Source organism: Solanum verrucosum, unplaced genomic scaffold (assembly GCF_900185275.1).
Source record: "Solanum verrucosum unplaced genomic scaffold, falcon-dt-bn FXZP01000183.1, whole genome shotgun sequence".
Lineage (NCBI taxonomy): Eukaryota > Viridiplantae > Streptophyta > Magnoliopsida > Solanales > Solanaceae > Solanum > Solanum verrucosum.
In genome coordinates this window covers 5,053,224-5,180,245 of record NW_026020430.1, presented here as the reverse complement: position 1 = coordinate 5,180,245, position 127,022 = coordinate 5,053,224, and the positions used below count along the sequence as shown (strand labels likewise).

Genomic DNA, 127,022 nt, shown 5'->3' with positions numbered 1-127,022 from the left:
CAAAAAAGATCATTTCATTTGCCTTCTTGCCGGTCACCACGAGTATTTAGATTCATGTTGGGATAATCGATTGTTGAAGTCATTCATCTTGTACGAAGATTGATAGAAAATTATAGAGAAAGAAAGATAGACCTACATATAATGTTCATTGATCTTGTAAAGGCATATAACAAAGTCTCGAGAGTTATCCTTTAGAGGTGCTTTGAGGTTAGAGGTGTCCTAATGATTTATATTAGGGCGATAAATGACATGTATGATAGAGTCAAGACTTGGATTAGAACGATGGGAAGAGACTCAAAGGAATTCCCACTTGAGATGGGGCAACACCATCAATGATCTTACCTTTTTCCTCATTTGCCTTGGTGATTGATGAGTTCACACAGTCAATTTAGGATGAGATTTCATAGTGTATTTTATGTGTTGATAACATGTTACTGATTAATGAGATACCAAACAAAGTTAATGCTAGACTGAAGGTTTGGAGATAAACTTAGGAGTTCAAAGGTTTTAGGTTGAGTATATATAATCAAAGATAGAATATTTGGAGTGCAAATTCAGTGTTACGTGATGTATAAAGCAAATGTGGAAGTGAGGTTTGTCACACAGACTATTCGTAAGAGAGAAAGTTATTGAGGGTACTCATAGGGGTAAAGGTAGGCCAAAAATGTATATGGGAGAGTTGATTAGATAGGATATGCACGACGCATCTTCATAAATATTTGTAGATAATTTTTAAATTTTACAACGAATGGTAGCTCAAAGTTTGTTATTCATAACAATTGTTTAAGAAAATGATAATAGACTATCAATTAATACGTGTACACATGATCAACATGTATGAATTGCAGACCTATAAATGGTGGTTAGAAACCAATAAACGAGTTAGGGTTATAGCTAGGGTCTAGTCTTTTGATTCATTTACTTCAATGCATTAAAAATAACTCCATTTGTACGTAGTATTTATATTTCCAAACTATTGAACTAATAATGACGCAAATGTATATTTCAATTCTCATGTTCTTCTTATATCCAGAAATTTTGATCGAAAACAAAACTCTATCAACTTATTTAATTTGCAATTTTAAGATTTATTTTTGTTATGATATATTTGAGTTGAAGGTTTCTCAGAAACAATATCTCTATCCTCACAAGATAAGTATAAAATTTGCATACACTATATCCTCCTTACATAATACTTGTAGGATCAATTACATTGACTTTATTATTGACGTAATTTATAAAATATGAGAAATAATCTCACATAATTAATTAAATTAATCAAATCACAAATAAATTAGAGTATTTACCTAATTAATCTAAAAAATGAATCATTTAATTGCAGGTTGCGACATGCATAAGGTAATAATAATACAAATAAATCAAACGACATAGAAAAATCTTCAATGATAAAAAAGACTTTAAGTATGATCAATTAACTTACATATATAATACTAATATAAAAATTAAATATTTTAAAATCGGAAAAGGGTTTTACCCTTAAACTATTCAAAATAGATTAAATATACCCTTAAACTATATTTCGGCTCAAAAGTGTCCTTTCCGTCTAACTATTGGACCACACTTACCCTTTTGTTTAACGGAAGAATGATGTGGCATCCATGTGTGTATTAAAATGCCACATGGACCTCCACATGTACACGCCAACACACCCACCTCCACATAGAAGCCCTAATTTCGCTCCTTTTCCCCACATTTCATCCTTTCACCAATCCCAATTTCACCCCTTTCCCTTGTTTCATCCCTTTCTCTTTTAAATAAAAGCTTCTTATGTCTTTTAATGGAGAAATGGATGAAATGAGGGAAAGGGGTGAAATTGGGCCTTGTGAAAGAATGAAATGTGGGAAAAAATGAGTGAAATTAGGGCTTCTATGTGGAGGTGGGTGTGTTGGCGGCACATGTGGAGGTCCATGTGGCATTTTAATACACACATCGATGCCACATAACTCTTCCGTTAAAGAGAAGGGTAAGTGTGACCCAATAATTAAACATGAAGAACACTTTTGAGCTGAAATATAATTTAAGGGTATATTTAATCTATCTACACTTTATTATTTTCAAATTCGATAAAGTCATGAGATTTCACTAAATATATTTATGAAGCAGAAAACAAGTACGACTAAAAAGGAAGAGAGAATATAAGAGAAAATTAGGTGATGGGAAGTGCGTACGTAAGTCGTAACAGTGCATGGCTCGTTCGGCGTAAATTCAGATATGATAATTAATTAGCCAATTCTATTATTTTATATATATATATATATATATATATACTCCGTCCTATCTCTCTAGCTAATTAGACTTTATTATGAAAAGAAAGCCAACGTTTTTTCTTCACATAAACATATGTATCTTTTTAATTTTTGTACCCTCAAATAATTAACTACCAGAAACCATGTGGTTTTGTCTTTAATATGGACGACAGAAAATAAAGCAATTTGTAAAAACTATTGGTCTCGAACAGTTTATATTTTATTAAAATAATTTCACTAACAACTTCACTGTATTTCAAAGGACTCTCATGTTATTTAAGATGTAAATGAAGAGAAAATAATATATATTTTTGATATTTTTATTTAATTTATTCATTTAATATTCAAAATTTACTAACCTAATTAACAATTAACTCGGATTTGTGCTTAATAAGCTCATGTGAAAAATGTTTACTGTTAAGTTATTCTTCATTACTAAAATTTGAACTGAAACTTCTAGTCCAACTTAAAAGGACTCCGAGCATAATGTTTGGGACTCCTACCGTGTGTGATACTTTAGATTTCTCCTCTTAGGACCCGTTTGGTCATGCGATAAGAAATCATGATATTATGAAGTTGAAGTTTGTTTGGACATGCGATATGTAATTTTTGTGTTGTATATTTTCTCATAAACATAAGAATTTCATAAGTTGTAAAACTATTAAAATAGCCCAATTGTTTATTCAATCTTACCAAATAAACAATTTTTTATAAAATCGCATAATAAATTATTACAAAGTTATTTGTTCTCCACTTAAATAATTGTTTCATCTAACTTTATTTGATCAAACTTTAATCAAATAAAAAAAATTGAACATAAATTGTAGTGTACTAGTCTTAATATAATCCTCCCACATAGTACAATCAATCTTCTCACGTTGAACTTGCATTTTTCGATCATATGACCTAGAAGATGAACCAACATTGCTACTTTGAGTCATTTGTTGGTCAATATCATTCGCAACTATATTTTCATGTTCATAGACCATAAAATTTCATCACTCCTTTGGTATTCTCGCAAATAATTATGTAATACTACAAGCTATGACAATTTTCACTTGTGTGTCAATATCATAATGGTTCATGCCTTGTTTTACTTGTGTGCAATTACACATTTTCAGTGCATTATTTTGTGCTAGAATCAAACATATTAGAAGTAGTGATTATCAAACATACATCACCAATTTTATCCTTTTTCATAATAAATTGCTTTAAACATTTTCATATGTAGCCGAAAGAGAAGTTTTTTTTATTATGAATAACCAAAAAAGTATTACTCATCCGTTCTTATTTATACCAAATCAATTCATACTCTATCATTCATGTTTACCAAATTTAAAATAATAATAAATTTTATGCTGGTGAGAATAATAAATTTTAAAAAGTAATGATGTGATTGTTAATTTTATTTACATATGAAATAAATGGTTAGTAGATATAAACGTGACGTTATTTTAACAAAATATGAACTTGTGGGTCAATTTTTTGTATTTAAAAAATCTCAAATCATGATATGAAATTTCCAAATCATGATTTTTGGAGAATATGGAATTCCATCTCATGATATGAAATCATGAGATGGAATCAACGTGAAATTGCATGTCCAAACGTTGATTTCATCTCACAATTCCATATCATGAAATAGTATCGCATGGCCAAACACCTACTTAATCAAATATGTGGGTTTGAAAGTTGGCAATAATTAAAGAGCGTATCCATACAAATAACTCTCTTTTTTTTCATTCGATATTCGATAAAATTTGTGTCGCATGCGGTTTCATTAAAACACAAAAACACTCTCCATGATACTAATTAAAATTCTTTTCATTCCAAAACTTAGACCAAAAAACTAACATCTTACCATAATATCTAATGTATGACATACACCCTTTTTATTTAAAGTGTTGGAACCTAAACTAGTTAGATCCAAAAAAAATTAAATAAGCTAAGGTGATTAAACACACAAAAAAGTCCATCATGTCCATAATTGTCAACCAAATATCAAGTTTATATTATATTATATATAAATGAATATATAGGAGTAGTAGTTAGTAGAGAATGGGAGTAATTAATTATAGAACAGTACTATTTAATTTCTCACATGTAGCAAGGGCATTTTGGTACTTGGCATAAATGGAAGAAAACAACATGTCCTACTCCCTTTATATCACATTATATTTTCACTCCCTTCCAATTCATTTCCATATAAACCCTAAACAAACAGTACACTTCCCCCCTCTGTTCTCTCTTCTCTACCCCATTAATACCAAAAAAATTTGCTTCCCCAATTTTAGCTAAAGAAAAAGTACCAATTATTGATCATTTTCAGAAAAAAACAAAACTAGCTATACCAGTACTCTTCCAATTTTTTCTAGTATTGTTCAAACATACGAATATTTCTTCACTTTCCTTTTTTTTAATTTTGTTACTCTGACGATGAACAGTAACAAACTCAATAAAGCGACCGATCTAGAATAAGGAAGATAAAGATCGATCCTAAAGACGTATTTATGGCTTCTTTTACGGAATTAGTGGAGAGTTCGAATCATCATCATCACGAGAAAATCAACATCGAAACAGTTAACAACATCGAGATAACTTCTTCTTCTTCATCTGCTGCTGCACCAGCGGCACCAGCTAGCTCAAGTAGCAGATATGAAAATCAGAAGCGGCGGGATTGGAACACGTTCGGTCAGTACCTGAGAAACCACAGGCCTCCACTCACGCTCTCTAGATGCAGTGGTGCTCACGTCCTTGAATTCCTTCGTTACCTTGATCAATTCGGCAAGACTAAAGTTCATACTCCGGTAGGATCATCCGATTATATTCTCTCCAGAATTCAGTAACTTTTTGCTTAAATTTTGTATATGTATTAAAATAACTAAAAATATTTGAATTGAACTCAATAATCTATTGTTACTGAAGAAACTCAAAAACATCTGCATCTGACGATCTTACATTTGGTACTATATATCTCTCAATTACTCAATTTATGTGACATAGTTTGAATTTTGAAAGTTAACTAGTAATTTTTTCTTTGACTAAAAGCTTATAAATATTCAATTGTGATGTTAAGGGAGTAATTTTCAAATATATAACTTTTTCACCCGTTTGTGATTCGATTCAGATGTGTCCGTTTTATGGGCATCCGAATCCGCCAGCACCGTGTCCGTGTCCGCTAAAGCAAGCTTGGGGGAGCCTTGACGCATTGGTAGGACGACTTAGAGCGGCTTATGAAGAAAATGGAGGGAAGCCGGAGATGAACCCTTTTGGTGCTCGTGCTGTTAGGCTTTATCTTCGCGAGGTTCGTGATTTACAGTCCAAAGCGAGGGGAGTTAGTTACGAGAAGAAGAAAAAACGGAAACGCCCTCCTCCTCCACCACCACCGCAACAGTTGTCCACGTCAGTACAACTGCCACTGTCATCGCCACCACTATCAGGTGAACCTGAACGTTAAATTATTGTTTTCTTTACCATTTTTGCTTCAATCGAATAGATTTTGGTATGAACTTTTGCCATTCATGAGATACAAAAGTGTCAAGTCATTTACAGACAATAAATATGTTTAAAAAGTTAATTTTTTAAGGGGTTGTTTGTATGGGTATTGGCCTATTGGGATAGATAAAGTTATTCTATATTTATTGATTGAGATATTTCACCAGATAATGATGATTTAAATAATTTCATTACTAACTAATATCCCAATAAATAACTTTTTATCCCGTAATTATATATTATCCCTTATTCCTATGTAGCAAATGTCCCGGAAGTTTGGAACCATGAACACAATCTAAGATTCCTGCTAATAATAATAATAATAATAATTTATAGTCAGGGTGTTTGGATTAGTTTGTGCGCGACTAATTTTATGAATATATGTTATCTATTATCAATACTAATGCATGCCGAATATCTCTTTCGAGATTTAGGGCAAATGAAAAGAAATTGCTTAGAGTCTGTTTGGAAAGCCACCAAGTAATTGGAATTGGTGTAATTACTAGGGTAGTAATTACCAGTCTAGTAATTACACAGTCTAATAATTACACTGACCTGTTTGGTTACCACAGTTAATTACACATGTCTTGTTTGGATGTCACAGTGTAATTACACATGTTCTGTTTGGATGCACTATTGCAATCATAAAATTATAATAAATTTTAAAAATAAAAAATTAATCATTTAAAATTTATACTAGAAAAATCAGAAATTTTACAAATGACATTAAATTAAATATTTAAGATATATATTCTTTTTTGAAAATATATTAATTAATAAACATATTTACTGTAACTAATATTATGAAAAAATAATTGATTTATATTTTTTCAAATTAATATATTTCAATTGAATTGATTGTAACAACTAAAAGTATGAAGTTTATACGAACATTGTGAAATGCATGTTTGATAAAAAGAATAGTAATATATAAATAAAATATCATAAATTATTAAATGTTTGACAAAAATATAATCTATCAAGTTTAATTAAAAAATGACGTGCAATGTAATTCAATATTACTAAAACAAATGAAACTGAAAAAACAACATAAGTAATAAATTCAAAACAAAAAATTTAACATAATACTCTTATAACAAATTTCAACATAGCAATAAATATGATTTATTTTTATTTCTTCATAATAAAGAAAACGTAAGTCTATAACCTTACTTAACAATAAATTCTATTTTAATTTAAAAATTAGAATAGTCATAAAATTATGCTAATGAGAAAATAAGCATGGCATAAAGAAATAGATAATACGAGAAAATTACATAGAATCATGTAAAGTAAGGTTGATAAGAATAAAATGAAATATAATAATAAAAAATAAAAAATAGACTTTTACAAATTTTTAGAATAATAAAAATAAAAATAGAAAGATTAAAATAATAAAAGTAAAAAAAATTAAAACAAAAAAAAATAAAATAGAAATTAAAAAATATGAAAAAGTAATAGGGTGGTAATTACACCATGTAATTACCAGCAATTCACAGTTTCTGCTTGTGAATTGTAGAGTGTAATTACCCCCTGCCAATTACACCAATTACATGCTGACCAAGTAATTACATGTCCCTCCAAACAGGACAAGACAGTGTAATTATATCAACTATACCAAATTCAATTACCAGGGTGTCCTTCCAAACATGCTCTTAATATTTTTGTTTTCAATGAAATTTGAATGTAAGACCTCATAATATATATTCTTTTGCTCTTCCGCTTTCCAACTTTTGCAGCTTTAATGTACTTTCCAATTGTTGCATGCTCTTATACTAAAACTGTTCATGCTTCTTACTAAGAACGTTAATGAAATTGCTACACAACATTACGATGTTACACTTAAAAGAAATACTGTATTTATCTCCTTTTTTTACTTTTATTTTTTCCAGCTAATCTTTGATTATACCTATATATGTTGCTCGAATTTTTTAAAAATATCGATGAGTTTATGTCATATACTCCAAAATAGTGTATTTTGCAAAATCCAATACAAATACAATAACAATTTTGAGAAGTCCAGACAACTTAATCTGGACAATAAAGAAAAATCAGGGTCACATCTATAAAGCAAGATCCTAATATGTTTGACTGAACTGTCTAATTACTTGGATTGAAGTGAAAGTTGGCATATAACTACCACAAAAACAATTTTTAGCAGTAATAAATAGACACATTATAAAGAGTGTTAAAGTCTTTATCTGCATAAGTTAAGTGACATTAGATTCAATGTCGCACAAGACTTTAGGGACATACACAAAGAGCGTTAATTGCCGCTAAAAATACATACATATTTAGTGACAATTGAGCTATTGTTATTTATTAATTAATTATCGCTAAAGATCATTTTTGATGTAGTGTATGGTCTTTGTTTTCTTGAAGCAAAAACTGCTCATTATATGTGACAAAGGCTAACGACCACAAGCTAAAGGACCAGATCAGACTATATTATAGCATGATATAATTTACATATATATAGAGAGAGAATAAAGCAAAGGAAAGAAGCTAGAATAGTTAAGTATTCTTTGTTCAAATAAGAAAAATTTAGTTGATTCCAACTTGTTTGAGATTGAAGATGTTAGAAATATCAATGAGTTACTTGACTTGTAAAGCTATCCATATATTAATTATTTGACAAGAGTTACTATTACTATAGTCATGATCATAATTTTAAATGAGTACTCCATAATACCTATATAATTTACTCTTCATTTTTTTTTTCTCAGTATATTTTACATATATTTAGCTCACTATCATTTATTTTTGTTTTTTTTTCCCCTCTAAAAGGTAAAGGTGCATTACCATTTGAGTTCTGACGATTCAGCAGCTATACCTTCAGGCCGCGCAAAACCATGGGATTAATTTGAGGTTCAAATAGTGACAAAATCAAAAATTTTAATAAATTAAACTTGTGCAGTGCTATATTGGGCTTTTTACTTTGTTCTATATATACTTTATTTCAAACTCGCTCAATTTTAATTTATTTGACATATTTTGACTTGATACTAACTATAAGAAAATAATGAAGACTTTTAAATCTCATAATCTTAAATTATAGATATGTCAAATATATTAAAATGTCATTCAATTTAGTAATCTTAAGCTTGTCATTTGGAAAGTTAGAATTAAAATATTTCTAAGAAGGGGGGAAAACATTATTTTTAAATGAGCTAAAAGAAAGGGGGGAAGTAAATCAATTAAGTGCAACTGCTTAATTATTCATGAAATTAATGTATCAATTACTTGAATCCTTCAGAAAGGTCTATGAAATACATTGGAGTGAGAGAGAGAATACACATAAATTCAAAACCACAAATAAATAAATATATATATATAGTATTGTACTCTTCTGAAGTAGGGGACAGAAAATCAAAGCTCGCATTTACTATAACTTTTTGCAACTGTTTCTGCAGGAAGAAAAGAGGGTCTCTAACACTATTTTTTTCCATTTCAATTTATTTGTATGATTTTGATTTAGCATGAAATTTGAGAAAGTAAATAATAGTTTTGAATTTTAAGACATTAAATCAGATAAATTTTCTTTTTACTTTTTTAAACTTCATACCAAGTTAAAACCAAATAAATAAATTAAAACAATAAAAAACTATATTTAGGGATCTTTTGGTTGAGAAATAGGGGAGAAGCTAAAAGTACAATGGTACAAGTATGAGTTGGCTGAACCCAATACCATTATTTGTGTTTTAAATTTTTGGGAAAAGGGTCAAAAATGCCCTTAAACTATGTGAAAGGAACAAAAATGCCCTCCGTTTATAGTTTGGCTCAAAAATGCCCTTAGCGTTAATACTTTGGTTCAAAAATTCCCTTAAACTATATGAAAGGAACAAAAATGCCATCCGTTTGTAGTTTGGTCCAAAAATGCCCTTACCGTTAATATTTTGGTCCAAAATTGCCCTTATTGTTATTTAATGGGTAAAAAATGCTCATTTTTCAAATAAATATTTTTTTTAACACATTCTTTTCTAATAATGTTTTTTTTTTTTAAATTAGCAAATGTTTATCCTACTTCAATTTAGAAAAAAATAAAAATGAAAATATTTCTTATTTTTTATCGTTATATAAATATAAATTAATGATGGATATACTATAATCTTATATATGACATATATTATATGTCCAAAGGGTACATGACGTTATTCTATTTTAATTGATAAAATGAGATTAAGAAGAAAAAAAAATTTCCTACCTTTTTATTTGTTAAAGTGATTTTAGAAGAAAGAAAACAAGAATAGTGTTCTTCAATAATATTTTAATTAGGACGAAGATGTGTTTAAAAAGAAAAAATATATATTTATTCGGAAAAGGGCATTTTTGACCCATTTTGTAACTATAGGGGCATTTCTGGACCAAAGTATTGACGGTAAGGGCATTTTTGAGCCAAACTATAAAGGGATGGCATTTTTGTTCCTTTCACATAGTTTAAGGGCATTTTTGAACCAAAGTATTAACGTTAAGGGCATTTTTGAGCCAAACTATAAACGAAGGGCATTTTTGTTCCTTTCACATAGTTTAAGGGCATTTTTGACCCTTTTCCCTAAATTTTTTATTAAATATGCATGCATTAATATTATATCAGAACCTAGCTATGAAAATCGTTAGTTTAAACTTGAAACTCATGTAAAGTTAGAAACTTTAGTTTCGGTTCTGCTGAAAAGCAGGTGAGAGCTATTAAAGAGGTTAGCTGTATAAATCATTATCACGTCTTCATTTAAATTAGAGAAAATACATAAAGAAAGAAAATCTAAATTTACCAGCAAAACTTACTTTAGTACTTTAATTATACGGGCGTTTAAATACCCCTGTTAACTATTCTGAACTGATTAAATACCGCCCTAAAAGTTGACGTGGCAAAGTGAGTGTATTCACTCTCCTCAAAGCACATGAAATAATAAAAATAAAAAAACTGAAGGGTAAAATCATACACATGACATTTTTTTTATTGGTCAATATATAACTAATAATTTTTAATTTTTTTATAACTTAAAGTTAAAAAAAAAATGTGAAATTTCTTGTTTAGAAAGTAAATGAAATTTGTGGGTTCAATTTTTAAAAAAATATTTAATCTTTTTGTTCTCTCATTTTTTGTTGTCTTCCCCAAATGTCTTCTTCCCAATTGAAGCACTCCTTATACCTTTCTTCTTCCATACCAATTTTTTTCCTTCATCTTCATCTCTCACCTCACCCGCCCTTCACTGATCACAAAATTCACCACCTAATTCACATTATTGAAAGTAATTTTTCTTGAATATAAGTAACTCATTTTGAATTCTATTAGTTGTGATGCAAAAAATGTGGGTCTATCAACTTTCTTATACAACCTTCATTTTTCATTTGAGTTATTAACAAAAAAATAACTTTTAAAAAATATTATTCTCCAAGGGGCAAATTTGTGGGAGAGAGAGAGGGTTCGAAGAAGAAAAAGTAAGTGCGCTATTTTTTTTAAAAAAAAATTGATGAATGTTGTAGAAGAAAACAACTATTGAAGGCTGAAAATTCGGGGAAAAAAAGAAGCTAATGAAAGTCAAAAATGGTGAAAATCAAGAAAGAAGAAAGTGTGTGTGTGGGGGGGGGGGGGGGGTTAGAAGAAAATGGGCAATTTTGATTTAAAAATACATTTTAATTAATTGATTAGTGTAATGAATTTTAAGAAAAAAAGTGAATAAGCAAAAAAAAATTTGAAAATTAATGGTGTGGTGCTTACACGGACGGCTGTGATGTGGTGCTTACATGGCTGTGATGTGGTAGGCGAGAGTGATATTCTATTCTCAGGGTTGTATTTAATTCACTTCAAATATGTTAAAGGGGTATTTAAACACCCGTATAATTTTAGTGCTAAAGTAAATTGTACTATCAAGTTTTAAGAGGGTTTTTATGTATTTTTCTCTTTAAATTAAGGGTTTGTTTAGGGTTTTTTCATCCATTATATCTTTATCTTTAGCTAGTATATATATATGCACTAGCACCAATGATTTGTCGGTCTTTACTTTTTTACATGTGATTTTACCTTTAGCTAACACTTATAATTACCTATATTACATTGGTCTTGGTATCATGATATACCCAAATTGACAATATTCATAAAATAATATTTAATAGTAGGAATTTTTACATAACTTTGCACTGTAGTCCGACACTTCATCTAATCTGTATTTGTACCGGATAGGATCGATCAAGAGTGAGATTTCTTATTAAAAATTTGAAATCGAGATCTCTAAGACCATCTCCAATCCATCTCTATTTTATTCTCCATACTTTATATTTGGAGAGTAAAATAGAGAATGGGCACTCCAACCCACCTCCCAATCACCCTCTATTCTTCAAATTTAGAGAGTTAAATAGTAGTTCTCCAAATTTGGAAAACTACTATTCACACTCTCTATTTCACTTTTTCATTATTTTATTAATATTTTTATTACTTTCTAATTAACATATTATTTTACATATAATTCTATTAATTAAATATCTAATATTCATAATTCTTTTTTAAATGTAATATAATATTTTTAAATATTATTTAATATATACTATTTTAATTTCAAATTAATAGTATTTTATTTTATTTTTCTAATTTTCGTGAATAATAAAATTTTATTTTATTATTAATTTTTATTATAAAGAATACGCAAAATTAAAATGGCAAGATGAAAAAATTTAATTTATAAATACAATACATGATATGATAATTTAAATACAAGATAACAATACATAACATAATAATTTAAATACAAGATAACAATACAATATAATACATAACATAATAATTTAAATACAAGATAACAATACAATATAATACATAACATAATAATTTAAATACAAGATAACAATACAATATAATACATAACATAATAATTTAAATACAAGATAAAATACAATACATAACATAATAATTAATTGATCACAACAATAATTTAGAAATCCGATAGGTCGTTTCCAGATTTAGCACTATTCGGAAAAAAATAAGAATATGATTTCGAGAATTATTGCGATTGTGGTTGTGACTATAGTTGTAATGGTATACGATATGGGTTATTATTTAGCTGATGGTATATATCCTAAACGGTCTACAATTGTTCAAACTATTTGTGATCCTCATTCCCAACAAAAGAAATATTTCGCGATGAAACAAGAATCGTGCCGAAAAGATGTTGAACGTGCATTCGGAGTTTTGCTATCACGTTTTGCAATTATTGCAGGACTGTCACGTTTTTGGAGAAAGGAAGTGCTACATGATGTAATGACTACAAGTATTATACTGCACAACATGATAATTGAGGATGAACGTGATCTCAATGCACCAATTCAAGATGTCGTAGAGGCTCCAACTCCAACTATAGAAATGGTGATAGATGAAAATCTCCGGTTTGAACAATTTTTAGCTAGACATAAAAAAATTAAGTACAAAAATGCTCATTTTAAACTCCGTAATGCATTAATAGAGCATTTATGCACGCAACGTAATAATTTTGAAAATTGAGTGTTTATGTAATTGTATGTCACTTTTATTTGAATTTGTCCCCTAATTTATGTATTATATTATATTTTCTTGCAATTTATGTTATTTAAAAATTTAAAATAAAAAGTAATTTTATATCACATTAAAAATTATATAAAGTATTATTTGGGAAAAAATAAATAAAGGATTTATATTATGAAATAAGAAAATAAGAATGAAATAAAAATAATAATATAATATTGAGGAGAGAGAAAAAAGATTCTTTCTCGAGAGTAAAATAGAGAATTGAATTGGAATTGATTGTCTGAAAAAATAGAAAATTCTATATTTGAAGAGTAAAATACTCCCTCCGTCCCTTTTTAGTTGTCCACTTTAGAAATGGCACACAGATTAAGGCAACAATGATTAGTACAGTGAAGTTACAATTTTACCCTTATGACAACTTTTCACTTCAAAATTACAATCACTTATTTGAATTCAAGTGAAATAAATTGGAGGGAAACAACATACACTTTTACAATTTTCAAGAAGTGTAAATAAGGGTATAATAGGAAAAATTTTGTTGTCCTTTCTTGATTTGTCAAAATGGACAATTAAATAGGGACAACTAAAAAAGGAAATATGAACAAGTAAATAGGGACGGAGGGAGTAGATGATTTGGTTGAAGATTCCCTAACTATAAAAAAAGAAAACGCCCAATTATGGTGGTAACTTTTGCATAGTAGTATGGTGCCTAAATATTGTACGAGTTAAGAGTAGTGTGGGTACGAAAATGGTGCATTCAGCAGTCAACTCAGATGGGACGTTCCATTTGACGAAAAGGGTAGGACCCACCGTATATGATTCCACGTGCATCCCTGTCATTCGTGTCGGGTACAGTAAATCCGTACCCGAATCCTGTTGAGTAGTGGGCCCTACCTTTTCCGGAATTTTCTTCACCCAATCCAATTCATCATTCATGCAACTTTATCGGGTTATTTCCACTTTTGTCCTTACTTTGTGTTTGATTATTTTATTTTTATCTCTGGGGTAAATAATTTGTTTGCAGGTATAAATAAAATATAAATAAATGCTAGTATATCTTTTAACTTGATTACAGACATTTAAAATATCATATGCTACATAAAATTGTTATAGTATATAAATTGGGCTAATTCATCGTTGGCCTCCATAACTTGACACTAACTTTCACTTGGACACTTTAACTAGGTTTTGTTTATTTTAAGCACCTCATGTCAAACCTCATTGTGTCATTTTGATACTTTTTATATTTTCAAAACTACATTTTAAGTGCGTACATCCAGACGCCTCTTATGTGGAAAAATAAACGAATTGGTATGTGACACGGGGAAATTTTATTTTATTTTTTAAAAATCTCAATTTTACTTTTTTTCTTTCTTTCTTCCAGATCCCAAACCCCATGCCCCCACCTCTTTTCTTCTTCCTCTTGCGCCTCCTTCCCCTTCATCTGTTCTTCTCCATCAAAAAGGCAAGAACATAGGTTAGTTTACAAAGTAAAATACGTTTTGGAGAATAAAGGAAATCATATCAAATCAAAAAGTTTTTATATGACATTTACAAGAAGATGATTTCTTGTGCTACTACGATTGGGATTTACAATGAAGGATATATAAAATAATTTTATTTTTTTCATTGGAGGTTGTTCTTTATTTCTTTTTTATTCCTTCAAATCAATTTAATTTTCAATGGAAAAGGTAAGAATGTAAATTAGTTTTTCCATTTGAAAGAAGTTGATTTCTTTTTTTGTTCCCTTGAAATCGATTTTGTTTTTGAATATGAATCAAGATGAAAATTCGATTTTCAAAGAAGATGGAAGAATCAAAGAGTGTAACCTAGTAAAATATTGTAGATTTTTTTAAAAAAGTTGTGTGGTGATGGAGGATGGTAGAAGGTGGGGAAGATGGAAGGGAGAAAGCGAAGAAGAAGGAGAAGAAAATATTTACAAAAATATTCAGAATATTTAAAAAACAGTCAATGACGAGTTCAAAATTCGTGTAGCACGCGTGCTGTGCTTAGTCAGCAAAAAGTGTCAAAATGACACAGCGAAACCCTACATGAGGTGTCTAAAATAAACATCGCCACTTGAGATGCCTAAGTGAAACTTCGTGCCAAGTTTAGAGGGGCACCGATGGGTTAGACCATATAAATTTAAGTGTCTACTTATATACATTCAAAATTGAAGAACGTAAATCCTGACTGAAGTCAAATAAAAAGGAAGGTTGCCCGTTCATGTAATATGCTTTTATATTTTTATGTTATTATATATCTCAAGTTATGTCTCAAATTTTAAAAAAAATTAGAATTCGATAGGAATAATTTTTTATCTATGTTGTGATTTATAAACTTTTAATTTTAAATAATTTATTTTAGCACATTGAAAATTGCATGGGAGAATAATGATCATGATTTAAAAATATGTAAATTATTCCAAACGTTTAACGATGTAAGTAATATTTTGTTTACACGATTGACCGCCGATTAGGTGTAGTCATAAATACCAAAAAATTGAAAAATCAAATCGAACCAAATTAATTCGGTTCTTCGATTTTTCGGCTTGATATCAGTGTTATTTTTTCAAAAAATTGATTCTTCGGTTCCGTGTAAGGGTCTCAGAACCACTGTGCACCGAAAAATCGAACTTTTATTAAAAAATAAAAATTTAAAAATAAATAAAGAAATTATATATATATATATATATATATATATTCTCTAAACTAAAAATAAAAAATAAACTAACAATTAAATTATTTATGACCAAATCAAAGTAGCAACAAATCTACAATTCAATAGTGAACTTCAAATATTAATTTTCAAGAGAAATCAAAACATATTTTTATCAATGTACGTTATGTAAAACGAATCTGTCTTCGTCCTTGCTTTTCTTGAGAAGGAGTTGGAGGCACAATGTTCTTGACATAGATAAATATAGTCTTTTTGTTAGCACAATAAGCTAGCGTTTGGTCATAGATTTTCAAATATTCTTTATTTAGGTGAAATTTCACCATGTGTTTGGCCATAGTATTTTGAAAACATATTTCATTTAAAAAAATAAAATGATTTATACCTATAAGTTTTAAAAACTATCAAAACTAACCATAAGTTTGTATTACAAGTCAATTGGATCTTCGTTGCAACAAATAACAAGTAGTGTCCATGACACTAGAGCAATGTGGTAGTTTGGAGTGAGTGCAACAAGCATTATTCCATACATCGTGAAATAGACAAAACACATGACTTTGTTACCCTGAGCCGATTGTTCATAATTTTCATCAACAACCATATCATTACTTTCATATTCACACGTAAAAAAATATGTAATACAACGCAAACAACTACTATAGAAAGTGTTTTTGTAAAAGATAATAGATTGGTGTAAAATTTCAATTTTTAAAAGATCCCAAATAATGAGATTTGACCCAAATACTAGAAAAACTAGTATTTGGGATATTTGCCAAATAATGACAAATTGTATGGACAAACACTATTTACCAATTTTTTCCCCAAATATTACTTGGAAAATCTATGGCCAAATGGGTCCTAAGTCTTCCATGGCGAGACACATCATTCCTTAAACATACTTTTAAATTTTGAAGTATCTTAATACTTTGATATTGTCCTCATTTTATTTTCCATCCACACCGAAAACTCGATTTAAAAACACTAAACCAAATCAAATAATTTGATTTAATATACAGTGCATACTGCATATTTTTCTAAAACTGAAAACCGAAGAATCGAACCCAACCCCTACCGCCAATTCCTCAGTATTGGACCGTACAAAACGAGGCCCACATCAAAAAGCAAACCAAAGCCCACAGTTAGTTGCCAGCCCAAAAGAGGGGGCGATGGGGTCGGGTCATACACTGAGATTCGTAGGCTCCATTTTCGCCTCTTTTCACTTTGAGCGGTCCTGATTTTTTTAGGGAACTTCAATGCTCTCACAACGATAAATTAGTGGGACAAGTCCCATTTTTTATTTTTTTTTATAAGATAAAGTTAAAAGTTACAAAATATTTAATGTTCAGTCACTTCATATCCAACTTCAAATATGTGAAATTAAAGCTTCACATTTCACATATATCAATTTGACGTTTAACTTACCTATAAATCGCATTTTCCTATTTATATATTGACTTTAAATGAAATTCAGTTTTAGATATAAAATTAGATTTGGCCAATTTACTTTAAATATGAATATGTGAAGGTAACATTAACTAAATAAATAACGTCATATTTTTATAATTAGAAGTAATTTAACTTCAAATTTTTTATTTTTAATAAAATGATTTATATATAAATCAAACAATGTCTTGTAAATTAGGACGGAAGGAGTACTAATTAATAACTTAAGGTGGTGGTTGTGTTTGGTTGCTTGCTAGTTGCTACTGTCAAGTGCCATATATATGCTGAGACGTAGGACTAAAGTAGTTAAGAAAGTACATTTTTTATTTTACTTTACCTGTAATAGTTCATCAAAATTTACTGTGTTTGACCATTTCAACTACAATTTCATAGCAATAACTATATGTATTACAGTAGTCAGAATGAAAATCTACATATTCAAAAGAGTACACATATTTACTGTGTTTTTCTTTTTGGTTTTCCATGTGTGTCTACAAACCCTAACTAAGTTTGAATTTCGCACTGCATGAATAATTACTGTTATTGACTGTACTTTGAATTTGTTTTTATTAGTTACAAAGGCGAATTTAGAGTATAGTTTGATGGTTTTAGAGGAGTGTGATTGTATTATGTGTATCTTATTTAAAAAAAATAATAATATATATATATATTGTATATGTCGAAAATATTAAGTAGTTGAAGTTATAGAATCCTTATCAAATTCACAGTAACTTGTAGGAATAAAAAGTCCATAAAGCATAGACACTAGAAAGTTTTGAAGTTCTCTAAATGGGTCGTTTATCTACAAAATTTTGGGCTTTTGGGAGAAAGGCCAACTTAGAACAATGAGTTGAAGTGACTTTTATAACATTCGATTATATGTCGGGCAAATTACAAAAATCACATACTTTTAAGGCAAAATTACAATCTATCCCTTAAAAGTTTATAATTACAAAAATCCCTCAAACGGATACAATAATATAAGCGCTGATACATTAATCTGATGCGCGAGATACAATAATAGAAGCGCTGATACATGCGTGAGATACAATAATATAAGCGCTGATACATGCGTGAGATACAATAATATAAGCGCTGATACATGCGTGAGATACAATAATATAAGCGCTGATACATGCGTGAGATACAATAATATAAGCGCTGATACATTAATCTGATGCGCGAGATACAATAATAGAAGCGTTGATACATGCGCGAGATACAATAATATAAGCGTTGATACATGCGAGAGATGCAATAATATAAGCGTTGATACATGCGCGAGATACAATAATATAAGCGCTGATACATTAATCTGAGCGCAAGATACAATAATAGAATCAGTGATACATGCGCGAGATACAATAATATAAGCGCTGATACATGTGCGAGATACAATAATATAAGCGCCGATACACTAATCTGATGCGCGAAATGAGGGATTTTGGAGATTTGTAAAACTTATAGGGGATAATGATAATAAGTAAACTAAAAGCTGGGATTTTTGTAATTTTTCCTTATATGTTTCGCCTTTTAAATTGATTGGTTTTTAATTTTTTCTCTTTAACAATCGAAATTATGTCAAGTTGGTGTAACTTAAAGTTATGCCTAAGTACAACCAGTAGAACATTATAATACGAAAAATATTAGTTTGTGTCTAGCAAAACAATTGTTTGTTACGAGGAGCATAAATTAAAGAGTAATACATAATATGGATAAAAGTACAAATTAGGAGTATTTTAATGCATAAGAAAGTTTTAGAAGAAATGATTTAAATATTGTACTTATGTTGTAGGAATTTAGGAAAAGGAATGTTGCTCTTACCAATTTACATCAAACTCAAACAAAATACAAATATTATGAACAATAGAAATGCATGGGATCTCATCAACTATATATTTAGTGAGGGAAGGAAAAAAGAAGTGGAAATTCAATCAAACTTGTATAATTAATAATTCTCAATTCATAAACAAAAGCTAGAAAGAACTTTCACAAATTCAATATATATAATTACTAATTAATCATTGCTATCAACGATTCAAATAAAAATCACGCTATTTTCTTCATCAAATCTCATATCTTCAAGGCTGGAATGAATAATTCGTTCATCTTGAACATACGATTCTTCAAAATCCATATCGAATAACAATCCATACTGATCATCCTCTTGGCTGCACTCGGACAATCGAGTCGATTCATGATGATCTTTTACTAATAAATCAAACAAATGATGATGTATTATTGTGTTTGAGTTTTGGATAATTTGATGGGGTGAATTTTGGTATCTAATGTCACAATTCAATGAATGTTGGTTCATATAGAGAGGAGATTGTGACACATTTGAAGAAGTGACAATTGCCTCACACTTGTTTTGTGAGCTAAGTTTGTTTGTACAATTATTGTTGTTCTCACCTTTATTTTTGTAAAATACTCGACATAATACCCAATCTTCCTGTTCAATTATCACAAAAACAAGAAAGTTAAACAACATTATTTTCTTAATTTTACTCATTTTTTTTGTCTTGTTTCGAACCAGGAGGTTTCTAAGAAATTTCTCACAAAAACTTTCAATTTTTTTAACTTCAAGTATAATATAACATGTGAAAAATATGAGAGCTCGTTTGTATTCAACTCACAAATACTTTATCCATGTTTAAAAATCAATTATACTTGTTAAAAAAATATCTTCAAAATTTTAGCTAATTTGTATCTATTACTTATCATTTCATGTAGAATCTTTCCGACGACCTTATTTTTAAGATTTAAACATTGTATACATGTCTCAAAATATATTAAAATTGTGAAAGATAACGTAAATTTGTTAAAATTTTTCAATCTTCAAGCACTTTATACGAATCTCAACCTAACTTCTCTCGTGATCACAATAAAATATATAAAAGAAACAAAACAAGATCCTTATAAGGAAAGTGCATTGAAATGTATTGTTGAATAGAAGAGTTTAACTTTTATGTACGGACTATTTAAGAAGTATTTACATAATCAAGTTATTTATTAGGCAACTATAAATAGTTTGTCAATAATCATTGATTAATATGTAATCTGATAAAAATGATATTTACTAAGAAAGTCTTACCTTAAGGGGTATATGGGGATTTTCGAGTCGAAATTCATGCATGATCCAGTCTGTTTTAATGCCATTAGGAGCTCTATTCTTGTAAAAGACTAAAGTTTTTCTCATCCCTATAACGTTACGGGTTTGAGGATCGAGCACTGTTCGATCCTTACCCGTAGCTTTCCAATAACCCGAAGTTGTGGCCCGGTTCGCCCGGAAACCAGTAGTGTACTTTCGATCTCGGAAGCTGAAGAAGTACCATTCACTAGAGTTGAGCTTTGCCACCTCTAAATTTAATTAACAACATTTTCATCAAAATAAGATACAATTATTACAAAATTAAAAAAAAAAAAGTAGACGAGGGTTACGTTAAAGAACAAGAAATGGAAGTTAGATAAATTTAAACACTACTCCAATTCCCCTGTTTCAAAATAAGTGTCATTTTAGCTCATTTCATGCTCATCACTGTAAAAAAATCAAGGAATTAACTACGGAGACAAAATTCGTAGTTAAACCACAAAAATGTCATACTAATCCCATTTAGCTAAGAATTAACAATGAATTATATAAAAATCCAACTAGCTAGATGTTATTTAATGAATTAGCTATGAATTATCGAAAAATTCTGTAGTGCATTAAAAATAATAGTAATAATACAAAATGTAGTTTACTAAGGTAGCCCTATTTATTATATGTTTCTTGAAAATTGAGCACGGTAAAAAAAAAATTATTCTATAATATAATTAGATATAGCTTGAAACAAGTTACTATTTCGTCTTGAATTCTAAATGCAAACACCTATTCTGGGACTGCCATGGCTCACAATATATTACTACTTAAAACAAATTTTCATTTTAAAAGTAATAAACTCAGAGAATTAAGAAGAAGATAAAATTAATAAACATACCAGGAAGCTGCCATGGCTCACAAGTGTGAAGGTCAATTTCCACTAAACTAAAATTAAGAACTAATCCTTCTTCATTAGCAATTTTATTGTAGAGATAATGACAAATTAACTCTTCATCACTGGGACAAAATTTAAACCCAGGGGGAAGTGTAGCTCCAATTTCTCTTAAATCCATTTTTTTAAAAAAAAAATTGATAATAAAAAAAAAAGAGTTGAAGGTATGTTCAACAATTATCTTTTTGTGAGTTTGGAGAAAAAAAGAGAAGAGAATATAAATAGTATTCAATTCATGTTTGATAATTTATCAATTTTAAAGGGACAAAGGAGATTATTTATAAACAGAGAAGGAATGTTGTTATTGTTGGAACTTTCATTAAAAAACCAAACTCACAAGAAATGTTCTATTTGTGGGCTTAAGTGAATAAAATAATAATAACTTAATGCAAATTATTACTATAATAATAAGTCCAAATCATATTAGTATTAATTATGTAGGGAAGAACCACCAAAATACTACTTTTAAGCTAGAGGGGCTTTCTCAAAGAGTATCCAAGATTTTGAAAGGACTATTATGAAAATTTAAATTTGATTAATTTGATTTTTAGATTTTTATTATTGATTTTATTAAAATTTTAAAATTATAGGTCTAAAATTAAATTTTATCTATTTAAATTATGTTCTTTATATATATATATATATATATATATATATTCTGATCTGTGTCGAAGGTATTGAGATTGATTGAATATATTGATCATATGCTATGTAATATAGTACTATTAGTTTTAATATATATATATTTGTTTAATTTCATATATATAATGTTAGAGTGCAAAAAAATTAGGAATTTCCAATATAACAGACTTACGAGTAAAAAATAAATAAAAATTAATTTTAAAAGTCAAAATGGATACCAATAACCACTTAAATATATATTATCTAATTATAGTAAGGTTTAAATTTCTAGTATCACTTAGAGAGGTATATCCAATCATCATCACATTATATGATACTTTGAGCGTAGATTCGTACCTGACACATCTATATTTAGATATTTCTAAAAAAATATAAATCTACTATATGATTTTAAAAGGATAGTATGAATTTACTTGAACCCGAGAAACTCCTAGATACGCCACTACAAATTCTAAGCTAATTTAAGATAAATTTTCCAAAAATAGGAACAAGTTCTAATCGTGTGAGAGTTTAACAACTCATACAAGCTGTTACAATCCAACCATTTACAAACACTCAAAATTCAAATTCAGATTATTTTTCTTATTTTTGGAGTTACTGTATAGTTTTATTTAAGGATCCCTTTTATTTATTATTATGAATCATTATCAATAGTTATTTTTAACGTGATTTGATAGATTTGTCATCCAAAATCATTGCAAGTGTTCCGTGCACTTCTGAAACTAATATTAATATTTTTAGAATATTTTGCTTGGAGAAATTAATGATCATAGTATAATATATGCCATCCACGTAACCCCAAACATGATGGAAAATAATAGATTAGCCCATAGATGTACTAATCACATATTTTCCATTTTTTAAAAATAATTATTTAATAAATAATCATATGTTTATTGTTTGTAATTTATATATATTTTAAATCACGATCTAAAAAAATTATTTTGAATAAATTAAACTATTAAATAAAGATCTAAAATTTTATAAGTTATTACAAACATTAGATGATAATTATATATTTTGTTAATTAGTTTGATCAATAAAAAAATATTACATTCGAATCTAATAACATTCAAAAGGATAATGTTCAAAGCTATATTTGAACAACTTCAAAAAGTTAGATAATAACCTAAAAAAAGAAAAGAACACTTGCGTAAATCAATCGAGAGGATGCCTCCTTTAATCTAAAATATAGTAATGTAGTTCCTCCATTTCATATTGATTGTCCACGTTATCATAATTTTTTATTTTTTTAAAATTACTATGTCAATTTACAAAATCAATCAATAAATAAATCATTTTATCCTTACAATTATTTCTTTTTGAAAGTGTAAATAAGTTTGTTAAGAATTTATTAAAGAATTAAAACTAGTAAACTATCCCTTTTTATTTATGATTTTTTAAGGACGATAGACAACTAATATGGGACGAAAAAGGTAATAAACTGAAGTGAAAATAAGTAAAATGGTTTAAATTTTAGCATTTACCAAGGAAAAAGCAATTTAAGTGCATTAATGACTCAAATTTTGGGAGAATTTTCTCAAACATAATTTTTCATTTTAAATGAAAGAATATCTTGTTGGTTAAGGTAGCATCAATAATTACAAAAATAACGACAAACTATAAAGTATCATTACATGGAATGATCCCACATCATAAATAATTAAGATTGTATGTACACAAAATTAAGATTAGAAGATGACATTAGTGGACCCTAATCATACTTGTCTTTGTTAAAAGATTCAAAAAAATGGACCTGAAAATTTCACTTTGCATCAATATGTAGTGACTTTAATAATAAGGAAAAGGGAAAAAAGAAGATGGAGAAAAATGACTTTAATAATAATAATAATTAAGTGATTATTTATAATGTTTTGTTGTTGGGATAAATTGTGCTCCCATTAAGATTATAATTGTAGTTTTGTTTTATTTCATCACATGCTTTGAAAGTAGTAAAGGAAAAATAAAAGGTTGGTTTTGTCTCAATATGAAAAATAAATAAATCTTACTTTTTCATTTTTGATTTAAGATACAGATATTAATTTGTAATAAATTCTTTATATTATTAATTTAAGAAAAAATGATTTGATATACCTCTCGTTATGAAAGTAACTCATATATATATACTCCCACTGTTATACAAATGACTCATATATAATAGCGGAGCTATAAGTTTCTTTAGAGTTTCCGCAACTTTAATTCAAATTTGATAGTTGTGTTTGGAAATTCATTTAGTATATATAAATAATTTAGTAAATTTTCTTTTCTGGAATCTAATACTCATGGATTCAAAATCTTAACTCTGCTATTAAATTAACAAATAATTTAGAATTAATTCTAGATTACCAAATGATGCTAATATTAATAAATTATCTTCTTTTTTCTTTGACTTTTTTCCTTTCTTTACGGTTATCTTTAATTATGGTTTAAGTTAATTGAATATATAAATATGCATTATAAATTTATAATCTTCAATATATAAAGCTTAAACTCTTTCGTGTATTTATTGCATTATAGAAAATCTATCATTTCAAATAATTTATATCTACCAACTTCATTATGATAAAACACATGACCTTGCTATTTAATCCAGCTATTTTCCACGATAGATCTTAAAATCATATAATCAATTTATTTCAAATGGCTCATCAATATTTATACAAATGACTCAATCTTAATTTTCTGTCTATCACAACTGGCGTCTGCTAGGTACCACAAATAAGAGAAAAAATAATCAAAATAGAATCATTATTGATCCATTATTAATTGAAGAATTTAATTATTTGTGTTTATATACTAATGGTCCTTTTGGCCATTTGAGATAAAATAATGATACGAAATCATTTGAGATGAAGTTGAAGTTTTGCTTGAACATGGCAATTTGGAATTTTAAGTGTTTTTTTTTTTTTGCAATTTGGACCAAAATATTTTTTTGTATTAGTTTACTTCCGCTCTTGTCCACAGACATTATCAAGTGTAAATAAATGTGTGTCTGTAATAGTTTAATCTTTTAGATAAGATGATATCACACGTTTTAATATGGTATTCAAGTAAAAAAAAGTCTAACATTCGAGTCTGACAGCCACTAAGAGTCAATATTAATTCATATAAAGGGAGTCACAATATAAAAATAAATAAATAAGTCAAATTGAAAATGATAAAGTGTGTTGAAGAACATAATTAAATAAACAAGATAATAATTATATCTCTATTAGAGTAATAATGAGATATATGGTTACATAATATATTCAACACGTACAAATTATATACTACAACATTAATATTATTCCTTTTACATATATAATACAGCTTGAAGAGAGAGGAGATCGAGTACATGCATAATGCATTACGTGGATTATTTGGTTTGACTATTCATCCATTATTATATGGTGTTTAAAAACATTTATGGTTGTATAATTCAAAATATTTTTGATTTTTTCCAAAGAAGCTGATGAACTAGCTGCCACAGCTTCCCTACAACAACAATTGGAAGGAGTCTACGTAATACTTTGTATAAGGAGTGTCGATCTATTTTTACAATTTCATAATGTATGTATATTTTGATCTAGTTGTAAATCTAAGACTTTATAACTTATGTTGTATATTGAAGAAATTCAACCGTAGATATATATAATAAAAACTTATTTTTTTTCTGAGTAGGCGTTTGGATATGCGATATGAAATTATAAGATGAAATCACCGTTTAGACATGCGATATCAAGCTGATTTCATCTCATGAAATGAAATTCCACATTCTCTAAAAATCATGATTTGAAAATTTCAAATCATGATTTGGGATTTTTCAAATACAAAAATTGATCCAAAAGTGTATATTTTGTAAAAACAACCCACATTTATATCTACTAACCATTTATTTCATAAGTAAATAAAATTTATAATTCATATCATTACTTTTTAAACCATTTACATCTCATATATTGATTATTCTCACTAACATAAAATTTATTATTACTTCAAACATAGGTGTATCCAGGATTTTGAGATGATGGGTGCACTGTTATATAAATGTTGATTTATGATATAAATTTGATCGGTTCGACATTTAGATTTTTACTATTGAAAACCGTTAAAATTTTAAAATTATAGGTCTAAAATTAATTCTTATATGCCAATTACCACTTAGAGAAGTGTTATCTAATTTTAGAAAGAAAAATAAAACAAGATAAATATAAAATTCAACTTTCTAACCTCGCGGAGAGAGGTGCACCCAGTCTAAAATTCAACTTTCTAATCTTGCGGAGAGAGGTGCACCCATTCATAATTGCATTATCTGATACTTGAATTGTGGGTTCACGCATCTATATTTCAATATTTTTTAAAATTATAACACTACTATAAATGATCTTGGGAGGGGACCATGGGTTCACGTGAACAGGGTGACCCCCCTTAGATACGCCTCTGACTTCAAATCAATTTCTACTTTACCATTTATATTCATCAAATTCATTAATTTTTTATCAAATTTATTTAGCAACCAAATTGACCAACAAATGACTCAAAGTAACAATGTTGGTTCGTCTTCTTAGTCATATGAACAATAAATGCAAGTTCAACGTGAAAAAATTGTCCCTACTATATGGGGAGACTATTAAAGACTAGTACACCACAACTTACATATTGCTTTTTTTAATTATTGAATTAAAGTTTGATCAATAAATCATGTATTTTTTAAGAATATCTTTGTGATAGTGTATTATGAAATTTTATTTATTTGATAAGATTGTATAAAATTAGGACAATTGTAATAGTTTTACGATTTATGAATTTTTTATTTTTATGAAAAAACGTACCACATAAAAAATCTAAATCGCATATTAAAATTTTTTTCCAACTTCTATCTCATAATTTCATATCAAATGGCCATACGGCCCCTTAAATTATTTCTGTCATGGCGGATCACAAAATAATTAAAAGGAGTGATCAACAAGTTAATAGTAGCTGCCGCAATTTGCCATGCATAAACTCTTGTTTTATTCATTAATTATTGGGTGCATGGGCTCCATTAATTAATCCATATAAAATGAAGCTTGTGCTACACAATAAGATATTTTTCTACGGGATGTCACATTTTCCTTAAAAAATTCAAAAAGTACTGGTCTCTCCGTTTTAATTTGTTTTATTTAACGAAGTTAAAAAAATAAAGAATTTTTTTAAGATGATCGGACCATGCATTATATTAATTTCCAGATGTCACTTGGAGCATATAATCTGAAAAAAATGAGGGATCACATGATTAATCTATCCATTGATTGAGATCTGAGAGAGTTGTTGTAACGGAACAATAACTATATTTCGATACCAAATAATTGAATATATATAAGTTCTCATTGCCAACAACCTATATATATATATATTCATCGAGATTCTCTCAATTACAAAAGTGGTGTAAGATTTATTGTAATACATGTAAATATATACTGTGTAGCATCATGTCCCTTTTGTAACAAATGTTAAAATAAAATTTTGAATAATTATCAATGCATTAGTTAATGCTGTATCAATTAGCTAGTCATTAGTTACTGGTGGTTATTAATTACGACAGTATTAATTTACTGCTAATTTGTACTGTTTTACTAGGTCTTTAGCAGGTTGTTATAAGGATTAGGTAATTAGCATTATCTCCCCCATTATTGTGGAGTTAGCTTAGATTATTGTTAGACTCATTTTGTATATTATTTATATATATATATAAGCAAACAAGAGAATGAGTACGATTATTATTTTGTTTCTCCCACCCACCCTCCACAAATAGGCAATTTTTTACTATATAGTGTTGTTAACATTGATAATAACACGATTGTTCAGTTCAATCCTGCTTCACAATTGTCAATAAAATTAAATGGCAGTCAAAATTTTATGGAATGCACATATTTTCCATGCTCGTGGACCGTCATGATCTCTATGGTCATCTAGATGGGTCTACTCATCATGCTCCATCTCACACTATCACAACAGTCAACATGCACGGTCTCCAGTGTCAATTCTTCATTTACTCTTTGATTTCGTCAAGACCAACTCATTCAAAATACACTCATGGCCTCTATTGTCCTTGCAACTGCATGCACACTGCATATGCGAACAAGTCCCAAACCAGAATTTTCAGTCTCTGCTTTCAACTTGCAAAGACTCCCCAACCAGTCACCGAATATTTACAAAAAATCGTTACAGTAGTTCTCTACTGCTGATGCCCCCATCACAAATGCTGAACTCATTGTCAAGATTCTCAATGGTCTAGAACATGAGTTCCGTGAAATTTCAGCAGCCATACGTGCTCGTGAATCCACTATTACATACAAACAACTCTATGAAAAGCTTCTCCACCATGAACTTTAATTTTCTCGAGGCATTGCAGCTATCACCATACAATATCAGACTTATAAAATCGGATTCCAGTCGATGAATCTTGCCCTACAATAAACCAATAAACAACACAAACTAGTGGTAATCCTACCAACTGCAAGATAACAATTCCCAGCAACACTCAACGTACAATGGCGATCCAACAATCGTGTTGCTCCTACTAATCAGTAACGCTTGAAGTCTCATAACCATTTTGTAGCGGAGGCCAACTACCAAACATCAACAAATCCCTGTGCACATTATATCAAAAATGATTTTTAGCGGCAATTAATTAATGACAATAGCTTAATTGTTGCTAAATATGTGTTTTTCGCAGCAATTAACACTCTTTGTAAATGTGTTTAAAACCTATAGCTACCTGAAATTCAATGACAATTAACTAATGCAACTAAAAACTTTAGCAGATATCTCATCTAGTTGTGTATATTTATTAGCATGAACATGATTTGTGCCGAGTTTCTTTTATTCTAATAAAGAATTTCAAAATGGAGCATTCAGAATCGAAAAATATCTTCTTCTTTTTTAATTCATGCACGTGGGACGCAGATTAGAATTAACCATCATAAGTTATGAGTTGTGAGAATGGGTAGGGGTCATCCTTCATTGAGTCAATGTATTAATAAAAATGGTTGGTCAGCTGTTCTTTCCATGTTTTCCTAATTCCTTTCTACACCTACAATATACTTTTCTGTTCCTCCCGTCCCTGTCTCCATTTTTAAAAAAAGCTTACAGCTTGATGTGGGGCCAAATATAATATAATCAAGAATTAAGATCTCTCGATCATTTATAAAAGGGAAAATGAAAAAATATAACTTTGAACTATTATAAATGGTATGCAGATACCCTTCGTCACACTTTTGGGACATTAGTGTCCCTACCGTCCAAAAACTCGAACATATATACCCTTTATACTAACGGACATATACGTGTCATAATCTTATCCGCCAATCTGACGGATAAGATTGCACCACGTGTCCCTATTTAGTCTTCCGTTAGAGTGAAGGGTATATATACTCTAGTTTTTGGACGGCAGGAGCACCAATGTCTCAAAAGTATGACGGAGGGTATCTGCATACAATTTACGATAGTTCAGAGGTATTTTTGTCTTTGTCCCTTTATAAAATAAATAAATAAAATCCCAGATCTCAATAAAAAAAATGGTGATAAAATTAAAAACAAACTTGTAATTTATTCTCTAGTTTATAGCTTTTTATAAAAATATTTTTAATTTTTTTCTTACAAGAAAATCTTCATTTTTTATACATTCAAAATTTTAAAATTAATTTTTTATATTTAATTTGTAAGCAATTATAGTGCCCGTTTGAATTGACTTATTTTAGGTGCTTTTAAGTCAAAATAGCTTTTAAGCAGTTTTGAAGTGTTTGAGTTGCTTATAAACACTTATTTTAAAGCCAAAATAACAAAAATAAGCCAAAAACCATAAGTTAGAAATCCTAACTTATGGCTTTTGACTTATAAGTCATAAGCCAAATGCAAATCCAAACACGTAGCTTTAGTATTGAACTCTGCTGAGTGTGGATATATATTTCCTATATTTCAATATAATTTATATATAGCATGAATTAATTGCACACGAATTTAAACACACAACTATTTATTTATAAAATTAACTTTAAACTTTAATTTCAAACAATACATATCACCTACTTTTAATAAATTAAACAAATGATTGTTTATGAACTCGAATTAACTAGTTATCCATATTTTTTATTTTTTTGATAGATTTTAAAGGAGATTTTTTTTCTATGTTTAGTAATAATATTTTAACCTTTCTCTTTCACCCATAATAAGATAATTCACGTCCATCAAAATTTGCATAACTTATTTTAGATTACACTACTCATTTTTTTTCTTTTTCATTAGATTCTCTATGTATCAAACATCATCAGATAGATTAAGAACAAGGAAAAGTAATAATTTTTTTCTTCCTATTTTATGTTCCGAGAGAAACAAAAACCTACCCTAGTAAAAATTATTATTTTACATTAAAAAATATTCAACGACTTTTCTTATTCACTGTATTATACTTCATTTGCTCTTATTTAGCTGTCATCATTTTAGGTTTCGTGCTCCTTAAGAAAATATGTAAGTTTATCATTGTACATTTATTTTATATTTTCTTGAAATTAAAATTTTCAAGAACATGAATTAGTATATTTTGATTTAACCAAAATGAACATGAATCATTTAACTAGTTTTCTTATGTTGATTAAATACATAACATGCAAATAACTCTAAAAGATAAACATGAAAAATAGTTCATTTATATTGATTTAGTGAAATGACAAATTGAAAAAAATACCTATTTTAATAGAAACGACATATAAATAATAATAAAAAAATATTTTATAAATAATATAAATTTCTCATTAATTCACCACGAAAAATTTAATGTTTTCCTTTATCTTTCTTGTCCTTGTCCTTTTTTCCCCCAAATTCCCCACCCCACACAACCCACCCACACGTATATTCATCTCTCTTCATAGCTTTGTTCACAGCACACAGCATCAAAATCATTTGCTTTCTTTTTCTAAAAACACCTTTTTTTTCCTTTCTATTTCTCACTTTGCCCCTCGATCTTTGCTTCTTTGTCCCCTTTTTTCTGATTCCTCTGTCAAAACAAACCGAAAGTTTTCTATTTATATACAGAAGAAAATCTACACGGTTTTTGTTTCTACTTTTATCCTACGTTGATTACCTTTTTTTGTTTTAATTGATCAATGTGGATCGATGACTTAATTTGTGATTTAGGGTTCTAATTCTTTATGGGTATTTGAAGATTGACCCGAGTTTTTTTTTTTTTGTTGAAGGATGTAGCTGAATAAGACAGTTGTTGCTGCATAATTTTTAGGATTTTTGTTGTTGTTGTTGTTGGGTTTTGCCTCATTGTGGGGTTTGGATTGAAAATTGAATTGTTTAACGATATTTTGGTGTGAAAGTATTGTTCTTGCCGAAAAAAGGTGATTATTGCTGTGAAAGTATTGTTTTTGGTGAATTTGAAGAGGGTGATTGAATCACCATGGATCATGTTGTGGGTGGGAAGTTTAAGCTGGGAAGGAAGATTGGAAGTGGGTCTTTTGGTGAGCTTTATTTAGGTATGTTCTGTTATTACTTTTGTTCATTGATTCTCTTTGATATTATATGATTCAGGATTAGCCTCATTTTGCATTTGTATTATTAGTAATTTTTTACCTGCTTATGTCTTTGTTGATTCAGGTGTGAATTTACAGAATGGAGAAGAAGTTGCTATTAAGCTGGTATGAGCCCATCTCTAACCAGCAATTATCAATCTTTTTTTGCTGCTTTTTTATTGCATAGAGGGAGTTCCCGTGGTTGGATTCATTTTTCCATGTAATGACTAATGCATTTTATTGTTGTTGTGACATTAAATCAATCTAGTTTACCTTATCCCGAATCAGTTAGGATCAGTTATGTGAATCTTGTATGTCTATTCCGCTTTATTCAGTCTGTTTCAGTCCAATACTTACCTTTTAAGGCAATTGGGGTTCTCTAATATCACACTTATCCCTACACAGGTAACTAGTTTGATCATAATTAATGGCTTAAACAGATCATTTGCTTCTATTGTTCTTTGTTCTCTTGCTATCATGACATATTGCCGATATTTTTAATATCACAAGAGTTTTGGGACATTATTGTGTTGAGTTAATCTGATGGGATTTCAAGTAACTCTTGTTCTGTATGAATTTTCTATCTATTGCTTGTTCTACTCTGCTGAGGAACAACAAAAAATGGTGAAACTTCTTTTAGCATGAATATCTATTCTGGAAATTTAAGGTGTATAGTAGAAGCATTTGTAAGTTGGTGGAAGTTGGAACACAGGATGAATGTCCATCTAAGATATTGAAGTAGCATCTAACTTGTAATACTTCATTTTCCAGAAGAGGTTCCTAGTCTAAGTAGAACTGCACTATGTAGTTATAAAAAACTACTTAAATTTATTTCTTTTATCAAAGTGTTACCACCGAAAAAAAGAAAATAAGCTGTGGAAAAGGGTAGAGTGGCGGGCCCAATGTCCCCGAGTTTCGAAGGCTGTGGTTGGCCCAAAGGGTTGGATATAGATGATTTCTTGTTGATAAAAAAAGAATATGAAATGTGAATATGAATTCCATAGCAGTCATGTTTTCTCGTTCCATGAGCTTCTACATTCTTTTGGTATCATGCTGCTTATGGAATGCAAAACTAGTTTTTTGGATATGTTTGGCTTGGTTATTTCGCAAGTATGTGTTTTAATCTCCTGTGGGTTATGGGTTTCAAGACTTGTGTGATAGGACCGTTTTCAGGGTTTTTTTCTCTTGTTGTTTTAACTTTCAGGAATCTGTCAAGACGAGGCATCCTCAACTGCACTATGAATCGAAAATTTATATGCTACTCCAAGGAGGAAGTAAGTCTCACTTCCACCCCCTGATATTACATATCATCTCTTTACAAATTACAACATATGTTGCAAATGTGATTTTTATTCTTGGATAGCAACTCTTAAAAACAACCCAAAAAAAAGTTCTTAAAACGAAACAAAGAGAGAAGAACAGTGGAGTGCCACTAAAGCATAAGTCTGGTCTGCTTTACAGAACCTTGCACTTGCTGCCCCTTGTTTTAATTTTCAAATTAATAGATTTATCTAGTTGTTTATTTGGAGATTTTGCTATTCATTCTTATGCAACTTCTATTTCACATGGCAAGTTATTATATTAATGGAAAAGGAAACGTATTTTCTATGGGCTTGTTTGAATTTTCCTTTATATGGTAGGTAGAATTCATTAATTAAGTACCATGGAAGTTGCACCCTAGAGTGTGGCGTAGTGGCCAATAAAGTGGGAGGAGAACCATGGGATCTTAGTTTCAAAACCCAACAAGGCAATAATAGAAAAAAAAGAAGAGAAAACCACAAGGTGATCGTTTTCCATCTGCCTAAGCCTTGATGAACAAAGTTACTCAGTCATGTGTTGGTAGGAGGTAGCAGGTGTCGGGTGGAATAACCAAGATTCACACAAACTGATCTGAACACCACTATCATTAAAAAAAAGTACCAATGAAGTACTGCAAAAACGGAAAAACCTCCCTATCCTTACAGCATAGCTGTTACAGTTTCATCCCTAGTAATTCCAAAAACTCAAAGCATTGAAACAAGGCATCTATCATGCTTTCCCTACACCAAAATACAAAATTCTTGTAACATCTATTTTTAACTATCGAAAAATAATGTTTTTGTCGTTCATGTTATGTAGCAAGTAGATTTGCCAGTGACACTCTTATGAATAGTGAATTAATCTCCTTATCTTTTCCATTCTGAATGAAGCCGGGATTCCTAACCTCAAATGGTTTGGAGTGGAGGGTGAGTACAATATAATGGTCATTGACCTTCTTGGACCAAGTTTGGAAGACCTTTTCAACTATTGCAACAGGTTGTTTACTTTGAAAACAGTGTTAATGCTAGCAGATCAACTCGTACGTATCAACAAGCCATTTCTTTCCAAAGAGTAACATTCTTACATGTTTGCCTATTTACATGAGGTAATAATAACTTGTCCTATGCCATTCTTAGATTAATAGAGTTGAATACATGCACTCCAGAGGATTTCTTCACCGTGACATAAAGCCAGACAACTTCTTAATGGGCTTAGGTCGCAAGGCAAATCAGGTACGCGTTCATGCCCTGCTTGTACAAACTTATTTTTGGCATTATCAAAATGAACTTCTAAGTATTCCGTCATGGCTCTGGCCAATAGTCGCTTATTGATGTCTGTTTTCCAGCAGTTCTTTTCTTCCTTATGAGTTGGGGATCATTATTATCTTTACCATATAATAGAAAAGAATTACATAGTTTGGGATCATTGGTGGTTTACTGAGTTCAGATTTCAGGTTGGCTAAAGTCTATTACTGATATTTGGTTGTGGAAACAATTTTTGAAGTGTGATTTCTTTTTTGTTGAATTCTGGCTAAGTTGCTTCCTTTAACTGTGCATGCTATCTCTATGCTTGAATTGGAAATGCAACTTCTGTTCAAGTTAAGAGACTGCATGTTGGTGGTTGATATCCCAACTACTGGCTTGTATTCTATTAGGTGTAATCATGTCATACAGCGATGCTTGTTGCAGCTTACAAAGTCTACAATTCGTGTCCAGCTTTCTTCATGAATGGGTTCTACAGTATAAGTGTAGGATTACCTCATGTATTGTTGCTGAAAAGATTGAGTGATGTCTTGAGGGTGTGTAGGAATGACTTAATTGAGCTTCTGATGTTCTGATATGGTGTTGGTGTTAAAGTTAATGTTTCTTTTCTCTTTAAGCTTTCTAAGGTTAAGTTATCTATTTGATCCACTACTATGGTTCTCTAGGTCTGTAATTGGATGTTTTATGCTTACCGAATACCAGTGTTGAAGTAAGAGCTTCAAGGAAAATAAAGTGTTGGTAGCTGATGCAATGGTGTCTAAATACTGATGACAGGTTTATGCAATTGACTTTGGGCTTGCCAAAAAGTATAGGGATCTCCAGACTCACAAGCATATACCATACAGGTAACAACAATCTTGACATGGTCTGGTCCTTGATAAATATATGTATACACATACATCGATATGCTCGTGAATAGCTTTATTAAAGGAAAAAAAGAGAGCAGAATTTTGAATCTTTTCCATATCCATAGAAAGTCTTCATCATCAAGAATTTTGTATGTTGGGTGTCTGATTTTTGCACTTTTTCTTTTCTTCTGTTTTTTTTCTTCTAGAGCTCTGTTCTACGTTTAAGTGTGAGAGTGATGAGAAAGAGGCATGATCACAATTTCTGGTGACCTTCGTTTTTTCCCCAGTGAAAAATTATATCAATTTGCTTGACATGACTGTATTGATAGATTCTTTTTCTTTAAAGCACCAAAATCTGCTTCATTATGAAAATGAATAGCATTTCCTTTTATCCTCCTCGTGACTTCATTCATAGTCCATGAAAGAACAGTAAAAGAAAAAGGATGAAACAATGATGACTCTGTGCTGGTCATTTTACTTTTTTGGGGGGATAGGTAAAGTAAGGTGTTTTTTTAAAGAGGATGCAAGGAAAGTGTAGTTTCAAAAAGTGCGCTGGTCAAATTTTTATTTCATTCTTTAAATCTTTTCTCCTCAGTTCTGATAAATTTGTATTTTGACTGCCTCTATATGGTCTTCTTTATTATTTTCTTCCCCAGGGAAAACAAGAATCTGACTGGAACTGCTCGGTATGCGAGTGTCAACACACATCTTGGAGTTGGTAGGTGTATCTTGTTTAGATTCTTGAACTACTTGGGGCATAGTTAGTTTCAGTACCTTTTACAACTGATCATTGTTGCCCTTTTTCATTTTTATTGCAGAGCAAAGCAGAAGAGATGATTTGGAATCTCTTGGTTATGTGCTTATGTATTTTCTTAGAGGAAGGTTGGATTTTATGCCCTTTGTTTTGTTTTCAAGTCATATTTCTGACTTTGTTCTGTTTCTTATTGTAAATTCTGGGTGTTTTTCTGTTTCCTGACTTGGGACATCTTCTTTTTGGCTCAGCCTTCCATGGCAGGGACTTAAAGGTGGTACTAAGAAGCAGAAATATGACAAAATCAGTGAGAAAAAGATGTTAACACCAATAGAGGTACTTATTACCTAATATGAATACATTTTGGTACATACAGTTACCTGTTCCTCAAAAAAAAAAAATGAATACATTTTGGTACAACCTACATTACCTTTTGTGAATGATGAGTTCATGTACAGGGCAGTCACCTCATCTCAATATTTTGTTGAAGTATGACAGTAACACTAAACTTTACCCTGGTTTGCGTCAAGTATGGATGTCAAATGTACTTATTATGATTATTGATAAAGTCTAGCCTTAGTTTGGGCCATCTTGCCTCTGATTTGTCAGTGCATGAGGTAATTCAGAGAAGACTCCTTTTTTTGTCCACAACAGGTGCTGTGCAAATCTTATCCATCTGAGTTCATATCATACTTCCACTACTGTCGATCATTAAGATTTGAAGATAAACCTGACTATTCATATTTGAAGAGGCTTTTCAGAGACTTGTTTATTCGTGAAGGTAATTTCTCTTCTTTTTTAAAAATATCTTTGATGCCTACTTTTTTTTTGGTCCGAAAAATTTCCCCAGTTGTTGTTAACTATCCCATTTTTAGTCTTTGATTGTCTTTCATGATGCTATCTTAACCTTTCATTGGTGCAGGTTGTCAATTCGACTATGTATTTGATTGGACAATTTTGAAGTATCCTCAGATTGGTGCCAGTTCTCGAGGACGAGTTAGTATTTGAAAACTTTATTTTGGATGTTATCATTGAAAATCGCTGCTTAACTTTCTTATGAACAGAAGTGTAATGCGTTGTATTTCTTCCAGAATCCTAGTGGGAATGCCGGACTAAATGCTGGGCCATCTGCAGAAAGGCAAGGAAGGGCGTCAGGTATTATTTTTGAAGTTGAAGATGCATATATTCTCCAAAAAAAGTTGTATGTATTCTCAAATAAGGCGTGATGTCTATTTTTAGTAGCTCATTATAGGGATTATTTGGCTGGGGTGATTAGTTTCTTTTGGCATTTAGTAATTTCTTCAAGCAAGACACGTCAAAATCATGTCTTATCTATGAGTTTTATTTTCAGTAACAGATAATTTGTAAAATGTGTGCATTTAAATTCCTGGATTATGAGTATCCGCTCTTGACCTTCTAATTTCCAGATGTGGTAAGGGTAATTTGTGTGCCAGCATCTACTTGTGTGTCTGCTTATTAGTGAAATTGCAGCTTTTGACAATTATCACTGGTTGACGCTTGTGTGTTTATTCTTTAATCTAGTGGGGCAAGATATTCGGGATAGATTTACTGGTGCTGTTGAAGCATTTTCCAGAAGGAATACTTCTGCAGCTGGTAGGCATGGGGAACACTCCAGACAGAGGACTTCAGAGGATATTCCTTCATCCAAAGATGTGGTATTGATCTCTCCTTTTTCTCTAAAAAAAAAAAAGAGAAATAACAGACAATTCCTTTCAATTGGCTCGGACAATTTGTGTTGTAATCTATTTACTTGCTATTGGCTAAGGCACTAACTGGATATTTAGTGAACTAACAGTTTATATACTATTCGTATATTAACTAGAAGTAAGGTAGGGCACCGGAATGGGTTCGGGACGGGATGGGATACATTGAACCGGTACACGGAACGGAATGGTATCATGATTTGGTACCGGTATACCGGTACCGGTTCATTCCGGTTCCGTTCCGGTCCGGTACCGGTAAATCATTTTTAATTAAAATAAAAAATAATATTTTTGTCATTATTTACTTTTATTAGCATTTCTTTTTTGTTTATTTAATTTTTTAAAATTACAAACTTAAGTTATAAGTATACTTCAAAAGATTCAAATCTTATAAGTTATAAGTATACTTCAAAAGATTCAAATCTTTAAAACTTATAACATAACTACATAAGCTCAAAAACTAAAAAAAAAAACTTTATTAAACTTAAACTTACAAATTTATATACGTAAAAATTAAAAAAAAAAATCTTTAAAATAAACTTAAGTAAAATTATTATAAATTTTAAAACTTAAATACTATAAACTAATATAACTTAGAAAAATAAAAAAAACATTCGTATTTTCGTAATTCAAAATAACTTTAAAAAAATAATTATTTTTTGAAATAACTATATGTGCTGTCCCGTTTATCCCATCCCGTTCCGTTCCGGTCCATTCCAGTCCGTCCCGATTCTATTCCGGTATTTAGTGGGACGGGACGGAACTGAGCCTCCATCCCGGTAGTTTCGGTCCGGTTCATCCCGGTACCGGTCAACAACCCGGTCAAACCATCCCATTCCGGTCCGGTGCCCAGCCTTAACTAGAAGTAGCATAAGAAAATTTATGTACTGTTTAGCTATACGTATTTTATGTGGTACAAATCTGAATTCTAGATATATTTATTCTGAATTTTGTCTCATTGAGCTACTAGGTAAAAAGCCGTTGTGTGCTAAACTAGTAAAGCTTATTCTCTATTTTGCAGCAAGCTGATTCAGAGAGAGGCCGTAGCTCGAGAAATGGAAGCTCTTCTAAAAGAGCTGTCATGTCAAGCAGCAAACCGACCTCTTCTGCTGAACCCACGGATAGTCGCTCAAGCAGATTAGTGTCAAGCACTGGCCGTCTATCTACCACACAGAGAATTCAGCAGGGAATTGAAACAAAACCATCATCATTCTCGCGAACTTCACTCACAAAGGGCAACCATGATAACCCTCTTCGGAGCTTTGAATTTCTTTCAATCAGAAAGTAAGAGAATGCACTTGTAAAGAGAGAATTTCCTGATTGATTGAACACTCAATCCTATTTACGGAGGATGTCTCCAAGTGCTGTAAATTAGTTAATGTGCTGTACCTTCTATATGTGACAATTGAAGCTTATCCAACTTATCATATTCCTTGTTTTTGTTTCTAGATTAGAGATGCTGGCCACCATAGTAGTGCATTTAGACTCATCCAAAGAAATGTTAAGTGCGAGAGTTTTTTTTTTATATATATCTATATATATGAATAAATATATTGTTGTACGAAATTGATGTAACCTTTGTCTTATGCCTGCTGGAATGCCTAGTGAAAGGAATTCTATTAGGGTCAATCTGAATGCATCTTTTTAACTCGACTTTAGAATATTTGATTGTGGGATTCTGTTTTAGTTCTCCCTCCATTTTAATTTATTTGTTTTGATTTCCTTTTCAGTCTGTTTCTTCACATGAAGAAACTACATATGGAACCAGTGAAAATCAATGACTTTGTAGTCCAGCGAACCTTTTCTCAAGTTTTATCAATCTTTTAACTCCGAGAGAAAGATAATTCAGTGTCTCATGTTAATTGAATTTTCTACTTCATTTTCTCCCATTTCTTCGGTGGATCTTCTATTAATGAAATGACAATTCACCATGATTAGACATGATTTTTCTTACTTGCATTGCCTTTTCTGGCTACATATTTCCAACTCCAAAGTCTAGACCTACTTCATACACTGTCACATCTTTGTTAGGAGCTCAAGTACTTCTCTTCCATTGAGTTAGGAGCTCAAGTACTTAAAATGATCTACCAATAGTACCAAACCAGAAGGAATGATATTGAGTTAACCCTACATGTTTATGACCAAAAAATCAACCTTGAATGAAGCCCGAAGGACAACCTTAGCAGCCTTCAAAACTCAGGAAATATAGGGTTCCACAACTAGAAACCAATACTTCGACCTTTGCCAACTTACAACTGAGAGTCATAGTTAATTGATTGCACACAACAAAATGATAAAACCATTACATTAAATGACGGAGCAGGTAATTCTTGGAAAAGATCATTCATCATCATAGATCAGAAAAACTATAGAAAGACGTTGGAAGTAAAAACAAAAATATGTTTTTCTTCCCATAATGCAACAAAATCTCAAAGCTAAACAAGTATACCTTTTGAAAATCTAATATTCAAATTTGACTAATCAAAAAGTTTTCAAGCAACTTCCTTCTTGAGCTTAGCAAGCTCCTGTCTCACGACTCCAGCCCTCTGCAAAATCAATATAATTGTATCAGCTTGTGACAGAAGACAAATACCACAGAAATCTCAATGTTTGACTGGATCCAAACCATCTACATTTTCAGGACCTTAACAGTGTAAAGTCTAGTTTGGAAGGAAAAATTGTCCATAATAAAGTTGAAGCACAAGGATAGCGTAACATTTTGCCTTTTCAATCTAACAAAAAAAAGACTTTCTCCACTTTTTCAGGTAAACAATCTCCTTGCTCTAAGCTTTAACCAAGAGTGTCCAGCAAAAAATGAAGCTAACTTTAATATTAAACATAATCACACCTTTATCTTTGCCAGCATAAGCTTGAACCTGTCAAAATCATTAAGTGAGGCCCTCCTCTTCTGAACTATCAACTTCCTTCCCCAGGAACTGCTCTCCCATTTGTTTTTCACGTCTGGGAGCACAAATCAAAAGAGTGATTGAACTTCATAAAACTTTCAACCAAGTAGAATGCATAGGAAGCTGCTAAAGTAATTACTAATCTACATCTTCGAGAGGGAAAAGAAAAAATTCTAAGCACTGTACTCACCAGCAGCCTCCATAGCAGCAATGAGGGTCTTCTTCTTTGGGATTCTACTAATGTCGATTTTGATATCTGTGAGTGAAAGTCTCTTAAAGTTCATCTGGCTCCTCACCATGTCCGGGGAATCAACAAGAGCCTGTCAATTATAGAGATGGATAGGTATTTCATCCAAGCAGTTTTTAATTTCTCCATCTTGTACAAGTAATTTATAAGTCAATCAAACAACTAGCCACTATCTAGGAGTGGCAAGATTAGCCCATGAAAACATGATCCCGCCAGCTGGCCTATTTATTAGCTCAACCCATGAGAGAACTTGTTAAAATATTATAAAAGACATTATTTTGTTTGATATGTTAGAAAAAAGATATTAGTTACTTCTTGTATGACCCAAGTTTGAAGTTCTCAAAAAATGAAGAGGCATCTGAATGCACAAGGACAATTGCAAGATAGTCCTTGTGCTAGAATCTCTGCCCCATTTCATTCTTGGCAACGTACAGCGCTGAATACGCTATTGACAAAGCGCACCAGAGACTCTAATTTATTGCCTTCTGTATTACTAATTGGTAAAGGTCTTAACAGAATGCACAACAGATCCTAGGGGAGCTTAATGTATCCTTTGATGCAATAATGTAGTCCATTTTGCAAACGTTTCTGTATCAACCAAAAAAAAATAGTATATTTGACGATTCCAGGACAAATAGAGACAGACTAAATAAATCTCCAGGCTTTACAGAGAAAATTTGTATAGATGATTATAGCCCATGGAAAATGGGATAGTTTTAAAAACAGATTTCCAAACGAGCAATTATTTAATAATTGCAAATGATTTTCATAGCTGCCAATTCAAAATTTTACCACTGTAAATACATAAGAACTATTATTTGTCAATCCTTAAAACAAGGCCTCAGTTCATGTTGCTCAATCAAACTTATATGATCAGACAATGTAGGCATGTTATCAAATTCCATCATAGGCCTTGAAAGTATCCTTCATAAACTAAGAAAAACGATCTTCCTTGCCAAAAGACATGGCAAAGCAGTTCCAAAGGCAAAACGGCACTCAACATATAAATTCGATTAACCAGAAAATAACATACTAACAATGAAACCAACGAGTTAAACGATGATCTAATACAATTTTAGGAACCACATGAACGGTAAACATCCATAAATCCGATCATAAATAGCATGGATTGAGGTGTATAAAGTAATTGTAAAATGATACTATCAGGAGAATAATGCAAAGCGTTTGGAACGTCCTATAATCGGAGTTGCTCAATTATAAACAAATTGAAAGAGTATAAAAGCTGCTCAGGAAAGCAAAAAAGCGAAGAACACGTACCCTATTTTGGTCAATGACATCGACGATAACAACAAGCTTCCCGTAATCCTTCCCGTAGTTGACGAGGGCAACTCTTCCGATCTCTACGAACCTCTTGAACGGCTGCAGAAAACAATCCAACACATTTCTTCAAATCTCAACATTAAATCTCAGAGCTCGAAAATGCGTAAACTGCGTGAAAACTTACCATTTTCGGCGATCTGATGGAGCTGCTATCAGGCGCGAAGAGTGAGGGTTACTGGTGTGGATTGTCAAGTGAGTGCTAGGGTTTTCGAGGAGATGATATAGTGTAAGGTTATTCTGTCTGGATCTGGACTCGCGGCTTTAATTTTATATGGGCTTAGGCCCACTATGAGGTAATATGGTTTGGGACCGAGATTTGCACAGATATGATCATTCTGCACCGCTATTTAAATTAGAGCAATTTTCACATATACAAACAAAAAAATCATATTTGTATGCTATAGCAAAGTTTGCATAATTGCGCTCCATAGTAAACATGAATATGTATAATTCGCTATACATATACAATTGAAAGCTATGTCTATTTCGCTATACGTATATACAAAAAGAAGCAATTGTATAATTCGTTGGCTCCTCTTCAGATTTGTATAATTTCGCTGGCAGGCCATTTGTATAAATTGTTATTAGCCTCTTGTTGGCAGGTGAATATTTTTATTGTATAATTATAAGTGTATAAGACAAATATATATGAATTTGCATGCGTATATACAATTTTCTCTCGCTTTATACAAACAGAAACACAATTTATACAATTATGTTGTATAAAACGAGAAAGAGAAAGAGGCAAAAGAGAACTGGGCAGGGGAATATTTTTATTGTATAATTATAAGTGTATAGGACGAATATATATGTATTTGCATGTGTATATACAATTTTCTCTCGCTTTATACAAACAGAAACACAATTTATACAATTATGTTGTATAAAACGAGAAAGAGAGAAAAGCAAAAGAGAATTGGGCAGGGGAATATTTTTATTGTATAATTATAAGTGTATAGGATGAATATATATGTATCTGCATGTGTATATACAATTTTCTCTCGCTTTATACAAACAGAAACGCAATTTATACAATTCTGTTGTATAAAGAGAGAGAGGCGAGCACAGAGGGAGCGAGCGAGAGAGGGAGAGTGGCGAGCGAGAGTTTGAGGGAGAGAGGCGACTGGCAAACAGTTTGCTACATGACACAATTAAATCAAAGTGTGGTTATACTATTTAATTTGAATTAATAGTTTGTCATTATGTACAATTTTCCCTTTAAATTATGACCTTCCACAACAAGATACAGTATCTAATGCATTTCATATGACAAGTTTGAGAAGAATAGCATGTACACGATTTATTTCTGACTTATAAAAGTAGAAATATGTCACGCCCCAAACTCGAGAGGCGCAACTAGCTCCTAATGCCAAAACTCAGGCCTGAGCCGACCCAGTTGAACCATTTGCTACTAGCGCATGACAGCCACACACAATCAAGAAATCAAACAAGTACATCTCGGCTTAAAACTAAGTCATCGACCGGCAAGGCCCCTGTCAACTAATCTATAACAGAAATAGCTACACTCAGGAGATCATATAAATAAATAGTCAACTAGCACAAAAGTCCTAATTGGGCCGTCGAGGCCACCATGATATCTATACCAAAACTAAAAGCAGGTATATATCAATACAATACATCAAACAGCTCACAAGCTTCCGCAAACCAACAACATAGGCCAGTATGGCCATAACGTAGCTATAAACCCCGCACACTAGTCTGCAAGCCTCTAAAAGTAGTAAAGATTGGTGGGACAGGGCCCCAGCCTACCCATAAAGATATATACAACAAAATGTAACAAACCTCCCAACTCTGGCAGCTCCGGAGGAAAGGGGCTAGCCAACTGGATAAAAGTCAATCCTGCTGCTGAGGAGGTCTACTCAGTCGTCTGTCAGGACCTGCATGCATGAATGCAGCGCCCCCAAGGCCGTGGGGCGTCAGTACAAAATAATGTACAGAGTATGAAAGGCAATAGACTATGATGAGGTATCCTGATATACTGGAATAATCCAATAAATAAATCAAGGCTAAGATAAGTGTACTGACCTGCTCTTAAATCTAAACTTATCAAAAATAATAAAACAACAACCTAACCAAGCCCCCAAAAGCTCGGCAGGTACAAACAGCACACAAGACCACCAACTCAGGACCCCATAAGCCCGGAAGGTGCCAATCAGCCTATATACCCCTATCAGTAGTCCCCTAGCCCCGTAGGCAATCACATAGCCCTCTTAGGCATTAATATAGCCCCTTAGGTAGCACATAGCTCCTTTAGGCATCAACGTAGCTTATAGACAACTCATAGCCCTTTTAGGCAACAACATGGCCCTGTAGGAAGAACATAGCCTTCTTAGGCGTTAATATAGCCCTGTAGGCAACTCATAGCCCTGTTAGGCATCCATATAGCCCTGTAGGCAGAACATAGCCCTTCTAGGCATAAATCACATTCTTGCAGCTAACCACAATAGCCCCAACGACAATAATAACAATTCAACCGCTAAAAGCGAGCAATTTAGTTATAAACAACCTATACAAATAGCCTCTTAAATCGTGTCCAACATAGGGACGCTATTAACTGAATAAGAATCCCGACAGGGGAGGATTATATCAACTCGAGAAGCCAACAATATATCAAGGATAACAACCCAAATACATTACTTCTAAACTTTAAGGAAACATGTCGTAAGTAGGGAATAGCCTTAACATACCTTTCCAATGAACGCTCGAAAGGCCGTAGTTCCTTCACGAAAGTTGTTCCTTATGTCCTAAGCTTCGCAAACACTATATATACACAACTGGTACGCACCTATAAACAATTTATAATTAACCTTATATCGGCAGATTTGCCATATTGCCCCAATTTGTCGAAACGTCCGTAGAAATTCATTAAAACAATCATAAAAGAGTCCCGAGATGATTACCTTAGTTAACCAAGTTAAAACCTTGAAGAAACACCAATAGTTACAAATTTATATCTTCAAAAACCAGCTCCAAACGTAGCAAATAGAAGGGAAAAATGATTGCTACGTGTAGGGATTACGTTTCTAGGCACGGGGCAACGTTTAATGGTAGAAATCATCAAAACTAACCTTCATCATGCTAGGACTCCATATGAACCCTCTCCTAAGCTTTTTTCTGGTTTTGGAACTGAAATGAACTGATTCCATGGCTAAAAACGTTATATAGCCGACATACCATATTTCTTTACCCGACCCAGATCCGACCTGGATTCTGCCTTGGCAGTCCCTAGTAAAACACTCATAACTTTTTACTCGGATGTCCGTTTAATACGGGGTTTTGTGCGTTGCAAACTAGACTCGTAGGCCTTCGATTTAATGGGTAATAGGCCTTCTAACTCTTTATATATTGGGAGAAAACATCCAATACATTTGACCCAAATTTCAAAGAAATCTTTAAAAAGGAACTTACGATAACTTTCGCCAACTTTTATTTTGCCACTTACTTAACTTCAAAACTTGAGATAAAACCCTTGAACACTTAAAATATGACATACCACATCCTTTTTAATTTATTACTCACCCTCTTTGTCTTTCCACGAAGGTACGAGTTAATTTAGACGTTTTGGAAAAATTGGGGTGTTACAAAATGTTATTTTGATAAATTATCGGTTCAAGTAAAAACGTATTATAACCAAATTAATATAGAAGAAAGAATAGCAACAACAACATGATACTTACAATTTAGGTATTAACCTTATTTTTTTTAAAAAACATTCAACAAAAATATAATTATGAGTCATAACTTGGAGCTTGTCTGTCAGTACTTTAGCAGGGGCGGACCCAACCTTGGTCAAGGGGTGTCAAGCGACACTCTTTTGTCAAAAAATTACATCGTATATAGAGGTCAAATTTTAGTTTAATAAATATATATACAATTATATGAGTATTGACACCTCTTGAAACAAATCGAAAGTTTAGCCTATTGGTTAAGGGGTTGCAAGATTTCCATCAAATTGTGTGTTCAAGCCCTACTGGACTCATTATAATTTTTTGTACTACAACCATTGACACCTCTTAATGAAAATTTTGAGTCTGCCACAGTACTTTAGCACAAAGTCTTGATGGATTGTCCGAAATTTAGATGAATAGACAAAATTTGCTACAAGTCACAACGGCTCACCAAGAATCTAGTATAAATTATATCGAAATTTTTATTGTTCACAAATTCTAACAATATACAAGAAGTTTATGATGGATGCACAAAGACATAATTTGCTCTAATTCGTCACGATCATCGAGTTCTTAGAATAAATTATTTTCAAGTCCCAACATAGCACCACAAATTTTTTAATAGAAGGGTACGCATTTTTTCGATCACAAGTTCTCACGATCATATGGATTTTTATAAATTGTTCATAAATTCTTATGAATCACCAAATTGTGTGTATAATCTTATCAATTTTATTTTTTTTGTGTCAACATTAATCTGAATCAACTCTCAATTACTCAAAAGTTTATATACACCTTATAAAATACATAAAAAACAATTTTATTTTTTTTAAGATTTTTTTTTAAAGTCTGAACTTTTTAGGGAAAAAAAAGAAGAACTTTAAAATCCACAAGAACTTTGATCTTGAAATTTTTATTCTTAGTTGTTTTAGTTTTGTTCCCCTTTTTCTCCTCATCTTATTTACACTCTCTATTGATTCCAATTTCTTCATTTTTTTGATTTGAAAAATAATTTATTTAAAATAGATATTTAAATTTTAAAACAAATTATATGCATAACCTAAATTTCCTTTCACGAATTGTCAAATAATAATTTTCTCTTTAATAATTCTTTCGACATATCACCTGTAAAAAAAATATAACTTATTATTTATAGTACATCCAAGTATGTAACTATTTTAAAAATCTAAAACTTTGATATCCCAATTAAAATTCCAAAAAATAAACAAATGGACTCTCGTACTCCATAGTCCAAACTTGGCAAAATTCGCGCAGGCAAAAACGACACCGTGCCTTGCGTTTCGTAACCGCCGAATCGATCAGTCCTTAGCGTGTATGTAAATATCAAAGCTTCTTCATTTGTTCCTCACACTTGGCAGTAGCGTTCTTCGAAAGCTCAAAAATATAGAGAGAGCACATTGATAAGGTATATCTTTTTGTAAGTATCAAATATCAGTTCTCGATTATACGCGATCTTTTGTTCAATTCCTTCGATTTACTTGTATCATTCAATTTTTTTGAAGATCTAGCATTTCTGTAAGCAAATCTCGTTTGATTTTTTTACTGAAAAAACTGTTTTCCTTGAATTGGACGAGAATTTGCTTAGAAATTTAGTTTGATTGCGTGTAGAAAGGTTGATCCAGCATATAAGAAATGGATGCATGTGTAGATATCTACTGGCTCATACTTGTTTGTGTTCACTGCTTTTCTGATATTGGATCCGCCTCCATGAACTATTAACAGTAAGCAAACTAGCGGTTTGATCCTTTTTTCGGAGTACATTTGTAGTTTATGATTCTGCAGATGGTGGATTGAATAGTCAGATATCTTTGTTTAATGGATAATCAAGTTGATGATAAGGATCTACGTGATCTTAGCCCTTTTTTGTTTGATTTGTTAATTAATATGTGCATCAACTATTTTCAGCTTGGCCTATATATCTATAGTTAAATATATTTAGAAAATATACATCAGCATAATCCTGATCGTTGAATTGGAGTAAAAAGTTGATCATCAGCATTTGATTCTTTGTACATTGTGGTTGTTCTTTACGGCAACATACTATTCATTGCATTCAGTGTTGCCTTTATCATATGAAATCCAGATATCTCAACATATTGGTCATTTTCCCGATTGGTTTGCTTGACACATAAGTGTGTAGTTTGTAATAACTTCTGCAGATACTCTTGACTATATGTTGATATTAAGCATCTTTACTTTCACCAATAAGACAGATTTTATGTCTCTCTGTCTTTGAGCTTCATTATTTGCAACGCTTTCTACTAGAGTTGTTAAGTTAGTGGATTAAGGTTTTCATTGCCATTTAAATGTACTTCTGAAATGATTTTAACTTTTATGATGCTATACACTGCAGTAAAGCACAAGAATGGAAGGCACTGTCTTTGCCCCTGCTTTAGAAGGAATCAAGCATGTCAAGTCTGAGGAAGGAGTAATGCTTACCAGACCTTTCTTAGATGTCTGCAAACACATCTTACCTATTATAGGTACTATATCTTGTGTTTTAGCTTGGGATCTATAACTTAGGGATCCCCGTTTCTTTGACTACTTTTTGAGTGGTCAAAAACTTTTAAAAATAAAATTATGCTGTTATTTTATTTCTATCAAGAATTTCGCTTAAGCTTCTTAGTAGTGCTGTCTCAAGGTGCAAACACTCTAGCTACTCCCTTTTTTTCTGGTCGATCTAATGCTTGATCTTAATTTTCCTAATCAAATTGAGTTATGATATTGGTTAATTTTGACATTTAAAACCTATGTAGCTCGGAATCTCCAAAAATGTCGTAGTGTGTCCTGTGGGTAGCAACCCTCTTGGGTGGATGCCACTTAAAAGACAAAAAATAATCTAATACTTACAACATTTAAAAGAAACTAATTTAAAACTTTCAAAGTGAAGTTCAGAGAAGAGGCTGAATTGTTAAATTCTATGTGTTTGGTTCAATATAGATTAGATTTTCAGTTTTTGCGAAAAAATGTGAATTTTGAAGAACAACTTTTACGAAAACAGAAGATTTATTTTTTGGTGTATGGTTGAAAATGCAAACAAGTTTTTTCCAGAATTTTTAAGCAAACACATGCCTTGAAACTTCATTTTTTCTCTTAAATGTGAGTGGCTATCTAAAGTTTAAACTTCAAAAATATCGATGGTGTGTGTCGGATACTCCAAAAATAGTGTATTTTGGAAGAATCCAACACGGGTGCGGCAACATTTTTTAAAGAGTCCTAGCTACAAAAGTTGCTATTTAGTCTTGCAAATAGAAATTTATGCAAAGGGCTCTTTTCTTACGGATGTACTAGTAATTTGTCAAAATATTTTCACTTATGTGCATAAAGCTTCTAAGTGAATGTTCCTTACCTCTTTAGTAAGTTATCTTGGACATCTCAAAAGCAAGCTGGATCCATGTTAACTGTAAACTGATTATCTTTTTTGTTTTTTCCCAATCTAGAAAAGTTTGGAGCTGCCATGGCACTGGTCAAGTCTGACATTGGTGGAAATATAACGGTCAGTCTCCCATCTTTGCCTTTTATCTGAAATTTTTCAGGTTTTTGCTTGCTTATTTTCTATTGCTTAAATTCTACCTTTCTATCACTCAGTAATAATGCTTTGATTTTGGAATTTCACAACATTTGTTCTATTAAAGTCCCTTTTCTTCCTCTCATTTGTCCTCATTAATTATTTGATTTATCATTTCATTCTCTCCCGTTAATTGATTCATTACTTATTTAATTTCATGGGTGCAGGATAATATTCTCTTCTGGCCCTTTCTACCAATTACCTTTCCTGAATGAGCTCAAAAGCCCTGTTAAACAATTGTTTCCAGTAATCTAGAATATCCAAATAAATGGGTTTTTATCACAGTTTGTAGAGTAATTATCTTGAGAAAATTGAGTTTATTCAGCCAGGCAACAGAATTATTCTGACCTTGGTTGAGTATTTCCTATGTTATGGAGCTAGATATTCTTAGGCACTTCGTTCCCTGAACCATGTAGATGTTTTCTTTTGATTTATGTTGCTGCATACAGCTAGCAAACACAGTCTGATCTTTCAATTTTGAAAATTTTGTGGATGCTTCCTTGCTAAATCTATTATTAAATATTGATGCTACAGAGGTTAGAAAACAAGTACTTGTCGAACCCAACAAAATATACAAACTTGTACAGCATGGTGCAAGAAGAGATTGAAGCAAAGACAGCAAAAGGCTCTTCCAGTTGCACAAATGGTCTTCTTTGGTTGACAAGGTTGGAAATTATTCTCCATCTCTTCTTACTTTATCTCTTTTGCGGTAACCATTAATCTTCTAGGCGATGTCTTTCCCCATGCCCCGATCTCACTCATACCACAATCACTCAGCAGCATGCATTTCCCAAAAGCATGTTACTCTACGATGCATTTTAATTCTGGTCAACTGAATTATAATTTGAAGATTCTGTCATTATGTCTTTAGGGCTATGGATTTTCTGGTGGCACTGTTTAGAAATTTACTGGAGCATCAGGACTGGGCGATGTCACAAGCTTGCTCTGATTCCTACAGCAAGACATTGAAAAAGTGTCATGGATGGATAGCGAGTTCAACTTTTTCGGTAACTGTTTCATATACCCTGAAAATTTTGCTTCTAAAGTTATTGATCCGGAATAGTTGCATCTTTCCCCATTCTTCCCATCATGCAAAGTATGAGATCCTTCCTAGTTTAGTCCTGGAATGTGTGTGCTGTTAGTGATTTTTCAATAAGAAAATCCTTGTTGGCTTGTTTTGGTTTTCCAGGTACCCATATTCTGGTGTAGTATTTCCTTCTGTTGAGATAATGTCTCAGACAGTCAAATGTTCATTTAGTTTCATTTTTGCCTCCTATAACATGAATGTTAGTCTAAGTCCTGTGACTTGATATGCTGCTGCTGACAAGAATGTTTGAATTTGGTTCTTTATCATTACCTTGTAGAAACAAACAATGTTTGATCTCCATTTCATTGATATATAGGGGATAAAACTTCATGTTATTTCTGCCATCCCCACCCCTCCAACCCACCCCCATTTTCCTCTATTACTTATTCAATGTCTTTTTTTGTGCTTTTTCTCGTCAACTTAAGCAGTATTCTTATTTTGTAATTGAGAGGTAGTTGCAGTGTACTTTAATTTTGTTGCCTTTTGCTCCCTTGTTAAAATTTATACTGAAGGTAGGACTAACCAGCCAGGCATCTGGCATTGCTATTTTTGAAGTCCATTTTTCTCTCTCTTAACTCCTTCACTGTGGATTGTAATCACAGATGGCAATGAAGCTCGCTCCAGATAGGCAGAAATTTATGGATGTAATATGTGGGACCGGTGATATTAATAGTGACATTGAAAAATTCTGTACTACTTTCTCACCGCTTCTTGAAGAGAACCACAAGTTCTTGGTAAGATATCTTATAAAGAATATATCCATCAAATAGATGTTTGGATTTTATCTGGGGTTGCACTATTGTAGTTGTTCTGTCCCAACCACCACCCAAAGAACAAAAGGAAAAAAAGAACTAGGTCCCCTTTCCAACACCTTGAATTTGTAGATGTTCTTCAGAGATTTGCTTGTCAAATGAGTCTTCACTTCTACTGCATGACTGATTAAACTGGTATTTGGGGTACCTCGAACACACCTTTTAAGTTTATTGGCTGTTTGCGAGATTTCAGTGGTGAAGGATTAGTTGAAACTAGAGGAATAGCTGAAGGACCACTAGTATCATGTTTTCTTGCATTTAAATTCCAGGAATATTAACGGCAGAAGTTAAAAAATTGTTTATCATTGTTGCTATTGCAGGCCAGCGTAGGAATGGATGAACTGAAAGCATCTTAAGCTGAAAGGAAGTTTTGGTACTCTTTTGAGATTCATCGACACTGTGAGAAACTTCTGAAACAACCATACTTCCTGCTTTTGTCCTGTTGTACGATGGGTAGCTGTATTAGACAATGAATTATTTTGTTTACTGGTTTGTAACTTATAATGAAAGGGGACGGACTGGGTTTGAGGGCAATAAGTAATTCTGGAGACTAATGTTTGACTCAATATTTTATTTCATTATACATCATGATAACCTCTTGTGAATTTAAATGTTTTAAGTGAATGTATTCTTCAGCAAGTAATATTATATAATTATATTAGTTCGTGTTAGTTACAAGTTTGATGTCCTAGCAATTTATATGCCCAAAGAAAAATATTTCCATTAAGTTGATTTATTGTTATTTACTTTAGCTATGTGATTGATTATTATAAGCGGATAGGAATAGCTTTGCAGATGTAATTATTTGCGAAGGAGTTTCCTTAAATATAATTAACAACAGTTAATTCCCATCCCTAAATTTATGACATATGTCTGGTTAGTATTGTCCCGCAATTCATTGCCATTAAATGGACGAAAGGAATGCTTTAACAGCATTTTGTTTTGTGATAATTAGAGAGGAGTCGAACCTAAAAGTTTTGAGGGTTTGAGTCCATTTGTTGAAATTATTTTTGTATCTTTGGAGTTTCTGTGTCCAAAGTTTGAATATTAATACCAAATATATTCTCATTTATTTATGAGTTTCATTTATTTTCTTCCTTTCTACTGAAGAAAGGTTTGCAAATCTAGACCTAAAAAAAAGTTGAAGATGGCCACCAAGGTGAAAGGCCTTCTTAAAGGCCTTCGTTACATTTCTCAAATATTTGGTGAGGGAACGATCATTTATTCTATCACAATTTTCATTGTTTTTTTTTGTGGGCGTTTAAAGAGGGTTACGGGTAGGCTAACGATCATTATGAAAATATTTTAATGAATAAAGCGTAATCAAATACAAAGATTTTATCATAGGGATCACTTTTTATTTTTCTAGTTGGCTATGAAAATTCAAGTTTCTACGTTTAAGATAAGTTAAACTGTCTATAGATATTCTTCCTTAGTTTAACCTTTTGAATTAACCGGGCCAAGCAACTTTGTACATCAGATTTATTTTCACACCATCACCACTCTACATACAAAAACATTTAGGTTTAATTATATGTATGTTGATGCAGATGAGGAGAAAGAAAAAGAAATACAGATTGGTTTTCCCACAGATGTAAAGCATGTTGCTCATATAGGATGGGATGGACCATCAACAGATAATAATCCAACCTGGGTAATAAACTCTTCTCTTTTTTTTTCCTTTTCTTCATGTTATTTTATCTTAATGATTTTAATTGATCTTTTTCTTTTTTCCTCATTGTGGCTGTATGTTTGTTATTATGGTAGATGAAAGAATTCAATGGACCAGGACAATTTCAGTCAGCACCTTTGGTTCCTCCAGCAGCAGATAATCCTGAAATTAAATGGGTTTCTGAAGGTTTGTTTGGTCACTTTTCGAACCTGAATGATTCATTTTTCTAATGTAAAAAATGGACTATAAGTATATGAGGGGAGAAATTTAACCAAGAAGATCAAAGCACTGTAAAAAATGATCTCAAGTTTCCCTATTCTTGTAATTTCATGCTAAAAGTTCTTCCTTGGTTAATAAATAAATTAAACCTGACCCATAACAGATGGTTCAGAACACAAAAGAGGTAAACATACAAAGAAATCAAGGACAAAGTACTGTGCATGAATTGTATGATCCTATTTTAAATTTTTTTTATACCCGCAATGAATGCAATGCAATGCCATTTCAGATTCAAACCGAAGGTCCAGAAATGCAGATTCTTCTGCCGTCGGAGATCAACCAGAACAAACAAAGTCAACCAGGCGTCATTCTTCTTCTAAGGAAAACGGAGGGACTGATTCTCCAAAGAAATCCAGGGGTTCCCGGCGACACCACAGGAAGGACTCTGCTGACGGTTCCAAACACGGCCGGATCCCGCTAGATTCAGCCGGTGGCTCGGAGTCTCCGGCTAGAGACCTGCCGGATATCCCCAAAAAATCACGGCGAAAGAAGTCCAAGGAAGCCGACCCCGGCGGTACCGTCCCCGGATCCCGATCGTCCAAGTCTAAAGGCACTTCTTCTAGTACAGCTGCACCACCAGCATCTGAAGGTGCAGTACAGAGTTCGAGAAACAATGAAAGCATCATTTCATAACAAAAACAAGAAAAAATAACAATAAAAATGTATTCAAATGCATTTTATCTTTTCTTTTTTTTGATAGTTTAGTAAATTCCATACATGTTTGGAAATCTCGAAAAGTTTCGTTTATAGAATTTTATGTAAAATTTAACCTTAACATACCTTGTTCATTATACAGAATTTTATTTTTAGTGTAAAATCTCTTTCTGAATACGAGGAAAGGAAAATATATGAATTCTCTAGGTAGTAACTGCCTCCATGTCAATTTATTTTGACACAGAAATTCAGTGATCTTAAACTAAGATATGTCGAATTCAGCAAAATGTCTTTATTGAAACAGGAGTAACTAATAAGGGGTCATTTGGTTCATGAATGAGATAAATTTATAAAATCTGAGATAACTTAGTCTGAACAAAATGACCTCGAAGTATCTTTTTTTAATTAAAAACATCCAAAATCTTATATTCTTCCACTAATAAGTCTATATAAACATAGTTTCACGCATCCTTCTCAAACCCAACATGGATTACACTAAGTAGGGAAACATCAATCAGAAGGTTAGGTTATAGCCGAAACAACAAGCTTTCTTAAATGAGATGGCCATCGCCCACCTGCATTAGCCGAGGTGCGTACAAAATGGCTAATCATACCACTGTTATAAATGAATAATAATTAAAAAGAAGCATCAAGCTTGCTCAAAGTGTTTGACAAAAAAGTGTAGTTCATTGTTTTATTGTAAAATCAAGAATTGCACATTCAGATTATCCACAAAAAAAGGGAGCCAATCAAAAGGCATACACAAATTAGAATTATAACAAATTTTGTTCTCTTTTTTGTTCTTTCAACTAAGCTAAGGCCTTGACTGCCTTTTCAGCTGCGTCATCTAAATCCTCAGCGGTAATCAGTTTCATGCCACTTTCCTGCACATGACAAACCAGGCAAGAAGGTGATTTACTACTTGAAACTGACTTTTCCTATGCACAGCAAAATTGGCAACTGTTAGGGCAAGGCAAAGTTCATGCCCAGACGCCAAAGTTGAAGATTTACCTTAAGAATTCTCTTCCCTTGTTCGACGTTGGTTCCTTCCAGACGAACAATCACAGGCACTTTCAGTTGAACCTTAAATCACAAGCCCACAAGAATCAGCACATTATGCATGGAGCTTAATTGCAGCCTCAAGGAAACAGAGGTCAGGTGTAAATATTGATGTGTGGCTAAATGGGACAAAACAGACACAAAATTGATCCTAAAATAGACAACACTGTTGGACAAACCAACCAAGACGCATGATCACAAAAAACACAAAACTAACCTGTTTGGCAGCATTAACAATACCACTGGCTATCACATCACACTTCATTATTCCTCCAAAGATGTTCACCAAAATAGCTTTCACCTTCTCATCTGCAGTCAAAATTTTGAAGGCCTCGACAACCTACTCCAAAGTACAAGAAAGAAATTCAACCATTTGTGGATTCTGAAGTTTTCAACATTTACCACTCATTAAGCCAAATAATAGACTTCAACATAATAATACTCTTGTTCAATTATTACAAAATATAGCTGGCAAACATGCAAATGAGCATTAGACAACTGTTCTTCACATTGCATTATCAAGAAACCACATATACCTGGCCTTCAGTAGCATTTCCACCAACATCTAGAAAATTGGCTGGAGTTCCCCCATGAAGCTTAATAATATCCATGGTAGCCATTGCCAATCCAGCACCATTTACCATGCAACCAATTTCTCCATCCAAGCCAATATAATTCAAATCAGCTTTTGCAGCAGCAACCTGAGGAGTTGACCAGAGTAAACCAAATAAAAATGAGAACTTGTATATAGTTGCATCAAAGATGAAAAGTCAGCGCTTTCAGTAACATTCAAACAAAGACATCACAAGGAGTTACCTCACGAGGATCTTCTTGTGATGAATCGCGAAGGGAAAAGATTTCTTTTTGACGGTAAGCAGCATTATCGTCAAAATTGAGCTTTGCATCTGCAGCTACCAGCTTGTTGTCAGATGTTTCTGCAAGGGGGTTGATCTGCCCAGACAAATGTTTAGAATTAGATATAAATAGGGAGATTATTTTTCTTAATGGCATGCTTGCTACAAATTCTTAATCTGTGGAACAATTTGCTAAGTCTCCAGAAGGTGCTTCTAAACAAATGATCAAAATGCTTTACCTCTAACATTGTGCAGTCAGTTTCACAGAAAAGGTTGTACAACTTTTTCACTTGTTCAATTGAATCATTTCTGTCAGCTACTTTTGGAGCCAATCCATCAACAACCTTTGCGGCATCTTCATCACTGATTCCTTTGAAAACATCAATTGGAACCTGGAAAATACAGATGCCGAGAACTTTTATTAGTTGACAACAATAGCAACAAAACAAAATTGCTAAATCTTGGATGAAATTGAAAGAAAAGTAACCTTTATAATCATGTCGGGAAATTTTTCTGCTAGGTCTTCTATGCTGGTTCCACCCTTTCGACAAGCAATAATGAGCTGCAATAGAAAAGGCAACAGTAAGCAGCTTCATACCATAGATCAACAAAACATTTGAATATGATAGTGAACATCCTCTAAATGATCAAGATAACTAATTAAGTACAAAGAAAATTTTGTACTAGGATTTAACAGCAAAACTTAAAAACAAAAGATTGCCAGCTAAGGTTTAAGGGGTTCAATATCCCCCGCCCCCAAACATTTAATTAATGGGGGACTCAAATTGAATAATATTGTTTCCTGAACTTTCAAATATCTATATTAGAATTACTCTTGAAAGTTGAAGGAAGTTCTAGTACTTCAAACTTTTTGACTGACCTTCTTAGGACATAAAGAATTATGAAAGCACTTGGGTTCTCTCATTAACAATCATACTTCATTGAAAAAAAAGCACTAATTAGAACACAAGCATGACTGATGTTAGCATGCATCAGTCTCAAGCAGCATTGACCTATCCACTCATAGGACAGAAGCTACACACTGCAGCACATGTTTCTAAATTGGGTTTCATTCAATAGAATCAACGATGCAGGCAGATGCTCTTATTACTTATTCTGTACATTCAGAAAGATACCCATGCAGTCAGAATAAAAAATGAATTATTACTTAAGAGAACAGTGAAAACGAAGAAGCAACTTAGGTAGACAGAGAAATTCCTTCATTATTCTCTTCTATTCACGCTAAATTCTCTCTTTTCCCCTTAATCTCATGAGGAGGTACCCAGTGGTGTAGAAAATATAATAGTAAGAAGTGAAAGTTGGCTCGACATTGAACAGGGATTTATTTGTTTTATTGATGGGTAACAGTCATTGGACTGGGATATAAATTCTGAATATACGTTAAAAACAATAAAGTGGACACAAAGGACCCAGCAAGTTTAAGAAACGACAAGTCATGGAACTTACAGGGCCAGCAGTTGCACGATCAAGTATAATTGAAAAGTACATTTCATTAACCAAGGACATCTTTTCACATAGGTAAACCTGCAATCAATTAGATAAAAGAGCATCAGAAAATCTGCAGATCCTACTAGGTGCTGATAGTAGAATATTTTTTTTGAGAATAAGATGCTGATGGTAGAATTAGTAATTCTGAGTTTCTGAAAACATTAAATGAACCGTTTGGACTTGTGATTATCATCACCAACCAATGAAATCAATTAGATGCTTATAACGGTTTTAACTATGGATGTTGACTTCACACTATCACCATTTTGTCAAAGGCAAAACTAGCAGAAAGGCGGCAAGAGTTTGTTGGTCTTCTTGTGCAAAACGCAACTAGGCATGTTTTTAAGTCCAAAAAGGTGCTAATGAGGAAAGAAAATCAAGTTTTTACACCTCTAACTGCAAAAAAAGAAACTATACAGACCAAGAAATTAAATGGCAGCAGCAATTACACTAAATACATGAAATAAAGTGTCAATTAAAAAATCGAATTGAGTTTTGTGCTACAAATTCAAAGATGTTTATATTGCAAATACAGATTAGTGAACTCGGTTCCTACACACTAACTATTCATCTATAACCTTTTTTACACAATCAATAAATTGATATAATCATCTACCATTTATATCCATCAATAGCATTTAGCACTACCCTACTTGAAGCATAGCCTGCTCACACTGAGGTGCACATTATCACCTTTGTAGCACTAAAGCACCACCTAAGCGAGGCAAAGCATACAACCAATGCACTGAGCTTCAGGGCTAAAGCGCCTCACAAGCAGGCTTTTATCAACCACTCCATACTTAAAAAAGATGGGGATAACAACTCATGAAAATAATATTTGAGGTAAACAACTTTCTCTTTACATCTAAATCTTTTGGTTGATAAATCTAAATAGCTATTAAATATTGATGTATGGATGAAGAATACAGATGTAAATAATAAAATCCAAACCTTGCTGACAACTTTTCCTTGAGCTCCAGTTTGCTTAGTAACAAGTATCTGTCCAAGCATTTTACCTGAAACCAAAAGCATTTGACAATGTTGTTCATTAAAAAAATATACACAAATCCATAAAGAAAAAGCATGAGACAATTTAAGAAACAAAGAAAACATGAGGGGCAATGAGAAAACTATACACTCAAAAAAAGCATATTCTAGTAAGAACAAAAATGTCGAGGCTTATTAACATATGTGTACATACGGAGGAGGCAGCAATACAGATAAAGAAGGAAATCAGTGAAAGATTACACTTACTTAGTAGTTCAAAGAAAGCAAATACATGTAGGCACTTTATTCAGCATTTGTTATGTAATTAGTTGTTATGGTTTGTGGGAGGCCTATTCTCTGTTTCAGAAATAAGTGCTCTTTTATTTGTATCTGTTCTTTGGTGGTTATGGTAATATTTTACAGTTGTTACCAAGAAAAATAAAAAATGTTGAGGCTTACTAACAGTTCCTGCAAAACAATTTTGATATTGTCCATCTCAAAAGTCCAGCATAAGACTTTAAGATAGAAAACAAATGGCCTTAAGGCCCTCACTGGCCACCCCATCTCCCCTTTAAGGAACAATTTGAAGGTCCGTCGCTTAACTAGTTTGCATTTCAACCAATGATGCCCACAAATCAGTTTCAAATGTAAGGATAGACGAAAACCTGAAGCACAAGATGCCACCAGAAAAGTTTTAAACCATACAACTGGCAACTAAAAGAAAAATAGCATTATGTCCTGTGTTAAAACCTCTTAGATCTCCAGAGTAGCATCCCTAGCTGGTTCTTGGGAAAAGATCTTATCAAGTCAAGAACAATTGTGCTTTCATTTCAAGTAAGAAACACTAAGCTATATATCTCTTCTGACAGTTGATGAAACCTAATGATACACCTACAATTCACACAGAAAACACTTCATTTTATTCCCATTAAAGAAAAAATTCATTGGCAACAAAGGATCTTTTCCACAAAAGCAGATAACAGCATAGGTCTGCCCTGTAACCACAGAGTAATATTTTAGAAAAATCAAGTAGAGGAGAATGTTCAGTACTGGCAATCTCTTCAGCCTGATCAGCCTTGACAATATGAACTCCACCCTGAAATCCATTTTTGAACGTTCCAAGGCCACGTCCACCAGCAAGGACTTGTGACTTAACAACGACCTGAATCACCAAAAGAGCAAAGCAGAAAACATTTCCCCTGTCATTAGCTGTAGCAAAGATATCAGACTTATACAAAGCATACTACTTCCTCGAACTACCTCGCTTTGGTTAGGGAACACGTCTTGAATTGCTTTTTTCACTTCATCAAGGGAAGCAACAGCAACACCTTTCGGTACATTGATTCCATATTTTCCCATCAACTCAGCTCCCTACTATCATAACAAGCAAAACTTCAAAACAATATATCATGAAAAATGTGGAGCATTATTTGATATGAGAAAGTTTCACGCACTGCATTATAAGAACTGCGGCAACAATTGGTGTTCTAGTGGACTCGTTGGTTACCTTTGAACAATTATAAGAAAATATGTATGTACTAAATCTCCTTATTCGCCTCTAAAAACGATATTGAGCGCAATATTACACGATATCCACTAATTCAAATTTTTACAAGCTTCTCCTCAACCATCAAGGTACGGGAGAGATCTCAGCTAGAAATGATCCATTAACGCAACAAGTTTTACCATTCTTTTATCCTACAGTATCTCGAATCCAAAAACTGTAACAGAAGATCAAAACTATTGCGAATTAGAATGAGATGTGCACAAACTAAGCAGGATCAACTAGTTTAACATTGACGCGATTTGATTTACAGATTCAGAAACATCTCATTTCACTGATATAGGAGGGGAGGGGCGACCTGATACTCGTGGATGTTGAGGCGGCGGAGCTGTTGCTGCTGCCATTTTCCGGCGACTGAAAGAGACTGATTGGCAAGTTTACGCAGCATTCCTCTCACCATTTTCTGTCAGATCCTCTCTACTGCGATCGAAATATAATAAAATTGAAACCCTAATAAAAGTCTGAAACCAAAAAATAAAATAAAAGTCTTAGCTTACTTTTTCTGACCAACTTGTATTTTCCCCTTTTCTATCCCTGTTATAGTGTATTCTCCGAAATAAATGGAATTTACATTAAAACATTGGTACAGTATTATAAATATATGATTTTTTAACATACAAAACAAATAAAGAAATATATGTACGCATACTCAAAGGTTACGCCTATCTTCTTATGAGATTGTATTTAAAAGACTTCAAAAGCGCTAATAATAAAATACATTTAATGTTCTTGTATTAGTGGTTCTTTTTATGAATTGAGAGGCTGTATTTAAAAGACTTCAAATGCGTTAATAATAAAATACATTGAATGTTCTTGTATTAGTGGTTCTTTTTATGAATTGAGAGGCTTACAAAAATGAATGGATAATAATTTTTAGTTTCTGAATATATACTTCTCTCTTTAAAACATCATTTTAGTTTAATTTCTCCGAAGAGTAGTTAAACTACATTCGGTAAGCAAATATGCGAAACATATATTGCAACGAAGAAACAATATCTTCAAGGAGAACAAGTAGAGTAAAGTTCATATTTGTGTCCCTTATTCAAAAAAAATAATTAGTCAAATCAATTTTTGAACTTATTGCCTAATTAACTGCAATAAGATGATACTCGAATGATCTCAACTTATCTTTACTTTCAATGCAGATCCAGATTAATTAGCCAAAGATCAGACGAGGAATAAAAAAATACTTGTGGGACGATTACCTTGCTCTCAGAATTTGTCATATACTCTCATTCTCTCTAACCAAAAAGAAAAAAATGAAAAAATGCATAGTGAATTTAGTACACCAATCAAACTAACTACCTGAGGTAACATTTTGAACAATGGAATGCTTAAATACATGTATTACAATGAAAACTAAGTTTATTAGCTCAGGCTGAATAGGATTTTATATAAGTCCAAAATTTAAGATTAAAAAAGGATTATAGCATTTGTCTGGAAAGGCAAAATCACAATATAGAAGAAACGTGCGATAGATATGTATTCTAGATATAAAATTCTCACACCGGTAAAACTAATTTCTTAATAAGAAAACAATCTGGTATCCAAAAACATAAATTTAACTGTCAAAAACAAGAACTTCAAACTACTCAAGGGAACTCTTCTACACGATAGCATTGGCAGCACTTGCAATCCTTGGCCAAAGATCAGCACACTCTTTCCCAATTGGCCCTGTGATTGCAGATCCTACAAGACAAATAGAGCACACGATAAGCATAAACATCAACAGCTTGCTAAATCTGTTTCTAGTAGAAACTAATTGACATACATAACTTACCACCCCGAACCCCATCAACTAGCAAACTATGTAAAGATAACCAAAGGACTTGTGGAGTGAGAGACAAATGGCTCAAGCACATAAATAGAAATAGCTAAAGGCATTCAAGTAAAGCTAGTGACTAAACAAAAAGAAAGTTATTCAAGGTAATCTGGTCTAGGAAGGTAAGTAAATATATGTTACCTTTCATTTCTCCCTTGGGGTTCACAATTACACCAGCATTATCTGTATAAGAACAAAAATCAAAGGATCAGATAACAAGTTTTTATTTTTTTTGATGTATGTTGTAAGATACTCCTACATATTCCTAACGTGACTTCGCTAAAGAACCTCAAAAACAGGAGTTTCTTCAACAATTACAAGTAGCTCAGCACAGTATAATACACGAGAGCCAAAAAGTATTAATCCATCATGGGGCCATTCGGTAGAGTGTAGAAGAATAGAATTGAATAAGGTGTACTAGTAATGCTGGGATGATGAGATTAGTTATGATGCAACTACTTCCTATCTGCTGTTTGGTTTGACGTACCATGGACAGTTTAATCTTTACCCAGGTTTTGCTAAATCCATGGGTTTTATGTAATAGTTATACACCCTATAAAACTGAATAGGTATTAGTTATACATAGGCTCAAAATCCTACCAAAGGATTGAATAATACCGTGTCTAGAACATGTATTAGATTCTATAATACATCCTACCAAACAAGCCCTAAAGGTTCATAAGTCATACTCAAGACTCTGTTTTTCATTTGTTAATGATCTGTCTATAGAGTATATTTTCCAGCAAAAAGTAATCAATGATTTACTCACAATGGGCAGAAGTTATTTCCTAGCAAATGTACAAACTCTTACTATACATCATTTGCTTCAAATACCACCAAGACGTTCTGATGGTTCAACACTCGGAAATACATTACAAAACACTATGCTCCTAAAGAATCCTTCTCCTTGTATGATACACATGAGTAAAATAGCTTAATGCTTATCTCAACACTCTAAAATGATCTCTAAAACATGATTATCAAGGTAAATATTCTCAACAAAAACGCATAGCAAAAAACACCATAGTAGAGTATCATTTAAAAAGAGCAACTATAATTTGTCTTTTTTAATTGAAAGATGCATAACTAGGTAACAGAATACAAATTCTAGTGATACAACAAAAATCAATCAATGATTTGCAAATATACCTTCAAAGTACATGAAGACACCGTCCTTTCGGCGCCATGGCTTGCGCTGACGAACAATGACGGCAGGCATGACCTTCTTCCTGAGATCGGGCTTACCCTTCTTCACGGTAGCCATGACCATGTCACCCACACAGGCTGATGGCAACCTGTTAAGCCTTCCCTTGATACCCTTCACCGAAATGATGTACAAGTTCTTTGCTCCGGTGTTATCAGCACAATTGACGGTGGCTGCCACGGGTAAACCCAGCGACATCCTGAACTTGTTCCCCGCGGAACCTCCGCGACCTTAATATACATTTTCAGAAATCGAATCATAAAATTAGATAAGTAAATTAAGACTAAGTGAAGCTATAATAGTAAAACGATCGTTGCGATACCTCTCTTCGACATTGTCGCCGGTCTTGCTCAGCTGCTCACTCTCTACCTCCAAAACCCTAATAATGAGAGGAATGGCAGCCGAATGCGTTAGGGTTTTATATGCAGCTTAACTTACTGGGCTCTGGTCCATTGCAGTCTCAAGCTTGTTAGGCCCACTAGTTTATTGAAATTCAGGCCCGTTTGGCCCAATGTAAGAACATTTTGATTTTTCTTTCTTCGACTATTTACTATCCATGATTAGAAAACAATTACTTATAAAACTGATAAAAATGAAATCTTAATTACTTTGAATAAAGTGAAAATTTACATGCCATTTACTATTATTTTATATTACATAAACAAAAGAAAAATGTATTGATCAATATATAATATTGACAATAATATACTATTATGAAGTAAATTGTATCACTATAACCATATATATCGTTTACACTATATTAAACGCTAATTTTTAACGTGTAAATGATCCATAGAGTAGTACTTTAAGTTGTTACTTTTGTAAGATGTTTACTATAACTGTGTAAGTTATTTATGCTACACTATTGTTTGTGACATTAACATCTTCTTCTTTTTTCTTTTTTTTAGCTCCAGAGTAAATGTTTTGAAATTTTAATTTATAAAAAGAGGAACTTTCGCAAATAGTGTTTGTATAATTTGCGGATTTATATGACTCGCAGGTTTGTATTATCCGCGAGTACATTTGTATAATTCAGTTATTTTTGTATAAACTCAAAATAATAAATTTATACAGTTACAAACATCAGAAGTGTAAATAGTTATACAAATTATATTATACAAATTCTAAATTATACAAAAAGTTATACAAATTTCGAATTATACAAAAGTAAAAAGTTGAACCACGTAATTATAGCTAAAAGTTGATCACGAATTATAATTAAAACAAACTATAGCTATATTAAGTAATTAACTAATATATGTTTGCTTATACCCGTAATTTTCCCTTATAAAAATTGAAAATTCATGAGTATGTTTTGAGGTAATGCAACATAGTCAGCCCAGCCCAATACTCCTCTTCAGTCTTCAGTCTTCACCCCCTCCGAATTTCCTAAAACTTTCTGCTAATACAAAAACAAAAAAAATGTATTCTACTCATGTCTCCTCCTTTATCTCCATTCCATTTCCTCCATCGAAATCAAAAACTCACAAACTCAAATATCCTAAAATTCTTCATACTAAGCTATGCAGCTCAACTCCAAGAATGTCACTTAACCAAAACTCAAACACTAACCTCATAAACACCATCACTAAGCTTCTATGGGGTCCATCACTCCCCCCACAACTCCTCATCTCCACCGTCCGTTCAACCTGGTCCGCGGCGTGGCAGCTCATGATGTCCCAACTCGCTCCATCAGACCCAACCGGATCCTATACCCGACCCACTTCTCAATTTCGGTTATACTCCAATCCCAAATTGAAAGTCTCCCCGAAAGACCTCCACCTTTATGTGGGCCTTCCATGTCCGTGGGCACACAGAACTCTTATTGTTCGAGCTCTTAAGGGTCTTGAAGATTCTGTACCCGTTTCAATTGCTTCTCCGGGTATTGATGGGTCTTGGGAATTCCCTTTTTTTTCCGACCCGGATAAGGATAAGCTTGTTCCGAGTTTGGATAAAGCTAATGGGTGTAAAACCTTGAGAGAAGTTTATAAGCTGAGACGAGCTGGTTATAGTGGTCGATCAACTGTTCCAATGTTGTGGGACATGGAGAAGAAGGAAGTGCTTTGTAATGAGAGTTATGATATTATTGAGATTTTCAATTCGGGTTTGAATGAAATTGCAGGGAATCCTGAATTGGATCTTTCACCACCTGCATTGAAAGATGACATTCGAAAATGGAACGATATAATTTATCCAAACGTTAACAATGGCGTGTACAGGTAAATTCCCTTTTGTTTTGTGTGTAATTCTGTAGAAAGGAGTATACTTGGACTATTTTTCCCAATTTCTTGATCCGTTTCAATTTTTGCGATAGTGTCTATGTACTTGCTTACATATTATGTTAATGATAGTGGCCAAAATAGAGATGTAATGGATAAGAAGTTTTTAGTGTGTAGTTTTGGAAAATGGAGTATACTTCGATCTTCTTTTTTCCTCGTAGTTAGTCATTTCGTTTCATTTTATGTGATGGTGCGAATAGGGATAGATTTTAAGATTTTATTTTGACAGTAAAAAAATATTGTAAACATAATAGCTACTAAATGTTAATTAATGATTTTGTGTTATTACAAACTATAGAATTGGTGTAAAAATGAAATGGTATCACATTTTGGGAAGTCTAGGACGAGTGAACGTCATGTGGTTTGACATAGAGAGAGATAAAAAGTTGTTTTTAGTCAGTTTACATGCACTTTGATTAATCTATATCGAGTAATATTCTACTCAGTACAAGTACCTGACTGACTTTGCCTACCAAGATTGGTTGAATGAACTCACATTGAGTGTTGAGTATACTCGGTTGTGCTGTATAGTTTTTCTTATCAAAGCAATGCCGTTTACTTCTAAAAATCCTATCTATTCTTAGCACGATATTAGGAATCTCAGGGCTATTACTCACAATTTGATGTACAAGTTCAGAAGAACAAAAAGTAATTTGTGCGCCTTTCTTATGTTCTGGTAGGTGTGGATTTGCACAAAGTCAAGAAGCATACGATAAAGCAGCAGAGGGGTTGTTTAGAACACTGGAAATGTTGGAGGATCATTTGGGGGGATCAAGGTATTTGTGTGGGGATGTTTTGACACTTGCAGATGTGTGTTTGTTCACTACTTTGATTCGGTTTGATGTGGTCTATAATGTCCTCTTCAAATGTACCAAGAAGAAGCTCATTGAATTCACCATCCTCCATGGATATCTCAGAGACATTTATCAGGTACTTAAATTCCATTCTTGCATATGTCCGATAGGAAAAAGGGCCATTTGAACGCGGTGTCTCGATCAACTAGCAGAATAGGACAGAGAAAGAGACTAAACAAATTGGAGTATTCCATTTATAGTAAAATTTTACATTTTATCTATGTGAGAAATATATACGAAAAATATTATTGAATTGTGTATCTAAATAGTTACATTGAGACCCTATTTATAGACACTACATTGGAATCCTTTTCCAACTAGGATTCCTATTCTTATTCCTATTCCTATTCCTATTCTTATTTCTATTCTAAGTAGGAAAACTTATTTCTATTCTAACACTCCCCCTCAAGCTGGTGCATACAAATCATATGTACCTAGCTTGTTACAGATGTAATTAATACGAGGACATGTGAGGGACTTGGTGAAGATATCTGCAAGCTGATCATTTGACTTCACAAATTTCGTAACAATATCTCCCGAGAGTATCTTTTCTCTGACAAAGTGACAGTCAATCTCAATGTGCTTAGTCCTTTCATGAAACACTGGATTTGATGCGATATGAAGAGCCGCTTGATTATCACACACAAGTTCCATCTTATCAACTTTGCCAAATTTTAGTTCTCCCAGCAACTGTTTGATCCAAACTAGCTCACAAGTTGCTGTCGCCATTGCTCGATATTCTGATTCTGCACTAGATCGAGCAACCACATTCTGTTTCTTGCTCTTCCACGACACCAAATTACCTCCTACTAAAACACAATATCCGGATGTCGAACGTCTGTCAGAGGGTGATCCTGCCCAATCAGCGTCTGTATATCCAATGATATGCTCATGGCCTTGATCCTCAAAGAGTAGTCCTTTACCGGGAGCTGACTTTATATATCGCAGAATACGAACAACTGCTTCCCAATGACTATCACAAGGGGAAGTCATAAACTGACTTACAACACTCACAGGAAAAGAGATGTCAGGTCTAGTCACTGTGAGATAATTCAACTTTCCAACAAGTCGTCTATACCTTTCAGGATTACTAAGTGGCTCCCCCTGTCCTGGAAGAAGTTTAACATTCGGATCCATAGGAGTGTCAACAGGTCTACATCCCATCATCCCTGTCTCCTCAAGAATGTTTAAGGCATACTTGCGCTGAGAAATAACAATACCTGATCTAGACTGAGCAACCTCAATACCTAGAAAATACTTCAATCTGCCAAGGTCTTTAGTTTGGAAGTGCTTAAAGAGATGTTGCTTCAAATCGGTGATACCATCTTGATCATTACCGGTGATAACAATATCATCAACGTAAACAACCAAATAGATACATCGACTTGGTGCAGAATGCCGATAAAACACAGAGTGATCAGCTCCACTACGAGTCATGCCAAACTCCTGAATTACTGTGCTGAACTTCCCGAACCAAGCTCGAGGAGACTGTTTTAGACCATAGAGTGACCTGCGCAATCGACATACAAGGCTACTAGACTCCCCCTGAGCAACAAAACCAGGTGGTTGCTCCATATAGACTTCTTCCTCAAGATCACCATGCAGAAAAGCATTCTTAATGTCCAACTGATGAAGAGGCCAATGACGAACGGCAGCCATAGATAGAAAAAGACGAACAGATGCAATTTTAGCCACAGGAGCGAAAGTGTCACTATAATCTAGCCCAAATATCTGAGTATACCCTTTGGCAACAAGGCGAGCCTTAAGTCGATCAACCTGACCGTCTGGACCAATTTTGACTGCATAAACCCAACGACAACCAACAGTAGATTTACCTGCAGGAAGGGAGACAAGCTCCCAAGTACCACTCTTATGTAAAGCAGACATCTCATCAACCATAGCCTGCCTCCATCCAGAATGAGAAAGTGTTTCACCTGTAGTCTTAGGAATGGAAATAGAGGACAAAGACGACACAAATGCATAATGGGGTGATGATAGACGATGATAACTTAAGAAGGTATAATGTGGGTTAGTATTTCGAGTGGATCGTATACCTTTTTTAAGTGCAAGCGGTTGGCTAGGAGGAGGCAAGTTCGCAGTAGGAGCAGGGTCTGGCGCATGACATGAATCATCTGGGACTAGGGTTGGACGTGGACGGCGATGATAAGTTAGTAGTGGTGGCACTACAACTGGAGATGTAGAAGTAACCGTAGATTCCAAAAGGTTGGCACAGGTAAAACCTGAGGTATGGGTAAGACCATAGAGACATTAGGATGATCAGAAGATGTATAGTAAGGCTGAGACTCAAAAAATGTAACATTAGCAGACATAAGGTATCGATGAAGATCATGTGAATAACAACGATACCCTTTTTGGACTCGAGAGTAACCAAGAAAGACACATTTGAGGGCACGAGGAGCTAATTTATCTTTTCCTGGGGCTAAGTTATGAACGAAGCATGTGCTCCCAAAGACACGAGGAGGGATAGGATAGAGATGTGACTGAGGAAACAGTATGGAATGGGGAACCTGATTCTGAATAGAAGAAGAGGGCATTCTATTTATCAAATAACAAGACGTAAGAACTGCATCTCCCCAAAAACGCAATGGAACATTGGATTCAAGGAGAAGAGTACGAGCGGTCTCAATAAGATGCCGATTTTTTCTTTCAGCTACACCATTTTGTTGAGGGGTGTATGGACAAGTAGTCTGGTGAATAATGCCTTGGTGAGTCATAAACTCCCGAAATTGGGAGGATAAGTATTCTAAGGCATTATCACTACGAAAAGTACGAATAGAAACACCAAACTGATTTTGTATTTCAGCAAAGAAACTTTTGAAAATAGAAAATAACTCAGAACGATCTTTCATTAAGAAAACCCAAGTACATTTTGAATAATCATCAATGAAACTAACAAAATAACGAAATCCTAAGGTGGAACTGACTCTACTAGGACCCCAAATATCAGAATGAACTAATGAAAAAATAGACTCTGAACGACCCTCAGTACTACGAGAAAACGTAGCACGAGTGTGTTTCCCAAGTTGACACGACTCACAATCTAATGTGGATAAACTAGATAAACTAGGCACCATCTTTTGCAGTTTGGATAGACTCGGATGTCCCAAACGTTTGTGAATTAAATCTGGGGAATCTGTAATGGAGCATGCTGCTAAGGAATTTGAAGAGGTAAGATAGTAAAGGCCTTGTGATTCATGTCCTGTTCCAATCATCTGTCCCGTACTGCGGTCCTGCATGAGAAAAAAATCATCGAAAAAAGTTATGCTACAATGTAGGGCTTTCGTCAAACGACTAACAGATGCTAGATTAAAAGGAGAACCAGGGACATAAAGAACAGAGTCTAGGGTGACAGAAGATAGGGGTTTGGCTTTTCCAACCCCTTTTGGTTTGGTTTGGATCCCATTGGCTAAAGTAATAGCTGGAAGAGATTGTGAATAAACAATATCGGATAAAAGTGATTTATTACCAGAGATATGATCAGAAGCCCCAGAGTCCATGACCCATGTTCCAAGAGTACTAGATTGCGACACACAAGCCGGAAACTGCCACCTCCGATAGGCGCGTGAGAGCGCGTGAGGTGGTGTTTTCCGGTGGTTTTGGCTGGGGTTTGGTCGCGGGGGCTTTCCGAGCCTCGTGGTGGTGTTGGTTTTCGCACAACACCCACAGAAAGAAAAAAGTATAACAAAATCAGACCCAACAGTCACCGGAAATTGACATAGACATACGGTGACTTGTTTGTTCTCACCAATGCTCTGATACCATGTGAGAAATATATACGAAAAATATTATTGAATTGTGTATCTAAATAGTTATATTGAGACCCTATTTATAGACACTACATTGGAATCCTTTTCCAACTAGGATTCCTATTCTTATTCCTATTCCTATTCCTATTCTTATTTCTATTCTAAGTAGGAAAACTTATTTCTATTCTAACAATCTACATAAATACCATATGTTTGTGGTAAACAGTTGGATGGTTTGGAACTGCCCAACTAAGCAAGAAATCAGGAGGTCTTGGCATTAAGAATCTAGGTCTGCAAAATAGGTGTTTACTGTTAAAATGGCTATGGAGGTTTGGTAAAGAGGGGCAAGCTCTGTGGAAGGATGTTATTGTTAGCAAGTATGGACAAACTGATTCATGGACATCCAACACTGTGACCAGCACCTATGGGGTCTCAGTTTGGAGGTCTATCAGAAATTTGTGGCCAAAACTAGCGAGGAACATATGCTACAAGGTGGGTGAGGGGACTAGGATCCTTTTTTGGAAAGACAAGTGGATAGGACAGAACTCCCTCATGGAGGACTTTGCAGATTTGTACTCTTTTTGTGACAACCCTGGAGCATCTATTGATGAGATGTGGTCTCAACAAGGGTGGAATATAACCCTTAGGAGGCTCTTAAATGACTGGGAGGTGGATAGAGTAGCCAATTTACTGCAGAGGTTGGAAGATTTTCCGGGACTCAACACTAATCCTGATGCAATCAGATGGAAACATGATAGGGATGGGGAATTTTCTGTTGGAAGAATGTACAAAAGAGACCTGGCAACACAGCCGGGGGAGATTGCTGGACCTTGGAAACAAATCTGGAAATCCAACACCCCAACCAAGATAAAGTGTTTCACATGGTTAGTGTGCAGAAGAGCATGTCTGACTCAGGAGAGACTGAAAAAAAGAGGATTTCAGATTGTTTCTAGGTGCTTCTTTTGCCATGAGAAGGAGGAAACAAACAATCATTTGTTCCTTCACTGTAGAGTGACTGCCCAGATATGGTATCTGTTTCAAAGCATTATTCAAGATCCTTGGGTGGTGCCTGAGCATACTGCTGACCTATTAAACTGTTGGATGAGAAGAGGGGGAAGTAAAACACAGAAAAAATGGTGGAATCTAGTTCCATCTTGCATATGGTGGTCAATTTGGAAGGAAAGAAACAATAGGTGCTTTAAGAATATTACTAACCCAATGCAGAAAGTTAAAGAAAACTGCATTAATACTCTATATTTTTGGTGTAAAGAAGAGGGTATAGATGATGTAAATCAGTTAGTAGATTTCCTAGGCTATTTGTAATCATGACTACTTCGCCTTGGAATTTTTTTTTGTTTGGTTGCCAGCATACCCTCATTGCTGATGAATACAACTTTACCATTCTCAAAAAAAAAAAAAAAAAAAACAGTTGGATGGTTTGGTGATATTTTTGCTACTGAAGTCTTAATCCCTTGAACTATTTGGCTTAAGCAAACTTTAGATAAACCAAAGTGGCTTAATCCCTTGTATGCAAAGTTATTCAGTCTCAGTACCTATGCTGGAGAGTAATAGTAGGTATCCGTTGAAATTGTTGCTCGCAAACTGCTCCAAACATTGTCATTGTTTTGCAATAAAACTATTTATCAAAAAGATAGTATTTGATCATTTGAACTAACAATGACAAGTCACATGTATGCTTAAGAAAGTGTTTTACTGTTGAACAGATACCAAAGGTTGCAGAAACTTGCAATATGGGGCAAATAATGGAAGGTTACTACAAGATTCTGTTCCCATTGAATCCAGGCGGAATTAATCCCATTATGCCTAGTGGTTGTGAGGATGAAGTGCTCTCTAAACCTCATAATAGAGACTCCTTGTCATTGGAGACAAAAGTTGTGCAACACTCTGTTTCTTGAATTCAAATGCAAGGACATTACACATTCTGGCATCGTCTAGTCCACAACTTTTTGTTGTCTTTTTGTGTTGTGTATATACTTATTTGAATGTACAATTGTATGTATAGAGTTGAGTGTACTTGTTGTCAACATACTACATGCCTTGGAGGCATGTAACTCCTATATCAATCGGCAATCCTACGAAAATATGGATACAATTCTTTTCTATTGATGCACAAGAAAATGTTATGTACAAACTGAATAAGATACTGAGGAATTGTTCATTCGTGAAATCAAAATTGTTGATACATGTCTTTTCTACGAAAGGGGTATTTTGTTTTCCAGTAGCAGAAGTGTTGATAATTCAAGAATCAGGTTGATTTTCTTTGCATAAAGGTAAGTTGCCCTTTTCTTTGGATGATGAACCCCAGCGAAGTTCTTGTGTTGCCATTTTGTATGGAAGTTTTGTTGGAGAGCAGAATGAAAATGTAACATGATTAATTTCAATATATAAAGACAAATAACACGGACAAAGTGACTCCAGGACCAAAACTTGTTTCCAAGGTTGAATCTATCATATTTGATCGACCACCAACGAGTAACCCTAATGTAGGTGGATTTGATTGGGGAGATGCAGAAATAGTAGTTCAAAATGGAAAGAACAAGACAAGCTGCAATAATGTAGGCATAAGAATGAGAGGGCAAAAAACTAAGAACCGAGTCTTCAAGCTAAATGCATGGTCTAGACCACATTATGCTATGGTATCCATGCGGGGGGGAACATAAGCCAATTCCTCCAGCAGCTAGTCAAATGTTACCAAAAGATTCTTATATACAACAAGGGAACAAATCTAAAGCTTATATTCGCCATAGGATCTGCAAATACAACTATGTGGGCCCTTCTGCAGTGTACACAAGTTCACCAGAACCCTACAAAAATTCTAGATAATCAGAGTCTTCAAACTTCCAGTCATAGCACCTTTCTTGATCACCCAAGGCCAGAAATCAGCCACAAGTTGTTTGGAAATAATTACCATCCTCTCCTTGCTCTGGTTCCTACAGGATAGCATGACACTTGAGTGATTAACAGCATGAAACTCGACTATGATTATCATGCATGGCCACTTAGTTGGTCGAATATTGAAAATAATAGTTTAGGCTGATTGAAGATAAATATTTTTTGATAACAATGATGTCCAGGCAAGCTAGTGCACACTTCAACAATTCCAACTATCTCCCACTGGTTTAGATACCAGGTAACTCCACCAAGGCTTAGACAACGGGGAAAAAATAACTTAAGATTTGTCTCTGCAAGAATGGACCCTAATCTCCAAAGTTTACACCCACTTCATTGACCATTAGCAGCATCCTTGGGTGCCTAATTGAAGATAAATAGAGTGTGTGATACAAAAGCAAAGTCTTTATTGAAGAATCAGGGGACACTACAGGGGGTGCTAAAGGGTTCATCATATGTAAAATGCAAAACATTACCTATCCACCCTACATTGTCGTCATTGTTCCATCTTACAAACAGTTTTCCCTAAAATTATACAGACTTTTTTCATCAAACATCATACCTTTTGGTTGAGTTATAGTCAATTATGAAGATGCCAAATAAATATGGTGTCAGAATTAAATGATCAGTCATGCTTTGGACATGTCATTACACCAATTCCAGCAAAGACTACCAATATCCTATTTGAAAATCTTCAATGCTAAAAGTTCTTTTTCTTGTTATATTCGAGAACAATAATTGGAGTATATAATAGCATATATTTTTTTTGAAAATTCAGCCAAGTTATGTTCAAATCCATGCAGCAGCTAACAACTTTTACTAGCAAAGCAAGATGGAAACTTTGATTTACAAATCCTAACTGTTACAACAACAATATAACCTTATGCTCTGGAATAACACTTACTTCTTGGACGTTTCATATTTCGGCAGGACTTGCTACCACACTGGCATTTAAATGCTTTCACTGGATGTTCGTGGTCATCGAAATCAATACCATAATCCTGCAAGAACCAATACAATGTTTGTCCAAAAAATATACTGTCAAATATCTAAAAGAAGCTTCGTGGAATGAAGGCATAATCATCCTTCTAAAAACTAGATATGTTATAAATGTTGAGACACCATTACTTGTTCATCTTTCATGTCACATCAGCAGAGTTTGACAGAGTCAACCTCTTGACTACCATCTTCTCTCTGTTGAACTTCATTGAATTGGTATGATCCATTGAACATGTTGATAAAAAAGTGCTTATTTTTTTCTCTAGGAGCATTACGATTGACCATCTTTCATATTAGTTGGCTTGTTTAAGAGTTGAGTAATTAAGGACTTTCTTAAAATAAAAAAGATATAAAACAGAAAGACAATATCCGAGAAACTAATTCAAATAATCAACTTTCAGCCCCAACACTCAAATTAACAGTTTAGTAATGAAGGTATATCAGAATAAAAGGTCCAAATAGAGCAGAACGAATATAGAAGATTCATATAGCAAACCCCAATTAGTTTGGGATTGAGGTGTACTTGTTGTAGTACTACTAATGGACGAAACTGTATTTTTCAAAGTTAAGAAGGAAGATCCTTTACAACTAATCTAATAATTTCCAAATACCTAACTGACAGATATCCCTTGTTTTCTATATTCTTTGGTGATTTTATTTATATCAAGATGCACCATATGGATAAATCACATTATTTAGACTACAAGTACTTGGAGTTGAGAAGCATCCATATTTCTTAATAAGAAAATATGGATTTTCATTCTTCACTTTCGGGGTTGGGTGGGGGTGGGGGGGAGGCATAGTTCTGGCTAAGTCATTTTGTTATTTCTGATACAAACCATGGCAAGTTCTTCCCGACAACTTGTTATTTAGGTACGTAAGCTGCCCACAATGGAGAACCTCATCACTCAAATCCAGCCCATGAGGGCAACATAAGAATGTAGCTGAAATCCATTGAACTTGCACGAGATTGCATTTTTATTTTTGTGAAATTAGCAGCATTAATTCTCCAGAAACAACCATGTCCAGATACAAATTGAACTTCTATGCATCTCTCTCTCTCTCTTTGTATATGTGTGCGTGTATAAAGAGAGAGAATTGATATATAGATAGTAGTGAATAGACAAATATCTTTAAAGCAAAAAATAGAGGGCACCACAATACAATGAGCATGTGTGAACCAGATCAAGCCTACTCACCCAAGTGAGCTCTTCCAATGCTTTAACCTTTCTTGTAGTGAAAAAAGCAAGCTGCATGAAGAAACACATGAGATATCCCAAACAAACGTTAGAATAAAGAGCTAGGAAGTAGGAATACTGAATATTGAGGACAAAGTGAAGTGAAGATTCAGAAGCACAATGTTCCTTACATGATAGTAGTGGTGATCTGGAGTCTCTATTTCAACTGGTATTTCAACCATATTTGAATCAAAACATCTGGACCAGAATAACAATAAAATAAATTAAACTGACACAGGTTAATAACATATTTACACGTGATGCAAATATCTAATATATAATGCATAGCTTTCTTTTGGCTATTCTTTTCTTTCACTTCTCCCTCAATTTCTTTTTTTACTTTACAACAAGGGAATTGAAACAAAGTGGATCCTGACATTGTAATATCATGCAAATTTCTCGTCACACAAATATGTAAGGAGTGCTTTAGAAACAAAGTAGCTAAAGGTGACTAGATGCAGGAATATGAAAAAGAAAATACAAGTAGAATTTATCACAAATGATGTGAATGTTTTATGCCTACTGAACACGAGATATTCAAGTAGTGGTTTTGCCCCACTTGCTATATGAATCATCAAATAACCAAGAAAAGAAAAAAGCTCTTCATAGGAGTTGAGAAGTTAAAATGCATAAAAGATTCAGAGTAATTTAAGTATGTACCACCTGAAAGCTGAACCACTAGTCAAAGTATTATAGCTCCTAAGAATACAAGTAAATAAATACAAATTGGTGCAAAACTGACACCCAAAAGGAAGAAGAGGTTGGGGGAGAAAATCAGCAAAAAGACAGTTAAAACATGAGACCCTACTAAGTAGACATACCTGTGATTGATAAACCTGGCTACATTCCCAAAAAATGTTGCATCCAAACAAAGCGCATCTTCATCCTTTAAGACACCCTCTGAACCCCAGTCAGCATCAAGCAGCACGGGATAAGAATGTTCCTCTCTATTGGGGCTCTGTGAAACGCGATCAAAGAGTTCCGCGTTGGTAAGAACTTCCCCAACATACTCGCAAATAAAAGCACCTCTTGGAAGATCCTCAAGGGTACGCAATCCCCACCCTTTCCCATCAGGAGTCATAAACACCTGAAATAAGTAAAACCAACAAAAAAGCTAGATGAAGTTAATACTAGATACCAAGAATTATTTTAGAAGTAAACGCTAAGAAAAGAAAGTGATTCCTAAGAAGCTCAAAAAGAAAGCAAATAAAGTAAAAGTGAGCCTCAAAAGTAATGCAAGAGTTACTACTGCATCAGCCACATTACCAAAGGCCATTGCAACCGCAATGACAAATTCTTACCTGTAACTTCCGGCTAATACCTCGCTGTACCACACGGTTCCCACACTGTTTATCACAGCGACATTTCCACCAACACTCTTTGATGAAGTTCCTCACTAGATGACCTTTACAAGGTTCGATAATATCCTCATTTTTCGATCTTTCCAATGGGCATTCTTTGCAAAAGAATTGGCAGTGTTTCTTGGGATCACGATTCATAGAAATACTCTCTTTAAGAAGCTCCTCTTTAACAAGACCTTCTTTTGTATATGCAAAATCACCACCAGTTTCATATGCGCATGCACAAGGTGTGGACAGTGACAAACAATCACCGGAGCAAGTTGAACAACTGTTGTCATCTCCAATACGAGCCAGAGAGAAGTTCAGATATGCATTCTGGAAAACCACATTATGAGCTATGTAGTTAAAGGATGGAGGAATTTTTTCATTAACTTCATTCACCAATGAAATCATAACCTCCTCTTGCCCCCTGGTTATATCTGTAACAACACACGAACCTGTTTCATCTTGAGTTGATTCACACAGAGGTCCTGGACTTTGAGAAGTAACATGTTCAAGAATATTCTGATCAATCTCTGGAGCACTACCACAGTTCTCCACAGATGCTATTTGATCAGTTGAGGCACTGTTGTTGTGACTATTACAAGGAGGGAGCTGTGGTTTCTCGGGTTGAGCCTCCCCTGCATCAAGTTCTAAATTTTTAGATCCGCACAGAGCCACTGGACTCTCAGACATAAGATGTTCAAGAATATTCTGATCAATCTCTGGAACACTACCACAATTCCCTGCTGATGTTGTTTGATCAGTTTGGGTATTATTGGTGTGACCATTACAAGGAAGAGGTAGCTGTGATTTCTCTGGTTGATCCTCCCCAGAATCAAGTTCTAAATTTATAGATCCATTTGGAGAAACTGGGGCCATGCTTCTATAACCAATATCATTTTCTGCATCCACCTTTGCAGTCTCTTGCAATTCATGATTGTACTGAGTTCCCAGTTCCAAAAAGCACTCACACATGTCTTTCATCAGCTTCGGCATAGAAAAGTTAGGGTCCAGGGCTTTGAATGGTTTTAGACATTTATCCTCCACCAACTTCACAACAGCCTCTAGACTAGGCAAATGGAAGTCTGATCTACCAAGAGCCGCGTCACAATTTATAGAGACTTTAACCTCTCCAAAAGTTGAGGAGGCAATATCTATGTTCGAATAACACACATTCTGAGGTTTTACTAGTTCATGACTTGTTACCAGTCCATTTGAAGAAGTTGGAATGTCCTTATCTGCTTTTCTTCCGCCTCTCAGTTTTGCTGCTGAGGTTTCAGAAGTGTCTGGCTGCTTTCTTGAGGCATTACCATTTGAAGAACCTTTGTCATTTGATGGCTCTACAAAATCCAAACAATGACCTTTAGAAAGGGGAACTGTAGCTAAGATGTTACTAGGAAACATCCCTAGAGACATCCACTTCAGACAAATATAAGGCTATATCCCTCTGTTTCAATTTGTTTGGTACAATTTGACTGAATGGAGTTTAAGAAATATAGGACCTTTGACACAAAAGCTTAATATGTATGAAGTACAAAAGTACCCAAGTAGCTACGAGCATTAAGAGCAAAGTAGGAAGGTAAGTATTAGGACTTTTAGATTTGAGAGCGTAGAGAATAGTATGCAGAAAGTTAAACTCAACTGCATTTTGTTGTTATGTTTTTGGTGCAATCAATTATACTCAAATGACACTGTCTCTATAATTGATGTTTTAGATTCAATTTAGATTTAGAATAGTGGAGTTTTTGGAGTTCATCTGTATATAAGGTTTAGTACTGCCCATGTACTATTGTGTTATAATACAAAGTTACCAAGTTTCAAAAAAAAAGTATTAGGACTTTTAGAATATAGAAAGGTGTCCAAATTTTTAGACTGATTATAAAAAAAATGGTGCCAAACAATTTGGAACAGATAGTTATCCTAAATAGAGCTGCGCGGTCTTCCAGAGCTGAAACATTAGCTGATACAGTGACAACTTGCCAAATACAATGGCACCATTCCAGAACATAAATTACTAAACCATTCTAGAGATGTCATGTATTGATCCTAGCCCCTCAACGGAGAAAAATCACTAGCTCTACTTGCTGCGGAAAATTTAACTAGTATGAAGAAACTATGATATGATAAGGACCATACCCCTCTATTTCAGATAATACATACCAGGGTGAATAACAGCAAGAGGAACCTCAAACTGTGGCATAGCAACAGTATATGGTTCATCCTTAGGCTTGATGATATCATGAGTACCCAACATTTCAATGTCAGGTTCAGTCTTCGGCTTTTTGAGGATTGAAGCATGAGAAGCTTTCCCAAGGACTAAACCTTTCTCCTTGGATATGATTTGAGGTGGTTGAGTTTCCTTCCCCTTGAGACGATTCTTCCGAGAATTAGCATTATTTTCCAATCTGTCAGCACTATTAGGTGAGACAGGTTGTTTTCCTTTGTTTCTAACATATGTCAGACATGGGACAGACTGGGACTCAGCTGCTGCATTTCTATTATTCAGCTGAGGGCCTTGTGAGCAACCCTGAGGATTAGTTCCAGGTAGTTCAGCTTGCTCCTCCACTTTCTTGAATGAAGTCCCAGCTGAAATAGAACTAGAATGAACTTCTTGGTGTCTTGATCGCAATCTCTTTAAGGGTCTTTCAGGCTCCTCATCCGCTGCTTCTTCCTCCAAAACCTCCTCTTGCTAGAAACATGACAAGGTACCAAGATAAGGTAAAGGGAAATGAGAAAAAACACCAATAAGCATCGACATAGAATACATATATAAAACACAGGGAACCAAAATAGAACTTGTACTTCAGTATTCTCAGGCTTCTTACTTTCTGTTTGCTGCAAAAATGAAGCGAACAACAAAAAATTCAATTCGTATCAAGTAAATAAAACTGCTTTGTCTAGAAAAGGAATAAAAAAAAAGAGGATAGATTGAACTTCTGCCTCCTCTTTCTCGAATATAGCATCTGCAAGTGCTCTGTAATTCTCTTCTTCAATAAGCTCCCAGTTCTTGTCGTACAATTTAAGAAGGTTCTTTAAGACTGGCTTCACCTTTTCTTGGGAGATTCCAATATTTTTCATAGCACGAAATGCTTTCGCAACTTTTGGATTGCTCGGCATTGTTTTTTTTTGTGTGTGTGGATTTAATAGCAACTGCCAAACCGATCAGTGAACCTACATCACCAGACTACACGTGAGCAGAAAATTAACAATTCTAACAAAGGCATTCAAACTCAAAGTATAATCTAGGCTGTTGTACAAACAGAAAGATGAGGATAACTGCTCAGACTTAATTTACTTTATAGTGTTTCAATTTTTTGTTTATCTTTGTCATTATAGTAGAATTTGAATTACATAGACCCAAACTCTCTTGTTTTACGTTTATGACTCAACAATGAGTATTATTTTGAAAGGTCCGCAAGGAAACATGACTCAGAGACTGGGATATAAAAGTGGAGGTAATACATACAGCACGGGAAGGGAAATAAACACCTGTTCATTGAGTCCTCAATGCTGCAATTAGGTTAAAATGGAAAGAAGGAATACACACTTTCTGATTGTAGCATCAACCAGTCTGTCAACCAACAAAAGACCACCCTCCCATCTCAGAATAAATAAAAGAGGAAAATCCTAGAATTCTATTATTAACCTCATAAGCTTTAACATCTGAATATTTATTTTGCTGATATATCACTTGGGAGAATCACAGTGGGCATAGCAGAAGCTTTGCCAAAAAAGAAACATTGTTTATCCAAAGAGAACATCTAGAACAAATTGTTTTTATATCCCAAACTTAGAATCTTAGATTATGGAATGCAATATGTGACTTGTTCATCGAACTGCACAAAATGAACAATTCAAAGTGTGTTATTGTGAAACAATAGATGATAACAAAAGATAAAACCAAAGAAAGGTGCAAATCATTGCAACTGATGTGGTGATTGAGAACCCTTAGTTGCAACCAATTGAAAGAAAGAAAACCTGTCTCTACTGTGTGCCATCAACCTTTGCTACTGAAGATTATTGATTTCGTACGATAAGAATGAGGATATTTGACCTATCTGAGTGATGTAAGGACCACCCTAAAGAATGAAGAAGATGAGCAAAGTATGAGTTTTCCAAGCCTATTTCATGTTCTCCTCGCCCAGGTACAAAATAGCATTATTTTTTTAACAGCGGAAAGTTAATTGTCCGTTACTTCTGTATTTCTTCCCCTGGTCCACATCAAAATAACTGGAAATCGAAATCAATGTTCAATCTCACTTGGAAATGGCAAAAGGTGTTTCTTGAATTGAATGTGAGACCATCAAGGAAAACTTATGATGGAATAAAATTGAGCCACAACTAAATTAGAGTTATTGCTTCGCACTGAAGTTGAACCCGGGCTATCTCTGATTCTAGTGGGTCATGTCTAGAACCACCAGACTATATTCAAACAGAGTGTTATCATATGTGAGAACTGTAGAAACGGTACAACTCGGAAGTGTCAGAAATTATATGAACCAAGACATTAATAAACTGTATTATAAGTGAAATATATGCAGTAAAAACAATGACAATCAAGTCCAAAAGGCATACTGTATTCCTTATTCAAATGCAATATGCATCTTTAAAATTTTCATTTAGGTAAGTGACTAACTTTCTTAAAGTAGATGTCTAATTTCCTATTCCTAATCACTAAAATATTCACCCATAACGTCTCCAAAATAATAAATTTGGCACTTTGCCAGCTACATTTATTATCTCATCAAGACAGATTCCATGAGCAAGAAACACTAACAAAACAAAACCTTTTCTGCATAACGTTGGACCAAGTAACAAAACGTCATGGAGATTTGATCATTGCACTGAAACACACACCTTAACGCTTGGCATTCTAAGGCGCCAGCTAAACAATGCGTCCTCCACTTCGTGTTGTACTTAACTTCAGGGCTTCGGCACACTTCAACCAAGCCTTACACAGAACTTTGTAAATATACTGCACCACCAGCAACCAATTATTAGATTTTGCAAGATTGACACAAATAACTCTATGAAATTTTCTAGCAATACGCATGATTTTTTATTTCTTCTTTTAATCCGTCAAAGGCATATCACATGACCAGCTTGTTTCTTTCTTTCTTTATTCAAATGATAAAACTAGACCAATATGTGAAGGCACACTTGTTTAAAGACTCAACGTTTTTCTCCTGAAAATGTTTTTTTTTTTGGGGGGTTGGGAGTGTGTAAAACTATCAAAGGACAAAAAGATGAAGATTTAAGGAAGAACTGCAACAACTCAGTCATACAGATGAACCGCAGCAAACAGTAAATGTTCTTACCTTCAGGGTCCTAAATTTGTCATATCAACCAAGAACAATGATACTTAAGTGCTTGTCACTGAATCAAAAACATATAATAAATTCAAAGCATTTAAGATTGCTTAAAAAACATTTAACACATGAAAATCAATAAACTTGAGAAATAAATTTAACAAACTAACATTCCTAATTACTTAAAACTTCAGGTGCCATGCAACTAATCACGGCAACGGGTCCACCTGGACCCATGACCCATGGAGATTTTGTAACTAATCATCTACATTTTCAAAAGAAAATTTTGAGTTCTACTGCAACACCCAAATTAGTACACCATAACTACGAGCGAGCCATTTTCAAAACCAAATGTTAACTCGTAAAATTTATATAAACAAAAAAACATGATATCAAAGTTGAAATTCTCTTACATAAAGTGGGTATCAAGCACGGCATTGTATTTCAGTACACGAAAATTAGTGTTTTACCTACCGTATAAAAATCATTGCAAAAAATGAAGGGATTTTTGTCAAATCAGAGAAAGATAGAAAAGAAGAAATGAAAAGAAGAATGGTGAGATTAACCGCGCGAGAAAAAAAAAAAGAGAAACGTACAAATCGATTCCTTTTGAGAATTTGAGAAAAAAGAGATGAATTTTGTGCAGTGTGAGAGAGAACTTGAGAAGAACAATTTCAGTCGCAGAGGAGGAGGAGCATTGGGGAGAATGAGGCTGAAAGAGCATTATAAATTTGGGCCTGCTAGGAAGGATTTGGGCCTTTTCAAATGGACCTGAAAGAATTAGTTCAATTTATGTGACACGTTCACAAAAAAAAAAAATAGTGTGATTTAAAATAAATTTTAGACATTGGGGAAGATAGAGAGATTTTAAAGTTAAGTTGTTTTTAATTAATGAAAGATAACATTCTTTTTAAGACAAACTAAAAAGAAAAAGCTACCACATAAATGGGGATAAAGAAAATATCATATTATTGAAGGGTATGATCAAAATATAAGGTTCTTTCATCTTTAATTAGAAGTTAGAGAATATTTTTTTCGTGGTAATTTTTTTATAATGTGAATATGAAATAGCAAAACTATTGGTTTCGCATTTTGTCATTTTTAACATACTTAGGCCTCATTTATTCTTCTTTAACATTGAGACGTTCGAATCTGAATGACCAAAATATTGCCTAAACATTAAATAATTAAAGTTGTTTATTTATTTATATAAAAAGCATTTGAGGACATATGTGAAGGGAGAGGAGGGAGAGGGTGGGGGGTGGGTGGGGGGGGCGGAGTGGGGGGATTAAACATATTTTCAGGTGCTCAATTGAAATCGTAGATTGAGTGTCTAGATAAATCATATCATATCTTTTATATATATATATATATAAAAGCATATATATATAAGCATATGTATAAGTATATATATATAAAGCAATACAAGCATCATGTTCAATTCCCTTTTAATTTATTTATTTCCAAAACTAGTCTACCTCTTTCATGAAAAGTTGTGACTTTAATGAAAAGTTGCGACTTTAATGAAGAGTTGCGACTTTTATGTAAAATTGCGCCTTTTATGAAAAGTTGTGACCTTTCCAAAGGGTTGCAACTTTTCCAAATAGTTGTAACCTTTCCGATAAGGCATAAAAAACATTTGTTCACACTACCCTTTATTGTCAATAAATAAAGGGATTTCCTCTCATTTTAAAACAACGAAAATTCTGAACCTCCTCTTCTTCTTCTTCTTCACAATTAAATATTTGTGTACTTTGCTCCTGTTGAGTGACTCACTGACAACATTGTTTATGTTACAGATCCTAATATGTATTTTTACAGTCATTAATTTATGCTTATGTTATTAAGGATAAATGATACGATGTAATAATTTTCATTTTCCTTTATATTATTAATGTTTGTTACTATGTAATCTTCTATGTAAGATAATATAGTGTTTTAGTTTTAATAACCGGTAAATTTTAAGTATTATTTTATAAATTCCATGATATTAAATTTTCGCGCAAAGCGCGGATAATTTTACTAGTTTATTAATAAGTTCAAAAGACTATCAATGTATTAAGCCTAAATTAAAAAAGAAATGCACATATTGAGAGTGAATTCTTTAGATGGTCAATCAAGTTTTGAGAATTGTATATAAAAATTATTTTTATTTATTTTGGAATATAATAAAATCACTATTTTTTTATAATACAACCAAAAGTATATAACAGAAGGCATACAGGAGAGTTTCAAACACATTTTCCCCCCTCACTGCTCATTAGCAGACACTGTCCACCTACCTAGGCAGTACTACAATCTCATCATTTGCCAACTGGCACTACCACAAACTATACAACACTCCAATTAAAAATTGGCATTAGTTTAATAGTTGTCTATCATAACATTGATTTCATTTAAGTTTAATCACCCCATTAAAAATGATTTTACATATCGTGATCAACAATCCCAAAATTTCTTTTAATTTTGTCGAATAAGAAAACTATCTATTGTAACATAGATATTGTTGAGAATAGAAACAATCTTCATATCAACAACCACTAAAACTGGGAACAATCTAATTCATCAAAATAATATTATGAGAAAGCAATACAAGCATCATGATGCTAGACAAAACAACTTAAATATTGGTAGCAACCTTTCAAGTTTAATAAAATAATTAGAAAGCACTATTAAAGCTTTGGGAGAGCCATACAAACTTTGTGCTGCTAGGCAAAGTAAATCGAAACATAACACTAATAACAAAAGTACGTATTTTATAAAATAATCGAGATACACATCTGAACACTCATTTATGAAAAAATGATGTTACCTGTCATAATTCATTAGCATTAAACGTATTGCCAACTATTTAGCCAATACAAAATACTTAAAAAGGAAAGCTATGTGAAATTTCCCTTTCATACAAAAAAAACAATCACCATTTTTTTCACTTTCTTCTTTGTTCTTAGCCTAATAAATACTACCTCTAGAAACAACCAAAAAAAAAAAACAAATCTACCCACCATACTTCAAAAATTCTTCCAAGAAAGTATCTCATATCTCATGGTTATTCCAATATTCAAATCATGAAAATGGGTCCATCTCAAATTCCCAAAACATTCTCTATGTTTTTCCTATTTCTAGCTTCTTCATTCCCCATTCTTGGATTATCATCAAATGAACTCACAAACTTTGTGTACAAAGGCTGTGCTAACCAGAAATTCCAAGACCCATCTGGGATTTACTCACAAACACTAAACACCCTTTTTGACAACTTGATTTCTCAATCTTCTTCCAATAAGTTCTACAAAACCACCACCGGTAATGGCCAGTCAGCAATTTCCGGTCTTTTTCAATGCAGAGGCGATCTTTCAAGCGATGTCTGTAACCATTGTGTTAAGAAAATCCCGGATATGTCTAGGAAGCTGTGTGGTCAATCTATTGCTGCTAGGATTCAGCTTAATGGGTGTTATTTGAGGTATGAAATGGTGGGGTTTCAGACGATTGGGGCTACTGAGTTGCTGTTCAAGGTATGTGGGGAAAATCAGGCGAGTGGAGCTGGGTTTGGTGATAGGCTTGATACAGCTCTAGGAGAAATAGCTAAAGGGGTTTCGAGTGGGAATACTGGGTTTTACGCAGGTGGATATCAGTCGGTGTATGTTTTGGGTCAGTGTGAAGGTGATTTAGGAAGTGGGGACTGTGTGAACTGTGTGAAAAATGGTGCTGGCAGAGCTAAAAGTGAATGTGGGAATTCAATTTCTGCACAAATTTATCTGCAACAGTGCTACATTAGCTACACTTATTATCCCAATGGTGTGCCCAGTAAATCACTATCTCCCTCAGGTAATTTTAATATTATCAATCAATAAATAATAATGGACTGAATTAAGTACAAATGGTAAATTGAAATAGATGATTCATATAGTCAATCTTAACTAGTTTGGGATTACAGTCGTAACGGGTAAAGTTGTTGTCATGCTACCAAGATCTCACGGGTTAGAGCATTAGGAACAATCTCTTGCAGAAATGCATGATAAGGCTTCGTACAATCGACCCTTGTGGTCCGGCTTTTTCCCGTACTGGTGCATAGCGGGAGCTTAGTACACCGGACCGCCCTTTTTGTGGGATTAAAGTTGTAGTGATAAAGTTACGAATTGTAAAAAATAGTGAGAAAATGCATGTTGTTTGGACTCTTCAAAAATGTTGTCGTACTAGTGTCCCATCCTCCAAGAATAAACTAGTTTTGAAGGATCAACACGCATCCCGCATATTTTTTTTGGCGAGTCCGAACAAGATAGTTGAAAATGCAAAAGGAAGGCTGCATAGATGTTCATTCTCCTGTTAAGACTAGTGCTACCAAGTAGCATTCATATATATATATTTTTCTTTAATGGGTTTCTGAGATCATTTTTGAAGTAGGACGTAATCAAATTTTGAATCTTTGAAATATATGTTGTGTTTGATGGTGTAGGAACAAGACAGAATACTCAAAAGACTATTGCTATAGTCTTGGGTGGACTGGTTGGCGTGGGGTTAGGAGTTGCTTGTTTGCTATTTACAAGATCAGCATTCAAGAAAAAGGGTTATTCTAAGTATGGAGGATAAGGTTAGTATTCCACTGCTTTTGATTGTTTTCAAGTGTTCTTTGAGTTCCCAAGAATAGTTCAACTTCAATGTTCAGAATTATAGTAGTTCTTGATACTAGAAAGTTTTATGTTTTTATTGATAATGATTAATGGTGGTGTTCGAGCCAATTGTGCACACCTTGACTATTTTACTGGTTACATGTTATCGGTTAGACCTACTATCAGAACAAGCAAATTTCTTGTAAACGAACTCAGTTTGTTTTTTCCACCTAGGCTTAGACGGGTGGAAGAAATCACCTAATATGTTTTATGCTGCATTTTGAACCCCGAGACTTCACACGACTTTCGTCCTATTTCATTGACCACTATACTATAACCTTGGATGTGCATTAGTAGAAAGATTTATGTTTGATATACTTAATAGTATGTTTATTCTGATAAGACTTGTTATTGCAATGTATGTAGGTCACATATAGCTAAAAGGAATGACAAAATGGGCAGAGATTTTGAGGTGGCTTTGTAGAAAAGACAAAGTGTAAAGTTAGGTTGCATGATTGGCCTTATATATATATATATATATACTGTAAAGAAGGAGGTGTGGTGATGAAGGAAAGGAAATTCTGCTTTTTGTGCTTTATTATGGCTCCAATTTCCCACTATTTTCCTTCTTAACCAAGTTTTGGTCCTATTTTTTCTCTTTAAAACTTTTGAAGTGCAAGTAGAAGTAATTGTGGTAAATTAAACTTAAAAAGAGTTGTTGTCTCTGTTAGACTAAAGCACTAGGCATTGATTGTAGTAGTGTTTCTTTTCTTTTTCCTGAAATCTTTTATGAAAAAAGTTATGGATAGTGCAATTGTTTTTTGTCAGGGGCGTACACAATTTTTTTTTGCAAGTGATTAGTTTTATTTAAAGAAACGAAGAAAGACAAAATCAACTTAAACGATATCTTATTCGAATAAAACACAATTCGCCATATTATTACATTTTTTCTTGACATCTTTTTTCATTTTAAAAATAATATTAAATAATAACAACAATAATTAAACATGAAAGTAGCTATGGTCCATTGGTTTACTTATCTGTCACCTCATATAAGATTGTGGATTCAATCCCTACATAGATTTATGTTCTTTATAATGATAGAAATTGACTCATGATTAAGAAATTGCAAAATTAGGATACATTGGGGCTTGATTTGCCAACCTCTTGAAGATGTCGGGTCCAAGCTAAATCTGATTATTATTTTTTCGACTAATGGTGTTCCGTGACACCGCTTCCATTAACGTGTAAGCATCCATAGCTTTTTGCACCAAAGTGACCAAATTGATGACTTCATAAAAAGGAAATATTAGGAAAAAAACAAGTAATTTTTGTCTCTTTATTTATCAAGAGTAAAGTGAAGATGTTTGGGGGGGGGGGGGGGGGGGGGGTCCTGTTTTCATTATTTTTCCCCCCCTTTAAATTGGTGACTCTTTTTTAACTTTTTTCTTCTTTTCCCACAACAGAAACTCGTTCAAGATTTTCTCATACCTGTTTGCCTTCACAACTAAGTAAAGAGAGGATGACCAGTTGAATTTATGTATGGTACAAATAACAAATGTAGTTGAAGAATTATACTATCTTTCAACTATAATGGAGGCACCAGTAAGTCAAATTTAGACGCGTATGGACAATATCTTAATGAAGTTAGGAAAAAAACATTTGAAGAGGATTAAAGTTCATAATTTGTTAATATTAATTAAATTTTATTTATAGTCAAGCGTTGAAAAAATATTTAAAATGTTTTTATTCTTTGAAATGGCAAATGATCTATTATTCCCTTGCTCTGGAAGAAAACTCCAAAGGCCATAAAAACTGAAAAGTTTAGTTCATACTGGCCGTAGGATAAAGTAGAGAGAGAGAGAGAGCGCGCGTTAATAAATAAGTGCACCTCATCACCAAAAATTGTGGTGGCACTCCTTCAAAAGTTTCGAGTTCAAACTCCGAGCATGGAACTATACCATCTTTGGTGGAAAGCCCTTTAAACCCCAAAGTGGAACTTCTTGACGCAAATTTAGATTAGTCAAACCCCAAATACCAAACAGCTGACGGAGGACCAAAAGAAAAAAGAACAAAAGGTACACCATGGCAAGGAAGCAGGACCAGCAAGATCTAAAGAGATACAACCAGAAGTCCAAAACTGTCAAATGGAAATTCGTATATCCATCAAAATTTATAATAATGAGATGCAAAGAACTGTTGTAATTTTGGCTTTACATATTTTAGTTTCCTAATTAATTCACCTCCATAAATCTACATCAAACTTAATTCTTCCACACAAGCGCATCTTTCTTTTCCTACTTTTGATTCAAATTTTCCCGTTCTACAAAACCTTGCTTAACAGTAAACCCTGATCTCTCATGATTATCACTTACTTTATTGACTGTTAACCCACACATTCGGGTGTCTTCGAGAATTCGTCTTTCCAATAAATTCATGTTAACACCAATCTACTCCACTTCCCTTAACGTGTCATTAAAGTGTCTTATTCTCACTTAATCAGCTTATGCTATCATTATTTCTTCTCTCAGCATTTCACTTGGTTCTAATCCTCTCTTATCTCCCTCAGTCTGTAAGCTCTATAATTGTCCAGGCGCTTGACTAGGACAAATGGCATTTGATAGCTCAATGCCCTACGAAGTGAAGACAACAATGAGGAAGAAGAAGACGAGGCAAGGATTACATTGATGATAAAGCAGCCTGTGCTTTTATGCACAATAACAGTGTGATATAGGAGTTGAGCTAGTGTTAAAAATGGCAGAGGATAGAGGAGAGATGTATCTCACCCGAGGCCTTGGGGTTGCTGAGGTTGATCGCACTGCATAGAGGTCAGACAGATCAAAAAGATTTTAAGAAGGTGAGTGCAAAACATCACTATATTCTCACCCTTGGCATCACTCTCCAAAGTTACAAGTACTGCCTCTAGAATTGCAGGCCAAAAGGAAGTAAAAGCAGAATACTAACACACCTTTAACTACAGGAGAAAGATGGGGAAAATCTCTCTCAAAACACTCGGGGGGTGGGGGTGAGGGAAAGAGAACCAGCAACAATATAATCCCTTCCATAAGAAGACAATACCATCAAAAATATAAAAGCTATCTAGTAACCATGCTTCTTATTGATCCTCATCTGCAGAATCACAACTTAGTTTGCGAGTTTGGCCTTTGATACTCTAGTATCATCATATACCACGGTAGCCATTACTCTTTCACTCTATCATCAGGATTGCTTCCCCTGCCAAAAGGTCGCCCGGCGGGACGACCTCCTCTGCCTCTTCCCCTTCCCGATCCTGATCAAGGCATTCAGAGAAGACTGTTAGAGAAAAGTAGGTCAAATAAAGCAAAAACAAATGGCAACAGACGCTACACAATTTTCCAACCGAATGATAGAATTATGTTAGTACCTCCTTTATCAGCTATCTGTACTCATACAATAGAATTTCGCATGAAGCAACAAAGACATGCAGAAGGGCGATTTTCCGTCAACAAATTGACCAATCACGAGAAAGAAAAAGATATGTGCACCCTATAATATACCATACGAAAAAAATCCATACCGAGCACCTAAGTTGATGGGTGGGACATAGATGTGGATACCCGATGGGTGCGAATACAACCCGTTTCAGCAAAATCAAAATGTTAGGATTCAGCTAAAAAATTCAAAATTATAAAACAGAGCAATAAAGATATTTCTAAATTTTTGAAAGGTTGTCTGGGTCGTCTTTCCCAAGACCCCAACTTCTTCTTTCAAGCTCTCTCGTTCTTCCCCTCAAAAAGAAAAAGAAAGTTTTCAGTTCTTAGTTTCTCTCTGTTTGGCCTGAAAGGTGAAACAACGAATATTGACCAAGAGGAAAAACTAAAAAGGAGACAAAAGGACTATAATATTGAAGGTATGCCATTTTCCATGTCATAAATTTATTTTATCTTTTATTTTGAGAAATCTAAATCTCAATCCCCCCCACCCCCCAAATTTCTCCACGGACTTTGGTCAAAGTATTCGATGTGGTTGACCGAATCCCACATATGTATCCTGCAACTTAGCCGAGCACAGGGGCATGGACACAAAAAGAGCCAAGGCATGTGATTACTAAGGTTGGTGCAGGCCAAATACACCATATCCCATACTGGACTTTGGCCAAGGACAATACCACTAGTGAATCCAAAAGTTATAGCGCGTGCCAATTTTTTGGTCCTTTCTGTTTAATTCCTATCCTAATTGTCCCTTCAGTGCATTGTTTTTCTCCCACCATCCAAGAGAGTAAGCGAGTGTATTTCAACTTGAAGAAGCTTACAGAATTGTGTTATTTTTGGAGGCTTAATCAAGATATTCAATGGAGACCACCTCTGTATATCCTATTTGACTCTTCACCAAGCGATCATCTTTCTTGAAACACATTATCCACAATATTCCATCACCAATTCTACTCCATTATGTCCATCCTTCAGTGCTAGGTTTCTGGGTCTTCCAAATATTTCAGACATTCACCTCATATGCCCCATACGATAACACCCTTGTTTTCCCTCTTAGCACATATACTATTTTTTATAATAGTGTCCGCACAAGTTACCTGCTACATCCCATTAGCTGCTCAACACAAGTGCAAAGTAACTCTACCTACCGACGCTTAGGCAGATGAGAATAAATCACCTAGTGTTTTCTGTCTATGCTGGAATTCGATCCATGCTCTCCAAGGTTTGCACCCACTTCACTGACTACTAAGCCACACTCGTGGTGCCTCTTGACATAGATACACTTACGTCAAGCAAATGAGATTTTATGCTTCACATGCTTCCCACTCAATGAAAACTGAACAATCATTTTTAGAATTCAATAAGTGGCCTCCCAATCCAAAAGTAAAATTAAGCGAGGAATATTTCCTACCCAGGCTCACTTCAGAAAAAATGGACTAACAAATGAAGGTTAAGTGTCATGGCAAAGAAATATGTCAAAATATTCAAGAACAATAGTCATTAATTAGATCAAAAGGACTTGAAAAGCACAGATGATAACCAACATAAGAATAAGATCAAGACGTTTAAATTGGAATCAGTTTTTAGGCACATACTTCCTCCACGAGAAACGCTACTGCTGGTTGGTCTCCTTTCCTCAATGTAGACTTGCCTTCCAGCCAACTGTATTGGTGATGCCTATGCAAGTAGAAAACAAATTGTATGATTTACTAGACATAAAGAGGGTTCACATGACATATGAAGACAACCCCTGAATGTGAACTTATGGCAATTAATCTTGAACAAATATATCGATTCACAAATAACAAAAGGCAGTTCGAGGCAAAGAAGAGTGTCTTTGATTCTTCAGATAGTAATCATGTCAAATGCAATGAGATGAAGATGTTATAACTTGGGACAACAAACTTCAGCTTTAATATGTCTCAAGTGAAAATCTCCCACATGATTTGCCACATCTACTAATGGCTCACAACAAGATCCATATATATGAAAAACAAGAACATTATAGAAATTAACAGATGACCTAAAACATTTCAATTGTATAAATGCTGTAATTTTATGCTTAAACAAAAAGCCAACATAAAAGATAAAGCGATTAATTATGAAGAGTCACATCAAGGGATAAGGTAAAACTACATAAGTCATATCCAAGCAATTTATTAACTTGACCAAATTGCTTACTCCTCCTGTCCCATTTTATGTGGCACCTTTCCTCTTTAGTCCGTCCCAAAAGGAATGTCACGTTACTATAATTAGAAATAAAATAACTTCTAAATTCCCCTTTTAGCCTTAATGAAATGATTTATAGCCACACAAATATCTAAGGATTGTTTTACACCACAAGTTTCAAAAGTCTTCCCTTTTTTTCTAAAATACCGTGCCAAGTAAAAGGGTGCCACACAAAATGGGACAGAGGGAGTTTTAAAAAACAATTTGACCAATTATAGTTTTAAATTTAGTGAGGTTCAAACCTTGATTGCATTTTGGACACCTTGGACTTCTTCAAACTCAACAAAGGCATAGCAAATGCCAACATCCTGTTAATCCATTGAAATCCAACATTAGCATGCATACACAACAAGGCACAAGATGAGATCATCAAGTATACTAACCTTGCGGTTTCTTAAGAATACTCCATCTTGCTTGATCTTCCCATAGTTCTTAAACTCTTGCAAAATATCGAGAGAAGATACAGTAGATGGCAAATTCCTCACATAGACAGACTTTGATTCCCCTGGGAAAGTCAAAATCAAGCAAAATGCTAAGAATGCTAAAGTACATTCTATCACTGATGGAACACAGATGTTGCAATTATTAAGAATAATGATGTCCTAATATGCAGTGTACTTGTATTACCTTCTTGAGAAAATCCTTCATCTGCCAGGTCAAGGCCGGCTTCTGGCGCAGCTGGGGGCATGGAGATTGACTGCTCAACAGGAGGTTGCCACTCCGAGACGGGTGGTGCACTCTTGGTATAAGATGGCTGGATACGGACTGACGGTGCAGGTCCTTTTGGAGCTCTTAACTATCAATTGCAACGAGTTATTTTCCAAATCATAAACCAAAATCGGACAACATTGCAGCATTTCCCAAGTGAACAAAAGACGATGGGACAAGACATGTGATCTCACTTGTTTTGTTAATGAAACTGTTTCTTTTTTCTACAGTCTGTCAGTTTATTATTTTCACTGGGTATATTGTTGTTTTGTGGAAGGAGAGGATAGAGTCAGTTCCTTTTTGTTTTTGAATAAGAAGAGTCAGAGTTCCTTTTTTATTTTTCAAAATTCTCTCTTTTCTTGGGATAGGAGGGGGGGCGCTTATCCATACATATCAATCAATTAACTACAATGTTCAGGAAGAAAGATCAAGTAAAGCCATGTCTGATCAAGCACTTTATGAATAAAAATCAAGAACAGAAGACCATTGGAAACACCCTACATATACGAGGCCTACAGTTAAATTCTAGCAACTGACAAGGGCCAAAAATCAAAACCCAATTGAAAAAGTTTGAACAAAATACTTCTACTAATAATACTCTTTAGTCTTTACTACTACATTTTTCTTTCACCAAGTATAATCTACACGTGGATGAATCTACTTTTCTGCATCTGTTGTCTATGCAAAAGGTTCTCATCTAAAGATGCGTGCCCAATATACGCACCAATACTTCAAACTGATCCAGAGGGCATATAATACACATTGCTGTTCAAACTAATGTATTTTTTTTGGATAGCCGTTGTGTCATCCAGCTTGTGCACACCTCAACTAATACCACGGATGCATGTCACCTCCCACCAGCAACATGTACCAGGTAACTAGGCTAACACAAATTTGAACCTGAGACCACAGGTTGTTGTTCAAACTAATGTATTAAAGCCCTAAGATCTAATATTGATACACTTATCTAGTAGTGTTAAATGACCATGACAAGATCTATTACTCATGCATAACGGAACGAATGTGCATCAAGTCATAAGGTGCACAGAATATGGATGTACTTACAATAGAAGCATAACTAAGCTTTGAAGGCTCTCCAACAGGTTCTTCTGCAGCTGGCTCAGGCTCTGGCACGACCTCAACCACATTACTTGGAAAAGAAGTCTCTTCTTCAAATGACCTTACTTGAGCAGTTTCTTCCCCCAAATGAGTCTCCTCAGGATCTGCCTCATCATGCTCATACTCAGACTCATACTCATACTCATACTCAACCTCAGCCTCAGCCTCATACAGGTTCTCGTGATCATGCTCTGGATAACTGTACTCTTCAACAGCATCATTTCCTTGTATATTAACTGAATTTACATATTCAGTCGCCTCCACCTCTAAGGCATAGTCATGGACTGCTAAAATAGTTACAATGAGATGAGTCATACACTTAAATCATCATGTATCAAATATGCTTTTGAGAAAGCTTGCAAGATATCTGAGAGAGAAAGTTGTGCACACTAAACCAGTAGAGGACAAGCAGTTCTCCCCTACCACACCCTTCGTACAGGAGAGGGAAAGAAAAAGGAGCACATAGGAAACTAAGGTCACTGAAAAGTCTTGCATGTTTAACATTCTATACACACCAGATGTAACAATACCTGGTGGCTCTGCAAGAAGATTAGAGGAAGTTGGCTGAGCATCAAGATTGTTCTGTGAACCTACTGGTGCTTGAACTAGTTCACTCCGCTCCTCATTGACAAAATGAAAGACATCATTCAGAACAAAGTAACCCTTCTCCTGAGGTGCAAGTAAGAATGTTTGCACAAAGTTCCTCCACCGATTGATATCCTTCAGCTTGACAGAACCAGAGGCCACAACAAGAACAGCACCATTCCAAGATTTAAGAGAATTTATCGTCTTGATCTTAATTCCAGAGAAACTCATTGACATGATTAGAGTATGGATTTGCTGCAGTGAATACAGACACATGATAAGACACAACAAGAAAAACACAAGTTGCACCTTTCCAAACAAGGAAACAAGGTTAACTAGAAACTGAACAGAGTAATACTCATAAGCAACAATTAGGTACTTTCAACAATAAAATTAGATAGGACAGCAGCTCTCTGTCATATCAGAGAATCAGATTCACAATTCTAGTAAGCAAGAATCTAATAGGAAATATGTATAATTCAATTGCAGCCCATTAGGCTTGTTGTGTCGGATCCTTGAAGGGTTCAACCAAACAGATGATGAACAGTACAACTCTGTAAAAATATCTACAATCATTCTTAGGAAAAAAAACAGGAGATTCACCTGTCAGTTACATTCCAGCTTCTGAGGCAGAGGAATGGTGTAAAAAAGTTTCTAGACAGTCCTATATCGATTAGGAGAACTATAGGTTATTATGTTATTATTCAATCACAGTTATGCCAGTTAGAGTGTGTCAATGAACGGATCTAGAGAACCCCTAATTTGCCCTAACAGACAAATTATTTTGTATTGGAAAGAGAACTCCCATAGAGTCACGGAGAGAGGCTTCAGATAGCTGATGCCAACTAGTGCAGGATCGGGTGTAGTTGATTGATCGATTTAGACAATATCACAATGTCAATAATGAATAATACGTAAGTTGGTGGCACTCTCTAGAGGTATTCAATGAAAATGGTTCACCCATTTGCAGCCACCTATGATAAAAGGTAAGACTATCAGATAAGATCTAAATGTTTAAACACTTCATTTAATTGATGCTGAAATTTAGGATCTCTCATTTGCTTTTCTTCTTGTTTCTCTCAGGGAAGATGGAGGAACCTACATTCTACAGGGTTTATCATTGGTAGCCAACCATTGAATGATTGAAAAAGGTATTAACTTAAACACAAAAGCCTTCAAGCACGCAAGATCTAGACATCAAGGCGGTATTACAGATGAAGTGCATCATTTCACCATTGGCAATTACACAATGCATTTCGTTCTTCACTACGCCTTGTGTGCAGTTAAGAGTTATCAATAATTATATAGAGTAGAGAATCTATTGATTGACAAATGAGAAATCAGGCAAATGCAGAGACAACCGGAAACAAGATTACGCATATTAGCCGTATTTGCTTTGAGTTTTATAGAGTCACTAGCTTCCAAAAGGTCGTAACTTACCTTACAAAGACAAATTATTTACAGGTCGTGCCGGTGGAATGATATGACCTCAAACAATAATTCAAATAAGATCTGTGCATTGACGCTTTCCTGAACCAGAACTGATGAAGGATGAGAGAAAAGGGATAAAAATGTCCCATCAATAAAGTGAAGGCTTTCTAGAGTCACTAGCTTCCAAAAGTTCGTAACTTGCCTTACGAAGACAAATAATTTACAAGTCGTGCCGGTGGAATGTTATGACCTCAAACAATAATTCAAATAAGATCTGTGCATTGACGTTTTCCTGAACCAGAACTGATGAAGGATGAGAGAAAAGGGATAAAAATGTCCCATCAATAAAGTGAGGGCTTTCCATAGCCCCCCTGGCTTTCGACATAAAAAATTATCAATCTATGAAAGTTCTCTCCTTCTCAGCAGCACTACCCTTCCTACATCAGCCTTCCCTTTAAGTGTTGTTAGAGAATCCATATAATCAATCCTAACTAGTTTGGAATTGATGCTTAGTTGATTGATTTTTTTCAGTGATCAACATTTATTGATATATGGTCTCAGAATTTAACAAATGGACAAAGCACAACAACAAGTGTTTTCCTAAAATATTAGTATCTTCATAATCCAATTACTCAACCAATACATAGCCTGTAGGTATTTACTTTTATCTGTTTCAATTTTGTCATAGATAACTACATTAGATCATATCTGGAAACATAATCCAAACTCCAAAATTTCTAGAGGAAAATCTAACCACAAGGGCAGAAGCATGTTCGGTTGAATCACCATCAACTCGAACAATAGAGCTGGCATCAGTGTAAAACTGATGAACATAATCCGGTTGCTGCTGAAGAACCTGGTAGTATTGCTGAACAAAGTAGGAACCCACCTGCAAAAATACACGTAACAAACAATACCCATTTAAGATCAATCAAAAAGGAACTCAAAAATTAAACTGCATATAATCAGAAAAACGATGAATTTAAAACCTGAGTGGGACCGATTGGAGTAGAGTATGAGCTCGCCATTATTGTACACACTCAAAAACCCTAGATCAGGAACTTTAGGGTTCACAAAAAAAGGGCAAATTACTGTTCCAATTCTTAGGAAAAGGTAACTTATATTATATATATTATACAATAGGAGTAGGAGTACCGAATCTCCTTTATTAAATAGGAGAATTATTACAGAGGATTGAACTGGGGAAAAAAAGGAAACAGGGATTCGGGAGGTTTAAGAGATTCTAAGAATCGAAGAGACAGAGAGTGAATAATGGAGGAGCGTATGATAGATCTACGGGAGAGTTAGCAATTTTGTCGGAGTGGGTGTGTGAAGATGAATCAGTGGCATTTGTGTCATTCTATATTTTCTTTTACTCAATTTAACTTTTTTTTTTCTTTGATATTATCATTTACAGTAAATAGAGAGAACTGACAAGTATTGAGAACGTCTTTAAATTAACGGTAAATTATTAGTTTCATCTCGAATTTTTGACAGTCTTAAAAATATATCTTTATCTTGAGTAACTGAACTTAAATACACTCTTGATCTTGTAATATGAGTGAAATACACTCATAAATTCTCGTCAAGTTTAGAGGTGTTTTCAACACTTGTTTCGACTTTTTATTAAGAGTTTCGTGCTTCTACAAGAGTTTGAGGCCAATTGTTATGTCATGTGGTAGATCGGAGGTGTATATAAGTTTAGTTAGTCAATTATAAGGGTGTTTTAAAAACTATCAATAGTTCGAAAATAGAATTAACAATTTGCGTCAAGTGTAGGTGTTTTAAAAACTTTCAATACTTCTCTTTTTATAGTGTATATAACTATATAAGTACATATATTATTTTTCTTTTGGGAAAAAATTATAAGAGTAGAATTTCTTAATTTATATTATAACAGTATAGCTCAAAATTTATATTGCAAATGTTTAGTGCAAAACACAACCCCAAAAATAATTATATGGGTTCGAAATACAATAATATACAAATCTTCATATATATTATTATTATTTACAAAATTGTTTAGAAAACTTGATATACAATAATAAACAATATTATAAAGATTTGTATGCACCTAAATATTAATCTAACTTTATTTTTTAGATATCATAAATCTAAATATGGTTGGAAAACATGTTGAAAATTGTATGTAAATTTGCAATTTTTTAGAGTTATGGATGAAATTTTATAACGATTCTCTTTGATTTTTTCTAAGGTCAAGAAGAAGTTCTGACCTAACCTCTTATTTGGCATCATGTAGTCTGTTTGATATAATAGAAAATATGAGCACAATAATACTTTAATTATGAACAATACTCACCGAAATGGATTTGATACTTTTACCCAACCCACTTCTCATTTTGTAGTGATTCATCCCACAAATAATTCTATCATAAATATGTTTTCTTTTCGATCTTATTCTCATTGAAAATCAAAACTTGTTATTGGAATTTCAATATTATATCAATATAACATTTTTTTTCAACTTTGGGGATCAAGATTTTAACAACATATTAATTTATTATGTTTATCTAAATCTTTAATGTTGACAACTAACCTGACTCATTAAAATTAGTAGCTCAAAGCGTTAATAAAAAGTTGGTTGCCTATTTCATATTTGTTGTTTATAGTACTAAATTTTTTTAAGAGAGACAAAGCATATAATATTTATATTAACAAGAATTAGTTCAACTTAATAATATACATAATAAGTGTTTATAATATATTACCTTGATTATATTGTAAAAGACTTTATTTACTAATAAAAAGTTCTAAATAATTTAACTCAAAGTTCTAAAACAATTTCTGGCCTTCTGCTATTAAAAAGTATGTGGACATTCTTCCTTCCTTTCTCTTTTTTTTGTTAGTAATTTATTAATTTTTGACAAACTCTCGGTATTATGAAAATAAATTCATAAAAAATAATATTAATTCTTTTGGGCACTCAAAAATTTGAGAGCCTACCACCAAGGTATTACTAGCTTCTACGTAGAGAAAAGGGTTGTATGAGCTTTCTAGTATACTAGATACAGGTGCCTGTGCTAGCACATGTTTAATATTTTAGTATTTTTTATTTTAATTTATGTGATACAGGTAGAATTTAGAAAGTTGATTAAATTCAATATGATTTTTAAATATTTAAGTAGTTAATTACTTTTTGTTTGCGCAAATTTATTATGAAAAGGTCCATTAAGATGTCTATAATTAAAGTATTTTTCGTCATCAATAGTTGATTTTTTACTCAAAATAGTTACAAAATATGAACAAATATTACCGACATTCAAAATAATAAAGCAATAATTAAAGAATATAAATTTAAAACTATAAGTCATAGCTAAAACAATTTCCATAATTTCAAAAAAAATTACAGTAGAACAAAAGAAGTAATTTTTTTTAAAAAAAAATTCGAGACACATTGAAGCAGGCACGTCGACGAAGACATGCTTCCTTCAGTGTGAAATCTTGAATTTAAGACTAAAAGGCATAGCTAAAAATGATTACATAATTTCGAAAAAATTATGCACTAATTAAATTAAAGTATAACAAAAGAAATATTTTTTAAAATTTTTTTGAAACACATTAAAGCAGGCACATCGATTTTAAAAGTCATAGCTAAAAAGGATTTCATAATTTTGAAAAAATTATACACTAATTAAATTAAAGTAGAACAAAAAAAATTTTAATTTTTTTTTTCCGAAACACGCTGAAGCAGATACGTCGACGGATATAATAAGAGGAAATTCAACACTAACTCCCTCTTATATGGTAAGAGAAAATTCTTTTATGATCTTTTATGAGGCAAAACTTTGGGTCTTTTTTAAAAATAAAATAAAATGAAAGAATGAAACTTGAACAAGCAAGGAAATTCTGATCTATATTTTATTAAAATAGACAAAATCTTCTATAAATTTATTGCAAAATCGATGAGTTCTCAAAACAATTGACATTTGTAAAATTACTAAATAGGAACAATTTTGTGTTTTCATTTTTTTATTGTTTATTTGGTTATCCTAAATTCTTTGAATGTTCAATACTCTATTTGATAATTATTTACGTTTTTATCAGCAAGTTATAGTAACATATTTGAAACTAAGACAATGCAACTTGAAAGCTTGATCAAATTTTTGGAACTAAGACGATGAAACTTTTGGTACTGATACAATATAGTAATAGAATCCTAATTAAATGTTCGGAACAATGAAACTTTGGTGCTACTACAATAGATTTAACTTACGTACTGTCTACGCTACGCTGATAGTATAAAGAATTTTTACACTATCAGTAGTATGTGTTAACAGTTATAGCACGTAACCTGCCTATTTTCCGTGTACGTGAAAATAGGCACAGCCTTCACTTCTTTGATGCCCATGCAACTGAAATAGGACTTCTAACTTTCTGGTATTTATCTCTGGAGTTGATCCACATCAATTGTCCTTCTCCAAAGCTTCTCCTTTGAGTCCCAATTCTCTTCCTTGATATAAACCAAACTCTGTAACTTAAACTTTGATTAACATGTTTAAATACCAGACGTCGCGGTTTAACTCTCACTTTAACTCCTTCTGGTGCCACAATTTCAACTGAGTAGATTGAATTAGGACTCCCCACATTTGTCACTCTCCTTGTGATCATTTTTCTCGTTTTTCCTGCCTTAAAGAGTACGGAAATAGAGGGGTAATTGAGGCTAAAACCCCTGTTTTTCTGTAAAACGTCGTGGCAGCTAACATTCTTGTGAGTAATGCTGAAGATTTCTGAGTTTTTGTAACCAATAGTGCAAAGGTGAGTGATATAGTCATTTGCATTAATGTCATATATCAATCCGGGATCATCGGATCTTCCAGGATTTACATGTCCAGCTCCTATGGCGAAAAGTCCAGCTCGTGTGTCACCATCCATGATTGGTTTTCCTTGGTGGTTTGTTGTCTCTGCAGTTGTCATTAGCGCGGATTTGATTGCAGCTGGTGACCATTTAGGATGAATTGAATGGAGTAGTGCAGCAATGCCACTAACATGAGGACAAGCCATTGAAGTTCCTGATAAGACAGTGAAGTTTACTCTTCTTGAATCCTCAGCCAGGCCACTAGGGCCTAGATTTTGTGGCCAAGCAGCGATTATGTTGACACCTGGAGCAGAGGCGGATTCAAGATTCTGAGTTCTACGAAGATATAGGTTCAAAAAATAACATTACACTATTTATTAAAGTTTTTTTCACATGCATATAAAAAGAGCATCCCGTGTTCACGCATGGTCTGGTGAAGGCCTTCTCCCTTAAAGAGTGTGATGTAAGCAGTATACCCTGATTCAAGCATCAGTGACAGATTCCATGGCTCGAATCCCTAACCTGTTGGTCACATTGCTATCTATGATCTAAATAAATAATTGTGGGTTCAATAAAAACTGACCTGGAGCAATCACATCAGGTTTGAGAATTGAAGGATCAGTAAAACTTGGACCCCTTGAAGAAAATTGTGCTACAGCAGGTGCACTAGATTTTCCTATAACTGTTCCTCCAAATATGATTCGAGCTGTTGGTTTTCGCGTAGAGTTCATATAGGTTTGCAACTGAATTGATTCGTCGAAACCAATCAATGTTGCAGGTAGGACATGTACGTCGACAGAATCTTCCTCCATATTTACTGCTGTATTTGCTAGGATCATGGCAACACCACCTGATTCTTTAACAACTTGACCTTTCTCTGCTCTTCCATTAACTCCACGATCACATACAACGATTTTTCCACGGACTTTTGCTCTTGGAAGAGACCCTCTTAAGCAAAATTCACTTCCATTATCACCGTCATTGAGATAAACAATCTCAAGAACTTTCTGAGAATTATGAACTTGTTTGCCCGGGTACAAGGATTCTCCATACACATACTTGCCATTACCTGTTGGAAAATATGAATGAGGGACACATAATTTAGGCTGGAAACACGCGAAATATCATTTTAAGAAACAAAATGTGACATACCTAGCTGAATTATTGCTGGAAATTTCCTGTCAAGTGTGCTAGCACCAATAGTGGCAATCCAAGGAGCCTCATTTGCTACTGAACTTAGAATTGGACCATTATTTCCTGCAGCACATATAACTGAAATTCCACGTTCCATAGCTCGAAAACTGCCAATAGCAATAGTATCCTCATAAAGTGGAACAGGGAAACCACCAATTGAAAGAGACAATATGTCTACTCCATCTCTAATAGCTACATCCATTGCAGCAAGTATATCAGAACTATAACAACCACTGGACCAACAAACTTTGTATATCGCGATATGAGCACCAGGGGCCATCCCTCGAGCCTCTCCTGCTCCATTTCCAAGCACACTCGCCATTGGAACGGGAGCTCCCCCTGCAGTAGATGCTGTATGTGTACCATGTCCTTGAGAATCTCGAGGTGATACATAATCCTCCATAAAATCTATTGATTTTGATGTCTTTGATGCCATCATGTGTCCTATCTGGAAAAACCTTGCACCAATAAGCTTGCGATTGCAACTTGAAGAATTGAAGTTTTTTCCTTCTTGGCAGATACCTTTCCATTTCTTTGGAATAGGAGACATTCCATGATCAACAAAACTTGGACTTTCTGGCCAAATTCCAGTATCAAGAACTCCAATGATCGCGCCTCGACCAAATCCAGACTTTAACCAAGTACCTTATTAGAAAAAAAAAGATACAAAGACAGTATAAAAGTAAGTAAGAAGAAAGGCTCCGAGGCACGAAATCAAATTCCCCTAAGATACAACAAGAAGTCCACTATATATTGCAAATTGACTTAACCAAGTAGTTATAGAGATGAAAGAAGGCTATTGACAAACATGTTCCTTAAATTTAAAGCTTAAAAATTCAAGTATTAAATGAAATACATAGAAAATATCTATTAGCAGAGTTGAAGGGAACCAATGGGGTTCGGTTGAATCCCCTTTGTTGAAATATTTTTACTTCGAAAACAAGGTAAAGACAAATCCTTTTTGCTATATATGAACTGTTGAATCACATTGACATAAGAAATGACTCCAGAGCAGTTGTAAAGGGGGTTTAAGAATTTTCCTTAATTCACAAGTTTAAATCCTACGTGTGACACTCCAGACTAGTCTTTTAATAAATAAAGCCTTATGACTCATTGTTTCCTCAACTTTATATACATTACAAACTATGTAACATACCTTCCTTTGTAGGACTAAGTCCTAAGAACTTGTAAGAATAAGTTGTTTGAACCTCAAGCTTCCTCTCCGGATATATCGATAACACATTATTCGATTTCTTCAGTGCCTTTAGCTCATTTTCAGATAGAAGAGCTGCAAAACCTTCAAATGCAGAATGGTAAGAGTACAAAAGGCGAGAATTCGAGTTTTCGCCTGAGGAAATGAAATTTTCTAGAAATGAAAGGTGACACTGAAGTTTAGAACTAAAAGGGGTTCTTGTTGATGCATGTTGTGGATGTAATTGTACTATATAAGTTTGCAAATTTTGAGCTTGTAGCAGGGGAATAAAACAGAGTAGAAAACAGAGAAAATAGAATTGGAAATTGAGTTCCATTGAATTATATTTGAAGTTGAATAATGGAATGTTTGTTGATATAATTTGATGGGGGTATTTAAAGGGGTTGAACAGAATTCAAAATTAGAATTTTGAGACATGTTTGTGAAACAAAAGAAGAAACTCGTGAAATTTAAGAGCTCCTCTTCACGAGGTGCTGATCAAGATTTCAAAAAGTCCAGAAACATTCCCAACTTCTTTTTTTAAAAAAAAAAAAACTGGTTTTCTGTTGTATGTCTGGATTCCGACTAAATTGAAATTCACACAAGTTAGTACACATATGGTAAAGATTCGTCGAATTCGTATAGAGTGCATAGGGTGAAGATAAAGCACTTGGAATCATATCTTGAATCTAAGACCACTGATTAAAGATAAATGAATACTACTAAATTTGAATTCGCACAAAATAATTCACACATAGGGTAAAGATTCGTCAAATTCGTATAGAGTGCATAAGGTGAAGATAAATCACTCTAAATCATATCTTGAATCTAAGACCACTGATTAAAGATAAATGAATACTTACTAATCTACTACATCCTTGTTGGTAATAAATTTGTAGTATATTGGAAAGAAATTTTTAGAACGTGAAGATTTTGTTCATTTAATATTTTCAATTGTTGACATTTTTTTTTCATGGCACACGCTCCACTTCACCGTTGCCTTTTATAAATTGTTACTGCATTTGAGCATTGAATTGAGTCACGCCGAGCTTCTACGTAAAATATTGGCACATCATTTGAGGCTCCTTTTGAAACAAAAAAACTATATGTAACTGTTCATGACATGTATAATTAACTAACCTAAAAAAACAAGATACAGTAATCTGCTATCACATGTTAAAATACACTGATAAATTATGCTATCTTTCCCAGAAAATGAGGGATTAGATAAGCAAAGGGAGAGTGAGAATGATTAAATTTCAAAAGTTCGAATATCACACAGGAAAGTAAGTGAGAAACCACTAGTAGACTATTAGAAGAATCTGAGTTTGAATAACAAATAGTATTAAAAAGGATTCATACAAAATCATGACACTAATTACAATTGCATATTCAAGTGATATAAGTTACCAGCCTTAAAACTGCCAATCCCACAAAAAAGGTGGGGATCTTTTTTAGGCTATTTTCTCACTTCTCCGATCATGCTATTGAAAAACTCACTTCATCGATCTATTCAGACCGCCAGTTCTTTTCCTATGATAGTATCTATTGGTACATTCAACATTTGGAGGAAAGAACTGTCAATGTAATCATAATCATGCCTGAATAAAGTTGCTCCTTGCCGCCTGAGCACAGCGCCTTCCTATGCTACAACATTTGGTATACTATAACATGCAACAGCAGAAGTTAGTCCAGTACTGTGCCCATCTCCTCTTGCAATTCTTGTCTGAAATTACTAATAGTTCAAGCACGTCTTTTCTTCAAAATGTACTACTCGTTCTCATAGCTTGAAAGACGAGCATCTGACAAAACAGTGAAAAGTTGTGTATCCACAAAATGCTGCATAACAAGGAAGAGAATAAATCAAAGGAAAGAAATGTTGGGAGTCGATGAGCAGAAAGGGATAGATAAGTACAGCCATCAGCGACATCGCATTGATGAACTAATAATCTCGACTCAAATAGGACTTGCTAGGTCATTGACTATTCATAGCTATTACGAATAAAAAAACATCATATATATGGACCAAACTGAAACTAGATTAGGTCACTCCTCATGTATGGAATTTGATATGCAAGGCATGGGGGAAAAAGATATTCTTGTTTTTACACAGAGATAGCTGGCATCTTATCCAAGTTATTTTCTAGTATTTTTTATCAACTTATAATATACACCCAACTGAAGTGATGTTGGTCTCTTGCAAAAATTTAGCCTAGCCAAAGTCATCCATATAATAGCTTAATACTCACACTTTACTACATATAAAATATTGGGTGCTCTGCTGTCATGCTTTTGAACACCATACATGAAGGTTCTTGACGGGGTCCTGGTCAAGATTAAGGAGTAGAAGCTCATCCGGAAGGCAAAATAGCTAAAGGGGGCAGAAATGAGCTCATATTGGTAATTTAAAGAAAACCCATATGTAACGCCAAAAAAATGAAAAAGGAGACATCCCAAGTCATGAGAAAATGAAATGTTAACTATGAACGAGACATGTTAATCCAATTTGATTGCGTGTTCAAAATCATTTGAGCTGAGGATCTTTCAAAAACAACATCTCTACCACCACGAGATAGTGGTAACTACCTCCACGAGATAGTGGTAAGGTCGGCGTACACTGTACCATTCACAGACCCCACTTGTGGGATTTTACTGGGTATGTTGTTGTTGTTCAAAATAATTAGTCAGTGGAAACAGAACCAACCACATAAATTAGGCAGCGCTATTCAGCAGAATTAAGCTTTCAATGCCACTTAAGAATACATCAAAATGCCTTCAAAAGGAGTGATATGTGGTATTAAGCAGGCCAAGTGTAACTGAAAAGCCAATTAAATAACTACCACTTACAGATATCAGAGAAATTTATTTACCTTCACAAAAGGTTGATCTCTACCAGGAAAAGAATCAATAAAGCTATCTTTTAACAGTATTGAAACCTACAAAATAATAAGAGAAGCTTAATGGACTCAGACTACTCTTTTCCAGATCAACATACCAAAAGATTGTGGGGGTCAAATGGAAACCCGACATACCCGGTCACTGTTTGACTGTACACTAGTTATTGTATGAGACCTCAAATCTGAACAAAGAGACTCCAAATAGCGCCGCATAACAGTCAAGAATTGTGTTGCAGCTTCAGCCTGGAGATAAGTCATAGTTTAACAACAAAAACATAAAAGGAGAAAAGCATAGGGGAAGAATTAAAACAATTCAGAAAGGGCAGCTGTCACACAAGCACCATTTTTACAATCAACTAGCCCGTATATAAAAAAAAATTCTCATTATATTTTTTGACCTGATCATAACACAGTTTTTGAGGGTGAATAAAGTTACATTGCCCTTTCTTATCCTCGCTTGAAATAGACTGCACTCTTCATATGGTTTCAAATTCCTCATCATTGTCACCAGGGGCAGAAGACAGGAAGGGCCAGAAAATTTCACTGGTTTATATGTGATAAAAAATATTTTTTATGTATATATAGTAGCGCTATTGAATCCCCTTTGGCTTCTTCGTGTGTTTAATTCTTCATATTTTGAACCCCCTTGGTGAAAATGTTGGTTCTACCACTGCTTGCCACATCTTAATTCAGACTTAGTGTCAAGGTGCAAGTGAAGATAAAAGATAAAACTAAATATGTGACTGGCTGGTTAAGCTTCATTTATTCAAAATAAGGTTTCGAAAAAGTGACATTTCTTTTAGCAGATTTAAACTATGTTTTATGGATAACTTTTCAAATCTTTTCAACTGCATTAGCTTTTCAAAAAGTCCTCGGCCATTCTGCAAAATATTTTGAACTTGAAGAACTACCGGGAACCATAAGTAAATATCTACTACTGGTCCTAGACTTAGAGCATGTGTTTCATTGACTACATTTTTTAATAATTCAGGCAGAAGACAGACAACTCATTCCCAAGCCATTTGAATCCTTTCAGTAGATTATTAGCAGCTTAACACCTAGTTGAAGAAGGAGTGAACAGGTTAGAGTGTATTATGTTATTTCACTTTTAATGTAATAAGGAGTATGTAAATGAGGCAGAATCACGGGAAAAAGTGATACACTATAATGTATACTCAAATTTGGACCATCGGAAAAAAAGTTAATGACTTCACAGTGACATAACAGGAAAAAAATTCCAGGGTATTCAAATCTCAGGCAAAGCACTACATTAAAAAAAGTTGAATGACAGATACCTGTACTTCATTGCATCTGTATATAGGGCGCCGTTGAGCAACAGATTCTTCACGTGACAATCTGGCATGGATTGGCCGCAGTTCTGATAGAAGCTGCTTACGTCTAGGAAGTAGAGGCAAGTAACAAGATTTTATCTGCAGCCCCAACAAAAAAAAAATAACAAGATGAAAAATTTGAAAGCTAAGACAACCAAGTTTTAGCAATATTGAGAAGAATTACATTAAACAGCATCAGAAATATAGAGAATAACTTATATGCTCTTGGTAAGCACAAGTAAGAAAAATACAAAGTATCTTCGTATCCGACACCAATAGTATGGAAATGATCAACTGATGAACTTCACTTAATATAATCATTTAGAAATTGTTAAACTAAAGACGAAACCATAATAGTAAGGGTCTAGACTAATAAAAAGGAGAAAGAAGAAACATTTCGTGGAGGGGCAAAGTTCTCGAGAGAAAATTTGCAGAATCTACTTACCAGATAAACTAAATACTTCCATGAACTATAACTATTATGAACTAACCTGATCTTTGGTTACATTAACACGGACAAGATTAGCACTTCTCATCTTCAAATCAGTTGGTTTGTGCTGCAGCCCAACCTGTCAATCATTGGTCACAAAGAAGACAGTGGAATTGAGAATATGATTTGCAGTTTCTCCTCCAAGTACAAAACAGAAATCCACACCCCAAAAGCTAGCTCAAATGGAGGAGGATTTCTCAAGCCTTATAAGGAGTCCACCCATCTCATTAACTACCAATATGGGACTTTTTGTCATTCTTTAACACCCCACCTCACACCCAGTGCTTAGCATCTGGTGCGTGGGCAATTTTGATTTTTGGGGGTCCCAACATTGGGTGAGATGGGCCCTGCTTTGATGCCATGTGAAATTAGGTCTTAGGCCTAACTCACACCCCAAAATCTAGCTCCCATCTCATTAACTACCAATGTGGACTTTTTGTCATTCTTTTAACACCCCACCTCACGTCCAGTGCTTAGCTTACTTATAAAAATAGTCCTATCAAAGATTCTTTTTAACACTTATTGGCAAAGGGAACAAAGACATAACATAGTAAATTTCAATGCTCCCGTCTTCAAGCCCTTCAGTTCTAAAGAGAGAATAGTTCCTAATCCAACTGAAAAATAATAAAGGGATGCCTGAACATTTTTTCCTTTTTTCAACCACATATGATTTGGAAGGAGATATCAGCTAGCATACCTAAACTTAAAAGATTTTACATTATCTTACATGGACAATAGGCAGGCAACACAAAACTATTCTCAAACTTCCCACTTTAAGCATCCCCACTGGAACTGTCAATTAACATCCAGTGCTTTGTGAACACGTAAATGTGAAAGAACATTAATGCAGACGTCAAACAGATACTAAAATCAGAAGAGAAAGAGCAGGCATATTCATTTGACTGATTCAGGCACTTAATTGACTCATCTAGTACAATAAACCGAATATATAGCATAAGTTATAGTTAGACAATCTTAAGATTGCAATAGAACTGTAGCAGAACTTCACAAAGTAGAAGCGTGAGAAAACATGTAAGAAACTCACAATGAAAGGTACGGGAGCATCAAGAAAATCCAGCATCTTCCCAGGCAAAATCTGATAAAAAACAAAGTCAATTGATGATTGTAACTTGAGGAGAAGAAGAAATATGGGGAGTACAACATTCAGTATTATGACCATTAAAATCATGAAATAAGATAGCTAAACACATACATTGCTGCATAGTTAAGTTCTCGTGTAATTCAGTATCAATGTACCATGAGCAGCTTTCTATATCACAAATGGTTTATCAATCTCCAGCATATCCTTAATGCCGAGGAATACAACGTTACCAATTTTTAAAAAATGGTTTACAGTTCAATGCATGTTTTGCATCAAAGTTATTATGCTCACATCATTGAAGGGCCGTGTGAAATTCAAGGGGTAAATTCTCCTCACCCATAAGTTGTTGGCGATATTGTGTACTTGATCTATTAGATTTAAATTATCCTAATACATCTACAAATATGAATATTGCACATTTGAGTTCCAACTTCCAAGTAATGTGTTGAGTCCCACATTGGTGGGCTTAGGAAAATTTGGTCTCCTTATATGGTCTTGGACAATCCTCCCCTCATGAGCTAGCGTTTGGGTTGAGTTAGGTCCAAGATGCATTTCTTTCATATTGAATGTGAGTACAGATTTGTAAAGACACACACACACACGCACGCACACAGATATGTACATACAATGTTCTCCAATGATCAGAAATGGAAGTAAAGTCTTAACAATTCCAATATTAGTAATTAACTAATTATCATACCTGATAACGACATCTTTTACGAGGTTTTCTTTGAATACCAATATTTGAACAAAATTTTAGTAGATTTACTCTGTACAATCAAGCATATGGACTGGCTGAAACCTACTACCATAATAGAATTTGGAAACTTGTCCCTTGTTTCATACAAGAGAGATTTTGAATTTGATATATTTCTCTTCATATTTTATTTTTTTATGACAATATATTTCTCTTCATATTTAAGACAGTAAAAAAAATTCGTGAAAGTATAGAGCTGGAGCAAACATACACAAAAGACATCATCCATGAAAGAAAAAGAGGCATGTGAAAATATCCAACCTCATGACTAAACAGTGGTAGACAACTCTTTTCCTTACGTGATCATTAATGATTTAAGAGTAAATTTTAGCTTCGTACAAGGCTCTAACAAATAAGAAACCAGAGGAACTGGCAACTCTATGATTGAAGGTTAAGGAATATAGTCGTCTTACTATCTTCAATGTGCTGTTGAACTTTAGGACATCATATCTCATTAACGAATAAGAAACACGGTTGGAATGCTTTGTTAATTACGGAGTTCCCACTTTTATTTTGGCAATTACTCATCCTCTTATCTTTGTATTCCTTATCAATAAAATTCACTTTCCTATTAAAGAAAATTCAGATTCATACCTAAGTTCTCAATTCATTTTCAGGTTCTTCACGTTACCCCTTGAATTCATAACTTAATTCCATTTCAGATAATGTTAAGAAGAAATTAAAATCGATGTACTACGAGGATGAATTTCTCATTGTATTGCATGGGTTACTATAAGTTCATGAATGATTAGCTTAACATTTCACAAGTAGGACTACAGTGCTCCCTCTCTAAAAGCTAGTCTATCAAAATCCATATTTCATATCCTAAAGTTTGCATTTCCCTGCACAACTACTTAATTCATTTATACTTCGGAGAATCCCATAATAAGAAATGCAACTCATAATCTTGTCAACAAGTCCCGGCAGGTTTTTATACATATAAACTAAAGAGTTTATTCAACTAGAATCCCATAACGTAAGGACAAACATGCAATCAAGCATTCAATATCACCAAGGGGAAGACAAATAGTTGTGAACAAGCAACATTCCTGTACAGAGTGAAAATTAAATGACAAGTACAGGTACTCATTCAAACACCCATTAATCTATTGAACATTTAAAATAAGATTCAATGGTGGTACATCACAATAAATATCAACGAAGATTACCGACATTAAATACGAGACTGTGAAGTAATAGCTATGATACAGAACGTACAGGTAAGAATAAACTCTGCCATTGAAATGGGCGAATAATGGGAATCAGAGACAGCACCACAGCAGATAGAACACCCTGTACTTGTTGCAAAATAAGAAAATGAATGAGGCCCTGACGTAGGACAGATTTTGCATGTTCAGGAAACTCAAGAAATACCAAACGCATATGGATTCCAAGATAAATCACAAATTACCAAATTGGGGCACACAATAACCACTTGTTTTTCGAGAAGCACACCAGTGATTAAGGCCAATATCTGAAAGAGGAATTACTTGTCAAACAGAATAATGAATGTCATGTGAAGTTCACAATCAAATGCAATGAAATTTATGAAGTGCATACACTTCTAAGAGGCCAAGCATCCATGCTGAGCACATAGAGGACACACACAGGTCAGATGATTAGATGTGACCAGATTGTTTTAGTTATTTAACTACATGGCAATGATAGACATGCACAACTCCTAATCGTGTCTCAAACTTGTCAAAAGATGGAACTTCTGTTTTGATAAATTATAAAGTTTTTTATTGATATTACACTGAAATGGTATCACAAACATGTAGAATATATCAAACTGCCTCAGCCAAAGTTCTCCGTCTCATTAGCGCAACTATCTATACGATATGGAATTCTTTATTTAAAGATGGAGATGTTCCCCACTTAGTGGGATTTCACTGGGTATGTTGTTGTTGTAAAGATGGAGATGTTAAAAGAGGCAACTCCCTTTTTCTCTTTTCTTGTTTGTGCTTTTTTTCCCGTAATAACAGTTTAAGATCCAAGCAAACAATTTCCAAAGGTTCCAACTTCCTCCCTCAAGGAAATGAAGCGTTCTTGTGTACGCTTTTGGGTACATTGAAGATGGGAATCCATGTGCATATGACATAATACACAAACACCTATCTACATACATAATACCTGTATGAATAGATAAATACATAGTGCGGTTGTATGTACACATGCAGTTTTGTGTATACAGGCATAGTTTGCTCAAGTAAATATATTTATGTAGGCAATTTTTTAGAGAAGTGTCTACCTCATATTTTGACCCAGAGAATGTTCGTGTTTTCATTGATAAAGCTTAGAAACTAAAACAGGACCAATTACTTCATTTAATCTTTATTGGGGATTATATTCATCGAATAATAATTAACAACTCTCCATGGTTCAACAAAAACTTGTTTGTAGTGGTTACTAATGCGAAAAAGAGACTGGTAATAAACCGAAAAGAAGATGAAGTTGTGCCTCAAAGGTCATACATCTGAGTCAACTGCAACTGAAACATGACATGATACTTATAACATCTAATGTAACTAAACTGTAGAACGAAAAATATACTACTAGCTAAAAACTAAATGATACGTGAGTTAACACTAAAAACTTACTTTCAACCATCCACTCCTAAGAAAAATAACAGTTCAATAAAATCATAACTAAACCTGATTGTGATGCTTGATAACTGATTAAAGTTAATTAATGGAAACAGAATTTGGTTGGCCTAGTAAATGATGTATCAGGTCAGCTTAAAATAAGGTTGCACCACTTCCTGTTTAACCACCCAGGTTAAATAAGATCAAAGAAATAGAAACACTTTGCTTGAAGATGGTTATGGGAGTATGTTGGGAATTGGCAAGCCAAGTAGTCGACAGTTAAGAACTATTGAGCCAGGAAAATCTTACAGTCTCAATTGAAAGTGAACGACATATTGTTGCGGCTGTCCATATAGATAGTCCAACAGCTTCCTCAGCAGCGGCTAAATGGAAATTTACCTAAGAAAATAATAACTGCCATCATTTAGAAAGGAAGAATTTCAATTCCAAGAAACGAATTAGAAATGATCTAACCTTTGCAATATCATCTGGATTATTCATACTTGTACCCAGATGTTTCTCACAAATTCCGAGTTCACAAACTGAAATTCTCTCGTATTGAATAGCCTGCAGATGTTCGAGTGGCTGAAAAGTGATCTTACTTCCTCGTGGTGGAAGAGACAAGGAATGATAACTACAAACTATTTGCAGCAAATCATTCTTATTCTCCTACAAAAGAGACCAATTAAGTAATTAGAGGAGGTGGGAACTCATAGGTGAGTAAAACACTAACATGAATTTCTGTGGGTGGAAAAGAAGACTACAGACTCTAGCCCACTCCAGTATCATCTCACACCCGGCATCCTTGTCATTGCTGAAAAATAAGTCATCATCTTCCTCCTCGGATGCCATACTTCTTGCTGAACTGCCAAAAGAAAACAGCTTATTGACTAATTTAAATTGAGTGGTACAATATGAGGAGAAATGTGTATTTATGGTCTATATATGCTGGATAACAGACACAGATGAAACAAGAAGAATACAATAATGCTCCATTCAACAAGAAAGGGGAAAAAAATAAAAGATATGACTATTCAGGAAAGAAATAAGGGGCACCTAATACCAGAATTTTAGGTCTGGTTTGTATGGGCTTATAGCTTATGGTTTATAAGCAATAAGCCATAAGTTAGGGCTTATTTTTGTTATTTTGACTTAAAAGCACTTCTTTATTTTACCCAAACACTACAAAAGTGCTTAAAAACATCTAAAATAAGCCAATCCAAACAAGCTCTTAAGTCTCAACTATCCTTGTAATAGAAGAAAGAAAACGAATTTAAAAGTTTGACCACCTAAATAAGGATTCAAAGCTTCCAAGGCGCTCCAATGAATGGAGTTTTGAGAAGACAAAAGGCCCACTCTCAGGGGTTCGGTAATTGTCTTGAATTCCATAAACCCTTTCAGTAGTATCAGATCGAATTTCTGAAGCTTCAGAGCCACAATCATCAACGTAAAGGATGTTCCTTCCCCCATCCTTACCAAATCCTCTTGTTTGACTATGATCTGATGCCTCACTGGCAGTGACACTTACAGGTGAAGAAACTTCCCACTTTGATGATGATGAGGGAACCTCATCGTCTGAGATTATCCCAGCTGCAGCAGCAGTAAGAGCAATTGCACTGTCAACTGGTATTGCAGAAGATGTCCAATCTGCTTCATCATCCCTATAAGAGGAATCAACGCTTGCATTTGATGCATCATTCATTTTCGATGCAGAGGGGATAAAATCAGTGAGATTTATTTCACTAACAAAATGTGTTATCCTATTTAGGCGCTCTTGTGCAATTACACTGCATTCAAATGAATATAATATAGTCAATGGCATAGAATATTCAATATTCATCTTTATCCATACCAGTGAACAGCTGATGAAAAGAAATTCAGCGCTAACCTGTTCAACATCTCATAGTGCAATTCAAATAAAGGAAATCTAGTCAAAAGACAATAACAGCGAGGTGCAGAAACCAAAAACCGACTGCGACCAATTGATGACTGGGAAGGGGGTGATGAAGAAACATAGATAGCTGGTGGTCTCTGAACAATTTCTGGTACATGTAAACATACACCATAAAGGGTAGCATTGTCTGCCACCTGATGAAAAGCACATACTGTAACTTCAACATTTTACAGGAACTAATATGAACTCACAGGCAGATAGACAACCAAACATAAAACACAAGGGAAAAGAAGGCAAAAATCAAAAGCTAGCAAAAAACCTAAGGTACACCACATATAGCAAATAGAGAAAATCATCTCCAAGAAAACAAGATGAGCAATAAATACAAACAGTAGAGGAAACAGGTTACGTGCCCTTCACTTAGAGTAGTCAATCAGTATAACTCATAATCCAGTCCAGCATGACCAAACAAAGCATATTGAAATTGATCGACACTTCATCAAAGAAAAAGTTATGAGTGGTGTCTTAAGTTTGTTCCATGTATCATCAGAAAAGCAATTAGCTGATGTGTTTAGCAAAGGTCTCAACAAATGAACTTTCCATACACTAGTTTGAAAGTTTGGCATGTTGGGACATCTTTGAACCAACTTGAGGGGGAGAGTTAACAAATTGATTCCCTAGCTTAATTGTAGGAGTAGATTAATATATATTGATGGTAATTGATTATGTAATATTTTCTTTCCTTATTTAGTCGTAGGACTTATTGTATAAGTACTCATTCTCATGGGATGTAAAATCATCAAGAAATACAAAGAAGTCTTTTCTTCTTGTTGAAATCTTCATTCTTTCATCTGATAACAGTGGCTAATAGGCGGAGAAACTTTCATAGAGTCATTGGAAATGGGTTGGTAGTCATTGAGGGGGAGGGGGAGATAAAAATGGCAATAGTGGATTTCTATGAACGTTTGCATAGGGAGCAAGTGAATTGAAGAGCTCTGTCAGGAGGGTGAGTTTAATCACATGTGAAAGGGGGAAAAAAATTATGTGTCATTGATTGAAAACCCCAAAAGTAGAAGTTCCACAATGATCTAAGGGAAAATTGTACAGCACAGAAGAAAACATATGTCAAGTACTCAATAAAGACACTACCAAAAGTATAAAATTGTCATTAGGAAAGAAAATGAAGAATTAATGTACTTATTAAGCACCGAAGAGCACAACACCAGAGTTCTCAATCAATCAACTAAGTGTTAATCCCAAACCAAAGGTCATGTATTTAGAAAATTATTTGAGCTTACCTTGAGAGAAAATACGAACGACGAATCATCTCTGCCTAAATGCTCCTGAGATAAAGGAAAAATAAGTTATTTCTACGAAGAGAACTCCATGTTTACTGGTTAATTAAATAAAATGGTGCAAAAAGCATTATAATTTCAGGAAGGATCCTAAAAAATTGTTGTACTGGACCTGCCCGTAGACCAGTTCATTTAATTCACTAAATGACGGTGTCCTTTCCATCACATGTGCCTGTATTACAAAGAAAACACATGATGAGAGAGAACTCTTTTTTTTGGAACCTAAACAATGTAGATCTCATACAAATATAGGTGAAGTAAATGCTGAATTGTCACCATACAGATCATTACTCTGAAATAACAACTTAGCCCTGCACTCAATATACTTCTCCACTAGAATTTGTAACACAGCGTCAGCAGATAGGTACCCTCAGACTTTCATTTTATCTTCTAATCTCCAGATATAGGAATCTCCTTCCTTGTACATATACCATTCCTTCCCATATTAGTGATTATCTTTAATTGGTTATGACCCTTTTTAGGATAACAATTTCATTGATGTAATGCTAAGTTCCCTGCATGCTTATAGTTATTTTTCACCCTACCTCAAGGCATTTTCTATTTGCAACTGTCCGTCACAATATTACTGACTGATATATTTGATACAAGTAAACAAGAGAACATGCATGCAAGATAGAAAACTAATTCGACTATAAGGAATAATGTTGGGAAGTAGAATGCCTTAAGTTACACCTTTACACCTCCAGGAAAGCAAAATGCTGCCAAATCCTTCAAACGCATAGCGAGCTTCTTTCCAGGAGGATATTTAAAGAGTACCTGGGAAAGAGAGGAAAGTAAAAGGAGGATAATGCTAAGGCAAGAAAATGTATCATACCATATAACTTAGATATAAGTAAATTATTGGAGCCAAAAATGGATATTTTACATATATACACACAGTGACTATGTACGACCAATAAATTTCATCCATCATACATCATGATGGAACTCAAGCAGTCTTGATCAATAACACACAACATCTTGAGGATTACTTAGAGTTACATTCCACAGCTAAGAGGAGGAAAAGTATAATAAGAAGAAAATACAATGGACACTGATTAGATATAAGAAGACAATGCACTTGGAAACAAAAAGTAGTAGTCAATCACATAAGAAAAGTGTGCCACTTTTACCAGAATAACAGCATCAACTGTTAACCTAATAGCAATGAAAGGAAAAAACGCATCTTGCCAACTTAAAGAGAAAAAAAAAAGAATCTGATCTTCAATATAATATTTGAGAAAATAAAAAGTATACCTGGAATGTCAATGCCCAAGCCCATGGCTTAAAACTATTAAGCAAAATACCAACTTATAGTAATATAAAATATGAATTGCAACTCACAAATAGAAGCTCGAAAAAGGGGAATCAATAAGCGTGAACATTTTGCTTGGTAACAATCTGAAATCATATCTAAAATAAACTTGTACCACAAAATAGGTTTGACCATGTTTTGAGAGAAAAAAGCATTTATTCAATTGTTTTCTCTATGACTAACAAGCTGAAGGACCGCACCGATGTCTCTAGTACTGAATTAATTTGGGATGTGAAATAAAGTTGGATTTGAATTATTTTATTAATTATGAGTAAACTATCTATTTTCCGAACATACTAATCATTAAAGCATCTTTCGGGATACTAGTAGCGCCGCACCGCCATCCCGCCCGCCCCAAAGAAAACTCAAACCAAAACTAGGAGCCCAAAAGTGACTACTTTATTCCCATGATGACTTGAATCCACAGCCTTAAGGTTGAAGCTTGAGGGTCCTTACCACTATGCTATCCCTTGTCACATAACTGCCCCATGTTTAATAAGCAGAATTTGACTTCTAAACCATAAATATGCAAAATTATGCAAGTACACAAACCTGAGGTTCTAGAGATGGAACTGAAGGGCCACAATTTGAAAGCATTCTGAAATCCACCATGTCAGATGTTTCTAACTGTACTTCCCATTTCTTTCTCCTGGCAAATGCATCCTCGACATCCTCAAGATTAGCATCTGGATGAAGACCGACGATAACAAAGTGCTCAAAAATCGAATCGAGCTCCTTATATTTCTTATAATCCTGCACATAATTTTTGTGTGTTTGTAAAATATGATTCTCCGAATTTCATGAGCAATCTAATATGTCAGAGCTGAAGGCTAGTTTCAATCCAACTATTACAACTCCCTAGAGGGGAATGCCCATAAGTGATATGTGCAGAGCATATAAGCTGGTCATAGGTACTTCATACTTGTGTATCAAAATATATGGAAATTTAGTAAAGTTATCCTCGTGATTTGAGTTGATATATCAAAATGGTGCATCTCTTCTTTATCTCACTATCTCTTGTCTAAAATTTTCATTATCGTGTTTAATAAACTCAACATGATTTTAGTCTTTACCCCTTCTCTCTTAATCATTCTAATTTGTATGAAGGACATAGAGGTGGTCGCAGGAGTCTCTTCCTATGTTAAATACTACAGGTCAAAGCAAGAGTAATTTATATATTACCCTCTCATGATTTTCCACCCTAAACTAAGAAACAAAGTCTCAAATATGTGAGTTTAAATATACTCAAATCCTGTTGTAATTTTGAAAATTATGAACTTGATGACCAAAAAAAAAGGAACTACAGGGGAAAAGGAACATAGAACTGTATATGCCAAAATTCAACACATTATTCTCCATGTTGCCTCAAAGAGTTTTAAAAAGCAACTTACTTTTAAAAGAAGTTGAGGGTAAAAAAACAGGATGTCCGAAAAGCTAAATCACAGGCAAGAAAAAAGCAGGAAATATACTTTGTTTCAGAATAATCTTTTCAAAAAATGCCATACACAAAACTACAAGCAGTTCAGATTCCAAAATGAAGGCAGCATACCGAGGTTTTGGAATGAAGCTGATACCACTGTCTCTTTTGGTTAGCCAAAACCTCAGGATTGAAGGATAAAAACGAGCTGTCTTCCTGTGAAGTAGAACCCCAATTTCGCAAAGTCTTTTGCATTTGAGACTTCCATTTCGTGAAGTTACTGCCACTTCTTTGAACAGAAGAAGTCACTATTTCACTACGACTTCTTCTATGCCCAACCCCAGTTGTGGAAAATTTTGAACTACTACTAGAGTAAACATTTTGCAGTGCCTCACCAGCCACTCTTACTGCTTCCTCAGATATTTGCTGTAATACCCTGTATGGTGATGATGGCAATTCCTCTTGCCCGTTGCCTTCTTTCATATTCCTTAATAACAATTTTTCAATTTACATCTCCCTTTTTTTCTTCAAACTCATTACTTCTGTTCGTTATTCAAGAGCATGATGATACCCTTCTTCTGTCACAACATTTCCAATGCATACTTGAAAAAACACCCAATCAAATATATTTCCTCAATTTGAAGAAATTTTCAATCTTTACTCACTGATGAACAGTACAATATGACTAAAAAACTTGCTCTTCCCACTTTAAGCAAACTATGAAGCACCCTGTGATACATAATAGGGGGAAATAAGTAGAAAAATTCAGAATCGCATATACATGTAATTTATACTCCAAATTGCTGCAGCAAAAATCATTCCTTTTTGTTTTCTCATAAAACAACAGCCACTCAATCGAATAGAAAATCTGAAAAACACCCAAATCAGATACAATGTGGAAAAAAAAAACGAAACGGCGAAAATGAAAAAGATTAGAGAATGCAATGTACGCTGAAAGGGCTGAATCATAATAAATTAGTGCAATAATCTCGGGTTCCGGAAAACATGTCGGAAAGGAAAGAGAAAAAAATGTGATTATTAATTACCCGAAAAGAAGAAATTAATTTGATCGTGGTTGGTTTTTGCATTTGTACGATGTGGTTTCTCGAGGTCACCGGATTTATCTGCGTCGTGCCGGTGTGGGGAGGAAAACGGTTGTCGCCGGCGCCGGAGTAGGGAGGAGAGATGAGAGGAAAGTTGCCGAGAATAGCGGTGGAGGGGGGAGCATGCAGAATGAGCATTGTTTTTCTCATTTTGAAGATCACCGTTTATTATTCAGGGGAAGTATTTTGCTAATTCCTGACCACTAATTTTTACCATGGTAAAATTTTGTGCCAAGTACGGTATTTTTTATTATTTTTTTTCAAGATATTGATCAAAAACACATACTCCTATGAAATATTATTTTTTGTGAGTATCTATTTAACTACAAATTGTTTGTGTTTTTCCATTTTTTTATCAAGTTATTTTTTACTTTAACTATTAATAACTATTTATTAAAATTTATCTAGAATGTGGATGAAATTTATGGTTAATATGCGAATACAAATAGTTTGTGTTTTTTTCATTTTTTTATCAAGTTTATTTTTTAACTTGAACTATTAATAATGGAAGTACTTAGTCTAGTCAGCTTCAAAGCGTGTTTTGATAAATTATTGATGATAGTTTAGATAAAAATATATGCAAACACTTAATAGTTTAAATATAAAACTCGTAAAAATGATATTTGAAATGTTTTTTTTATCATTATATTTTTTCAATTTACCCGATATTACATATTTCTATTGAAATTCAACTAAATTCAAAACTATACAGAAAAATCTTACACCAAAAAATAAAACACACTCGATTAAAAATAATTTTATACTTTAAATTAAATTTAAATTCAAAAACTCTGACCATACGTATCGATATGAACTCTTTTAATTAGTTGTTCACATACTTACTCTTTCAACAAAAACAGTCCAAAATGAAATATTTATGAGGGAGTAAAACAATTGAGAACAAATTAAATCATAGGATATACTTGTATGTTGTATTATTATTATATTATTTAATTTATAGAAAGGGCACAAGTACTTCACAAAACTTATTAGAGCATGTTTCAACAGATTCATAGTTTTATGACTTATAAAAGAAAACTTAAAAAAGTTAGAAGTTTTAAATTATAATTTTTAACTCTTTTTTTAATATTTTAATTTAATTTTGTTATATTACGATTACCACCCAGTGCAGTCGTGTTGACACGTTTATAGTGTATATTAAACAGTTGAAATTTTGAAGAAAATGCCTAGTAATTGTTTTGTACTCCCACTCTTCATATTTTTATCCAATATTATATTACTCAAAAAAGAAAAAGAATAAAAAAGTGAAACAGTTATCAAAAAATATTCATTAAATTAATGGTATGCCAAAATATAACAATGTGCAACGTATTAAGATTTCCGTCAAATAAGGCCACTTATTAATGCTTTGTTTCCTCCATTAAACAAGTCAATCGTTTTTTGGGGTGCTCGCTTGTGTTTGCACTTTGAATAGGAATTTGCTATTTTGATATCTTATTTGGATAATGTTTGCTTCATGAATTATTTTTGTAAAAGATTTAAATAGTTTTTTGTATTATGTGAGATTAATTAAATTATTAAAGTTATTTTTAATTATAGAAAAGTGGTATTTTAATTAAGACAAATTAAAAATATATATATTCCATAAATTGAGACCAATGGGGTATTGACTTATGTCGTATATTTGGTGAGGAGATGATGAAAATGGTTCTTTCTGCTTGAGGGTGAGTTCAAATATAATCAAAACAATATTTTAGTCAATAATAAAATATTTGTCGAATTATATATGTTAAATTTGACTGACTATGAAAAAAATGAGACTTCACATTTAGAGCAATCAAAAAGGGTCACATAATAAGGGATACAATCAATGGAAGTTTGTTGATAATGGGGAAAAATCAAGAAAAAAAATAACAAATTTTATTCCTAAAGAAAAACAATGTCTCAAAGCACGGATAAAAAAAACAAGGGAGTCACTCAACTAAGTAAAATATATCAATCTCAATTTTATACTTTTCAATTATAGTTTTTGTGCTATCGATTTTCATAGAAAATTCGACACTCCCACTATTTGTCATATCAATCTCAATTTTATATTTTTCATAAAAAAAATCATTACTAAATACAACGAAAATATAACGGACAAATAGTAGGAGTGTCGAATTCGTTGTATTTAGTAATGATTTTTTTTAATAGTTTCTATTATTTCTAATTTATTTATAAAGTTTGGTGCAATTTTTTGAGATGCAATTTCTGTTGATTTTTAAAATATTTTTTGGGCGTCTAGTTGCATAGTTTAAAATTAGATATAACTTTCTTAGTGTTATGATTTAATCTTTTTTTAATAGTTTTCAGTAAATTTAATAGATAGTGTTCGATAAATATTTTGTTAAAGATTAAAAGTGATTAACTTTTTGCAAACTTAAAAAACAAACTTCGAAAATGCATTTCACATTTTCTGCAAATTAATTAATAACTAATTCATTGCACTATATATTCCATGTGTTATCTCATGTATTCAGATTAGCAAATCAGAAATAATAACAGATAAAAAGAAAAAGAAAAGAATTATTCGAGTCCACAGAATTCACTGTGTGCCCTTAAAAATTTAATCCCCTCAAGTTCCTGAGGTTGTAGATTAATTCCTCCCAAGATAAAACGAATTAACCATTAAAGAAATAACGGTCAGAAAGACAATAATGAGATCACACACACAAACATGATCGATCGATTTGTGTTTATAAGAAATGTATGCAGGAGAAGGGAAGAACTCGATGCAGAAAAATGAGAGAAACCCCCTCTATTTATAGCTAACAAGGGTAGTATGAAAATGTGTTAACAGTGTATTATCAGAAAGATCACAACTCCTTGAAAAAGAGACAACCTTTTAGAAACGTCACAACCCTTCACTTTCTATTCACACCTTTAAAACTCAACATCATGTCCAAAAGATACTGTAATTTATGATTACGAGTCTAGAAGGAATTGGCAATGAAAATGAAAATGGGCGAAGATAGAGAAGAACAAGCCCAACTCCTTACATGACAATTGTTTTATTTGGAAAATGTATTTTGGACTGGTTTAGAGTCGCCACTTAATTTTTAAGAAAAATCAAGAAAACTATTCATTTTCACGAGACTAAAACAGGAATCTAGTGAAAACTTGAAGAAGGGTTCGAGGTTCCTATTAATATTCTAGGAAGGTTTTTAAAGCACCTAGAATATCCGCTAATGCGGTTATCCAACAATTAATTTATTTGGCTAAAAGTACTTTAACTTAATTTGAATCGGACAATTTTTATAGTTAGAATCGTTTTAAGAAGGGAAGAGGGAAATATTGACCTTTTATTTAAGCGAAATATTTTGTAAAAAATACTTATTTATTTATTAAGTCAAGTAAGAGATGAACAATTTGGTTAAGTAATTGATTCAAAATGGGTGTCTTTTGGGGATTTGAATTTTTAAAACCTTAAGATTAAGCGGCAAATATTAACGAGCACACAAACATAATAAAGTAAAGAGGGAAAGAGACTCGAGCCCAAGTTTGGTTTTCTGTCCGCCTGGACCAATACTTGGGCCCATTTCATTTTGGGCCAAAAGGCCCAGTTTTTGCCACCTGTCCTAAATTCTAACAAGACAATAATAAGTAAAATAACAAGGGCTTAGGCCCTAAAAATAACAAAATACAACTTTTCGGAATTTGGGGGCCTTTAGGCCCATTTCCCTTTTTCGTATACACTAGATGTGCATTAGTGTATACAAATCTCGTGTATCTGCTCCGAACACCTGTACATCATTTTTGATACTCTCTTGAACACCGAAGGGCTGACTCGATACTCGAAGATGCAAGGAGGCAGTGGTAAAAGTCGAGATAGACTCGGCGAAGCATTACATGTAAAAAAAAAAAAAAAAAAAAAGTAGAGAAAAATAAAATAAAATAAATAATAAGCAAATTAATATACTCAAATGCTTTTCTATAAATAATAAAGTAAAGCTACATGAAATATAACTCAATGCACATGCTAAACATAATAAAATGAACTTAAAGAAATCATCTTCCAATTGGCTCCCAAAAGGACAAAGTAAGCTCATTCCAAAAACGTGAAAATAATGACAATATTAACAAACCATGCGCAGTAATCATATACAAATAAAACTTTGAGGTCTACTTCCTAGCATGCTTAAACTTTACCCAAACTTCATGTATATTTAAATTTGTATGATATTCTAAGGAAACAATAGGCAATTAGCTTTTGGAAAGAAAAGAAAAGAAAGAAAAAAAAAGTTTAACACTTGAAAATTCCAAACAGTGATATATGATCGGATAAATTGCACAAGTGCAATTCAATTCGGCTCACATGACCAACTAATATACCACAATTAAAATAAAATGTAATAACCAACTAAAGCAAGCACACTTCATTATTGTTTAAGAAAGGAGTGAGATTTCACACTGTTTTGTATTTTCGAAGAGGCGAACATACTAACATAAAATAAGTGCATCATAATTATATTTTATTATCAAAAGGGGGCCATTTAAAGAAACAAATACAAAATAGCGAGGAACAATCTCAACCCAATCGAAAGCAATACCCTCCATGACAATACAAGGTAATAAACCGAATCGAGACGCAACACAATGCCAAACATATATCAACAATGTAAGACAACAAGATATCTACAGTAAATGATCTTAATCATAGCGACTTATCATTTTCTAAAGCAGATTTAAGATTAAAGGCGTTTTGAACCAAAAAAAAAAAAAAAAAGAAAGAGCCTTGAAATTATTACAGTAAACAAAGGAAGCATATGCTATACTCAACAAACTATAAAAAACATGCTGAAAATGAGAAGAAATAAACAAAATCAATAGCTAGCAACATATGATTCTTAAACAAGGAAACCATAAGCATGAACAATACCTTTTAACTAAACATGATATACATCTAATAGTGAAAAAAACAGTTAAATAGGCAGAGATGTGGAAGAATCAGAATATGGGTCCTATATAAAAAAAAGAAATCTATTAAACACAAGAAAACTCTAACACTTTTGCACGAATCTATATTTGTACCGATATGGATGGAAACTGATTAAGATAAACTTCAGAAAATGAAAGCAAAAGCCATGATATGTTCAAAACACTTAACAGAACATGAACATGCGCACAAATAGAGAAGAGAAAAAATAAAAATAAAAAATAGAAGACACAACACAAACTTAAGACTAGCATACAGTTTGAAAACTAAATAAAAAGCAGCCATGAAGACTTGGAAAATAAACGAGAAGAGTAACAATTTTTAGGCTAGAAAACAGTTCCAAAATACATACTGACCACACATACCTACTTAGATCGTATTCTCAAGTAACCAATTCTAAAAGATTAAGCATGACAACTCTCGAAAACACTTCGCAAACGAACCCAACAGTAAATACATGGCATTTGAACCTCATAAAAAAAAACAAATCAATAAACTCATTGATCTATTCACAATCCCCATAGATGTTTAAAGAGGATTAACTCACACGAAGGGTACACTTTACATTAATCAACTAAGTTAACTTCATTCAAAACCAAGCAAACATTTATCTTACGGCAACAATGAATCAAACAAAGAACAAAGTTACTCAAGGAAGCAAACAAAACAACATTGAAATAAGCTAAAAAAGAATTTAAAAAAAAAGGGGTTCACCTTTTCGGGGCAGCGAACGAGGACAACGACGAGCTTTTCCACCACCACACACAAGCTTCGAAAGTCCCGACTAGCAGCGGGAGAGTCGCGTTCGGAAGAAGGAAGCTGAAACTAAATGCTCTTTATAGTATTTTTTTATCATAGAGTCTACTTTTTCTCAGAAGAGTTTTATGTATTTTCACTGTATGACTATGTCTTCTTGACTCAAAATTTCCCACTCCAAAAAAAACTCCCCCCCTCGGTGAGGAAGAAAGGAGCTATTTATATGGGAAAATTAGGGCAAATTTTGGGGGGAATCCGGATGAGAATCGGCTCCATTCGAAATTCAAACTCTCAAAAACCTTTCACCAATTCGGACAAACACCATTTTCTCTGAAATTTTGCCTCATTCCCAAAGAGGAAATGGGGGATGGACGTCTTGGATCGATTCCAACGTCCTTGGCAAGCTACGTGGCGTGACCCCGCAACTATAAGGACGGTTCTTGGCTAGAAATGGCACTGGAACAGTACTGCTGGAGCAGTACTGATTTGCTGCTGCTTGATCCAGTTGCCGGGAGCTGTACGCTTCTGGGTTTCGCGTCTGGTCACGCGAGGAAGAAGAAAACGAGGTGGGGTCGGGTCAGGTCTTTGGACTGCTGGTCAGTTGGAAATAAAATGGGCTAAAGAGGTTTTGGGCTGAGTTTGGTTTGTATGTATTGTTAGGAATGAATGGGTATTATTTATTAATGGGTGAATATTGTATTGTTGGGAATTGGTTGGGCTGGGACGTTGCAACTGCTGTACGTTTGGCTGGTTGTGTGTATTGTATTGATATGGAAAAATGGGTTGCTGATGGGTAACGTTTGGAATGGGTTTCTTTGTATTGCTATTCTTTTGGGCTGAATTGAAAAGGCCCCAAAATTGGTCTTGCAAATTGAGTTGGGTGAGGAAATAAATTGCTAAAATTGCAAATAAAAGGGTTAGGCAAATGAATTACAATCTAGCCAAATTGAATTCTTTTAGTTAATTCGGCAAGTAATTAAATAAGATGAATTAACATAATTAACTAACGAGCTTCTTAATCTCGACGAAATAAAATAATTAACTTGATAATAATATAATTAATTTAAACATGAACTAATTAATTCAAACTCGTAATTATGATTTAAATTAAACTAAGTTAGTAAAACACTTAGCTAAAAAGAAATAAAAATCTTTTGATATGATTTTCAAATATTTATAAAATATACTAGTTAGACACATAATTATATAATAATTAACTTAATTATAAACTAATTAACTCGAAATATAAGTTATTAATTAATTTAGACCAAATAGCCAAATATTTAAATAAAACTAAAACCGTTTTGAGACAATTTTCGAATATTTATAAAATATACTAATTTGACACATAATTATATAAAATATCATATTTATTATTTTAAAAATTTATAAAAATGACAAAACTACTTAAAACGACTTGAAAATTATTTTGGATTTTGTGAAGCTAATTATTTCAAATAGTTTAGATTTTAGGAATCTCGATGACTAATTTATATTGGGGAGTGTCAAAATTGGGTGTCAACAACTGTCCCTCATTTTACTTGGATTGATGCAAGAAATTCGAGGAAAATGAAATTGACAAGTCCAATTTTGACCGACCACATCTTCATCCTTTAGGAGAGGGATTTGGTACGGACTTTAGGAATTATGGCCGAACCCTGGAAGTGGGTTTCCTACATATCTCAAGCTATATGAGAATTCAGGTCACTTGTAGTTCGATACGCTTGATTTACCGCACGATTCTGAAAGAATTCAAAAGCGATCCGATATCAAATTATGAAGAAATCAGAATGCTCGAAAATAAGATTTAAGAGCGAATGTTGGAATACAGCCGAGTTTCAACACTGATTCTACCTACATATCCCTCTGCTCAGGGAATCAGGCTGCTTGTAGTTCGACTTGATCGGTTGGAAAGGAAATCTATTATGTAAGATAACCTTCGGTTCAGGAAGAGTGACAAAATAAGTCGAGTTATGAAAAAGAGGCTTGCAACCTCTTAGTTATGAATGTGGAGCTCTTCATATCCATAAGTAAGAACTTACACGGACATAATTTCCAAAGCTCTTGGTGTATTATCACTCAGATTGGAAAGCCGCTTCCGGTAGAGACCAAAAATTTCCAGAAGTAAAACTGAAACTGACAAACCTAAGAAAAACCCACATGCCTTCTGATAGGGGTGTGGTTTGATTGTGGTGGAAGTCGCTCCTCTGCTCGCGTCCTAAGAGTTTGACACTCCTCTTCGGACTATGTCCCAGTTCGCTGCTAAGAAAAAGTTCCACGTTGTGCT

At 33.6% G+C, this 127,022-nt stretch overlaps 14 protein-coding genes and 1 non-coding gene across 20 annotated transcripts; 6 read left to right on the top strand and 9 right to left on the bottom strand.

Moving 5' to 3' along the window:
* Positions 1-4,485: 4,485 nt before the first annotated feature.
* On the top strand, positions 4,486-8,726 carry LOC125807666 (protein LIGHT-DEPENDENT SHORT HYPOCOTYLS 4-like). The gene is made up of 3 exons (XM_049487402.1): positions 4,486-5,074; positions 5,395-5,707; positions 8,550-8,726. Exons 1-3 carry the CDS (start codon positions 4,778-4,780, stop codon positions 8,576-8,578), a joined length of 639 nt encoding a protein of 212 aa, XP_049343359.1. The 5' UTR covers positions 4,486-4,777; the 3' UTR covers positions 8,579-8,726.
* A 10,603-nt stretch (positions 8,727-19,329) lies between these two features.
* LOC125807836 (protein CUP-SHAPED COTYLEDON 3-like) lies at positions 19,330-21,711 on the bottom strand. The gene is made up of 3 exons (XM_049487567.1): positions 21,357-21,711; positions 20,471-20,736; positions 19,330-19,828 (listed from the first exon to the last, which is right to left on the bottom strand). Exons 1-3 carry the CDS (start codon positions 21,529-21,531, stop codon positions 19,415-19,417), a joined length of 855 nt encoding a protein of 284 aa, XP_049343524.1. The 5' UTR covers positions 21,532-21,711; the 3' UTR covers positions 19,330-19,414.
* A 9,161-nt stretch (positions 21,712-30,872) lies between these two features.
* Positions 30,873-38,917, top strand: LOC125807661 (casein kinase 1-like protein 11). Its single transcript, XM_049487397.1, has 14 exons — positions 30,873-31,549; positions 31,671-31,711; positions 32,790-32,859; positions 33,775-33,923; positions 34,021-34,116; positions 34,921-34,991; positions 35,651-35,712; positions 35,813-35,876; positions 35,997-36,081; positions 36,400-36,526; positions 36,668-36,741; positions 36,837-36,900; positions 37,288-37,421; positions 38,491-38,917. The coding sequence occupies exons 1-14, from the start codon at positions 31,474-31,476 to the stop codon at positions 38,755-38,757; spliced, it is 1,380 nt and encodes a 459-aa protein (XP_049343354.1). The 5' UTR covers positions 30,873-31,473; the 3' UTR covers positions 38,758-38,917.
* An 828-nt stretch (positions 38,918-39,745) lies between these two features.
* LOC125807961 (60S ribosomal protein L14-1) lies at positions 39,746-42,133 on the bottom strand. Its single transcript, XM_049487722.1, has 5 exons — positions 42,088-42,133; positions 41,901-42,002; positions 40,566-40,695; positions 40,318-40,430; positions 39,746-40,015 (listed from the first exon to the last, which is right to left on the bottom strand). Exons 1-5 carry the CDS (start codon positions 42,088-42,090, stop codon positions 39,962-39,964), a joined length of 402 nt encoding a protein of 133 aa, XP_049343679.1. The 5' UTR covers positions 42,091-42,133; the 3' UTR covers positions 39,746-39,961.
* On the bottom strand, positions 41,457-41,538 carry LOC125808082 (small nucleolar RNA SNORD34). The gene has a single exon (XR_007441681.1). It is a non-coding gene; the product is annotated as a small nucleolar RNA SNORD34 (small nucleolar RNA).
* Positions 42,134-46,930: 4,797 nt separating the features above from the next.
* On the top strand, positions 46,931-51,655 carry LOC125807959 (glycolipid transfer protein 1-like). Of its 3 annotated transcripts, none has more exons than XM_049487720.1 (7): positions 46,931-47,078; positions 48,027-48,156; positions 49,114-49,169; positions 49,776-49,906; positions 50,113-50,248; positions 50,931-51,062; positions 51,461-51,655. In XM_049487720.1, exons 2-7 carry the CDS (start codon positions 48,039-48,041, stop codon positions 51,494-51,496), a joined length of 609 nt encoding a protein of 202 aa, XP_049343677.1. In that variant the 5' UTR covers positions 46,931-47,078; positions 48,027-48,038; the 3' UTR covers positions 51,497-51,655. The 3 variants fall into 3 exon arrangements, with proteins under 3 accessions (XP_049343677.1, XP_049343675.1, XP_049343676.1); XM_049487718.1 differs by having other exon boundaries at positions 46,999-47,090; XM_049487719.1 differs by lacking the exon at positions 46,931-47,078 and adding an exon at positions 47,167-47,188.
* Positions 51,656-51,967: 312 nt separating this feature from the next.
* LOC125807958 (CRIB domain-containing protein RIC6) lies at positions 51,968-53,826 on the top strand. Its single transcript, XM_049487717.1, has 4 exons — positions 51,968-52,345; positions 52,691-52,794; positions 52,908-52,998; positions 53,321-53,826. The coding sequence occupies exons 1-4, from the start codon at positions 52,288-52,290 to the stop codon at positions 53,722-53,724; spliced, it is 657 nt and encodes a 218-aa protein (XP_049343674.1). The 5' UTR covers positions 51,968-52,287; the 3' UTR covers positions 53,725-53,826.
* Positions 53,827-54,412: 586 nt separating this feature from the next.
* On the bottom strand, positions 54,413-60,294 carry LOC125807953 (succinate--CoA ligase [ADP-forming] subunit beta, mitochondrial). 2 transcript variants are annotated; one of them, XM_049487711.1, is made up of 13 exons: positions 60,216-60,294; positions 60,017-60,138; positions 59,415-59,525; positions 59,205-59,316; positions 58,119-58,183; positions 57,126-57,203; positions 56,146-56,220; positions 55,898-56,050; positions 55,621-55,755; positions 55,341-55,505; positions 55,022-55,144; positions 54,757-54,828; positions 54,413-54,629 (listed from the first exon to the last, which is right to left on the bottom strand). In XM_049487711.1, the coding sequence occupies exons 2-13, from the start codon at positions 60,116-60,118 to the stop codon at positions 54,555-54,557; spliced, it is 1,266 nt and encodes a 421-aa protein (XP_049343668.1). In that variant the 5' UTR covers positions 60,119-60,138; positions 60,216-60,294; the 3' UTR covers positions 54,413-54,554. The 2 variants fall into 2 exon arrangements, with proteins under 2 accessions (XP_049343668.1, XP_049343667.1); XM_049487710.1 differs by having other exon boundaries at positions 60,017-60,241.
* A 936-nt stretch (positions 60,295-61,230) lies between these two features.
* Positions 61,231-63,180, bottom strand: LOC125807960 (60S ribosomal protein L23). The gene is made up of 4 exons (XM_049487721.1): positions 63,067-63,180; positions 62,690-62,974; positions 61,682-61,723; positions 61,231-61,407 (listed from the first exon to the last, which is right to left on the bottom strand). Exons 1-4 carry the CDS (start codon positions 63,077-63,079, stop codon positions 61,325-61,327), a joined length of 423 nt encoding a protein of 140 aa, XP_049343678.1. The 5' UTR covers positions 63,080-63,180; the 3' UTR covers positions 61,231-61,324.
* A 957-nt stretch (positions 63,181-64,137) lies between these two features.
* On the top strand, positions 64,138-71,699 carry LOC125807956 (uncharacterized). The gene is made up of 3 exons (XM_049487713.1): positions 64,138-64,963; positions 65,704-65,953; positions 71,369-71,699. Exons 1-3 carry the CDS (start codon positions 64,167-64,169, stop codon positions 71,558-71,560), a joined length of 1,239 nt encoding a protein of 412 aa, XP_049343670.1. The 5' UTR covers positions 64,138-64,166; the 3' UTR covers positions 71,561-71,699.
* Positions 71,700-72,354: 655 nt separating this feature from the next.
* LOC125807949 (uncharacterized) lies at positions 72,355-82,115 on the bottom strand. Its single transcript, XM_049487705.1, has 11 exons — positions 82,040-82,115; positions 80,992-81,109; positions 79,073-79,305; positions 78,937-78,967; positions 78,295-78,823; positions 76,093-77,474; positions 75,613-75,878; positions 74,923-74,989; positions 74,753-74,803; positions 73,459-73,555; positions 72,355-72,595 (listed from the first exon to the last, which is right to left on the bottom strand). The coding sequence occupies exons 3-11, from the start codon at positions 79,249-79,251 to the stop codon at positions 72,570-72,572; spliced, it is 2,628 nt and encodes an 875-aa protein (XP_049343662.1). The 5' UTR covers positions 79,252-79,305; positions 80,992-81,109; positions 82,040-82,115; the 3' UTR covers positions 72,355-72,569.
* Positions 82,116-84,379: 2,264 nt separating this feature from the next.
* On the top strand, positions 84,380-86,839 carry LOC125807957 (plasmodesmata-located protein 2-like). Of its 2 annotated transcripts, none has more exons than XM_049487715.1 (3): positions 84,380-85,268; positions 85,897-86,031; positions 86,477-86,839. In XM_049487715.1, the coding sequence occupies exons 1-2, from the start codon at positions 84,512-84,514 to the stop codon at positions 86,028-86,030; spliced, it is 891 nt and encodes a 296-aa protein (XP_049343672.1). In that variant the 5' UTR covers positions 84,380-84,511; the 3' UTR covers position 86,031; positions 86,477-86,839. The 2 variants fall into 2 exon arrangements, with proteins under 2 accessions (XP_049343672.1, XP_049343671.1); XM_049487714.1 differs by having other exon boundaries at positions 85,897-86,063; positions 86,477-86,580.
* A 2,054-nt stretch (positions 86,840-88,893) lies between these two features.
* LOC125807952 (nuclear transport factor 2) lies at positions 88,894-96,910 on the bottom strand. Of its 2 annotated transcripts, none has more exons than XM_049487708.1 (9): positions 96,582-96,910; positions 96,347-96,481; positions 94,107-94,416; positions 93,523-93,863; positions 92,377-92,545; positions 92,133-92,254; positions 91,992-92,057; positions 91,116-91,197; positions 88,894-89,339 (listed from the first exon to the last, which is right to left on the bottom strand). In XM_049487708.1, exons 1-9 carry the CDS (start codon positions 96,618-96,620, stop codon positions 89,251-89,253), a joined length of 1,353 nt encoding a protein of 450 aa, XP_049343665.1. In that variant the 5' UTR covers positions 96,621-96,910; the 3' UTR covers positions 88,894-89,250. The 2 variants fall into 2 exon arrangements, with proteins under 2 accessions (XP_049343665.1, XP_049343666.1); XM_049487709.1 differs by having other exon boundaries at positions 93,523-93,860.
* Positions 96,911-99,844: 2,934 nt separating this feature from the next.
* On the bottom strand, positions 99,845-103,166 carry LOC125807951 (subtilisin-like protease SBT1.2). Its single transcript, XM_049487707.1, has 4 exons — positions 102,759-103,166; positions 101,561-102,247; positions 100,992-101,477; positions 99,845-100,712 (listed from the first exon to the last, which is right to left on the bottom strand). Exons 1-4 carry the CDS (start codon positions 103,129-103,131, stop codon positions 99,943-99,945), a joined length of 2,316 nt encoding a protein of 771 aa, XP_049343664.1. The 5' UTR covers positions 103,132-103,166; the 3' UTR covers positions 99,845-99,942.
* Positions 103,167-104,478: 1,312 nt separating this feature from the next.
* On the bottom strand, positions 104,479-119,179 carry LOC125807950 (uncharacterized). The gene is made up of 19 exons (XM_049487706.1): positions 118,984-119,179; positions 118,070-118,424; positions 117,073-117,273; positions 115,899-115,982; positions 115,318-115,377; positions 115,149-115,193; positions 113,845-114,044; positions 113,246-113,743; positions 112,725-112,821; positions 112,431-112,625; positions 112,266-112,355; positions 110,783-110,845; positions 110,590-110,664; positions 108,558-108,608; positions 107,514-107,591; positions 106,987-107,121; positions 105,827-105,934; positions 105,665-105,730; positions 104,479-104,633 (listed from the first exon to the last, which is right to left on the bottom strand). Exons 2-19 carry the CDS (start codon positions 118,418-118,420, stop codon positions 104,565-104,567), a joined length of 2,466 nt encoding a protein of 821 aa, XP_049343663.1. The 5' UTR covers positions 118,421-118,424; positions 118,984-119,179; the 3' UTR covers positions 104,479-104,564.
* Positions 119,180-127,022: the final 7,843 nt, after the last annotated feature.

What these genes read in the sequence shown, in the direction of transcription:
- LOC125807666 (XM_049487402.1), top strand. Translation starts at nt 4,778, where the DNA reads ATGGCTTCTTTTACGGAATTAGTGGAGAGTTCGAATCATCATCATCAC. An exon ending in AGACTAAAGTTCATACTCCG is followed by an intron (nt 5,075 to 5,394) that starts GTAGGATCATCC and finishes GATTCGATTCAG; the next exon opens with ATGTGTCCGTTTTATGGGCA. An exon ending in GTCATCGCCACCACTATCAG is followed by an intron (nt 5,708 to 8,549) that starts GTGAACCTGAAC and finishes CCCCTCTAAAAG; the next exon opens with GTAAAGGTGCATTACCATTT.
- LOC125807836 (XM_049487567.1), bottom strand. Translation starts at nt 21,531, where the DNA reads ATGGATTTAAGAGAAATTGGAGCTACACTTCCCCCTGGGTTTAAATTT. An exon ending in TGAGCCATGGCAGCTTCCTG is followed by an intron (nt 20,737 to 21,356) that starts GTATGTTTATTA and finishes AATTAAATTTAG; the next exon opens with AGGTGGCAAAGCTCAACTCT. An exon ending in ATCCCCATATACCCCTTAAG is followed by an intron (nt 19,829 to 20,470) that starts GTAAGACTTTCT and finishes ATAATTGAACAG; the next exon opens with GAAGATTGGGTATTATGTCG.
- LOC125807661 (XM_049487397.1), top strand. Translation starts at nt 31,474, where the DNA reads ATGGATCATGTTGTGGGTGGGAAGTTTAAGCTGGGAAGGAAGATTGGA. An exon ending in TAATGCTAGCAGATCAACTC is followed by an intron (nt 33,924 to 34,020) that starts GTACGTATCAAC and finishes TGCCATTCTTAG; the next exon opens with ATTAATAGAGTTGAATACAT. An exon ending in GTGCCAGTTCTCGAGGACGA is followed by an intron (nt 36,742 to 36,836) that starts GTTAGTATTTGA and finishes TATTTCTTCCAG; the next exon opens with AATCCTAGTGGGAATGCCGG.
- LOC125807961 (XM_049487722.1), bottom strand. An exon ending in TGCTGCTATGGAGGCTGCTG is followed by an intron (nt 40,431 to 40,565) that starts GTGAGTACAGTG and finishes TTGTGCTCCCAG; the next exon opens with ACGTGAAAAACAAATGGGAG. An exon ending in TTATGCTGGCAAAGATAAAG is followed by an intron (nt 40,016 to 40,317) that starts GTGTGATTATGT and finishes TTGATTTTGCAG; the next exon opens with AGGGCTGGAGTCGTGAGACA.
- LOC125807959 (XM_049487720.1), top strand. Translation starts at nt 48,039, where the DNA reads ATGGAAGGCACTGTCTTTGCCCCTGCTTTAGAAGGAATCAAGCATGTC. An exon ending in GGTCTTCTTTGGTTGACAAG is followed by an intron (nt 49,907 to 50,112) that starts GTTGGAAATTAT and finishes TTATGTCTTTAG; the next exon opens with GGCTATGGATTTTCTGGTGG. An exon ending in TAGCGAGTTCAACTTTTTCG is followed by an intron (nt 50,249 to 50,930) that starts GTAACTGTTTCA and finishes TTGTAATCACAG; the next exon opens with ATGGCAATGAAGCTCGCTCC.
- LOC125807958 (XM_049487717.1), top strand. Translation starts at nt 52,288, where the DNA reads ATGGCCACCAAGGTGAAAGGCCTTCTTAAAGGCCTTCGTTACATTTCT. An exon ending in TTACATTTCTCAAATATTTG is followed by an intron (nt 52,346 to 52,690) that starts GTGAGGGAACGA and finishes ATGTTGATGCAG; the next exon opens with ATGAGGAGAAAGAAAAAGAA. An exon ending in CAGATAATAATCCAACCTGG is followed by an intron (nt 52,795 to 52,907) that starts GTAATAAACTCT and finishes TTATTATGGTAG; the next exon opens with ATGAAAGAATTCAATGGACC.
- LOC125807953 (XM_049487711.1), bottom strand. Translation starts at nt 60,118, where the DNA reads ATGGTGAGAGGAATGCTGCGTAAACTTGCCAATCAGTCTCTTTCAGTC. An exon ending in TGTTCCCTAACCAAAGCGAG is followed by an intron (nt 59,317 to 59,414) that starts GTAGTTCGAGGA and finishes TTGGTGATTCAG; the next exon opens with GTCGTTGTTAAGTCACAAGT. An exon ending in TCAGGCTGAAGAGATTGCCA is followed by an intron (nt 58,184 to 59,204) that starts GTACTGAACATT and finishes TTTTGGTTTCAG; the next exon opens with GTAAAATGCTTGGACAGATA.
- LOC125807960 (XM_049487721.1), bottom strand. An exon ending in TGTCTTCATGTACTTTGAAG is followed by an intron (nt 61,724 to 62,689) that starts GTATATTTGCAA and finishes GTTCTTATACAG; the next exon opens with ATAATGCTGGTGTAATTGTG. An exon ending in CCCCAAGGGAGAAATGAAAG is followed by an intron (nt 61,408 to 61,681) that starts GTAACATATATT and finishes TTTGTCTTGTAG; the next exon opens with GATCTGCAATCACAGGGCCA.
- LOC125807956 (XM_049487713.1), top strand. Translation starts at nt 64,167, where the DNA reads ATGTATTCTACTCATGTCTCCTCCTTTATCTCCATTCCATTTCCTCCA. An exon ending in GTTAACAATGGCGTGTACAG is followed by an intron (nt 64,964 to 65,703) that starts GTAAATTCCCTT and finishes ATGTTCTGGTAG; the next exon opens with GTGTGGATTTGCACAAAGTC. An exon ending in ATCTCAGAGACATTTATCAG is followed by an intron (nt 65,954 to 71,368) that starts GTACTTAAATTC and finishes ACTGTTGAACAG; the next exon opens with ATACCAAAGGTTGCAGAAAC.
- LOC125807949 (XM_049487705.1), bottom strand. Translation starts at nt 79,251, where the DNA reads ATGCCGAGCAATCCAAAAGTTGCGAAAGCATTTCGTGCTATGAAAAAT. An exon ending in ATATTCGAGAAAGAGGAGGC is followed by an intron (nt 78,968 to 79,072) that starts AGAAGTTCAATC and finishes ATTTTTGCAGCA; the next exon opens with AACAGAAAGTAAGAAGCCTG. An exon ending in AAATATGAAACGTCCAAGAA is followed by an intron (nt 72,596 to 73,458) that starts GTAAGTGTTATT and finishes GCTATCCTGTAG; the next exon opens with GAACCAGAGCAAGGAGAGGA.
- LOC125807957 (XM_049487715.1), top strand. Translation starts at nt 84,512, where the DNA reads ATGAAAATGGGTCCATCTCAAATTCCCAAAACATTCTCTATGTTTTTC. An exon ending in TAAATCACTATCTCCCTCAG is followed by an intron (nt 85,269 to 85,896) that starts GTAATTTTAATA and finishes TTGATGGTGTAG; the next exon opens with GAACAAGACAGAATACTCAA.
- LOC125807952 (XM_049487708.1), bottom strand. Translation starts at nt 96,620, where the DNA reads ATGGCGAGCTCATACTCTACTCCAATCGGTCCCACTCAG. An exon ending in AACATGCTTCTGCCCTTGTG is followed by an intron (nt 94,417 to 96,346) that starts GTTAGATTTTCC and finishes TATTCACTGCAG; the next exon opens with CAAATCCATACTCTAATCAT. An exon ending in TGAAGGATTTTCTCAAGAAG is followed by an intron (nt 92,255 to 92,376) that starts GTAATACAAGTA and finishes TGACTTTCCCAG; the next exon opens with GGGAATCAAAGTCTGTCTAT.
- LOC125807951 (XM_049487707.1), bottom strand. Translation starts at nt 103,131, where the DNA reads ATGGAACTCAATTTCCAATTCTATTTTCTCTGTTTTCTACTCTGTTTT. An exon ending in TCCAGCAATAATTCAGCTAG is followed by an intron (nt 101,478 to 101,560) that starts GTATGTCACATT and finishes ATTTTCCAACAG; the next exon opens with GTAATGGCAAGTATGTGTAT. An exon ending in ACCTGATGTGATTGCTCCAG is followed by an intron (nt 100,713 to 100,991) that starts GTCAGTTTTTAT and finishes CCTCTGCTCCAG; the next exon opens with GTGTCAACATAATCGCTGCT.
- LOC125807950 (XM_049487706.1), bottom strand. Translation starts at nt 118,420, where the DNA reads ATGAAAGAAGGCAACGGGCAAGAGGAATTGCCATCATCACCATACAGG. An exon ending in TGATACTGGAGTGGGCTAGA is followed by an intron (nt 112,626 to 112,724) that starts GTCTGTAGTCTT and finishes TCTCTTTTGTAG; the next exon opens with GAGAATAAGAATGATTTGCT. An exon ending in TTATTGTGTGCCCCAATTTG is followed by an intron (nt 110,665 to 110,782) that starts GTAATTTGTGAT and finishes CAACAAGTACAG; the next exon opens with GGTGTTCTATCTGCTGTGGT.